General features: G+C 42.1%; 1 protein-coding gene across 1 annotated transcript; it reads left to right on the top strand.

The window, feature by feature from the left end:
- Positions 1 to 26,113: 26,113 nt before the first annotated feature.
- Positions 26,114 to 142,893, top strand: LOC309963804 (histone-arginine methyltransferase CARM1-like; the record flags this gene model as incomplete). The annotated part of the gene is made up of 11 exons (XM_082842341.1): positions 26,114 to 26,158; positions 27,152 to 27,256; positions 46,202 to 46,312; positions 83,171 to 83,348; positions 88,327 to 88,417; positions 102,986 to 103,067; positions 104,300 to 104,385; positions 106,944 to 107,033; positions 108,924 to 109,061; positions 126,541 to 126,630; positions 142,734 to 142,893. Exons 2-11 carry the CDS (start codon positions 27,182 to 27,184, stop codon positions 142,891 to 142,893), a joined length of 1,101 nt encoding a protein of 366 aa, XP_082698467.1. The 5' UTR covers positions 26,114 to 26,158; positions 27,152 to 27,181.
- Positions 142,894 to 144,179: the final 1,286 nt, after the last annotated feature.

Here is a 144,179-nt window from a genome sequence, read left to right as displayed (position 1 = left end):
GGTTCCACGGTACCTATGTTTGTTTGACTGTGGAACTGCTGCACCAGTCTTGCACTCCCTAATTCTGGACTTCCGTTAGATGAGAGAAAAATAAATCACTGTGTCATTTAGGTCACTGTTATTTGAGTTTTTGTTTTACGCAGACAAACCTAATCCTGACATATAGGCTACATAACCCATAACCCTCTGTTAGTTTTGCAGAGTTTACCAAAAATCTGAAAAATTAAGTGATCTGATATAAGGATCATGTAGGGAGTACTAGTGTCAGAGACAAAACTGAAGCCCGGGAATTCTGACCCCAAAGCCTGTGCTTTACTTATTGTACCACTTTGTTTTCCAAAGATGTAATTTCTGTTAATTTCCCCCTCCTGTTACTGCACATTTTCAGGAGAGCTGCTGTGCAGAACAGTGACCTTAGAGTACCAGGTCATAGTTAATGACATAATGTCCTGTATGGGGGATCTAGTAAGATCTGGTGTGCTGCCCACTTTGTCCCAGCCCCTACCTGGGCATGGGTGTCCTTTGCCTTGACCATCTGGCAGGAGGCCCATAAAACATAGGGTCAAGTAGTGACCATGTCCTTCTTTCTCCTGAGCTGCCCACCCCCTCCCCAGAGCTGGTTTCTTGCCTTTAGGGCTCCCTCTGGCTGCTTCCACTGTGTTCTCCTGGCTGTGCAGAGAGAAGGTTCATCCATGCCCTACTCATCCTGCAGGTACAGGATTGTACAGGCATCTGGCTTGCCCTTCTCCCATTCCTGTAGTCGGCTCCCTGGCTATGTCACTGCTCAGTTAGCATCTCTAGCACAAGGTGGCGATACCCCAGTCTGTTTGTTCGGCAACTTGTTGGCATCTCTGCAGAGAGCTCAGCAGGAAAGGAGGTTGCTGACTCAAGGCTAAATGTGATTTTCATATCATCTGCACAGCTCAGTCATCTGCAAGATCTTGTTACTTTGCAATTGGCCAAAGCAATCAGTGGTTTATTGAGCGTCCTCATTGACCTGCAGAGCTACCATCAGCAATACCTCCTCTGCCAGCAAACGGTCCTGAGCCAAGTGCCTTGTGCCTGCCTCCCGGTTTCAGGTGTGGCCAGGTTGTAGCCATGGCCTTCAGATGGTGCTTGCGAGCTGACCTGACACTTATCACTCCATGATTTCTCTGACCTTATGTGCCAATATTCCTGCACAGCTGGGTAGAGAAGTATGTCTGCTGCTTGGCTCTGTATCTAGAGATGAAGTGAGTAAACTTTTTCTGTAAAGGGCCAGCTACTAAATATTTTAGTTTCATGGGCCGTATGGCCTTTGTCACAATTACTCAACTCTGCTCTTGCAGCATGGAAACAGCCATGGACAATATGTAGAAGAATGAAGGTGGCTGTATTCCAATTAAACATCTTTTATGGACACTGAAATTTGAATTTCATGTAATTTTCATTTGTCACAAAATATTATTCTTGCTTTGATTTTTTAAAACTATGTGAAAATGTAAAAAATTCCTTAGCCTGTGGCTGGTACAAAAACAGGCCAGAGGCTGGATTTGGCTCATGGGTGATAGTTTGCCCACCCGTAATCTGGAGGAAGGGTAATGTGATAGTTAAAAGCATGACTTTTGGGGCTTCCCTGGTGGCGCAGTGGTTGAGAGTCCGCCCACCGATGCAGGGGACATGGGTTCGTGCCCTGGTCCGGGAAGATCCCACATGCTGCGGAGCGACTGGGCCCATGAGCCATGACCACTGAGCCTCCGGCTTTCACCAATCAGCCGTATAACTTAACAGCAGTCACTTCATCCTTCTAAGGTTTGGTTTCCTCATTGTGAAATGGGAATAATTCCAGTATGTACTGCAGAGGACTGCTGGTGGATTAAATGAGATAATGGATATAATGTACATAGCCCAGCACACTGTAAACATCCACCACGGGCCCAGTGCTGGGCTAGTCACTACGGGAGATCCAAGATGAACCAGGCACAGCTGCACTCTCCAGGAGCTAGGAATCTAGCAGGGAGGTGGCCGTGTGCCCCAGTAACTGTCACACACATCGCAGAGTGATCATAGCTGTAAGAGGCACAGCAGGGACAGTTTGTCATCTGGATGTTTGCAGTGCTGCTTCTGGGGTGTTTTGGAACGCTCAGGGTGTTCTCTCAAAGAAAGCGTAGACCCATCTGGGACTGCCACGGCGAGGCCGGTCCCTGTACCTGTATCAGTCCCCTGCCGCCCAGTGGCGCTGCGGCACTGAAACCCGGCTTCCCCATCACCCTTGCCAGCACGTCTGCTATTTCCTCTACTCAAGGTCCCTCGGCAGCCACAGGGGTAGAGCTTTCACTTTCCATCCTTTGTAACATAGCCCACTTGAGGTTTTGGCAGTTAGCACTTTGTCATTGGTAAATTTCTATTACATGGAAGTCATTCTAATAAAATGTACACAATTTGCCAGTAAGTCATTTTGCGAGCAAGGTGAGATGTATGGTTATTGACCTTTGAGGTATTTGCATTTATGTTAACTTCCACTTAAAAACCAATCCTACCCTTACTCCTTTGTAAGATTACTTGTTCTGCCCAATCTGGCCACCAACTAGAATCCTTACTGGGCTTATCACCTGGGGACCACCTACCTCTATATTCCTGGCCTTGAGGATAACAGAGTGACTTGTCGTGAATGCCTAGAACTTCCATATGGTTTTAATGGCATACAGCTTTCTAAATCGTTTCCTTTTATATAACAAATGAATCACAGACACACTTCTGAGACTGTAATAATAATTAGTGATATTCACATACTAACAGCTGATCTTACCTCCAGAAAGAACTGGTGAATCCCTTAGCAACAGTCCTGATCCTTTTCAGTTTGTTTCCTGAAGTCTTCCTGAATTGACATCACCCGTGAATCCTTGTGTGTCCCGTGTTGCTCATGTCCTGTGCTGTTCCGTCCCAACCTGACCTGGCACCTTCTTGAATCAGGTACTTTATACTGACAGCAGAGCTTTCTCTGTACCTCCGACTGCAGTTACTCAAGTTCAAGCCTTTAAAGTAGGGATCTTCTTATTCTTCCTTTTTGCAAAACCCTTTAAGAGGGTCCTTTTCTTCCGATACACTTAAAAGATGCCTGCTGCAGGTGGCAGTTACCTTGGGAATGCCTTCTCTCATTTTTGCACTGTTACAGTTTCCTTCTACCCTGTCCACCCTTTGATCTCCCTTCTGCTGTGACGGTTAGGAAGGGGTTTTGAGGTTATTCTAGAATTTTGAAGCATGAAAGGAGCTTCCAAGTTCAGTATGTCATGGAAAGCTGGCCTGTGAGGGCTGTTGTGTAAAACGGTTCCAGACAACACTGTTCTCTTCATGGTCTATGGGAATATTTTGTGCAATGCACAACCTGCGTGGTGATACTCAGCTACCGTGGCCCAATGGACGGGACTCATTGAGGCCCTGGTGCATATACTCTGCCTTACTAATGAAGAAGGGGGAGGAGGAAGGGAGAATAGCAGGACTTTTGTAGAGCTTCTTTTGTGCCAGGTACTCTTCCAAGCACCTTACATGTATTAACTTATTTAATTATCAGATAAGAGATTTTTACTTATTCCCTCCTATACTGTGCAGTCCCCATCCTGGATGATGGTGAACAGGCCGGAAACAGGCTTCCTTCCCTCATGCAGGATGCGATCAAATGATTTTTGATGGAACTGATCAAAAAGTTAACTGTGATATCCATGGCAGGACCAAAGCTCAATGCAAAGAAAATTGCTGAAATTGTCATCAGACCCTCCTCAACAATCCACACAGGTTACCTGTTGCATGAGATGACGAATCTAACCTTGTACTGAACATTACATCACCAAGTGGCCTTTCTGTCCAGCCTTAGTTTTCTCTGTAACTCCATATGTTGGCCCCTCCATCCTGGAAAATTAGGCCACTCCCCCACTTGCAGAGCAGACTGAAAAATTTCCCTGCTGAGAGCTTTGCTTCAGGCCATGACCCTCCTCCTTCCTCTCTGCCTTTCCAGATTCCTCCTGCTACCTGCAGCTCACCTTTCGCCTCCCCTAAACAGCCTTCCCTGATGGGATGAATACACAACACTTGGTCTCCTTGGATTTTTGAATACAAATTATCCCACATGATTTTGTGTGTAATAATGCATTGGTTTTTAATAGTCATTTTGTGTGTCTCTTCTTTGAGGGTGGGAACCTCATTTCTAGTTTTGTTTGTACCCCCTCTATAGCCCCTGCTCTTGTGCCCAGCACACAGCAGGTGATCAATAAGTGTTTTTTAATAAGGAGCTGACTCACTGCCAGCACTCTGGCCCCCCTTGACTCAAGTTCTTCTGAGGCATGCAGCCTTCCAAAAAAAGCTGACTTTCTTGGCTTCCTTCCATAGTACTGGGATGAATTTCAATACTAGACCTTCAAAGAAACAACTCAGAAAGGGCCATTTCTACCCTTGAGGAATTGCGCACGAAACAAATCCCCAGTGGAGGGGAGGCCTAGGGGCCCCTTGGACAAAATTCACACCTGTGTCTATTCGTTTTTCTTTAGCAGAATAAAATAATTTCCAACCTGACCTAACACTGAGTACTTATTATATGACATATATATGTAAATATAGATATAAGGGTATATACATAAGTAAATGTAAATATGTATGTATATATGTGCATATATGCATACAACCACCCTAGGGGATAGGTATTATTATCAATTCTCATTTTTCAAAGGACACCTTTAAGTAACCTGTGCAAGCTCACACGATATCAAATAGTAGAGCCACAGCTGTATGCCAGACAGGCTAGTTTGAGTCTGAGCTCTTGGCATTTGCACTATATACTTTTATACTGTAACTCTTCGGATTAATTAGAGTCCTGTGAGTGTGTATGAGTATACGTGTGTGTGTGTGTGTGTGTGTGTACCTGTGGGTAGACAAGACAGGAAACAATTTTAAAGTGTAATATTTTATAAACTGGATGCTTTTTTCTAGCTTTATTGAGATATAGTTGACATATATCATTGTGTAAGTTTAAGGTGTACAGTGTGTTGATTTGATACACTTATATATTGTGAAATGATGACCTCAGTAGGGTTAGTCAACACCTCCATCACCTCAACTAATTACCATTGATTTTTTGTGGTGAGAACAGTTAAGGTCTACTGTCTTAGCAATTTCAAGTATATAATACAGTATTATGAACTATAATCACCATACTGTACATTAGATCTCCAGCACTTATAACTGGAAGTTTGTACCTTTTAACAGCATCTCTCCATTTCCCTCGCACCAAATCCCTCATAACCACCATTCTACTCTGTTTCTATGAGTTCGGCTTTTATAGAATCCACATATAAATGATATACAGTATTTGTCTTTCTCTGTTTGACTTATTTTACTTGCCATAATGCCCTTAAGGTATGTCCATGTTGTCATAAATGCCAGGATTTCCTTCTTTCTCATGGCTGAATGATATTCCATTGAATATATATGCCACATCTTTTTTATCCATTCATGTGTAGACGGACATTTAGGTTGTTTTCGTATTTTGGCTGTTATGAATAATGCTGCAGTGAACATGGGAATGCAGATAAACTCTTAGAGATAGTAATTTCATGTCCTTGGGATATATCCCCAGAAGTAGGATTGCTGGATCCTATGGTAGTTCTATTTTTAATTTTTTGAGGAACTTCCATACTGTTTTTCGTAATGGCTGTACCAATTTACATTCCCACCAACAGTGCACGAGGGCTTCCTTTTCTCCACTTCCTCTCCAACATTTGCAGTCTCTTGTCTTTTTGATGATAGCCATTCTAGCACATGTAAGGAGATATCTCATTCGGGTTTTGATTTGCATTTCCTGATAATTAGGATGTTGAGCATCTTTTCATGTATCTGTTGGCCATCTGGATGTCATCTTTGGAAAAATATCTTTTCAGGTCCTCTGCTCATTTTTTAATCAGATTGTTTTTCTGCTGTTGATTTGTATGAGTTCCTTATATATTTTGTTTATTAATCCTGTATCAGATAGATGATTTGCAAGTATTTTCTCCGATTACATAGATTATCTTTTCATTTGTTGATTGTTTCTTTTCTGTGCAGAAGCTTTTTTTTTTTTTTTCGGTACGCGGGCTTCTCACCGCTGCGGTCTCTCCCGCTGTGGGGCACAGGCTCCGCGGCCATGGCCCACGCGCCCAGCCGCTCCGCAGCATGCGGGATCCTCCCGGACCGGGGCACGAACCCGCGTCCCCCGCATCGTCAAGCAGACTCTCAACCACTGCGCCACCAGGGAAGCCCCCTGTACAGAAGCTTTTTGATGTAGTCCCACTTGTTTAGTTTTGCTTTTGGTGTCATATCCAACAAATCATGACCAAGACCAATATCAAGGAGTTTCTTTCTTGTTTTTTTCTAGCAGTTTTATGGTTTCAGTTCTTATGTTTAAGTCTATAATCCATTTCGACTTAATTTTAGTAAGTGCTGTCCAATCACATTCTTCTGCGTGTGGTTATCTAGTTTTCCCAACACCATTTTTTGAAGAGATTATCATTTACTCATTGAGTATTCTTGGCTCCCCTGACAAATATTAGTTCACCATATATGTGAGAGTTTATTTTGGGGCTCTCAATTCTATTCCATTTATCTGTGTGTATATTTTTATGCCAGTACCATATTGTTTTGGTTAAAATAGCTTTGCAGTATATTTGATATCAGGAAGTGTGATGCCTCTGGCTTTTTCTTCATTCTCAGGATTGCCTTGGCTATTCAGGGTCTTGTATGGTGCCATACACATTTTAGGATTGTTCTATTTCCGTGAAAAATGCAATTAGAATCTTGATAGAGATTGCACTGAATCTGCAGATCAGTTTGGGTAATATCAACATTTTAACAATATTAATTCTTCTGAATGATGAACGTATATGTTTCCATTTATTTGTGTCATCTTCAGTTTCTTTCATCAATGTATTATAGTTTTCAGTGTATAGATCTTTCACCTCCTTGGTTAAATTTATTCTTAAGTTTTTTGTTTCTAATGCTATTGTAAATAAATGTGATATTTTAAAATTTCTTTTTCAGATATTCCATTGTTAGTAAGTGTATAGAAATGCAACTAATTTCTGTATGTTGATTTTGTATCCTACAAATTTACTGAATTTGTTGCTTAGTTCTAACAGTGTTTTGGTGGAATCTAGGATTTTCTTTATATATGGTCATATCTGAACACAAAGACAGTTTTACTTTTTCCTTTATAATTTGTATGCCTTTTCTTTCTTTCCTTCTTTCTTCTTTCCTTACTTCCTTTCTTTTTCTTATAATTGTTCTGGCTAGGATTTACAGTACTATGTTGAATAGGATTGGTAAGAGTGGGCACCCTTCATCTTGTTTATGATCTTAGAGGAAAAGTGTTCAACCTTTCACCATTGAGTATGATGTTATCTGTGGGCTTGTCATATATAGCCTTTCCTATTTTGAGGTACATTCCCTTTAATTAAAAGGGATAAATCTTTTTAATGTGCTGTTGAATTCCATTTGGTAATAAAGTGTTGAAAATTTTTACATTTATATTCATCAAGGATAATGGCCTATAGTTTTTTTTGTTTTTTTTTTTTTGCGGTACGTGGGCCTCTCACTGTTGTGGCCTCTCCTGTTGCGGAGCACAGGCTCCAGACACGCAGGCTTAGTGGCCATGGCTCACGGGCCTAGCCACTCTGTGGCATGTGGGATCTTCCCGGACCGGGGCACGAACCCGTGTCCCCTGCATCGGCAGGTGGACTCTCAACCACTGCGCCACCAGGGAAGCCCTGGCCTATAGTTATTTTGTTGTTGTTTGTTTTGTTTTTTTTGTAGTATCCTTATCTGACTTGGTATCAGGGTAATACTAGCCTCATAAAATAAGTTTAGGAGTATTTCCTCTTCTTCAATATTTTGGAAGAGTTTGAGAAGGACAGACATTAATTCTTTAAATGTTTGATAGAATTCATCAGGGAAACTGTTGGACCCTGGTCTTTTCTTTGTTGGGAAGTTTTTCTTTTATTACTGGTTCAGTCTCCTTATTCATTGTAGCTCTGCTCACATTTTCTAATTCTTCATGATTCAGTTTGGTAGTTTGTATGTTTCTAGAAATATATCCATTTCTTCCAGGGTATCCAGTTTGTTGACGTGTAATTGTTAATTGTAGTATCTTTAATCCTTTGTATTTCTGTGGTCTTAGTTGTAATGTCCCCTCTTTCATTTCTGAAATAATTGAGTCTTCTTTTTTTTAAAGATAGTGTAAAGTTTTGCCAATTACATTTACCTTTTTAAAAAATACCTCTTTGTTTTGTTGTATTCTAATGTTTTGCTGGTCTCTATTTTTATTTGAATCTGCTCTGATCTTTGTTATTTCCTTCCCTCTGCTAACTTTGGGCTTATTTTCTTCTTCCTTTTCTAGTTTCTTGAGGTATAAAGTTAGGTTGTTTATTTGAGATCCTTCTTTTTTCTTTCTGTAGTTGTTTATTATTATAAACTTCCCTCTTAGAACTACTTCTGCTGCTTCCCATAGGTTTTGGTATGTTGTATTTCCATTTTCATTTGTCTTATATATTTTTAAATTTCTTTTTTGACTCATAAGTTAGTCAGGAGTATATTGTTTAATTTCCATGTATTTGTGAATATTCCAGCCTTCCTCCTGTTATTGATTTCTAGTTTCATACTGCTATTGTCAGAAAAGATACTTGTATGATTTGTTTTGATACTGGTAAATTTGCTAGGACTTGTTTTGTGACCTATCGTATGATCTATCCTGGAGAATGTTCTCTGTGCATTTGGGAAGAGTGTGTATTCTTCTGCTGTTGGATGGAATGTTCTATATAAATCTGTTATGTTCATTTGGTCTAAAGTATAGTTCAGGTCCAGTGTTTCCTTGTTGTTTGTCTGGTTGGTTTATTCACTGTTGATAGTGGGGTACTGAAGTTCTGTACTATTATTGTATTGTTGTCTGTTTCTCCCTTCAGATCTGCTAGTATTTGTTTAATAGATTTAGGTGCTCCAATGTTGAGTGCATGTATATTTATGATTGTTATATCTTCTTGATTGATTGACCCCTCTATCATTATATAATCACCTTGTTTTTCAGTTTTTAGAGTTTTTGGCTTAAAGTCCATTTTTTTCTGATGTAAGTACAGTTGACCCTTAAACAATACTAGGTTTGAACTGTGTGGGTCTCTTTATATACAGATTTTTTTTCGGTAAATACATACTGCATTACCACGTGATCCACAGTTGGTTGACTCCATGGATGTGGAACCACAGATGTGGAGGGCTGACTGTAGTTATATGTGGATTTTCAACAGCACGGAGGGTTGGCAGCCTTAAACCCTGTGTTGCTTAGGGGTCCACTGTATAGGTACCACTGCTCTCTTTTGGTTTCCATTTGCATGGAATATCTTTTTCTGTCCCTTCACTTGGATTGGAGCCTTTGTGATTCCTGAAATCTGAAGTGAGTGTCTTGTAAGGAGCATATAGTTGGGTCTTGTTATTTTTATCCATCCAGCTACTCTATGCCTTTTGACTGCAGAAATTAATCCAATTACATTTAGAATAATTATTGATAGAGTAATCATTGATAGATAGGTAAGGACTTGACTAATGCCGTCTTTATTATTTTCTTGCTGAACAAATTCCCTTGTCCTTTTTTCTCTGCTCTCCATGCCTTCCTTTTTGAATTGGTAATTTTCCACAGTGGTAAATGTTGATTGCCTTTATCTTTTGTGAATATACTATAGGTTATTGCTTTGTGGTTACTATGAGGCTTACACAAAACATCTTATAAATATAACAGTCTATTTTACACTTATAATAATTTCAATAACACAAAAACTATACCCTTTTATACACCCCACCCCTGTTTTAGTTTTGATGTCTCAATTTACCTCTTTTTTATATAGTGTATTTATTAACAAATTATTTTAGATCTAGTTATTTTTAATACTCTTGTCCTTTAACCCTTATACTGGAATTAAGTGGGTAACACACCATGTTACAGTATGACAGTATTCTGAATTTGACTATATACTTACCTTTACCAGTGTGTTGCATATTTTCAATGTTTTTATGTTACTAATAGTGTCCTTTCACTTCATCTGAAAGAAATCCTTTCAGCATTTCTTGTAAGGGAGGTCTAGTGGTGATGAACTCCCTTAGCTTTCGTTTATCCGGTAGTCTTTAACTCTCCTTCATTTCTGAAAGATGCCTTTGCCAGATAAGATATTCTTTGTTGCCAGTTTTCTCTTTCATCACTTTGAATACATCATCCCACTGTCTCCTGGCCTGTAAGGTTTCTGGTGAGAAATTTCCTGATACTCTAATGGGGGTTCCTTTGCAAGTTACAAGCTTCTTTTCTCTTCCTGCTTTTAAAATTCTCTCTTTGTCTTCAGTCTTTGACAGTTTTATTATAATGTGTGTCGGGCAGCATCTCTTTGAGTTTATTTGGTGACCTAACTTCATGAACTTAGATACCCAAATTTCTGTGCAGATTTTTGAAATTCTCAGCCATTATTTCTTTAAGCAAGCTTTATGCACACACCCCCTTTTCCTCTGGAACTCCAGTAATTTTTAAGTTGTTTCTTTTATGATGTCCCATAGGTCACATATGCTTTGTTCACTGTTTTTCATTCTTTTTTCTTTATTCTTCTCTGACTGGATAATTTCAAAGGTCCTGTCTTCTACCTCACAACTTCTTTCTTCTGCTTGATCCATTCTGCTATTGATGTTCTCTGTTGCATTTTAAAATTTAGTTCATTGTATTCGTCAGTTCCAGAGTTTTCTGTTTGATTCTTTTTTACAATTTGTTTCTCATTTTGTTCATGCAGAAAAAACTTCTCCTGATTTTGTTGAATTGTCTTTTTGTGTTTTCTTATAGCTATCCAGTTTCCATAGAACAGCTATTTCAAATTATTTACTGGATAAATCACAGATCTCCATGTCTTTTTGATTGGTTACTAGAAGACTATTATGGTCTTTTGGTGATGTCTTGTTTCCTTGATTTTTCACGTTCTTTGAAATTTGTTTTGCTGTCTTCACATCTGAAGTAGCATCACTTCCTCCAGTCCTTACTAACTGGGACAGCAATACCTTCCATCAGCCCTGCTAAGGGTTCTGAGGCTCTCAGACCTTCTATGGATACATCTGCTCCACGTTTCTTACTCCCTCTTGTGACAGAATTCTTAAGTTTGGATGTCTTCTCTTGATCCTGCAATGCCCCAGGCTGAGTGCTGACAGTCTCCCTTTGTTTCCCCAAAGGTGGTGCTAAAGCTTAAGTTTATGGGTTCTCCCTGGCCTGCAGATTTGGGCTAGCTTTCTGTACATTCTCACTAGTTATTTGTCAAAGCTTGCTGTCACTGACGCTCTTGGGAGCTTGCATAGAGAGCTGGCCACAGGGTAGATATGTGTGTGGGTAAGGCACACAGAGCATTGGGGATGCCCATGGGCCAGTTGGGGAGATCCACAGGTGAGGTGTCCCCAGCAGCTCATTGGTGAGCTTCTTGGTGGAGTTCACAATGCAGTTAATAGGATTCTTGTTCATTTCATGCCCTCTGAGAATCCTGTCTGCTCGTCTCCCAGTCTCCCCTCATCCCCAGTACATGCTGCTTACGATTCAGTACTGTGGATGGGGCAGAAGAGAAAAGAGCGTCTTTGGCAGCGTCCTGCACAGCTGCGGAAGCTGGGCACTTACACACTCTCATTTTTCACCGTGGTAGAAGTCACGAGCAGGATCTCTCTTGGCCCTGAGCTTTACTGCCTTGGGTGAGGGGTAGTTTGAGTAATGTCAAAATGTTCCTCTTACCCTCTCCATTGTGTCCAAATCCCCTTTTTGTTTTGCTTCAGTGGTGTGCTGGCACTTATCTGTTGGAAACCTGGACTTCCACAAAAGATCTCTTGTCCATGGGTGATTATCTAAGACAGTGTTTTCCAGGGCCTCCCAGACCATGGCTAGGAGGGGCTGGAGCCAGTTCATGGGCCACTCAGGGTCCACAGCTGGGACCAAGATCTGCATACCTATTACCCAACACATGGGTGGGTGAGACTTCTCCTGGGTTTCTTGGTGTATGGTGCTGGATCCCACAGCTCCCACAAAGGCACTTTTGTCCATGCATGGATACCAAATTGTTATTGTTAGGAAGGGGGAGTTGGACAGGAACAAAAGACGTCTTATTCAGCTATGATGCTGATATCACTCTAAACTTGACATTCATACCATGTATATTGATAGTTACCTGATTTAAAAGGACAGTGAGATTTTTTTTAATATCTTTATTGGATTATAATTGCTTTACAAAGTTGTGTTAGTTTGTGCTGTATAACAAAGTGAATCTGCTATGTGTAAACATATCCCCTCCCTCTTGCGTCTCCCTCCCTCCCTCCCTATCCCACCCCTCTAGGTGGTCACAAAGCACCGAGCTGATCTCCCTGTGCTATGCAGCTGCTTCCCTAGCTATCTATTTTACATTTGGTAGTGTATATATGTCCATGCCACTCTCTCACTTCATCCCAGCTTACCCTTCCCGCTCTCTGTGTTCTCAAGTCCAAAGACAACAACAAAAAAGAATAATATGTGACAGATGGCGTATATGGCTCTGCAAAGTCTAAATTATTTACTATTTGTCTTTTGCAGAAAAAGTTTGCCAACCCCTGATACATAGTATTGACTTTGTTTTAAGTTATAAAAGGATCTTATATCCTACAGTCATTCTGAAACTTGCTTTAATATTCAGCCCTATTTTTGAAATCTGTGTTTGTTGACATATGTATCTACTTTAGTCCTTTTAATGGCTGCATGGTATTCCATCGTATTAATATAGCACACTTCGCCTACTCATTCCTCCGCTAGATGGACAGTGACATTGTTTACACCCTTCACTATTAAAAAAGTCAAGAAACATTTTTTTATAAGTGAGAGATCAGCTAGAGTATTTTAAATAAATTTTTGGCAAAATTTTGCCAACCTAGAATAATAAATAACTAGATGTTGAAAGTAACATCTCCAACTAAGGAAATTCTGCAGTTACACACAGAGAACCCTTTGCTGTCATGATTTTGTAACACTTGGAGTCAAAAGGATTTCCCTGTTTAGCCAGTCTCTCTGGCTGCAGCTGAAGTCATTTCCCTGTTATTAATGTTACATTGATATGTTACATCTTACTTTTTGTTTTTGTTCCTTATTTTCCCAGCCATCTTCATTCAGTACATAGACAGCTTCTTCCGGTGTAGAACATGGACTTTCTACATTTTAGAGTTTCCCACTTTCTGGAATGCAGATAGTGGTATTGGAAGGAACATTGGCCTTGCTAATTTTTACTCAGAACAAACTGTGTCTTTCCCTCTCCATGTGCACAGTGGCGATCAGAATACCTCTTGGCAGTGGGAATTGAATTAAGTGACACCGTAAATGTGCAAACATTATCAAATGGAGCAGTTCATGAATGTCTGCTTGCTTTTTAACCGTGGCTGAGACTGGTAGCAGGAAGTATCTCTCTTCTCTGCTCCTGATTGCGCTTTTGTGTTTCTCTCCCCTCGTGCTCTTTCCCCCAGCCTCCTCCTCTTTACTTTGGTTCCTGGGCAGCTGCTACTGTGAAGACAGTGCAGATCCCATCTGCTTTTAGCATATGGGACCAACGCTGTTGCTTCCAAAGTCCTTGCATTTGCTGTTCAGAGCAGGGTGGGTTATTGTATGGAAAGTGAGGCAGAAAATTACAGAATGATTTAACAACCAATCTTTGTTAAATCTTCGTATAGTAATGATGAGAATAATAGGTCAATTTTTCTATCCATCATCCATCCATCTCCCACTTTTTTCTACTGAGAAGTTGTTTCCTCACACTTTTATATAATAAAATACAAATAGATAAATTTTAAGATCAGGGAAAATATAGAAAGACTGAAGCCAAGAGGAAATTAAAACACAAACCTACATCTTATAGGACCCATAAATCATGGGTACTGTAATTACTGCCAACCCATGATTTTGGCTGTGAGCATCCTGGCACCCAAGCAAAAGAGAAAGTGCTGTTGACTTACAAGATTCCCAGTGTCCACAAGGGGCAGATCAGTGGTAGGTGGGCAGAATGTCAGGCCAAGTTTCCCTTGGCGTTTCACTCTGAAGAAAAGTTTTCTCAAGCGGGCTCCTAATAAGATTTGGAACATTTTTCAGAGTATCAAGGGTTCTAAACTCAGTGCTCATTCTAGAGCTAGGATGCAGTTAAAGTTTCAGATAAACCCTACATATAAAAAGAACTGCTGGTTGTAGTTATGAAAACATTGAATGATAACCAGTATTCCTGGATTTAATTTTCCTGACTTTGGAAAATTAAAATGGTCGATGTTATCCACCATTCCATATGAGGAAAGTATAGATGGATGTCAACCAGGAAGCATTCATTCAATTGTTAATAAATGCACTAGCCGTTTGTCATGAAAGTAAATGGTTGGATCAGTTTGTTAGGGGATGATGATAACGCAGTGCATGCTGTGGGCATCCTGAGTGGAATTGCTCTTCAGCTGTGGGTGTCACACTCTTGAGTCTCCTTGATCATATCTAATTACAGGGGAAGGTTGGGGGAGGTGGATGGTCTAATGAAAGTTCATCTTCACCGGTGAAATCACACTATAGGTCAGTCAGCAGTACCATATTCATATGAGAATAGTTTGTTTGGGAATGATAGTGATCATTTCACCAGAACTTCCCTAATAGCTCTAGAGTTAGAGTTTGAACCTGCCCTAATGAGTGTCTGTACAAAACAGCCAAATAAAATCATTGTGGAGAAACTCAGCAACGTCTTCTGTAAGCCTAAAATGCAACTAACGATTGATTGAAAAGATAGCATGATAAAGTGTGTTTGGCTATCATTTTCCTTAGCTTCAGTGATTTCATGGTGCTTAGAAATTGAAGGGAAGTAGTTGATATTTTAAGTTGCAGACTTGCTGTCCACTGAGTTTTGCAATGGACCCCTGGGGATATGGGATCACAGACTCAAATGCCTACAGAGCCCAGGCAGGTCATGGAAATGCATGAAGTGAGCTGGTTGCAAATAAGAAAGAATGGTGGCAGCTGTGGTGAACTGGAAATCTCGTATTCATTCAAAAGGTGGCAGCAGCTACTTCCCTCATGTGATTGTTGCCACAGAGCGAGTCAGACCCAGGGATTTCATGCTGTGCAGTTTTAGCCAGAAATTCACATTTCTTGTGAGATTTATTTTTCTGATTTTTAAGACATATGATGACCAGGTTTAAAAATGCCTGTAGGGCCTCTTCAATAAGTGGTGCTGGGAAAACTGGACAGCTACAAGTAAAAGCATGAGATTAGATCACTCCCTAACACCATACACAAAAATAAGCTCAAAATGGATTAAAGACCTAAATGTAAGGCCAGACACTATCAAACTCTTAGAGGAAAACATAGGCAGGACACTCTATGACATAAATCATAGCAAGGTCCTTTTTGACCCACCTCCTAGAGAAATGGAAAGAAAAACAAAAATAAACAAATGGGACCTAATGAAACTTCAAAGCTTTTGCACAGCAAAGGAAACCATAAACAAGACCAAAAGACAACCCTCAGAATGGGAGAAAATATTTGCAAATGAAGCAACTGACAAAGGATTAATCTCCAAAATTTATAAGCAGCTCATGCAGCTTAATAACAAACAAACAGCCCAATCCAAAAATGGGCAGAAGACCTAAATAGACATTTCTCCAAAGAAGATACACAGACTGCCAACAAGCACATGAAAGAATGCTCAACATCACTAATCATTAGAGAAATGCAAATCAAAACTACAATGAGATATCATCTCACACCAGTCAGAATGGCCATCATCAAAAAATCTAGAAACAATAAATGCTGGAGAGGGTGTGAAGAAAAGGGAACACTCTTGCACTGCTGGTGGGAATGTGAATTGGTTCAGCCACTATGGAGAACAGTATGGAGGTTCCTTAAAAAACTACAAATAGAACTACCATATGACCCAGCAATCCCACTACTGGGCATATACCCTGAGAAAACCGAAATTCAAAAAGAGTCATGTACCAAAATGTTCATTGCAGCTCTATTTACAATAGCCCGGAGACGGAAACAACCTAAGTGCCCGTCATCGGATGAATGGATAAAGAAGATGTGGCACATATATACAATGGAATATTACTCAGCCATAAAAAGAAACGAAATTGAGCTATTTGTAATGAGGTGGATAGACCTAGAGTCTGTCATACAGAGTGAAGTAAGTCAGAAAGAAAAAGACAAATACCGTATGCTAACACATATATATGGAATTTAAGAAAAAAAAAATGTCATGAAGAACCTAGGGGTAAGGCAGGAATAAAGACGCAGACCTCCTAGAGAACGGACTTGAGGTTATGGGGAGGGGGAAGGGTGAGCTGTGACAGGGCGAGAGAGAGTCATGGACATATACACACTAACAAACGTAGTAAGGTAGATAGCTAGTGGGAAGCAGCCGCATGGCACAGGGAGATCAGCTCGGTGCTTTGTTTGCCTGGAGGGGTGGGATAGGGAGGGTGGGAGGGAGGGAGACGCAAGCAGGAAGAGATATGGGAACATATGTATATATATAACTGATTCATTTTGTTGTGAAGCAGAAACTAACGCACCATTGTAAAGCAATTATACTCCAATAAAAAAATAAAAATAAAGAAAAAGGAAGACCTTTCTCCTGGTACTTGAGGCACACTACCAACTACCGCCTCCTAAGGTGATGCAGGAGAGCTGATAACTGCAGTGCTCCCTGGCCCTCTTTGTGTGGTCACTCAATGGGACAGTGCTCATTCTGTAGCCAAGTTTAATCCAGTTTCAAAGTAAAATGTCATGAGACCCTGTTTCAATATATTACTACAAGCTATGTAAGTTGCATGTGTTGGATTCCCTTTTTGACTTCTTTAGCAATTCTATTAAAACACACACGCACAGACACACAACTTTGCCTGATATGACTTGTGCTCTAGAAATTCTCTGAGGCTTGTTATTCAGGGAGCGAGACATTGTTTGATTTTCCTTTGTACCTCACTGAAAATGCTAGAAAATTTGGTGATGTGAATAAAATGTTTATGAAGTTACACCCAACATGCCCTCAATTTTCCAGTACTCAGTACACAGTGGGTGTCCCATAATGCTGGTTGAATTGGTGAACCTCAAAGTCAGTCTGCCTAAAAATCCAGCACAACTAGGAGCCATACTAAACTACTTCTTAAATCCTGGACGCAGTCAGGTACTGTCAGGCTCCCAATTTGAATGGAACTCAAGTGATGTCACATGGAAACAACAGACCTACCAAAAAAAAAAAAAAAAAAGCCTGTAGGCTGGATGTAGCCTCTGCTCAAGTCATTTTGCACACAGTGGACCAGCTGTATAAATGTGAAAGAGGAAACAAGAGAAAAGCAAAGAGATTGAGCTAAGACGACACATGCACATCCATGCTTTTAACCAGTTATAGGTTCATGTCATTGGGAAAACTATGGTAGGTGCATTTTGCTTTCTATAAATGAAGACAAGATTAATTTCCTGTAAGTATTGTATGTAGTATTACTGTTAAATCCATATTTGAATGGAAAGAGAGCTAGATCTTAAAAGTTGTATTGCAAAACCAAAAGGTGCTACTTGTCATCTGAAATTTTGTTTGTTTGTTTGTTTGTTTTTAACGTAACTTGAAATTTCAAGTCTGCCAGGTATAAAGTCCTTTCTTTCCTTTGCCTTGCAACAGGTACAGAATTTCTCAGCCGAGTTTATGGGTATTTATGGCTCATTTGTCTACAGATAATATATAAAGAGAAGGCCCAGAGAGATTTTTGTACCTAGTTATTATGCTAAGTTTTCACTTGGCAAAGTGAAGTACCCCAAACATTACGTACTGAAGGTACAGTCTGCTATTTCAGATTTTTAAGTGTCATGTTGGGTTACAGTAATGCTTACCTCAAGTTAACCGTTTTGGGAATGTAGGGAGTATGGCATAGGCAGCTGTAAAAATGTTGGTTTAAGTTGTTAAACATCATTTTAAAAACTGTGTAAATCTAATCAAGTTGGAAATGTGCCTGATGCCACCTGTTTGGTGTTCACCTGTGCTGCTTTGCTTGCTGGGAGGCATGCAGAGGCCTTGGGAAGCCATGAGAACTAATTGAATAATGGCTCGGGCAGCCGCATAAATAAATTAGTCCCTCTGTTGAATGTATGCTAAATGCTCCAGAAGGTGCATTCTGGCCTCACTTAGTGAACTGAGGTACCATTTGTCTTTCTGCAAGTCTGTTGACCTTCAAATGACTAGGTAGTTTTGTGGAATTCAGTCTTGATCCTAAGTAGTGCACATATGGGAGGGTCTTCACTGAAATTGGTTCAAAAATAATGGTAGAAATGAGCCCAATTGCAAAGAGACTGATTCGCCTCTAAGGTAGAGAAAAGTATGGTGTAGATTTAAAAAAAAAAAACACTTGAAATGAGTACAACATAAAAATATATAAAATTGTTAGTAAAAGCGAAAACCAAACCAAACCCAAACCAAAAAAACTCTTAAACCTGAGTCAGCTGGCAATGAGTAAGCAAAAACAAAAAACAAAAAAAAATTCTTGTGAAGTGGGAGATTTCTGTTCTAGTCAAGGCTACCTATATAGAGTAGCTCAGGACAAATGTCATAAGGAAATGTCTCATGACATTTAAGACAGAGAAACAGAGTATCCTGAAACCATGTGGGGAAACAGGTATTATCTGTGTGGTCTTCCCCACCTGCATCTTTCTGTGTCCTCCTCTCTCTCAACTGCCTATTCCTCTTCTACTTGACCCTGCCTGGCTACCTCCCCTAAGACTGCATCATCTTGTAGCCAGGGTGATTTAGTGATTTATCATCCCAGCCAGGACTCTTTGAGTGTGAGAGGGAATGCGATCAGTAATCTGTCCAGGATGGCAGACATAAATTGGAATGTCCCAGGTAAACCAAGATGTAGGATCACTCCTCTTTGGAGCCCCAGAGCCTATCCTGTTTACTAGTACCTGGGTCTTTTGGTCCAGGCTGAGTGACCCGTTAGTCAGCAGCTCATTCTTAACTAATCTGCTGGATAAGATAAAGGATCTAATGGTGCAAACAGAACATCAGGAGTTATGAGCAGGGCCGGAAACTCTTAGGGAGTATGGACAGGAAAATAGAGCTGGTAGCTGTCCCAGAGTCAGGGATTCAGCATGTTATAGGACCAGAAATGTTAGATCGGTTGCTTTGTAGTAGCCTTTCACACAGCAGTGTGCTCTGGGAGCAAAAGCTGGGTTTAAGCTTGAATTTCCACCTCTTGCCAACAAAAGAGTTTTCACTGATATCCTTTCCTTAGAATTTTGTTCCTGCTTTGGCTTAGTGACTTATCCCTCTGTCCAAGACTGACCCCTGATCCTTCTGCTTATTGGAAACCACACAGTCCTCAGATCTTGGTCTTGCCTTGCTGATGGGTGGAATGTCAGGGCAAGTGTGCTAGGATCCCACAGGGATCAGGCAGCTGGCTCAATATTCAGACAAATGAGACAAATGAGCAAACTGTCCTTACTTTCATAAATGGTGAAGCTCACTATTTTACTAATGTCTTGGTCACTGCTGGTCATCTCAGAAAGTGTTTAAATTGGTTAAAGACATGCATGTAGATTGCCTCTGACATTTGGTAAGATTGGTAATCCAGTTATTTTGCATAAGATTCTTAATATTTAGAGATACGACAGATATACAGAATACTCCCAAATAGCCCTTCCCAGTGCTTTGTATTCATGTTTCGTTTGTACAAAAATAATTTTAGTTAAGTATTACATAGGTTATGAATTATAGGTTTGGTTGCTAGTTGTAAGGCTTTGAGAGGAGAGCAAAGCCAAATAAATACATTTGATTTCTTAGAGCTTATAAACATATTTATTTTAAGAGAGGTTGATTGGCAGTTGCTTTTAAGAAATGCTAACAAATTTATTTTAAAGAGGAGACAAAAGCACTAGCTTGAAGTTTGGGGAAGCTGTCCATTTTTCTAGTTTTCTCATGTGTACAATAGAAACCTCCAGTGTCTTATAGTAATGCTATCTATGGTGGGCACTCAGAGAATCTACTTTATGTCTCATCACTTCCCAAAGGCTCTACCCTCTAACTACCATCACATTGGAGACTAGGTGTGATTTTTCGTGGGGGACAGACATTGTCTATGGTAATGCTCACTGGAGGTTCCAAAATAAGGTGCGGTAATAGTAACCCATCTTCTCTTCTTCAGTTCTCCAAACTAGAGGGAGAGACTTTTGGTAAGAGGAGTGAAGGGATCTTTAAATCCAGCAGGTGATTATGCCTTTGGAAAACATTTTAGCAAGGAGTTCATTTTTTTTTTTTTTTGACGGAGGAGACTTTTGATCTGCAGGCACCATTTGTTTGAAAGATGCCATTAATTCTGTAGAGCCAGGATGAGTCCCAGAGGAGAGTAAAGAAAGGCCAGCTGTTGAGAACATAATAAAATTTAAATGGATGGGCTTCCCTGGTGGCGCAGTGGTTGAGAGTCCGCCTGCCGATGCAGGGGACGTGGGTTTGTGCCCCGGTCCGGGAGGATCCCACGTGCCGCGGAGCGGCTGGGCCCGTGAGCCGTGGCCGCTTGGGCCTGCAGGTCCGGAGCCTGTGCTCCATGACGGGAGAGGCCACAGCAGTGAGAGGCCCGCGTACCGCAAAAAAAAAAAAAAAAATTGTATTCACATTTGCATATTGTCTCCTTTAACTGCTTAGAGCAGAAAAGGTGGGAGGATATGGCTCCGAACCACTGCTCTGGAATAAGGAGATCCCTGTGGGGTATTTCCCAGGGGTCTGAGGGCAGAGTAGATAAGGATGGGGAAACACCCTCAATTGCCAGTAAAAGCCAAGTACCTCGGACACAGCATGGATTATGAGTAAAATGGGAACTCCTTTCAAAGGACGTGTTTATCCGCACTGTTTCTGAAGAGAATGGCCTGGTGGAACTGGCATTGTAACTGCTCTGGCTGTAAGCCATCGTGTTTTGTCATTTCTCAGCACAATACATAGATGTAATTTTCTCTATCATATAGATATTAACCAAGGACGTGACAGTTCCATGCCTCAGCCGTGATTCTAACTATTCCACTTTGATTCTCAGACTTGACTTAGATTCTTTCTTGACAAACCATTACTTTCAACTTTAGCATGTAGTTATACTCAAGGATCAGTTAAAGACACAGCCTTTCCTTTCTGTTCTGTTACTCCTAAAAGACCAGATTGAAGGGATCTGTTTTTGTTTGCTTGCTTCTCTTAAATAGCTACTATTTACAAGTGATACTGTCTGTGGTGCTTGCCGTACAGAGTTTATTTACCAAGATGTAGCATCTTTCTGTGCCAGGAAAGGGTAATACCTGTCTGGCTGCCTCAGCTGTTCTGGCCACATGTCCCCAAATTATACTGGAAAATCCACAATTGACAATATGATAATCATGGTATGGATTTTTTTTAAAAAGTCAAACTGTAGACATTATTGCAGAGCTGCTTTTGGACGATCTTGAGTGATTTACAAATAGCCCATCTTAATTCTCTCTAGTCCGTCAGCTCAAATTTGCCAGATTAAGGTCTTTTTACTGGGGAGGAAGTCAAAGGTATCTATTTTCCTATAGTCAGTATACAAAAAAGGGAACAAAACTGACCACGTGCCCCCATTCAATCCTGCTTCTCCTGGTTTCATGGTCCTTAGAATCAAGGGTTTATTTTCTCCTATTCATTCCCTAATCAGAGGTGTGTGAACTTAAGTATTTGGGCCCAGTTGGCAGTGAAAGTTTAATTAATCAAAAAGTTCTAGTTAGGTATCACTGGCAGAATCAATTATCTTTGGTTATGATGCAGTTTAAGTCAAAATCTATTCACCGTCTGAACTCCTAAATGTCAGTATTACTGTTCTTTTCTTCTTTTTTTAATGAGGAGGAACATAATATTCACATAAAAATGTTTCCATACCTTCTTCATTCCTGCTCCCAAAGTTGGATACATGCAAATTGAATTTCAGGAAATTTCCTATAGAGATATATTCTGTGTGTGTTTCCAGAGAAATGCATAGCAGTCTCAGGTATAGGTGGGAACTGATTAGATCATAAGGGTGGAGCCCTCATGAATGAGATTAGCATCCTTACAAAAGAGACCCCAGGGAGCTCCTTTGCTCCTTCCACCACGTGAGGACACAGACACAAGTCCGCAGTCTGCATCTCAGAAGAGAACCCTCACCAGAACCTGACCATGCTGGCACCCTGATCTCAGACTTCCAGCCTCCAGAACAGTTTTTAAGGACAACTTTTACTGCTACCAGAGGCTTTTATCATCAATACATGGTTCTGACTGCAATACCTTCTTCAGGCTGCACAGGGAGCTCAGGACCCAGAAGTCATTAAGAGAAATACAGGTAGGCTGGGGAGGCAGGGGGATTAACTTTTATCAAGAAAATCCTGATAGTTTAACATAAAACTAGGGTACTGAGTTCAGTTATTACATGTTACAGACCCAAATCATAGAGCTGCCCCAACATCTAGACAGTCTCTCCTACTGATTATAAATGAGTGAACTGAACAGTTCATTTATAATCAAAATAAATTTATAATCAAAATAGATTTCTGTTATTTGTAAGTCACTCTGTCTGTGCCACTCTGTTATAGCAACCCAAACGGACTAAGACAGTGTCTTTAGTGGCTACCAGAGTCCTTTCTTCTGGAGACTGAGGAAAGGGGAGAAATAAACAATTAAATTTCTTTTCCTTTTTAAAATGTGATTTTTTTCTATCTTTATACATCAGGTGGAAACACAGACATTTCTTTCATTTACACGCAGTAATTTAAGCATTAAAATAAAGGTGAGGGTGACTTGTGAAGAGAACATTCTCTTGGCAGCCGGCCGTTGTGACAGAATTCACAATCGTCAAGAGTTAATTGATGTTGATTCCTGGACATGCCAATATCTGACTTCTAATTTGCTAAATCCTATAAATACATCCCAAACTGGTCAAACTAGAGACCCTGATTTTTGGTTTATCAAATGTGGTCCCTGTGCCAGGATTACAGAGTGGTGATTATAGTGTGTATAATGTAATACAATTGGATTTTTTAAAAATAGCAAACACAGAGCCAATACATCCAAATTAGTATTGATTTTGGAAGGCTATTTATGTATTGCATGAATGCTGGTGTAACACAAAACTTCTTTGGAGCTTCTCTTTCACCTTTTCCTTTGAAGACAATTGGTGAGGTGCACAAGCAGACTATCCTTATTACTTTATCAAAATTTTGCTTTTCAACCCAAAATGGTACTTTGCAACTCACCACACATCCTATTCACTAAATTAGGCAGCCATTACTTTTGGCTGTATTAAAGGTACAATTTCCCCCAAAAGATAGAGACTTGAAACTGTAGAGAATATTCAAAAGACTATTTATTGGACAAGTGAGTTTACCATAGGCTTTGAAAGCCCGAACAACTGAGATGCCCAGGACACAACTCACAGAGGGGTAACACAAACCACTGCTGGCAATCTCTGAGAACTCAGAGGGAATTGGAGAGGTGCCAGGAGAGTAGAGCTGGGTAAATAGTATCCAGTATCATCTTTGTTTTTCAGTATATCCGAGAATTTATTGTATTTTATTTTACTTTATTATTCTTTTTTTTGGTGAGAACATTTAAGTTCTCTGTTAGCAAAGTTCAATTATATAGGGACTTCCTGGTGGCGCAGTGGTTAAGAATTTGCCTGCCAGTGCAAGGGACACAGGTTCGATCCCTGGTCTGGGAAGATCCCACATGCCATGGAGCAACGAAGCCCATGTGCCACAGCTACTGACTCTGTGCTCTAGAGCCTGTGAGCCACAACTACGGAGCCCGTGTGACACAACTACTGAAGCTCGCGCACTCTAGGGCCCCCGTGCCACAACTACTGAGCTTGCGTGCTGCAACTACTGAAGCCCGTGCGCCTAGAGCTCGTGCTCTGCAACAAGAGAAGCCACTGCAGTGAGAAGCCCGCACATCTCGACGAAGAGTAGCCCGTTTGCTGCAACTAGAGAAAGGCTGCGCACAGCAACAGAGACCCAATGCAGCCAAAAAAAAAATTTCTATTATATTAATACATGTTAACAACTGTAGTCACCACGTTATACATTAGATCCTCAGGCCTTATTCATTTTATAGTTGAAAGTTTGTACCCCTTTACCAACCTCTCCCTATTTTCCCCACCCCTTAGCTCCTGGCAACCACTTTTCTACTGTCTGTTTCTATAAGTTTGACTTTTTTTAAAAAAAGTTTCCAAATACAAGTGATATCATATAGTATTTGTCTTCCTCTTTCTGGCTTATTTCACTTAGCATGATACCATCAAGGTCCATCCATTGTGTTGCAAGTGGCAGGATTTCCATTTTTCTCGTGGCTGAATGATATTCATATATATATATATATATACACATATATATATATATATATATCATATCTTCTTAATCCATTCATCTATTGACAGATGAATTGAAACAATTTCAGCAAGTTCATTTATCATTTCCCCAAATTTATTGAATTCACATTTTCAGCCTGTTACTGGGTGGCTGTTATGTTAGCACTATGTTCTGAAGACTAGAGATAAATAAGGCTTGACACCGTGCCCCCAAACCATGCCCTGAAAGAGTTTGACATATATAGAGAGATGGACACTTTAAAAATTGAGAAATTGGGTAAAATATGAAATAAGATGGTAAGCTGAGAGCATGAGATGAGAGCACAGGTTCTGGTCCCTAGCTACACATGAAAACTAACTGCAGGCTTTTGAAAAAAACAGAGATGCCTTCTCCCCACTACCAGAGCATTGAATTTCTCAGTATAGGTGGAGGGTCCAACATCTACATTAAAAAATTCTTTCTAGAGAAGAATTCTGGTGTGTAGCCAAGTGTTGAGGCCCCCTGTGTTGCAGCAGTTCATTCTGCCTATGGGTGTTGTAGAACACAACAGTGAAGAAATGCTCATTGAACTGAATCTTGGAGAATGAATAGGAGTTTCATGTCAGAAGGTCATCCAAACAGAAGAGATGGACAGGGGTTTCAAAGTTAAGAAGCCAGGCCAGGCCCACGTTGACCTGGGAATGTGTAAGCGCTTCAGCAGCACGGTGGGCGCGTAAGGGTGTAGTGCAGGTCTTATGTGTGCAGGAAATGGGGGCGAGGAGGGCACGCACCCAGGGGCGGACAGACGTGAGGGACTGGAGCTCATGGTGAATCCAGACTGGGTGGGCGTTAGGGATCCCACGTGGGCTGTAGGAGAGAGACCCGGTCACAGCACCAGCAGTGGAGAGGAGAGACCCCAGGCAGCGACGACCACTGGGCAGGACTTTGAGAGACATTTCTAAGGCGGAAGTCACAGAATTTGACCGCTGTGCATGCTGTGTTATGAGTAATATCACTTCTGGAATTCTTTGCGCCTTCACTTCTGTATTTTTTTTCCTCACACAGTAGAAAACGTTCCCTTGTATACACATACCCCCAGTTCTTTTACCTTTCTCTATGCACTTAGGGAATACTAAATATGAAAACAAAGAGAACTTGTCACTATAATGATAGGATGAGATTTTATATATATACTCACTTATATACTTATATATTTTGTGTTCACATATATTTTATTTTTCTTATCATCAACCATCACCTTCCTCAGAGCACATACTGAGAATAAGCCTATGAACTCTGTTAGCACCGTACCAGGAGAATTCAGTGAGCCCAGGCTCTGCCTGTGTTCCATTATGGTCTCAAACTTGACATTTCTGAATGCAAATATGTCTGACAAGTGTAAATAAGGGTGTCACACCTCAGAGCAGTACCCATTCCCACCTTGCCGTTCCTTATCATGCGTGTGTCCAGAGGTGAGCACGCCGTTTTCATCTTCTAGTGGCTTCTCAGGTGGAATTTTGTGAAGAGTGCAGTGGCGAGTGCTGTGGTTTCCCCGTTTCCATCTTCTAGTAGCTTCTCAGGTGGAATTTTGTGAAGAGTGCAGTGGCGAGTGCTGTGGTTTCCAAGCTGTAGAAATGGATCTGCTTTCTTCTCCTTGCAGAATTCAGCGCATTTTCAAATACCTTGAAAAGATGCCGGCGTGAGGAAAAGGAACACTCAGTGTTCAGCCAGCGGACAGAAGAGGCGTCTGCCGTACAGTACTTCCAGGTCAGGGGAGCGGTCCCAGGTGGAGCTGAGTCGTTTCAGAGTGACACACACCTGTGAATATACCTGGGCGAGGCGGTGGGTGGAGAAGAGAGTGCCGCGGTGTTTTCTTTCTCTTCTGCCGCGCTGTGCGGCATGTGGGATCTTAGTTCCCCGACCAGGGATCCGAACGCATGCTCCCTGCCTTGCAAGCGGGGAGTCTTAACCGCTGGACCGCCAGGGAAGTCCCGAGAGTGCGGCGGTTTTTAATGTATGGTCCTCTGACCAACAGCAACAGCATCACCTGGATTGGGATCTTGTCTCTGTCACTTAGCGAGTTGTCAGGACTTGGGCAAGTTGCTGCATCTTCCTGAGGCTCAGTTTGCTCAGCTGAGGAACATACTTCATCTGATTGTTGTGGTGATTTAATTTGATTAGAGGATGTATGTGAAACACTTAGCATGGTGCCTGGCACATAGAAAACTCTACCAAATGGTAGCCATTACAATGATGATATTTATTACTCACTGTCAATGCTCATGGATTTATACGTACCACGTCACCCAACCGGCTTGCCTCAGGATCACCACCGTCACTGCCTTCTACCCCACCCCACCCTCTCCTGGGATTTCTATCCAAGTCCCATCTTTCTCTCTAGGCTGATGGGACTCATCAGGGCCATCCCTTTTGGCCCTGGCCCCTTTCTCTCTCACTTACCTCTGTTATTCTTGATCTGTGCTCTCTCAGCCTCTGCTTTGGGAGGGGGGACCCTGGGCACCAATCTGGTCAAGATCTAGGTCTGAATCCGCTGTATGGATCAAAGTTCTGAGGTCTCCTTAGAGTTGTGGGCCTTACAAGTGGGGCCAGTGTGGACAGGTCCCGGGTGTCTCAGAGCCTCGGCCCCCCACTGTGTTAGACCAAGCCCACCTTGACCCAGGTGGCTGTAAGAGCCAAGTACCCGTGAAGGTCCTGCCTCATGGCATGTTTACCCTCCCTGTCCTTCTCTCTCCCTTACAGTTTTATGGCTGCCTTTCCCAGCAGCAGAACATGATGCAAGATTTTGTGAGGACAGCCACTTACCACAGAGCCATCCTCCAGAACCACTCTGACTTTAGAGATAAGGTAATGGTGGCAGCAGGTTATTAATCTCAAACCATTTTAAGAAGCCTTGTCAGAAACTAGGCTGAGCATTCAGCTTTGATAGAATTACCACACGACCCAGAAATTCCACTTCTGACCGTAGACCTAACTAACTGAAAGAATTAAAAGCAGGTATTGAGGTGACTATTTGTACATGAATGTTCATGACAGCACTATTCACAGTAGCCAACACGTGGGAGCTTTCCACATGCCCATCAACTGACAAAGAGATAAACAAAATGTGGTATATCCATTCGATGGAATATTATGAATATTGTTTGTATTGATATTATTCATATAAAGAATGCAATGCTGATGCACACTGCAGTGTGAATGAACCATGAACACATGTGCAGTGAAAGGAGCAGCTACAAAAGCACATATGATTCCATTTATAGGAAACATCTAGAATAGAAATCCATAGCGAGAAGGCAGATTAGTGGTTCCCAGGGGCTGGGGGAGGGGGACTTGGTGGGTACAGGCTTGCCTTTTGGGGTGATGAAAATGTCTCGACAGAGGTAATAGTTGCATAGCATAGTAAATGTACCAAAACCCGCTGCATTGTACCCTTTAAAATGGTTGATGGTTAATTTTATGTTATGTGAATTTTACCTCAGTAAAGAAATGAAGTTTTGAGAGCCAGGAACTCAAGAGACTAAACGCACTATGTTTTGGTGCACAGGACAGGTTAGGAGCTGTATTGCTACATAATGAATAGCCCTTATTGTGTCACTTCAGTTTTTTTTTTTTCATGGACTCCACAAGTGCCTGCATTTATTTCCTTCACAAAATGGATCTGAATGGTGAACGATTGCTAACACTCTGTGCAAGTGTTGTCCCTTATTTTCCTACCTGTTAAACAGCCAAGGTGTTCAAGATACTATACAGCTCATCTCGAAAACAGGATCACTGGTCAGTGAATCAGCAGTCATGGGGTCTAGTTTCATATTTTCCCATTTAAGTAGCTCTGTGGTCTTAGGCAAACACTAGATTTCTCTGGGCCTCACAGTCTCTTCTACTGCCATAGTAATTGTAGACCCGTGGCCTTTGAGATTTGCAGCATGAATTCCCCAGGAGGAATGTGGTAGAACATTGAAATAAGGATCCCAATCCCTGCATCCACACCCATTTGCAAAGTCGTACAGCTGCTCCTTTCATGAAGAGATAGTTTCGTTTTTTATCCCTTATCTCTGTGCAATCCTTGGGATGTACTTTGATCAACAGAATATGATAGAGGTGACGTTGTGTGAGTTTCAGAGCCTAGGCCTTCATGAGCCTTGTGGCTTCTGGGCTCACCCTGGTGGAACCCTGAGACCACCATACTGTGAAGAAGCCCTGTCTAGCCTGCTGGGGGTTGGGAGGTCACTTGGAGGAGTGAGGCAGTCCAGTCAATAGCCAACACCAACTGCCAGGCCAATCACTGAGGCCAGCCTGGACCTTCCTGTCCAACCAGCCCTCCAGCTGAATGCAGGAACATGAATGAGTCTAGGCAAGACCAAATGAGAAACTGCCCAGCCCTCCCACAGAGCTGCGTTCAAGCCACTAAATTGTGTTGTGGTTTATGATGCTGAAATAGTTACTTAAAGTAGAGAGAAGACACACGAAAAAATAGTGATAAATAGGCCCCCAGCTAGAAGCTGATTTGCTCATGGGTTGCTTTCTGCTGTCCTGTCCCTTCTGCTATAGAGCCGTCAGAGAATTCTTAATGTTGGTTATATTTTTTCAGTTCCAGAATCTCCATTTGGCTCTTTTTTATGTCGTGTATTTCGTGACTGAGACTATTTACTTTTCCCTTGATTTCAGTAGTGCTCATGATTGCTGCTCGGAGCGTTATTATAATAGCTACGTGAAGGTTTTCGCCAGATAATTGTAACATCTGTGTCACTGCTGTGTTTGCTTCAGTTGATTATCTATTCCCGGGGAATTGATATTTTCCTGAGTCTTCCTATGCCAAGGAATTCTGGATTGTTTTCCATACATTTTGAATATTATGAGACTCTGGGTCTTGTTTAAAGCCTATGGAGAGAGTTAATATTTCTGATTTAGGATGCATTCAACCTGGTTAGGTTCGGACTGCGTGTTCCATGCCACTAGTTGATTTTCCAAGGGCTCTGGTTCCCGTGTCGTTTCACTTTTCAGAGCCTTAGCAGTGCAGCTGGGCTCTGTTCCATGTGCATGTCGCTGGATGGTCAGTCCGGCACCTAGGCAGAGTTCTCAGAGTTTTGATGTGCTAATGATCAGGTCCATGCATATATAGTTTGAGGGGTGAGTACAGGAATTTATTTTAAAAAATACTTTATGGGGTTTCTTTGCCCAGTTCCTTCCACTCCATGATCTCCCTGATACTTTCTGGTTCCCTGGGACCCCTTTTGAGTCTCTGGACAAAAAGCTCACTCTACCGTGCACGTCTATGACCTCGCCTAGGTATCGCCAAGCAGAGAGAGGACAAAGAGAGGGGAAAAAGCAGTGGGGCTTGGCCCCAGTTTTTGGGAACTATGGCACCATTGAAAGCAGAGGGAGTTTCCCCTGTCTCATAGTTTGGGCTGATGTGATGCTACGACCCCCACAAGGTCTCTGGGGGCTGGAGCATAGAAGAAGGGAGGAAAGGGATGGAAAAGAAAGGGGGGGGGCAAGGAAGAGGAGGAGAGGAGAGGGGAGAGGAAAAGAAAAAAGAAGAGCAAGGGAAGAAAAATTTCCACACTCTCTTTGAGCATTCGGAGTTCCCCTTCTCGCAGCTGGAGCCGGAACAGAGGACACCTCCCGCAGCTCTCTTGCCCGCACCCTGGTGTCCATTTCTGGTGTGTTGAGTTCAGGCCACGGGTGAGGGTAAGGGGGTATGGATCAGTAGTATTTCAAGTTCTGATCATCTTTCCCAGTCTCCCTGCTACCGTTGACTTTTCAGAGGCTTCAAGTAGCTGCTCCCTGCATTCCGTCCAGGTTTTAGAGCTGTATTCAGTGGGAGAGTCAGGGTAAAGTGGGCTTTCTCCTGCTTATGCAAAACTGGACATTTTCAAAAAGTCAAATGTAGGTACTCTGGTAGATGAGTGTGTTGGTAAGAGAAAAAGATAAGACCAGAAATGGCCATGCTTGACCAAAGGGTCTCATGTGTCTTGAGGTACCAGGACCCGTGCTTTGCCAGTGGGGCATTCCTGGTGAACAGTGAGGAAGTAATAAGCAATCCTAATGAGGAAGACCAGGTTGTGGTAGGTAGGCAAGGTGAGGATGGAGGGGAAAAGCTTGTTTCTTTTGACACCTTACCTGGTGTTCAAGGCTGTGGATAAGCAGTCTTACTGACCTAAGTCTTACAGGTTTCTCATCAATTAAAATAATTCAACTCTCAACTGTTGATTGTAATACTTTTATTTGGGGAAACTTCTCTCCTTCTGAAATTGCTTAGCTTTCTTTTTTTAAGATTCTTTTTTTTGTGATGTGGATGGATTTTTTAAAGTCTTTTTTGAATTTGTTACAATATTGCGTCTTTTTTTTTTTTTTAATGTTTTGGTGTTTTGGCTGCAAGGCATGTGGGATCTTAGCTCCCCGAGGGATCGAACCCACACCCCCTACATTAGAAGGCCAAGTCTCAACAACTGGGCCGCCAAGGAAGTCCCGAAATTGCTTAGTTTTAATCTATAATCTGTTTTCTATTATCTATATTATCTATAATCTGTTTTTAATTCTGGTTATAGCTTCTAAAGACCACTCCCCCAGATTACTTGCATTTGATGAGTTTTTCAGAGTTTCATATAGATCTTGTCATTCATCTGTAGAAACAAAGATATTGGACCAGATCATCTCTAAGGTCACTCCCACCTCTAAACTCATTTGATTCTACAAAATACCTTTTTTCTGCCAGCCTGAAATGGGTTTTTCTGCCAATGAAATAAAATAGGCATCCATCTGTTGGGGTTTATGAAGGTGATAATTAATCACATGACTGATAATTAATTATATCCCTTTCCCCCTCTGAATTCTGAACCAGTTTAGAAATAGACACAGATGTCAGGTAGAAATCATAATACCAGCTTTATTTTTGGTAATGCTATTTGCAGAATGGGGCTTGGGCCTGTATCCACATAAGGCTTCCTACCCCTTTTTTCCCCCTCAAACTGCATTTTTCCTCTCACTGGTATGCTGAACATGTGGTCTCCCCAGACAAGTCCACAGCCTGCCCAGCAAGCTTCCACCTGGGGGACTCAAGAGCACATGCTTGGGTGGAGGATCGGCAGGCTGGCCCCTTCCAAGTACCAGCACTATGCAAGCTCAAACCGTTTTCCAGCATCACCAGTCAGATAAGTCACTCCTATTAGGAGATAAAAAGAGGAAGGGGAGATGACCTCTCTTGCTTCTAGTACTGCCCACTCCTGCGAATAAGTATCTCCTCCCCACTGGAAACTGAAGGAACAAATTGTCCCAGTTTTAATGTCCCAGGAATCCCCTCAGTCCTAGACAGACTAGGATAGTTGGTCACAGTAACTCGAAATCTGTCAAATCTACCACAAATCCAAAATGTTTAAAAATCCTTTTCTGTTTGCTTCATCATACAGAAGACCCTCGTTGAATGACCCCTCAGTCCATGGAGGATGCTACCTTTTTACCAAGCTCTTGTGTTCTTTCTCATTGAAATTGGTTACCTAAAAGGGCATGGGTTTAGAATGGTCAATACCAATCGCTGTTATTTATTGAGCAACTCAAGTATCTGCAAGCACCATGCTGAGAGCTTTCCATACAGTGTCTGTCTCAGTTCAGGCTGCTGTAACAAAAATACCATAGACTGTGTGTCTTAAACAACAAACACTGATTTCTCATAGTCCAAGATCAATGTGCCTGTAGAGCTGGTGTCTGGTGAAGGTTCATTTTCTGGCTTGTAGACAGCAGCCTTCTCGCTGTATCCTCACATGGCTGAGAGAGAGAGGAAGCAAGCTCTCCTCTGTTTCTTCTTATAAGGACACTAATCCCATCATGAGGGCTCCACCCTTGTGACCTAATTACCTCCCAAAGGCCACGTATTCAAATACCATCACATTGGGGATTGGGGTTTCAACATGTGGATTTTGGAGGGCACAAAAATTCAGTCTATAGCAGTTTCCTTTGATCTTCATTACAACTTTATTAGATAAAGACTAATATTTTTGCCATTTTAGAGATGAGAGAACTGAGACCTGGGAATGTTGATAATTTACCTGATTTTATACAACTGATAAATGAGAAAGCCAGAATTTGAACCCAGTTAACCTTACTTTAGAGCCCATGCACATAACCTGTGAAAGGCACTGCCATGGGGAGGTGGGTTGAAATTGCCAAGAGAGACTTTTGTTTCTCTGGGCTTAAGGGTGGAGTGAAAACATTGTGGTTACTTAAACATCCCCATGCAGGTATGAGGCAGCATTGCACTGTGGTTACGTGCATGAGTTCTGGAGCCAGAGAGCTGAGTTCAAACTCCAGCTTGGCCACCTGCTGTACATGTGCCATAGACCTTTATCCTGTGTGCCTTGAGGTCTTGAACAGGTTATCTAAGGTCTCTGTGCTTCAGTTTCCTTATCTGTGAGCATAGCAGCTACCTCCTAGAGTCCTTGCAGGATCAAGATGATACAATGCATAGGAAGTGCTTAGTATATTGCCTAAAATATCAACTCAGTCCATAATAGCAAGTATTATTATTATTTATGGTCTTGGGGATGGTGCTATAGTTTCTACCGCTGCAGTAATTTTAAATCTTTCAAATCTTGATTTCTTCATTCTGCCTGCTCCATGCAGTTTTAATGAAAATCCTCTCTTGGCCAGAGCACTGCTGGCTGAGAACCCCATTTGGAATCTATCCAGGAAACTGACGCTGCTGGAACCCACCCCCTCCCCCTGCTCAGAGTTTCTGTTAATTGCCATATGGCTATTTTTAGTTTCTTTTGCCTGTGCACTTGGAACAAGCAGGAAAAGTCCATCCTGCTGAGGGTACTGGGTTGTGTGAGCCGTAGGGTTTTAATTTGGAAATGTTTTGACACTTCATTTGTCAGGGCACCAGTTGCTGGAAACTTGTGAGAGTAAGCAGGAGCCGGGAGCTTATTATTTTTTTAAAATCAGCATTTTCACTAAAGGAGAGAATTCCCAGTTGCAACAGCTGCTTAGTGCATCCAAAAGTGAGGTTGGCTTAGGCAGAAGGGATTCAGGGATTTGAAAGCTTAGAAGAAAACATAAATAACTACAACAAACATGCAAAGCAACCTGTTCAGATTGTCAGCTGATCCTCAGATCTGCAGAGCCTGAGCGGCTGGCTCTTCCAGTTTGAGTTTTCTTTGCTGTGGACTTATCATCAGTTTGGTCGAATGTCCTTGGGTCCATCTCTGATCCTGCACTGAGATTCTCTGACCTTAAAACACTGCTACTACTTTATTTGGTTAACCTGGCACACTAATGAGGCCCAACCTTAATCACTGATGGAATAAAGGCTGTAACACAGGCCTGCCGGGTAGTCGTGCTGGCATGTGTTAAAACAGGTCTTGCTTCCTGAAAAAAATTTTAACCTCTTTAATGAGGTATGAAGCATGTACATAAAGCTGTACATCTTTAACGTATACAACTTGATGAGCTTAGGGATAAGTATACACCCAAGAAACTATCATCACGATCTAGGCCATAACCATATCCATCACTTCCAAAAGTTTCCTCCTGTCCTCTTTATTTATAATGATAACTATTATTATTATTTTGTGATAAGAAGACTTAACATAAGATCCACTCTCAGCAAATTTTTAAGTAATAAATACAGTATTGTTAACTGTAGGCACTAAGCTGTGAAATAGATGTCTAAGAAGTAAGAATTATTCATCTTTTTTTAAAATAAATTTATTTATTTTTGGCTGCGTTGGGTCTTCGTTGCTGCGTGAGGGCTTTCTCTAGTTGCAGCGAGCGGGAGCTACTCTTCGTTGTAGAGCGCGGGCTTCTCATTTTGGTGGCTTCTCTTGTTGCGGAGCACGAGCTGTAGGCGCATGGGCTTCAGTAGTTGTGGCACGTGGGCTTAGTAGTTGTGGTTCACAGACTGTAGAGCGCAGGCTCAGTAGTTGTGGCACATGGGCTTAGTTGCTCCGTGGCATGCGGGATCTTGCCGGACCGGGGCTTGAACCCATGTTCCCTGCATTGGTAAGCGGATTCTTAACCACTGCGCCACCAGGGAAGATCAAGAATTATTCATCTTGCATGACTGAAACTTTGTACCCTTTGACTAATACTTTCCTGTTTCCCTCTCTCTCCAGCCACTGGTTACCACCGATCTACTCTCTGCTTCTAAGAGTTTAACTCTTTTAGATACTTCATATAAGTGAAATCATGCAGTATTTGTCCCTCTGTGTCTGGCTTATTTCACTTGGAATGATGTCCTCCAGCTTCACCCATGTCGTGTGTCACGTATGGCAGGATCTCCCTTCTTCTAAGGCAGCACGGTATTCCATTGTGTGCGTATGCCACGGTATCTTCATCCATTCTTCAAATCCTCCACATCTCGCTGCTGAGTGCTGTTAACCATTGACAGCAGCATCCTCATTTAGAACTGTGGAGGGAAGTGGGAAGAAAGGAAGTAACTCACGACTCCTGCTAGGTTCTTTGCATATCTTATCTCATTTTAATCCTTGCATGTTAGTCAGGGTTCTAAGCTGCCAGCATCAGAAACCAACTCTGCTAATTTAAGAAAAAAAGAAAAAAGAATTTCCGAAAAGGATATAGGATCATCAGAGAGCTAGGCGTGGAGGCTACAAGGAGAAAAATAATTTCCAAAATCATGCTGCAGAATTGATCTCTGGGAGACATCCATGCAGCCAGACGTGGGCACCGCAACCTGCATAGGCTTCACCTGCTGCTACCCTGGAGTGTTGTCCTTAGAACCTTTCTCTGTTGTGCTGCTGGAACCGGGAGGTGGCCATGACCGCACCTGAGTGGATTCTGTGCTGTCCTGCGTCTGCACACTGTCAGCTTCACAGTGCAAGGTGCATCTTATCAGGAGAGCCCCGGTCATGCCTGTGCTTTAGCTTCAGGGATGCTGGAAAAGAGCAGCAGACACCTGTAACTTCCCAAGTGGGAGGCTGGTACTGCCCCGGAAGTGGGACATTCTCCAAGCACAGGAAGGGGGTTCAGATGCTGAGAGGCACAGAAGAAAGGTAAATGCCCGCCACACCACACGACAAAAAAATTCAAGATATATTATTAGCCTGATAGTACAGAAAAGGGACCAGGGCTACATAAATTTAACTAACTTGCTTTAAGGTACACGACTGCTAAGTGGTAGAGCTATATGCGAACTCACATCTGCCGGGACTGCAAAGTGATTTTGGGAGCAACATAAAGCCATTCTCTATATGTTCTAGGTTGATAATCAAACTGATATTTTATTTTATCTATGTGATCTTTGGAACATGTATGGGGGCGGGATGTGATAGTGAAAAATGATCTCTGATACATCTGTATATCTCTGCCTGTCTTGTGTGTGTGTGTGTGTGTGTGTGTGTGTGTGTGTGTGTGTGTGTGTGTGTGTGTGTGTTTCCCTATGGCTTGGACTTTGGAGGCCGTTGTAGTTTCCTAGGGCTGTCATAACAAATTACCACAAACTAGGTAGCTTAGAACAGCAGAATTTTATTCTCTCACAGTTCCAGAGGTCAGAAGTCCAAAACCAGGGTGTCAGCACGCCCATGCTCCCTCTGAAGGCTGCAGGGGAAGATCCTTCCTCGCCTCCTTCTAGTTTCTTGAGGCTGCTGGCAGTCCTTGGTGTTCCTTGACTTGCAGATGCACCACTCCAATCTCTTCTTTGTCACATGGCATTCTCCCCATGTGTCTGTGTCTCTAATGTAAATTTCTCTCTCCTTGTAATGACTCCAGTCACAATGGATTTAGGGCTCACCCTAATCCAGTATGACGTTATCTTAATTTGCTATATCTGTAAAAACCCTATTTCCCAATAAGGTCACATTCACAGGTTCTGGGTAGACATGAATTTTGGAGGACACTATTCGACCTAGTACCGAGGCCAAGGTTCACGTTAGGTCATATATCACAAAAACTCATCCCTGGGATAAATTCTCTGTAATACAGGTGAGGAGAAAGAGGTAGAAAATGGATGTTGGTCTTAACTGATCTCTTTGGCCCCTTAAGCTCTAAGGGGGTGTCCACATAGATTTCCTGAATGTGAGTAAAGCAGATGGCGTGTCTGTGCCAGGATTCTCCTGAGCTTGAATAAAATCTGCTCCTGTAAGAGTACTGGAGAAAGATGCCAGAATCAGCAGAGGAAAATGCTTTCATTTGGTATGAAAGCAAAGTGCAGCTTTCAAGGAGAGCCAAGAAGACTGAATAAACAGCGATCACAGACTGTCTTTCAGGGCATTTGGGAAAGAGGGAGCTAGGGACTTTAATGCAGTAGATGGATTTTCTAGTCAAGGTATCTGTGCTCCAAGCCTGTCTCTGTACCTTTCAAGATGCTGACATGTGACCTCTCTTTGGGGTTAATTTTAAAATGGGATAAGAACACTTAACACATGGTGGCTATAAGAATTCAGTGAACTGCTATACCAGAATCTCAGCACAGCATCAGAATTCTGCGGACATACTGGGAAATTTGAATCAGAAATCACTGGCACTTGACTGGGCTTATTAGGGTAAACTAGGTTATGCTGCTGTAACAGTCAACCCCCAGACCTCAGTGGTTCAAACCAATAGAGCTTTATATCGCGCTCATTTAATCCATCCTAGGTTAGCGAAGGGCTGCATTTTGTCTCATTCTCACTCAAGGACCCAGGCTGAGGAAGCAGCCTCCATGTGAAACACGACTAGTTCCTGTTGCAGAGGGAAGCGGAGCGTGGCAGAGCACGCTCCTTGTTCTTATATCTTCTACCTGAAAGGGACCCATGTTCACTTCTGACCACATTACATGGTCCAAAGCAAGTCATGTGGTCACTCCTAATTCCCAGAGAGCAAGGGATACAATTCTACCATGTGCCCATAAGGAGAACCAGAAATATCTGGTAAGTGGCACTAATGACTATCATACCAGATGCCACTCTTGCAAAATCATTAAAGAAGGGACAGATTGCTAAGGTGGAATTCGCAGTGCCTCAGCTCTGCATGGGAGGGAGCTAGGAAGAAAAGAGGTTTGAAAAAAAATCAATATTTCACTGGTACGGTTTTACTGGCTAACTTACTGTGAACTTCTGCCTGGTGGATTCTCTTCCCACTACAGTCAAGGCATTTCAGAAACATCTTAGGGTTGAATTTCTAAACCTTTCCCATTCCCTCTAAGACAGTGCCATGAAGGAAGGGCCAGTTTGGAGCAATGACTGACTTTGTTAAAGGCTTATATAGAAGACTCTGTGCAACAGTAACTTCTGAAGTAGGTGTCTTTGTCTTAATATCTGCTTTCCAGGATAAAAATGTAAGTGGATAAATAGGATAAAGTCAGTATAAAGGAGTTAAATTGCTGTACTAGAACCTGGTCTTTTCCAGCACTGAACCAGGAATTGGGCATGGATGAACTTAAGAGCTTGTGCCTGTATCTTCTTTTTGCTTGATTTCCTGAATCTGAGGTACTGACACACTCAACTCCAGAGTGAGGGCTTAGGTTTAGAATTTAGAAGTTCAGAAACCCGGAAAAGACAGAGTCACAGAAAAATGTCAGTAAACATGTTGAATTTTGTTTAAGTAGCACCGTTTTCTTAGCCTCAGTCCCGTAAATCACAGATCACGCAGCAAAGGCTTACGTGGTAGTATTTTCTTAGGGAGGGCAATCTCAGTGGAGCAGGAGAGAGGCAGAGCAGAGCGGGGGAGAGCAGGTGTGAGGGAGGGTGTTACCGAGCTTGCCACGGCTTGATGAGAGACTGATCACCCGGTGTCACCGGACACCATCAGGGAGGTCATAGGAAGCCACTCTGTCTTCAAACAGTTCATCGGGGGAGAAAAGGAGAATGACTTCTCCATTGGCTGCCATCCCCCACTGGTGGAGCACGCCCCCGCACGGTGTTAACTCCCTACTCTTCATGGTGCACGTGCATGCGTGCCAAGTGGGTACTGTCGTGCCTGCCCCATGCCTCAGCTGCGACAAGGGCACTGCGGTAGGAGGCAAGGGACAAAGTGCATGTGGCGTGAGTGAGGTGGGCACTGTTTTATTGTACTCGTGAGCAATGTGAGGGAACAGGAGAAGCCTCCGCAGCAAACTCCTTCAGCTGTAGCAGCAGCAGTGAAACTCAGCTCCATGTTTCAAAGACCAGTACAAGCAATTCCTAGGGCCACTCTGGCCGGCCAGCAAGGCGAGCGTTCCGTTCTGGCGTGCTACAAAAACTGAAGGTGTTAGAAACATCCCCCAAGCCGGGAACCTGGGAGTCAGGCTAGACTCTTTCTTTTCCTTTCCAGTTTCCAAATTCTTTAGCTTCTTTTAATCCAGCATTTTTGCAACTCCTTCTCTTCCCCTTTGTCCCACAGCTGATTCTTTATTCTCGTTGTTACTGTATCTTTCCTGGAGGATTGCAAATGTTTTCCAATTAGTTTCCCTACTTGTCCCAGTTAAGACAGCTTTGGCCTCCAGCAGGAGGAAATCCCTACTTAAATTGGCTAAAATGTTGGAGATAGTATGATTCTGAGGTGTTTTAATCCAGTTTCTCTGAGCATCACATTTCAGTTTAACCACGTCCAAGAAAGAAGAAGCATCTTTCTTACGTCTGTCTTAGAAGGGGGAAAACCTTTCCAGTAGCTCCCAACAAACTTCCCCTCAGGTCTCATTAACAGTATTTTATCACACACGCAAGTGTAGTGATCACTGGCAAGAGAGACGGAACCACTTACGATTGCCCTGGACCAATCAGGATCCCCTCCCTGGGACTGGGGATGGTTATCCACAGAGGAGGATAAATACTCAATAAAGTGAGGTTCCGATAGGAAGTAAGAAGGGACTGATGTTAATTCGGAACCACCAGTGTCTGCCCTGCACCCTCTGATCCTGTGTCCTGCAGTCCACACCACCACTGGGATGCTGCTGAAACACAACTATGAAATAATTCTTCCACTGCAAACTCTTCTATGACCCTTCTCTGCTTACGGATTAAGTCCAAGCTCTTAGTGGCGCATACAAGACCGCCTACAAGCAAGCATCAGCTTTTGCTCCTGCCATGTTCATTTCTCAGCCATGCCCCCTACTTGTGCCTCTAACACGCACGCCATGCTCCTGAGAAGAGGCGCTGCCTCCCAGACATGACTGGCTCTACCATTCTTGGGTGCCTTTGTCCAGACTGCTCTCAGTCTGGAGCTCTTGCCACCCCCTCCATTCAGACGGCACACGTTGGCGTGCCTCTTGACTTTCGCTCCTCGGGTCATCTCAGTGAAGTATTTCCAGAATCCTTGGTAGAGGAGGCTAGTCCTCCTTCATAGTTTCACTGGGTCTATTATATAATACTATCCTTGCCACTGTAACACATCATTATGCTTCTCCCTACTAGACAGTCATGTTATTTTCATCTTTGCATTCCCAGCATCTAGCACTATTTGGCACAGTGGGTAATAGAAGGTACTTTTGATGTCTGATGAATGATTGAGTGCCTGAGGGTTTAGAGCTGAGTGAGCTAGTCTGAGTCTATTGGCAGCATATGAAGGGGGTTAATCATGGAGAGAGAAGGTAGGAGTGATTAGCATCTTTGTATTTTCTGTAATAATAGAGAAAAATAGTTGGAGAACTGGTGAAAGGGTGGTTAAAAGATTGGTGAAGGGTTTATCTATCCTCTGCCAGAAGACCAGGTGGAATGAAACAAGGGTGCTCATAAGTATTATTTAGTCATTATTTAAATACAGGCAACCCTTTTGTTGAAAGCAAGTTTCACTGCACAGAGATGCAGAGTTCTGTCTTATGGGGAGCTATCACAGCAGAATTCTTCTGCCATAGAGAAAGTTCTAATTATCTGAACAAGATTTAAGCCTAAGCTGCAAAGGCCATCAAGGATGTCTTCTGCAACTCTTGAAGGGATTTGGAATTTTCCTTCTTTGACAAACCCTAGAGGAAGAGATGTGATGGACTGCGAAAGGCTGTGTAGTTCTATCATTCTGTTTCTGCTCGGAAGCTGTTCAGTCACCCTGTTGGTCAACAATTTGGATGTTGGAATAGTTGGGTGCAGTCTGTGGGGTAGGGAGCCCATGGCAGGTAACTGTGATGATAAAGTACATGACAGTGGAAGAGCATGGGGTACTTGTAACTTGGGGTGATTCAGTGGAGATATCTACAGATATAATAAAATAATGGCTGGAAGAAGCAGCAATGGCTGTGGAAGTGCCAGGTGGGTAGGACACAGTTTCGGAGTATAAGGCATACAGAAATGACAGTTGGGGTATTGCAATTCAGAGCAGCCGTTGATATGCTCAAGCAAATAAAGAAAGAATGAATAAATAATAAATGGCATAACTGGAAGAATTGAGTGTGGGATAATCAGGACCTCAGTATCGGAAGACAGTTATAAAACTGTAGGGTGAAAAGAAGGCTAAATGGGACAAACATTACTGTAGCCTGAACAACACAGAAAATAGAATTGAAAATGAAGGGAGTATCTAAGAGCATAGGGTTTCAACTAAGTACGTTTGTTTTTATCTCATCTCTGCCATTTATTTATTTTATTTTATTTTATTTTATTTTACTTTATTTTATTTTTTGCAGTACGCAGGCCTCTCACTGTTGTGGCCTCTCCCGCTGCGGAGCACAGGCTCCGGACGCGCAGGCTTAGCGGCCATGGCTCACGGGCCCAGCCGCTCTGCGGCATGTGGGATCTTCCCGGGCCGGGGCACGAACCCGCATCCCCTGAATCGGCAGGTGGACTCTCAACCACTGGGCCACCAGGGAAGCCCCTCTGCCATTTATTAAGTGTATGACTTCAACTCCATCTGATTCTCAGTCTCTTTATGTGCAACATGGAGAAAATAATGGTACCCACATTAGATAGTTGTCATCATGAGTAAATACGGTAAAAGTACTAAACCAGCATAGTACATAATAAGTATAAAAATAATGGTACATATTTACTTTTACTTTATTAGTCAAGGGTAGTTTTGTTTCATGTTTTTTTAAGGACCTGGATGTTCTTTGTTAATTTTAACCTAGTGAATCCAAATAAATAGCTTTGAACCCTCTTGGGGCTTGTTAGACCTGTTCAGACATTTTTGCAGGATTTTTTTGCCTAGGAAGCCATAAGAGCATGTAATTAAAATCATCTGTACAAGCAAAATGACCTTATATTTTTAATACTTAAAGAATTTTATTTACAAATAAATTCACGGAACTTTTGGCCACTGTTACATGGATCAATTGTTGACTTTTCCCCATTAGTCCTGACAAGAATTTCATACCATTTTCTGGTGCTGCCCCATATAAGCCCCAAATTAGCCATTTTTATAGTTACTGCCTGTGTATCCAGGGGAAGCTGAGGATGAATTCTCTCTCTAGAGGAACATTGTATACTAGAGCTAACTGGATTGTAATGTAATGACAATATGACAATGTCCAAAGAAAGTCATCCTTTGAAGGATGCTTAAGATCACAAGCTTGAAGAGGATGCGTTACACTGGTAGAAGGTACGTTCTTAGGGAGGTAACAGATTTGCGCTGTTCTTTTGGATCATGAATCTGTTCCCTATCTGTGGTAGTGAGACACATTTTTATTATTCAGTTTGTTTAACAAAGATTTAGTGAGTGTTTTTGCTGTGTGCCTGACCCCATGCTATATCAGGGATTCAGTAGTGACCAAGAAGCAGATAGAGGTCTCTCCTTTAATGAAGGGGAGGGAGCAGAAATTAATCAAATAATCCCTCTTTGAATGAAAAATTATAACTGTGATGAACGTTATGAAGGAAGGGTTTGAGTAAGTGATGATAAGAAAGCGTAGAGCTGGGGCTTCCCTGGTGGCACAGTGGTTAAGAGTGTGCCTGCCGATGCAGGGGACACGGGTTCGTGCCCTGGTCCGGGAAGATCCCACACGCCGTGGAGCGGCTGGGCCCGTGAGCCATGGCCTCTGAGCCTGCGCGTCCGGAGCCTGTGCTCCGCAACGGGAGAGGCCACAACAGTGAGAGGCCCGCGTACTGACAAAAAAAAAAAAAAAAAAAAAAAAAAAGCGTAGAGCTGGAGGACTTTACTTAGCCTGGGAGGGGAGCAAAGGCTAAGGAAGTCTTCCCTGAGGGAGAGCTGTTTGAGATCTGAAGGATGAGTTGATGTATCAGCCAGGGTTCCTGCAGGAGAGGCAAGGCACACCCGACAAGGTGTTTTAGAAGAGTTAAATAACAGGACCATTTACAATGATGTGGGCAGAGTACAGGGAACCAACACGGTACGGTGAAGTGCCCTGGCACTACCAAGAGTGGGGACCTGTTATCACCCCTTGACCTAAAGCGGGAGGGGGAAGGGGAGGTTATTGGAAACCTGAGAGAATAGTCATAGCTCTAAGAGATGGAAGCCCAGCAAGGGCTGTGGCCTTTGGTAGAGGGGACACAGCCAGTCCATGGAGACCTGGGCGGGAGGAAGCCAGGAGAATAAGTCTTCTGACCGCACTGTCCTCACTCCCTCTGACCTCCTGTTGTCTTTTCTCTTGGGCGATCCCGGCCAGAGGCCAATAGCGTGGAGCCATCGGAAGTGTTTAGAGTGTGGTGTGGTCAGATTTACATCTCTTCACAGTCTACCCTTTCCTCCCATCTTTTGCTGCACAGAAGGATGGCCATGGTGCTACAGACAGCTGAGCGCTGGGTACTCATCCAGCTCTGCCCTTTACCAGTAGCGTTACCTTGGGCTGGAAACAGTCTCTCCAAGCCTGTTTCCTTCTCAGTACAACGGGGACATAACTATGTACTCTCCATCCCAGCGGGGCATGAGGATCAAATAGATAGTGTCTGGGGAACGTCCTTTGGAGACTGGAAACTGCTTTACACGTGGAAGAGGATTTTATTACTCTCTTTTTGCCTCTGTCTGAGGTGAGATACTTTTCCCTAGGATAAGAAAGTATAACTTAATGTCTGCCAAGGTCCTCAAACATACCCAGTTCTGTGATGGCCTACCAATGGTAGAATAAAACATGGGCTCAATATAATCTTCTGTGAGGACAAGAAAACGTGATTAGAGGCAGCTCCAAGGCTTCCTGAGGTGCCAGATAAGACGGTGTAACATAATTATGTCCTGTCTTCTCCTAGTCTGGGAAACCCCAGCTGGAAAGGGCTGAAAGAGTGTATTTCCATTAGAGCCTAAATACTTGCTTGGACTTGTTTGTTTTTCAGCAGAGAATGAATTCTCAGCCTTCCTCAGCTTTGTTTCCAACGTTTCATGGCTTACATAGACAGGGCAAAATGTCCCTCCCTCTCCTCTCCCTCTCCTACAGGCCCCAGACTGAAAATTCACTTGTTAACTTTTTAAATATACACACAAACGGGAAACAGATGGCATTATCTGGGTAATGCTAGCAAAAGATCAGATTCTTTTTCAAGGGCTATGCTCTGTTTTGAAATAGCCAAATGAATAAGGTTGTTTTGGCTTGAAATTCGTTATTGAAATAAGGTATTTGGACAACAGTTTATAATTTTTCGGCTCTTCTCTAGGTAGGGTCTGGGCCTGTCAATGCATCTTCCTACCAAAAGGCCTAATTTGGCAAAAAGCTGAACCGTATCAGCCTCCCTCCCATCTCTGAATTTTTCTCTCTCTCCCTGTTCCCACTGTCTGCTGTCTCTCTCCCAGTGGTAAAATGTTTCTTTGGTTTTTAGTCTGCAGGATCAAGAAAAGTGAAAAACACTGCTCTAAGATGTGCTTCATGACACCCTAATAAAAGAGACAAAGTGTTCCCTTCACACATTTCTAGGACGACTGTCACCAGAGCAAGCAGGTGCAATTTCTATTGTATCTTAATTTTGTATCCATGTTTTGGACTGAGCGTAGTATCTAAGGTATTATATTTTAAAATTTATTTATTTATTTATTTATTTATTTTTGGCTGCATTGGGTCTTCGTTGCTCTGCACGGGCTTTCTTCAGTTGCGGCGAACGGGGACTTCTCATTGCGGGGGCTTCTCTTGTTGTGGAGCACAGGCTCTAGGCGTGTGGGCTTCAGTAGTTGTGACACGCGGGCTCAGCAGTTGTGGCTCGCTAGCTCTAGAGCACAGGCTCAATAGTTGTGGCACACGGGCTCAGCCGCTCTGCGGAATGTGGGATCCTCCCGGACCAGGGCTCGAACTCATGTCCCCTGCATTGGCAGGCGGATTCTTAACCACTGCGCCACTAGGGAAGTCCTATTATATTTTTCATTGAAGAACGCTCTGGAAAGGTTCTTCTGGACGTGGTGCATCTTTTTAGGGGGCCATGGATTGCACTCTCCAACCTACAGCCTCCTCTCTCTAGACAGCTGTCATGGGTGTTCTTGCAATAAACCCAGGACCATGTGAAGATGAAGTATTTCCTAGGGAGGATGAGAAGAAGTGAATGGTGGTATTTCTAAAAGTATAGACAGCCTGACAGCAAATTCCAGAGACTGGGTGACATTTTAAATTAGTAATGCTCCTAATTATCCAAATCCTAGGAGACCACATGGAATACAGCCACAGCTCTAGGATTAATATAAGTGAGCACCGTGAACCCACTACTAACAGCATGTTCTCTTAGAATAATGGCACTGTATCTGTGTCAGCACAGTGTGATACTGCAGTTAAAACACAGATACGCACATGCACAACCTCTGATATTTCCTATTTTTTGGAAAAATTTTCCTACTATCGAAGTAAAAAAAAAAAAACTATTATAAATTTTCCTGAAAAAAGTAATACTTTGTTTCCTTGTCATTCATTGCCTATTGGTATTGCTGGGTTAAAATATCAGATTTATAAAAGTGAAATTAAATAATCAACATGTGATTTTATAGAACATGAGCTTGGAAGGCAGAAGTGCCCAGATTCAACTCCTGGCTCCCTTACTTAGTGCTAGGTGAACTTGGGCTCATTCAGTGTCTCTGATTTTCAGTTTGTCATCTCACAAGTGGCCATCGTAATGCTATCTATTCGTACATTTATTGTGAGGATTTAGAGCCAAGTGAAATGCCTTGCTCAAAGCTAGTGCTAAAAGATGCTAAGAATAAAAGTCACTGATGAGACAGAAATACAGGAGCCTGAGATTTCAGTGATCAGACTGAGCTGCAGACCTCAGCTTCAGCTGTGCATGGGACCAGGGCCCCAATCCATACTGTCCTTCTCTTCCTGGCAGCATGCAGGTCCAGATGTTGGTTGGTCCCTTTGTGCCAGTGAATGGTGGTCTTTCTGATTGAAGTCCTAGGTCTGAACACAGAGAATAGAAGTTTCTGTAAATTCTATGTGTCCACTGTCTTAATACCCTCCTACCCTCCATATAAACCTCCCCAACTTTTTGGAGGGGGCCTAAAAGAAAAAGCACATATCTCACTTTTGGATTTTTAAAGACTGTCTTCAATTTTTCCTGAATATATATACACACACATATACATATACATATAATATGCATATACGTATGTATATATGTATATCATGCTAAACATTATTTGAGACAGTTTTCATTTTGTTCACGCTGACAGGTAGGGTAAGCAAATTCATTCATGACCCACTACTTTTCTTGGCCCTAAACATCCTAAAAGTAAACCATGTTACAAAGAAACTGTAGTAATAATAACAGTCATTTGAAAAACACCAATTATACACTAAGTGCTTTGTATACACTTCATACTGATCCCCACAGTAAACCTTAAAAGGTGGGTATTATTAACCCCATTTAACATAGGAGAAAAAGAAGTCTCACCAAGATTCATAACTTGGCCAAGGTAAGACCACCTGTAAAAATCAAAGCTAGTACTTTGATCACAGTGCTCAAAGTTGGCATGATGCCAACAGCTAAGCTCCGGTTTGTGTTTTCACCCCTTTTTTGTCTTTTCCTTTCCTTCCAGGTCGTTCTAGATGTTGGCTGTGGATCAGGAATACTGTCATTTTTTGCTGTACAGGCCGGAGCTCGGAGAGTCTATGCAGTTGAGGCCAGTTCAGTAGCACAATATGCTGAGGTAAGTGGTTATATTTTTACAGCAGTTACTAACTAGGTCTTCAGTAAACTTCAGGAGACTAAGTGATGGACCTTTCACGTAGGTCATTTTAGAAGAATTTTTGTTTTACCAGTCTGATTTTTTTTTCCTGTTGGGATGTTACTCCTGAAAGAGCCCGCCTTCACTGTAGTGATGGATATGAAAACAATTGTTTTAAAATTTTCTTCACAATACTAAAATTATAACAGAACTTTCTTGGGCCTGGGGGAGATGAATGCTGTCTTATCTTTAATGACCTACTGAGGTGAAGAGTCAGACATCCCTGGAGCTAGGTTTATTTTTTTTCTTAAATGCTGTACTGACAATAACCGCACCACTCACTTTAAATTTCAATTTTGGTTTAAGGGACTGTTGCTACATGATTGTAGTTGGAGCATGGGCAGATGTCTGTGCTTCTTTTTCAGATTTCAGGTTCTGATTAGAGGACAGGGAGATGCTTTGTTTTAAATATGGTACTCCACTATCCTTATAAAATGTGTACAAATATTGGAGAATAAGTCAAGAGTCAAGTAATAATAGCTTTCAGTAATATTTGGATGTAATAACAACCCAGTCAAGCTGCAGAGCTGGATGTGTGTGTGCACGCACATGCACAGGGTCATGTGCTTGTCATCCACACCTGGAGGAGGCCTGCATGTAAATGAGGGACAGAATGGCAGATAGAGAGGGAAGCCTGGCTGCTGCTCTGAGGAGCATCCTGAAACTTTCCTCCGACCTGGGACAAGTGCTAGCTCTGAGTGATGGTTGGGTTTGGATTGAATGACCCAGAAGGGGCCAGAGACCAGTAGACAGTATGGCATGTTCGGAAGGAAAGACTGCCAGGGCCTGATGGCTGGCATGTTCTTACACTCTCTTCTTCCAACAAGTCTTGGATAAAATATTTTTGGTCATTTGCTTACGTACCAATTCTTAAGAGTCATTTTTATTAACTATTAGGTGCACACAAAAGAATATTTGTAAAATGTGTACATTTTAATATTTGAAAAATGTGTACATTTGTAAAATGTGTCAAGAATAACAATACAATGAATGTGTGTCCACTACGTCTTTTTTTTTGGCCACGCCACGTGGCTTGCGGGATCTTAGTTCCCTCACCAGGGATCAAACCCATGTCCCCTGCAGTGGAAATGTTGAGTCTTAACCACTGGACAGCCAGGGAAGTCCCAACTATGTCTTTTAAGAGATAGGCCATTAGCATTTCCATTAAAGGTTCATGTGTCTTGTCTTTATCATGTCTCTTTTCTACCCTAAATAGAGGTAACCACTATCTTGAAATTTTGTTAATCACGTTCTCACTGTTCTTTATAGTTTTACCGCATATGTTTCTGTCCCTAGAAACATATCCTTTATGAACTTTCCATAAATGGAATCGTAATGTATGTATCCTATAATGTGCTTTTTTCACCCAGCATGATGCTCCTGAGGGTCATTTTGTTGGTGCATACAGCCATTGTTTATTCCTCTTCAAGTACTGGATAGTGTTCTATTATATGAAATGCTCAGGGCACTGAGCTGTTGACGGACTTTGGATGGCTTCCATTATAAAAGTATTTTTATGAATATTCTTATACACACTCCCCACTGCATCTGTGCTGGAGTTTCTCAGTATACACCCAAGAGTAGAATTGTTGGGTAATAGGGCATGTATACCTTCACCTCTGTTCTGTGATGCCAAATTGTTTTCCAAAGTGGTTGTTCCAATTTTTACTCCCTGCAGCAGTTAACGAGAGTGCCATTGTTCTCCAACTTTGGCAACACTTGATATTGTCAGGCTTTGGAATTCTTGCCAATCTGGTGTTTATTACATAATTGTGGTTTTAATTTGTATTTTCTACTCACTAATGACTTTGCGTATCTTTGCACAGTGTTTGGCCATTTGTACTTTCTCTTCTGTGAAATACCTGTTCCAATTTTTTTGACAGTTTTTCTTTTGAATTGTTATACTAACTCTAATTCATTTGTAGAAATGATTTCTATATTCTGGATATTAATTCTATTCAGTTATACATGTGAAAAATGTCTTCACCCAGTTTTGTACCTCACTTTTTCTCTTTATGGAGTTCTAAATAAGATTTAAATGTGGAATTCTAAATAAGAAAAGAGGAAGGGCTTCCCTGGTGGCACAGTTGTTGAGAGTCCACCTGCCGATGCAGGGGACACGGGTTCGTGCTCCAGTCCGGGAGGATCCCACATGCCGCGGAGTGGCTGGGCCCGTGAGCCATGGCCGCTGAGCCTGTGCGTCCGGAGCCTGTGCTCCGCAGCGGGAGAGGCCACAACGGTGAGAGGCCCGTGTACCGCAAAAAAAAAAAAAAAAAAAAAAGAATGCATTCAGGGCCAGGGATGGTTAGAATCTTCTCAAAGCATGGCTTTAAGGACAGCCTGGTCCCTCCTGATGGAAACCATGGCTTCCGCCGCGCTCTTGGCTGTTGCCATGGGTGTCATGAGATGTCCCCACGTGGGCCAGGCCTTTCACCCTTGCAGAGGATGATCTGCACCAGCTCTTGGTTTCTGCTTCTTCTGCTGACACTCGTCTGTCCAATTTGTGGGTGGCAAAGGAGAGTGTAAGCAGCACACAAAAGATTTTCACTCCAAGAATAGGCCTCAGTAGCCTCTCGGCACACAGTACATGGTGCTACTTTCCACCTTTTCATTATTTGGTAATTGAACCAGCAGACATTTAATTCTTTTCTCTGGAGTCTTCATTAAATTGCTCAGAAAATATCAAATTGTAACAAGAAAGAAAAATGTATAAATTTAACTACCATTTCCTGTCCGTGGATTCTTCTCATGAAAGGCTTCTGGGCTTTAAGTAAACAACGTTTTCAGCTTGCATAGAATTCAGTTTCAGTCGCATTCGGTGGCTCAAACTGATTTTGTAAGGGCTGACCTCAGATGACGAGATGATGCGAATGACTCCTTGTCTGCAGGGCATGCACATTTAGTCATTTTTTGCAGGATGGTCATGAACCTGCCCAGGTACAGCCATACGCTTTCACCCTGGGCCACATCTGACATTTCTGGGTTAGTAACAAGAGATCATTCTTGTCCAAGGAAGAGGGCAGAACTAAAGATCTCCCGTGGGTTCCCAACCCATGAGCCTGCCCACCTCTAAAGGGCAGCTACCTCTTGCTCTTTTTTTCTTTTCTTATTATGAAGCATAAAGCTGAAGCCCTCAGATCATATAGACCAAATGGGGAAAAAAGGCATTAATCCAATTTATACATATATATATATATATTATATATTATATATATATATAGTCAGGGGGAGGCTGTTTCTTAAAATTGTGCACGCATGCATGTCACGTGTCTCCATATAGATGATGAATTCCTTGAAGGGCCAGGAGATTAAAAGACTATGAGGGTGAGCAATCGTGAATAGATTTATGTGCTGTAGTCAATTTAAACTTACAACAAAGCTCTCTGGCTCTTAGATTTAACAATGTTCATAATAATTATTGGGCCACTTAACAATTAGACTTTACTAGCACACAGTTCCTATATATGCTTCATTAGGAAGACTTTTAAGGAGTCAGACCAAGTATTTCTACGTCATGGGTGGTGGAAGTAAAGGCAGGTGGAATTGGAGCTATTGTGACGCTGCCTTTCTAGACCTGCTGGATTCATAATCTAGGGCTGCTCTGTCCAGTATGGTAGCCGCTAGACGTGTGGCTCTTTACATGTAAATATAAACTAATTTTTAAAATATCTTTATTGTAATATAATTGCTTTACAATGTTGTGTTACTTTCTGCTGTACAACAAAGTGAATCAGCTATATGTATACACATATTCCCATATCTCCTCCCTCTTGTGTCTCCCTCCCACCCTCCCTATTCCACCCCTCTAGGTGGACACAAAGCACCGAGCTGATCTCCCTGTGCTATGCGGCTGCTTCCCACTAGCTATCTATTTTACATTTGGTAGTGTATATATGTCAGTGCTACTCTCGTACTTCGTCCAAATTAAATTTCTTAGTCGCACGAGCTGCCTTTCAAGTGCTCAGTAGACACAAGTAGCTAGTGGCCGTCATATTGAACAGTGAAAATACAGAATATGTCCCTCATCAAAGGAAGTTCTAGTGGGTAGCACTGATGAAGAGGACACAGGTGGCCATACATCACTTTTCTGGCATGTGATGGCCAGGCTGGTGGCTGTGTTCCCTGCCAGGTATTGGCAGCCATGGCCAGGTCAGACTGGTTCGATGTTAGGTGAGGCAGCCCTCCCCAATCCCTCTTGCTCTGGGCATTGTTTATCTTTCCCTTATTTATGTGTGAGATCTGGCATAGAACAGGTTCCCTAGGAAACAGACTCCAATGCACAGATTTGCATGCAGGAAGTTTATTGCAGAAGGCTCTCAGGAACCTGACCTATGAAGGAAATAAGATAGAATTGGGTAGAGGGGTTAAGCTGAAAGGTAGTTGGAATAAAGGGCTCAGGCAACCCACAGGGAATCCTTGAGCTGGGGAAACCCATCAGAGTTGAACCACCTGAGGCAAGGGCCTTTATATTTCACATTTTTAAATACACACTTCCTCAGGAAGGAGTGTAACTTTGGGTAAGGTGGCTCTCTTGGGCCGAGGGAAGTTCGTAGACCAAAATTCAGCTGAGAGGCATCATCTGCCAGCATTTTCAGCAGCTGGGAGAATGATGCCTTGGTCCTGAAGGATCTTTATGGTACGCCACAGCAAGCACTACAAAATCAAGATGCAGGATCCTAGCTTTGATCTGTAGACAGGAAGCTGATGGAGAATAAAGATATAAGAGTAAATCAAGGAAGAGGGTTGAATTGGTGGAGCAAGTGGGATGATACTAAAAGCACAGGCAAGGCCACAGGGTAAATTTGTTATGTGTGCTTTAGGGGTGGGCAACACTTTTCTAGAAACTCAGTCCATCATCTGATCTGATGTGCTTTGTACTATTCTAAGGTCTGTGAGGACACAGAGGACATATAAGATGTGATTTCTCCCCTCAAGTAGTTTGTCATCCAATTGGATTTCACACAAGTGAGATTCTTACCATAGGACAGTGAATGCCAAGTGCCTCTGAATGGCAGAGACGAGAAATATCACCGCAAGGAACAGTTCCCATCAGCTGGGCTGGTTACGGAACCATCAGAGAAGAGTTGCAATTCGACTTGAATCCTTAAGGATGAAGAGAAATGAAATGCTCCTCTTCTCCTTTTTCACCTCTTACAGCCAACAATGAGATTTTTTAGAAACCCTTGGATTTTTGTGGGATTCCTCACCTTAAATATGTTGATAATCTCTTCACAAATGCTTTGAAGGCCATTTGTTGAAAAGGTACTTCTAATTTTTAATCTTGAACACTAGAAAGACTGTATACTTTGAAGTTTTCTAATGTGAGTTTATCCTTTGAGCTCGTATTTTTCTCTAATTTCTTCAGTGTCTCCGATAGCTAACTTCTCCATTGTCACTCTCCCACAGACACCAAAAGCCTGAGTCACCAAATTCCATCCAGCCCATCAACACTTCTTTGTTTTTGAACTGACAATAAAGTTAAAAGGTGGCAATAGCTAACGTGTTAAGGAAATAATAATACACATTTTGCATAGTTGAAGTTTTAGAATTTAGGTTGCATTTCCACATCTATAAACTCATAGTTCTTCAGGAAGAGTTTTTGAGGTGCTTGGAGCAGATAATATCATCTCCACGTTACAGATGAGGAAGAACCTTGGAGAAGTTAGGTCATGAGGATGGGACATGGCTCATGAGACCCAGTCCTTCAGTGCCACCTCCTTCTTCAGCATCCAGGTAAGCAGTGACTAGTGGTGTCTTTGGAGGTGAAGAGACGAATGTGTTTGTCTAGAAGCTGGAGCACTTACCCCTGTAGATAGTTCATACAGGAGCCAGGAGGAAAAACATCTTTTTCTTCTGAAGAAATCTATCGTGGGGACTTCCCTGGTGGCGCAGTGGTTAAGAATCCACCTGCCAGTGCAGCGGACACGGGTTCGATTCTTGGTCCGGGAAGATCCCACATGCCTCAGAGCAACTAAGCCCGTGTGTCACAACTACTGAGCCTGTGCTCTAGAGCCCATGAGGCACAACTACTGAGCCCGCGTGCCACAACTACTGAAGCCTGCGCTCCTAGAGCCCGTGCTCTGCAACAAGAGAAGCCACCGCAATAAGAAGCCCATGCACTGCAACGAAGAGTAGCCCCGGCTCACCGCAACTAGAGAAAGCCTGCACGCAGCAACGAAGACCCATCACAGCCAAAAATAAATTAAAAAAAAAAAAATGAAATCTTTTGTGAAGCACTTAAACAGGCAGATAGGTCTGCCATGTAAGAAGGAAACCTTCCTCCATTGGCAAAATCAACTAGAAACACACTTAACAGAGGAGCAGTTTAAAGTAGTCCACGTGGAATGCCACCCCATTTGCCACAAAACCCCACCTAGGAAATAACCCTTCTTGTAGCTGGATTGGTGATGGATGAGGCAAGAAGGCGACTTGGGAGAGAATATTGATGCCTCTTCATCTCACTCAGTACTCTCTTTCCAGTAGGGGAGGCACTAAACACCTTTGCCAGGATTAGAATTGATGATGCAGGTTCTGGAATCACACAGTGTGGGGTTTTATCCTTGATCCACGGCCAAATGGCCATGTGACCTTGACAAGTGTATTAGTTTCCTAATTGCTGCTGTAACAAATTAACACAAACTCAGTGGCTTAAAACAGTACATATTTATTACCTTACAGTTCTGGAAGTCAGAAATCTGAAATGGGTTTTATGGGGTAAAATCAAGGTGTTACACAACTGTGTCCTTTCTGGGGGTTCTAAGGGAGAACCCATTCTCTGCCTTTTCCAGCCTTTTAGAGGCTGCCCACATTACTTGGCTGGTGGCTGCATCACTCTTACTTCTGAATCATCACTTCTTCTCTGACTCTGACCCTTCTGCTTCTGTCATATAAAGATCCTTGCAATTATATTGGCCCGCTAGGATAATCCACGATAATCTCTCCGTCTCAAGACCCTTAATTTAGTCACATTTACAAAGTCTTTTTGCCATGTAAAGTAACGTGTTCCCAAGTGTTCAGGGAGTAGGATGTAGACACTTCTGAAAGGCCATTCTGCCTACCATCCCAAATTACCTGATCTTTCTCTACTTCATTTTCTTCAACTATAAAATTATAGGTAATAATAGTACCTTGTGAAGATATTATGAGAATTGAATGAGAAGATCAATATAAGCATTAGTACAGTGCCTGACATGCTCTGGCTATTGTTACCACCGTCATGGTTATTAGCAGTATCATTATGGTGTCTCATTTCAGCCATGTCTCTGTACAAATCAACTGAACGGATATCATAGAAGAGGAATGCCAGGCACAGTGGGAAGCATGGGGCCAGGCAGAGCACGTTTTTCAAGAGTGTGTGTTTAAATTGCATTTTGAAATTTCCTTATTAGTCCTTTTTATTTTTTTAATGTTTCAATAAAACTATTGATGAATACTGTAATGTAATTTTATTTAATGTAATTTTATTTAATTTTCATGTGTCAAGTTATATCGTTCTTCTTTTTATTTTTCCTAATCTTTTAAAAATCTAAAAACCATTCTTAGCTTGCAAAAAAGAGGTCATGGGCCAGATCGGCCTGTGGGTAGTAGTGGTGACGCCTGGTCTAACATAACCCTAATTCATTAAAAAAAATTTTGTTTTAGTTGATTACCTAGTGTGTATCAGGTCTTACGCTAGCCACTGTAATGGCTAACAAGATAGACATGGTTCCTGTCCTCATGGAGCTCATGACATAATAACCACACATATATAATTAGAAACTGTCAGTAGTGGTTGAGAACCACTGGAATTTTGTAACATCAGGGATGAAACAGCCCCTAAAATGTGTTTCCCACAGTGCTTTTGAAGGATGCATCAAGGAGACCCTTCAGGGGCTGAATTAGAGAGGGAAAGGAGCTTGAACAGCAGCAGTGAGCCTACCCGCCCCAAGCCTCCTAAAGTGAGAGCAATACCCTCTTTTTACAATGATGGATAAACGTTATTACATCTAATTTAGTAAATAGCCAGAAAGACTAAAAGCTTAATAACAAATGTGTTCTGCACTCCATTGAGACTTGGTTAAAAACAACTTGACTGTTTTTTTTTTCTTTCACTTTTTAAAAAGTTTGCTTTTATTTTTATCCTCAATTTTCTTTTTGTTCCAGTTTTATTGAGAAATAGTTGACATACGTCACTGTATAAGAATAAGGTGTACAACATGATGGTCTGATTTACATATATTGTGAAATGATTACCACAAGAGGTTAGTTAACATTCATCATCTAATATAGATACAATAAAAAGAAAAGGAAGATTTCTCCTTGTGATGAGAACTCTTAACAATTTACTCTCAACAACTTTCCTATATATCATACCACGGTATTAATTGTAGTCATCATGTTGTATATTACATCCTTAGTACTTATTTATCTTATAACTGGAAGTTTGACCTTTTGACCACCTTCTTCCAATTCCTCCACCAGCCCCCCACCTCTAGTAACCACAAATCTGATCTCTTTTTCTATGAGTTTGGTGGGGTTGTTCTTGTTGTTTGGGTTTTTTTTTAGATTCTACATATAAGTGAGATCATACAGTATTTGTCTTTCTCTGTCTAAGGCATAATGCCTTCAAGGTCCATCCTTGTTGTCACAAACCGTAGGATTTCCTCATTTCTTATGGCTGAATAATATTCCATTATTTATAGATAGATAGGTAGATAGATAGATCACAACTTCGTTATATAGTCATCCATTGATGGTCACTTAGCTTGTTTCGTTTTTTGGCTATTGTAGATAATGCTTCAGTGAACGTGGAAATGCAGATATCTTTTTTTTTTTTTTTTTTGTGGTACGCGGGCCTCTCACTGCTGTGGCCTCTCCCGTTGCGGAGCACAGGCTCTGGATGCGCAGGCTCAGCGGCCATGGCTCACGGGCCCAGCCTCTCCGCGGCACGTGGGATCTTCCTGGACCGGGGCATGAACCCGTGTCCCCTGCATCGGCAGGTGGACTCTCAACCACTGCGCCACCAGGGAAGCCCCAGATATCTTTTTGAGACAGTGGTTTTGTTTCCTTTAACACCCCCCCTTTTTTGCTTGATTGAAGCATACTTGATATTTTTAAATTGCACACACACTTGAAGTGTATACATCTTGAAGAATTTGATGTATGCATGATCCATGATACCATCACTAGAACCAAGTTACTAAACATATCCATCACCTGCAAAAATTTCCTTGTGTTCTTCTGTTTTTGTTTTTTTTTTTTTTGATAACATTTTACATGAGATCTATCCTCTTAACATATTTTAAAGTACACAATGCTGCCTTGTTAAGTATAGGTGCTGTGTTGTACAGTAGGTCTCTAGAACTTACTTATCTTGTATAACAGAAACTTTATACCCATTGAAAAACAATTCTCCATTTCTCCCTCCCCTAGCAACGCTGTTCTATTTTCTGCTTCAATGAGTTGGGCTGTTTTACATACTTCATGTAAGGGGAATCATGCAGTATTCTTCCTTCTGTGATTGACTTATTTCACTTAGCATTATGTTCTCTAGGTTCATTTATGTTGTAGCAAATGGCAGGATTTCCTCCTTTTTTTAAGGCTGGATAATATTCCATTGTATGCATATACCACATTTTCTATTGTGAATAACGCAGCAATGAACACAAGTGCGGATATATCTTCAAGGTCCTGATTTCACTTCTTGTGGATATACACTCAGAATTGAAATTCATAGATCCTACGGTAGTTCTATTTTTAATTTCTTGTGGGAACTCCAGTTTTCCATAGTGGCTGCACCATTTTATATTCCCACCAACAATGTATAAGGAGGGTTCCAATTTTTCCACATCCTCACCAACTTATTTTTTGCTATTACTTGTAAAAAGCCATCCTATTTAAGGTGATGTCTCATGCTGATTTTGACCTGCATTTCCCTGATGGTTAGGAGAGCAATACCCCTTTTATCTGTTTTACTTACTGGGTTTCTGGATCAACTTTTATTTAAAGAAGGGTCTGGAGGCTAAAAGAAAACCTTCTGAAGCTGATGTCCAATTCCTTCAAATTCCAGAGGGGGCCTAGATCAGTAAGGGCTTTGCCCACATCTACAGTTGCCTTTCTTCTGCTGTGGGAAACTGTCCTTATTTCCAACATTGACGCGTCTTCATATCTAAACCATAACCCACGCAGCTCCTTAGCTCACTTTGCAGCTTCTGAAATCTACTTTCCTTAAGACAAGAGTCTCAGCTCACAGCCACTCACCTTCTTGTCCCTCTCTTCCTTCCTAGCAGCCCCCATGGTGCAGAGCTGCTGTTGGCCCCCACTTCAGGGCCAGTTTGATTCTGGCCGTGAGAAGAGAGAAGCAGCGTCTTTGCAGGAAGTGTTTGTTGACCTGAAGCATTTTTCTGTGGTGGCAGCTACACATTTTAGGGGAATTGTGATTTAGGCTACACGTTTTCTTGGCAAGCAGAGCGGGGAAGGTGGTACAGACTGTAACTTAAATTTGTCCAAATAAGAAAGGTGTCATTTGGACTCTCCTGGGGAGTGAAACTAACAAGCATTCAGATGGTTGATTACTAGTGGTTGCTAACAATGTCTTGATGTCTTAGAACTAACTCCCTTCAGCTCTAGCTGTGAATTTGCTTCACACTCCCATCCCCACCCCAACTTTACTTTCCCCAGCCAGTTCCAGGTAGCTCAAGAGTTTCACCCTATAGGAAGTCCCACAAGAGAGGGAAAAAGACCATTATCGGTGTTTAGCAGTGTGAGACCCTTGGAAGACCAGAGCAACGCCTGAAGAGGAAAAAATTCAGTCACATCAACAGGTTGGGTTCCGCACACGATGCTAAGTAATCACTTTGAGTCCTCATTTTCCGCAGGATTGATGAATCCTCTTTCGCTCTGGCTGATGGTTTGGCCATCGTGTAGCCTCAGATTGGTGTCCAATCTTGCTCTTTTCATCTACTGTAGCTGAGGAAATGATAACTGGTTTTGCCACCTGGGTTACCTTTTAATGATCTGAAAGACCACAAGGAGCCGCCATTTCTTTTGTGCAGCTCCTCACTCAACAACCTAATAGCCATCTGAAAAGAGCTTTCTTGAAAAGAAAAAAGTCTGCTCCTCTCAGGCAGAGGCAATAATACCGCACGATTCTCTGATTAAACTGTCACACTGCGAGTATTACTGGGCATCTGACCTGCTTGAAATGGACTTACCGCTGAGGCTTCTTGGTATTTGCACTGCTGCTTTTCTGCCAACAAGCCATGAAATGACAGATGAGTGTCCCTAAACTTTCGTGTGGACGGCAAGTAAAGTGCCCAAGAAACTGCTGGGGCCCAGCCACCTCCTGGGGCAGTGCTGGAAGGGGAAACGTGTTTTTCTTTAGGGTCACCCTCTGTGGAAATGAACTTCAATCACGGGTGAAACTAAAGCCAGCACCACAGGGTACGCGAAACTGGAGCAAAAACACGCAGCACAGTCTCCCCTCTGCCCCAGCAAACAGGCAGCCTCTGCTGACAGGTATCGAACTTGGAACTGAAAGCAGGAAATTGTTCTCTCTCCTCCTGAGATTCTTTTAAAAAATAAAACATTTTAAACCTCAAAACCACCATAATGTAGTATTTAGAAAAGCAACTTCCTGTGTGTTGGAGTGGCTAGTACTTCAGGCAGGGACCTGGCCCTTACGGTGGTTATGTATGTGCAAAGCTCTGCTTGTGTATCCTGATTGGTGTACATTTTTAGCTATCCCATCAACATATATTTATATATAGATAAGTTTATTTTGAAAACTATGTATGTACTATTGTACTCACATATTATGTACATTATAAACATACTCCAAAGTTAAAATGATGAGATCCCACTATACACCCGCACATAGCTAAAGTTTAAAAGACTGACGACAAAGCCAGTTGGACCTGCATACATCGTTGGTGATAATGTAAAATGACATAAGAACTTTCGAGAATAATTGGACAGTTTCTCTTAAAGTTAAAAATGCACTCCCCCCGTGACCCAGCAGTTCCACTCCTTGGTGGTTACCTAAATGAAGTAAGGAATTTCTTTGTGGAATATATGTTTCCACAGAGATTTGTATATGAAAAGCTAGAAGCAGCCCAAATGTCCATCAGCAGATGAAAGGACAAGCCGGTTGTAATAGTACATCCAAACAATGGAATGCTATTAAGTAATACAAATTGATAAACTCCTTTTATACATAATAATATGGATGAATCTCAAAAATACTATGCTGAGTAAAAGAAGCCGGATACAAAAGAGCATATTAATTTATTCATATGAAATACTGAAGTAGGCAGAACTAATCTAATAGAGAAAAGCACAGCAGTGGTTGCCTGAGGGTAGGTGGTGGCGAGTGGGGTGAAGGATGGGTCAGGATTGACCGTGAAGGAAATCGGGGGTGCTGGATATTTTCTATATCTTGATTGTGGTGGCAGTTACTTGGGTACACATATTTATTAAAACATATTAAACTATATACACTTAAAATGAGTGTGTTTCATTGTATTTAAATTATTCAACAAGCATTCAGTAAACATGCTTTTTAAAAAACAAAAGTAAAGTTCTGTTCACTTTTGTACTGGAAGTCTTAGTTCGTGCAGTAATATAAGAACTGGGAATAAAATGCACGAAAAGGGAGGAAAAGATGAGACAAGGATGAAAATCAATGATACTTTAAAACATACGTATTTCACTAATAGCACACAAAAACCTATAGAGTTGTGTGATTTTAAATATTGATTTAATATTTGGTGATAATGTGATTTAAAAGTCTGGTTCTGTATTAAATATATTTAGGGCTGTTGCTGCTGGGTGGAAAACATACAAATACATGTAAATTAAAATGGAAGAAGGGCAAAATAATTTGAGCTAAATAAATCACAATACTCAATTTTTAACCCATCTACCATTATGCAACGCAAATGGTGGTTGTGTTGAAGAGAGTTGAAGCAGCCTGTGCAAGACCATAGCTAAGTAGATGGTAGAGCCAGCCTTTCCCCCAGACAGACACTGATATCAGAGCCTACACACTTTTATTTTTTTTTTGCTGCCTGCTTGGAGTTTATTTTCCACTTGGTGCAAGGCACAGGGTTATGGGGTGTCAGTAAGGCTCTCATGTGGCTTGGATAGTAGAGTGGGGTCTTCTCAACTTCCTTTTTGGTGTTTTGCTGTTTTGATAATTAAAAAAACCCAACTGCTTCCATTGGCTGCAGCCTGCTTAGTCTGGGGGAGGGGAAGGAGGGGCGGGGCTCTGAGAAGCCTCGTCTGGTTCTGTATTAAATATATTTAGGGCTGTTGCTGCTGGGTGGAAAACATACAAATACATGTAAATTAAAATAGAAGAAGGGCAAAATAATTTGAACTAAATAAATCACAATACTCAATTTTTAACCCATCTACCATTAGTAGTAAATTTAGTAGTAAAATTAGTTAATACATATCTCTTTTCTCTGATAGTCAATCAAAAAGTCTTACAAACTAATCAGAAGGTGTTACACTTTTAAAAAAATAGGTTTAAAATTATTAAAATTCTTCTTTTGGAAGATTTTTAAGCAAATTAGAAAATCATACTTCCAAGTTTAAAAAATTTTTCCGATCTGAGACCTTTTTATATCATTTTCAGAAATGAAATCATGAAGCCATGAAATATCCCAAAACAACAATTTTCAAAATGTTCTTTCCATAGCATGACTTTCTCTTGAAAACTTGTTCCTCCCTCATTCATTACTAAAAGTCATCTTTGAAAGGGCAAATTAAGTTTATTTTTTCAAAAGTGCCTGCTGGTAGAATAATTCTGACAGCTACATGTCATCATAGAAAATTTCAGCAAATTACAGCTCTTGTCTTTAACAAGAAAATTCCATGATTCATTTGTAAGTGGAGCAGCTCTTATAAATACTTTGCTATGAAATAGCCAGCAAAGGCTCATTGCTGTAAAAATTTCCCAGGACATCCCTATGTTATTACAAAGTACTATAAACAGTGTACAATCTCGTAAAGGCTTTCTTAAAAAACATAAAATTATTCACATCGATGACATCCCATAGCCCATGTGGACTTCTTAAACTTTTTGTCTTTAATAACTTACTGATATATGATGCCGTGAAGGAATTTCACGTGTGGAGCTATCTCTGAAACATTCTCTTTATGTGAATTTTTTAGAAATTGGCACCAAAATAACTGCTCCATCAGTGGTTACATGTACACAGTTTTCCCATACATTGATATTATTAAAGATCATGAATCTTCTTTAGTACATGGTTTCTTTAGTGGGCTCTCAGAAAAACAGTTGTTCTCGTACCTGTTTTTGAAACAGAATCTAGAATTTAACATAACTTATGTTAGGAACATCTGTAGAATCTAGAATTTAACATAACTTACATTAGAAACATCTGTATTTAATACAAACGTAGCAAACCTTCCACATAGCATATTTTTTCTGAATTGTTTCTTAAAATCATCAACAATGTTGTCTCTGAGTTGGCAATAATATTTGCTAATAGATGAATGCGTTTTACTTTTTTGCTCTATTGTTTCCATGTATTATTTCAGTCGTTTTTACCACAGCAGGAAGAACCAGTATTTCTCATTGATGTGTGGCTTTGATCATTTGTTATTATGCAAGGAACCTCAGAAATGGCATATAAAGCTTGGAGAAATTTTCTGCAGAACTGGATTGAGTAATGTATTCCTTTAAACAGTTGTTCAAAAAAAAAAAGAATTGTAAAAGTTTGTCTACGTATCTCAGATGATAAGCTGTTTAAAAATGTCTTACAAATCCAGATGCTTTTTACTAGCACCATATATAACCTTAAGGTGAGCTTTGTTGTGAATGATACTGGGTGTAAATATATATTTCAAAAATTTTTCTTTGTAATTTTGAATCTTTTAAGCTGTCTTCTTATAAGAATTAAATATCCATTATTTTTGCATGGATCTAACAAGAGCTAGTAATGAGAAGGGTCAGGTCTGCCACTGTCTTGTGTGCTTGTTTCTGTATGATGACTATAGGGGTACGTCTGGGATGTCCTGGACCCTGAAAGAGGGTGACAGGGTGCTATGTCGGAAGAAAATGGGTAACTGGAGCTCCTCAGTTTGCTTTCACCCCCTCCCCCACCTCCGCTGCCAGTCCTGTGATTGGCATATAAAATAGAGATCACGAGTGTAGGCTCTGGGCCCCGTGTCTCTGGGTCGTGGAGCGGCCGCCCGCGGTCTCCTGCACAGATGGGCCCCGTGGCCTAGCGCCCCCGTCCCCAACGCCGAGGCCCGCGAGGGGTCGCCCCCGAGGTTTCCACCAACCCACGAGGACGAGCGCGGCAGCCATCCCCTCCCGCAGCTCGCTCGTGGCCACCCACGACTACTGCCGCGTCGCCTGGGCTCCACTTCCAGTTCACAGCTCCTGCGGAAGCCCTTCCCTTCCACCCCGTCTGCCCAGAGCCCACCCTGGACACCGGTGGGCTGGCTGCTTTTTCGGGAAGTGCGTTCTCCCATTCGTGGCCACAGTGTTGGAGTCTCGCCAGCACTCAGAATCTGCCCAGGCCTCCACCGGCAGTGATCACCTGTGACCCGGCTCGGGAAGCCGTGGGCAAGCAGCAGCCTGGCGGCCAGCCTGACAAAACCCCCGGCAGGCCCCCGTCCTGAAGGGCCACCGCCAGCTGCCAGGCTTCCTTCCGAGGCGCTAGGCTTCTCAGAGCCCCGCCCCTCCTTCCCCTGCCCCAGACTAAGCAGACTGCAGCCAATGGAAGCAGTTGGGTTCTTTAATATCAAAACAGTAAAACACCAGAAAGGAAGTTGAGAAGACCCCATTCTTTACTATCCAAGCCACATGAGAGCCTTACTGACTGCCCATAACCCTGTGCCTTGCACCAAGTAGAAAATAAACTCCAAGCAGACAGCAAAAAGAAAAAAGTGTGTAGGCTCTGATATCAGTGTCTGTCTGGGGGAAAGGCTGGCTCTACCATCTCCTTAGCTATGGTTTTGCACGGGCTGCTTCAACTCTTTGCACTTTGGTTTCCTCATTTGTACAATGAGGATATTAATAATAGTACATCTGATTATCTGTTCCTTTCCCTCTTTCTCCGTATGCAACACATCAGATCTAGCAAGCTCTTCCTTCAAAATATATCCTGAATCCACCCACTGTTCCCCACTCCCCTCCAGGCAAAGCCGTCTCTTACCCAGAAGAGCAGATTAGACTCCTAACTAGTCTTCTTGCTGCTCTCCGTTTCCCTTTTGTTCTGTTTTGCACATTGCGGCCTGAGTAATTCTTTAAAAGGATATGTCAGGACCTGGCGCTCCTCTGCTCAAACCTTCCAGAGGCTTCCCAGACTAGCCTGAGTTGAGTCCAGAGTCCTTCCCACTGGCCTCCCCCTGCCCCCGTCCCCGACCACGTTTCCTACCACACTTCCCCTCGCTCACTCTGCCCCAGCCTTTCTGCCTTTATTGCTCTTCTCTGAAGGAACAGGCACACTTCCTATTCCTCCTGGTCTTTGCTCTCACTGTTCCATCTTACAGGAAAATCCTTCCCCCAAGCGGCCACAGGGCTGGCACTCATTCCACAGTTCTCCTCAAACGTTAACGTAGAACCGAGGTCTTCCCTGATCGCTCAGTGAAGAAGCACCTTCCTTTGGACCATTGGGTATTCCTTTTACCCGCTTTATGTTCACTAATGGCACTTTTATACCCTAAGATATTTCAAATCAATAACCCACTTGTCTGTCTCCTACCACTAGCCCAGTGTCTCTTAGTCTGGGCTGATCTTGCCTCGCTGGGGACATTTATCAGTGTCTAGAGACGTTTTGGGTTGTCTTATTGGGAGAAAGGGGTAGAGGGCAGGGACGCTGCTAAGCACCTCAAATGCTCCAGACAGAAGCCCCAACAAAGAATTATCTGGCTCCAGACGTCAGTAAGGCTGACATAAGCAACCGCACTGTAGAATAGAAGGGCTGTGAGAGCAGAGACCTGGTCTGTGTTGTCTCCATTGTTCACAGTGGTTACAACTGTGCTTGGCACATAGGAGGTGCACAGTACATTTTTGTCAAGTAAATGAATACAATGAGAGTGTGTAAACCATTCAGCATAGAGTGTGCAAACGGAACTCTTCCCTTTAACGTCGAACAGATGTTTATTGAGCGTCACAGCGTGCCAGGCACTGTGCTAACTTTTGAGGATACAACTGAGTACCATATCCTAGGTCTCTGCTCTCATTAAGGCTCCCTTTTAGTGGACGTTAATGTTAGCTGTTCTTGCTGTTAGCTTGGTTATTGTTTATATCAGTCATTCTGGCACTACCTACGGTTTTCCATGAGACTATGGTTTGTTTTGTTGTGTTGTGTTATGGTTTTTATTTTTCAGCGATACTTTGGAAAACTTAGCTTAGATTTACCACAAGCAGCCTGGCGTAGTGTAAATAAGGACTGTAGAATTTGGAATCAAACAGCCTAGGTTGATATATGGGCTGTAGCATTTAATGCAGGTGTATCTGTCAGGATAGGCAAGGCTTTTTCTTCAAGGTTCTGTTACAGTAACAAAAAACTCCAACTTCTGGGGCCTAACAACAACAAAAAGTTTATTTTTTTGCTCCCATGTCCATGGCTATGGCTTATTTTATTGACTAAAGCAACTCGCATGACCAAGCCTGACGGGAATGGGTCACAGGAAGGGGAAGAGAATATTTGTGAACAATAGGAAAACGGTTTGGTTTCTTCAACTTCAAAGATAAGTCTAATTTTGTAAAATCTGTTAGTCAGGCTTTAGGTTGCAAGTCACAGAAGTATAACTCACATTGGCTTAAGAGAAAAAAGAATGTATTGCCTCACATAACCAGGGAGTCCAGAGGGGAAGTGGTTAGCCATCCAAATGAGGTTCGTTCTCTCTCTCTCTGTCTCCCTCTCTCTCCCCCCCCTTCCTCTCCCTCTCTCTCTCCTCCCCCACTTTACCTCTGCGTCCTTCTCTCTATGTTGGATTTATGCTCCTACCATAGACAGTCCATCTACATGTGGAGGGGAGGACCAGCAGCAGCCCCTGAATAACATCCTTTCAGATGCATGACTCAGAAGACAAGTAACCTTCTCCCCCAGGTCTACGTTGAAAAAATCTCGGGAAAGGATTTTGATTAGTCTAGCTACCGATCCTTCTGATCATTGTTGTCCGGGGAATGGGAGCGCTGCGATTGCCTGGCCTGGGTCCCAGGCCCACTTCTGTGGCTTGGGCGGTGGGGGGAAGCTGGCTGTAATTGGCAGCCTCACCAGCATTGCAGGATCAGAATAGGGGAGGAAGAATTGCCCAGAAATTCCCAGGAAGAGCAGGTCCTGCTCAGGTGAAATCAACGCAAGGCTCAAACACATACCCGCCTGGCTCTAAATAAGATAAAGCATGTGAAAGCCTTTTGCAAGCCGTGAAGCACTGTCCACATGCTACTGGCTGTTCTTATTCCAAGTTGAACACAAAGCCCCATTATTTACAAGGGTACATTAATGCTTTGGGCAGGCCAGCGTTGTTCCACACGCTTGCTTAGGTGAAAGTAAAGTTGCAGTAAACAGGCAAGAGGTTACTAGCAAATCACAGTCAGTGGCAAACACCGTTTAGTATTAAACCTAGAAATGGCTGCTTGTTACTTTGGAATGAGGTTGCACCTGCCAGACAACAGCTTTATGGTGACACTGTGAATAGTTCTGCAATGTGCATTTGCTTAGTGCTACTATGACCCCGGCTTGGTGCTAGGGGATATTCTGGAAGAATAAGACACAGCCCCTCTCCTGGAGAAATGTTTCACTCTGAGCAGATCCCAGTAGCTCCAAATATGCAGATTATGTCAAGGAAGGATCAGGACAAATTGAATTTTTCACTTTCCTCCTGATGCCTTGACAGCCTATTTCTCATACTTACTGAATGATGTTTAATTTAATTCGTGTGCTTGAGGCAGCACGCTCTGCGTTGCAGCCGTGCACAGTTTGTTTGAAAGGGCTTTCGTGGCAAGGCCAAAGGCAGGAAGCACACTACCATGGTACCTTGATGAATGGATCCCTTGGGAAGGAAGCACCTTTATAATGAAGTCACAAAGGAAATCTTCATAAATCCTTGGAAGCTCAGCAGCGAGTGGGTGTGAGTGCAAACAAAAATGCTTGCACAACGACCCTGTTGAAGGTGGATAAGGCCAATGCTGGGCAGGATGTTTAAAAATCTTACTGCTGTGTCTCCAGGCGCCATCTCTATAGCCGTCTTCCCACACACACACACATGCACACACACGTACGCACACACTGCATTCGTCTCTGTTGTGAACACTCCTCCCGCTTCCAGAACCCAATGCCTCCTGCTTTTCCAGCCAAAACAGGGAAGAAGAAATAACTCACTTTCCCTTGTTGGTTGATCAGCTGGGTTACTCTTGTGTTACTGAATTTCACCCTCTTAATCCCTTTGCATTTTAGGCCTTGAACTCTAACTGGGATAAATGACAGCTTCTGAGAAAACGAATATGTGTGTTGGGGAGATGGGCAAGGTGTTTGGAATCACACTTAACCTTATTGTGACAACAGTCCTAAAGGTGAGTCTGATTCAGTCTTTATAGTAAGAGGAGGGGACGGTGATAAGAGCCATCTCTCTTGAGCCTCCCGCTTCCCAGAGCCTTAGTTGGCTGGGGGCTTTGTTCCACAGCTGGCATGCAGAAAGGCCCAGTCTCTTGATCTTGACTCTCTTCCAGGAACCAGAGCTGCCCCAGAGACAGAGTGGATTCACTGACAAATATGTCCTTTTCCTTTTCCTATATCACCTGTATATTAGTTTCCTTGGGCTGCCATAAAAAAAGTACCACAGACTGAGTGGTTTCAACAACAGAAATTCATTGTCTCACAGTTCTGGAGGCTAGAGGTCCAAGATCAAGGTGTCAGCGGGGTTGGTTTCTTCTGGGACCTCTCTCCTTAGCTTGTAGACAGCTGTCTTGTCCCTGTGTCTTCCCATGGACTTTTCTCTGTGTGTGTCTCTGTCAGGACTAGGCTCTGTGTTTGTGTGTGGATTAGGGCCCACCCTAATGACCTCATTTTAACTTAATTACCTCCTTAAGGCCCCTCTCTCCAAATACAGCACATCTGAGGTGCTGGGGGTTAGGACTCTTAACATATGAACTTGGGGGGCGGGGGAGGTACACAATTAGCCCATAACAACTCACCTCCCTCCCCTTATCCTGACAAGTGGCCTGGCCCCTTCCCCTCCCTTAACTGCCTGACCCAGGCAGACTTGGCTGTCCCAGCTCCCTAGTGGCCAGGTGTGTGGAACCAGAGAAAAGAACTAAATGGTTTCCCCCCAAAAAAGCTGGAGACAAAGCCAAGAAGCCCTTGAAGCAGGGGGTGGAAAGCCTGGCAGGTGTGAGACGGTCATAGAAGCTGAGGTTTAGATCTGAGGAGTAAGGCAGCCAGAGTGGACATGAATGAGGAACAAGAAATCAGCGTGGTGACAAGAGGGTGGCCTGGGCTAGCAGCAGAGGCGGCAGGCTCTAGCCCAGGGCTGCTTTCTAGACGTTAGTGGCACTAATCCCGCCTTACATGGTTTATTCGACATCTGGGCCTTCTCTTCCTTGCCTTGCCATCTCCAGTTTGTGAGTTTGTGACGTTATACTCGTTGTTTTCTCTGCTCAGAATCTCCTCCTACCCCAGTTTTAACCTCATAGCTCCTGCGTGACCTTCTGGATTTTATAAACTTGTGATGTCAGGCCTCCCTAATTCAGTACATTTTCATTTAGCTGTTCAGAGATCCAACTAGATTATTAAGTTCCATGAAAATAGAGACACACCTTACACTTTTTGAGTCTCTACAGTTGTAAGTTCTCAACAGGTGCTTTATGGAATGAACGTTTTGTATTAAGTTACTCAACATCTTTCTTTGAACTGACTTGGCTTATATGTCCCTTATGTGGCTCTCTTTCTGCCTTATATGTAAGGAAGTGTATGGTGTTTAGCTCAATGCTTTAAATAGTGTAATCGGTTTAGTGAAATGGTTATGAATGCAGACTCCGGCCCCAGACTGCTTGGGTTTCTGTTCATGTTTTATTGGCTTGGTGACTCTATTGGCTTGCTAAGGCTGCTGTAACAACGTACCACTGGGTAGCTTAAACATGGATTTATTGTCTCAGTTCTGGAGGCTAGGAGACTGAGATCAAGGTGTCGGCTGGGCTGGTTCCTTACGACAGTTACGAGGGTGAATGCGTTCCATGCCTTTCTCCTAGCACCTGGTGGTGTGCTGGAATCTTTGGCGTTCCTTGGCTTCTGCTGTAGCAACCCGATCTCTGCCTACATCTTCACGTGGTGTTCTCTCTGCGTGCATGCTGGCGTCCAAATTTCCCTGTTTGATAAGGAGACCAGTCATGTTGGATTAGGGGCCCACCCCACTCCAATGACTTCACCCTGACTTAATTACATCTGCAACAACTGTATTTCCACGTAAGGTCACATTCAGAGGTACTGGTGATTAGGACTTCAGCCATATTAATTAAGGGGGGGAGAGACAATCAACCTATCACAGTGACCCTTGGCAAATTACCTACTTTCATTTTCCACATTAGCAAAATAGAATTAAAAATATAGGCTACTTTGTAGAGATATTGTGATGAAACAAATGAATATATTAGGCACTTGAGATAGTGCAAAACATAAGTAAGCCCTGCATCAGCCTTAGCTGTTATTTTCGGCCGTGTATACGTCTGTCTCCTTCACTAACCTGTAGTGGCCGGGCCCTCTGCTTGGTCGTGTTTGTAATGCTCTGCCGTCATGTAGTACAACAGAGCAGAGCACTTCGTGCCTGATACCTAATCTTTGAACTGATTGGTTAAACCAAGCGTAGGGACAATTCAGAGTGATACTGGGGCTGGAATTAAAAGTCCATCTGGCTTTGTGAGATAGTATATTTGATAGATAACACTTTATCATGCCATTCGCATAGTTGGGTCCCAAAAGGCTTGCCCTGGGAAGTATTTGAAACCCCTCCCCTTTCTTGATCTCTTCCTGAGGTTTCTGGCTTTCTTAGAAATGCTTAGGGAATTTGGTATTACATATACAAATGCTGTGTTTTGTATCCAGGTATAGAGAGAGCATTCAGCCTGAGTGGCTTACCTTTATTTATTAGCATAATTGAATGCTGCAGTTCTGTGGTTTTCTACTCTACTCCTTTGTGGTATTATCAGTGCAAGTCAGGAAAAAGAAGGTAAGAGCAATGTGACATTTCTTCCTCAGAGGCCAGGCTGGGCCATCTGGCAATCTTTAAATCTGGGTGCCAGGTTGAATAACATGCTTTGGGTGACTTTTTAAATGTATTATTCAGGGTAGATGTTGTTTTAACCTCTGTGTTTCACACAACTTCCTAGGTAGTAGGAATCTTTTCTCTCCTTTGCTTGAAAATTATATAGAACACAGCCCACTAGAGACTAATAAATCAGCAGGAGAATTCCTCAGCTGGTCTGCATAGCAGCTAGTGATGGAGAAGGTGGTTGAATTATCTGCGCAAAGCCAGGACAAGGAAACGATGTGCAAGTGTCATTCAGCAAATCTGTGAGGCACAGTCTGGATCCTGACTGATCTAGCAACTCAGATCTTCCTCCTCATGGGGGACAGTGAGTTCAGCTTCTAGCCTTGACTGGGTTGCTCCTTGGTTTCTTGAAATTCACAAGTCACATCACTTTTCTGCATCTCAGTTTCCTCTCTTGTACGATGAGGTCATTGAACTATGATTGTGATCTTGGAGGTCCCTTCTATGCTTTCACTTCTTCCATCACATTTTATAAACCTATAAACCCCAAGTCTTCTGTCTTCAGGCTAAATGGTTACAATCACTCGAGTTTCTGACAACCTACCCTTTAATTACTCTCTTGGAGCTCAGTGCCAATATTTGTATATTCTAAATTGCACTATCTCAAACTGAACTCAAGACTCGAATGAGAGCCTGAGTCTGTTTTATAAACAGACCCTGTGAAACAAGGGGGACACATGAGGTCAACTCTATTAATACTGAGAAATTATCTGAGTATCTCCCCACGTGTTAAGATAGAAGACTAGGCATCATCACTGTGCATATGTGTTAAAGGAAAACTTTCTCTACTCACAGCTCTTATGACACCAAATGTGTGGGGTTTCTCCCCCCATACCAACCAATTTTCCAACTCTCTGGATACCAACTGGGTGTCATATAATTTAATTCAATTCTGACACTAATTACTTGGAGTTAGTGTCAGATTCCACAGGTTTAAGGGCTCAGCTTCACAAGACTGCCCTCGCTTCAGACACCAGTTGCAAGTGATGGGTCCCCAGGGTACCCATACTTCTGTCCATCTTGGCTACTAAGTCAGGGTTTCCTACAAACCCACTCAGTTTCAGTAATTTGCTAGAACAGCTCACAAAACTTAAGGAAACATCTACGTACATTTATCAGTTTATCATAAAGGATATTATAAAGGGTACAGATGAACAGCCAGATAAAGAAGTACATAGGGTGAAGTCTAGAAGGGTCCCAAGTACAGTTTCTGTCTCCATGGAGTTGGGGTGTGCTACTGGCACGTGCATGCATTCACCAACCTGGAAGCTCTCTGAACTCCCTAGATGAGGGATTTTTGTGGAGGCTTCATCATGTAGGAACGATCACGATTGATTAATATTAACCCAATCTCCAGCCCCTCTCCCATCCTTGGACGATGGGGGATGGGACTAAACACTCCAAGCTTCTAATCATGGCTTGATGTTTCTGGTGACCATCCTCCATCCTGAAGTTATCCAGGAGCCCAACAAGAGTCAGCTCATTAGAACAAAAGATGCTTCTATCACCCAGGAAATTCCAGGGGATTTAGGAGCTCTGTGTCGGGGCATCAGGGGCAGGGATCAAATATATTTCTTATTTTGTCACAGTGTCTTTGTGAAGTTATAGAGTAAAACAAATCAAGAGAAGGGGGACTTCCCTGGTGGTCCAGTGATAAAGAATCTGCCTTCCAATGCAGGGGATGCGGGTTTGATCCCTGGTCGGGGAACTAAGATGCTGCATGCTGTGGGGCAACTAAGCCTGCTGCGACTACTGAGCTCGCGTGCCTCAACTAGAGAGCCTGCGTGCCACAAAAACGACAGAGCCCACGTGCCCTGGAGCCCACGTGACACAACTAGAGAGAGAAAATCCACATGCCACAATTAGAAGCCCAAGCGCCCCAACGAAGAGCCGGCGCCTCAATGAAAAATCTCACGTCCCTCAAGGAAGATCCAGCGTGCCGCAACTAAGACCCGACGCAGCCACCATGACCCCCCCCCCCCACACACACACAAAAAGAAATCGAGAGAAGGAAATGCAAAGAGGGAAAAGCATCCTTCATCTTTAACTTAGGACTTCTTAGCAGGAGGACTAAGGTCACTGATAACTGGCAGAAAGAGATGAAGGGTCTTCCAGAAATACTTCACCAGGTCCCTTTTTAGTCAGATCTTGCTGAAACATTTCTGGGAGGTAACAAGTCAGTGAAGGCACTAACGGCCTGGGGATGAAGTTTTCTGTGGCAAGCTTAACTGGGACAATGTGTGGTTTGGGATCGTCTTGGAAGGAAGATGCTCTGTGGATGGATATTCCTCTGAAGCCAGAGGGCTTCAGATGTGGAAGAAGTTCTGAAACGTCCAGTGTTACTGAACCATCCCTGTAAGAAGGGAAGTGGCGTGGGGAAGGAGGAAGAACGCGTATCAAGAGGCAGATGCTAAGAGTCTGTGAGTTTTAAGAGTAGAGTAAATGTGTTTGATTCAGGCCTAGTTTCTTATTAGAGCCCTGCTGCGTCCGTGTGTTTATTCTATAAGCTCCTAATTATAGCCACTCCATAATGGAGTTCTGCCCAAGCTGACACTTCTTTAGATCTGTTTGTGGTTGTTACACATACTTCCACCTATTCATAATACTGCTTGGATGAACTTTTAGAAATGTGGTTCTTTCATAGGCAGCTTTTTTAGACTGGGTATTCTTAAAAGGGACCTGGAGAAAAGAAAATTCAGGATGCCTTGGCTACATCTTTGTGACATAGGCATTTTATCCGCCCTCACCCTGGAGGAACAATCCCATCTACTCATCTGCTGTCTTCAGAGCTCTGTAGAGCTGCCTGGAGATCGCACCACTAGATATTCTCAGGTCACTAATTGCTCTCAAAGCCAAGGATGGGGTAATTAGCTGAATTTCACATTTGAGAAGATGAAACATTTGAAATTTGGTTGACACCTGAGACAGTTTTTATACTCACATATTTGGTGGAAAATGGAATCCAAATAATCCCACTTCCTTCATATTTAAATTGTTAAAATGTTGCTGTGTCAGAATTATTTTATAGATGCATAATTTTTTTAAACAAGGCCCCTCACATTGTTTTGACCAATAGCCAGTTTACTGGTATTGTTTTTATAACTTCCAAATCAGCAGAATGAAGAATATAATTTGTCGGTCATTTTTATATACTGAAAGCTCTAACTTCAGACGCTCTTTGTTGTATACTTTTAAATGACGTTTGCCATTAAGAAATCTCAGTTCAGTCAAGCGTTCCTTTAGCGACCAGTTGCTACAGCGGAACAGGAGTAACCTTGATAGAATTAATCATACTGAATTTCAGTTTTCATATCTGTAAAGTAGAAATAATATTAACCCCTCACTCACAGTGTTACGGAATAGATATGAGAAAATAAATGGGACACGCATTGTGATAGGTAAGGGTCTAACGTTATTATTGATTCTACTAAAAGCAAAGCCACCAAATATAATCATATAAATATATAATTATATAACCTAACCATAACCATAGTTATGTAATCATACAACTAAATACTGTTGCTATATCTGCCCAGAGGAGGCAAATCAAAATTTAATTTTTATATTCATATGCTGATATTTAACATCTCTCTAATGACCATAATTGCACCGGAGACTCACAGCCCTGAAGACTGCTTATGGATGGAAAAAAATGCCTCACTGGAGAAATGACTCATTTGTATAAGGGGAAAAGCATAGACAGAAGAGGACTCTTCACCCATCCACACAGGTCCTCTACTACCATGTGTTCCCTTGGAGCCCACAAGTAACTCAGCTGAAAGCAAAAGGGTAGAAATTGATCTGAGTTCTCAAACTACATGGTTCTGTTATGACTCACACGGTTAAGAGGCCCCTTGGGCTGAACAAGACACCCAGCATCTATCAGTTAGTTCATGTCCATGTAACTAACACAAAACCCAAATAAACACTGACTTAAGCACACAGGAGCTTTTCTATCCCATGCAAAGGAAGTCTGGTTGAGGGAACCTAAGGCAGTGTGGCAGCTCCACAAAATTTGTGGAACCCCAGGCTTCTTGCATCTTCCTGCTGCACTAGCCTGGTACATGGCTTATCTCTTGCAAGTCACCTCAGTGTCCAAGATGGCTGCTGGAGCTTCAGCCAACAAATCCATGTTCTAGCCAATAGGATGGATAAAGGGAAGACTCAAAAATGTCTTTCCCTAGCTTTTCCTCCCTCCTTCAAGGAACCTCCCAGGAAGTCCCTCCCAACAAATTCATGCTCTCATCTCAGAGGCCAGAAGGACTTGGGCATTAGCCACACTTCACTGCAAGAGAGGCTGGGAAATACAGTATTTCAGCTGGTCCATTGTGGCCCACAGTAATATAGGCATTTTATTAATAAGGTGAAAGGCAAGAATGGATTTGGATAGGCAACTAGCAATTGCCACACAAAGTATAAATTACTTGGGGCTTTCTGGGGAAAGCATAGAAAGGGAAACTTATGGTCAAGGAGAATTGCTGCCTGGTGACTTGACCAACTGCCTACTTCCGCGCTCCCACTCCTACTAGACACTGATCGCAGACAGCCTGGTTCACCCACCACAGGGCAAAAAAAAAAGAGGGTTAATAGCTAGCATCTATGGTGCACTTGCTATGTGCCAAGCCATGTATAATCACTTTTCATGCATTATCTCATTGTCTCAGAGCAACCCATAAAGTAGGTGCTGAAATCATTCCTGTTCTACATACGTGGAAACCGAGGCTTGAGATTAATTAATTTAACCAAGATTACTAGGAGATAGAGAAGCAGAGATTTGAAGTCAGGTCAGTTATCTCCAAAGCAAGTACTCGTAACTAATGTGCTGTACATTACACCTACAAGGAAAAGGGAAGAGGAAAAAAGTCATGAAGAGGTGACAGAATAAGTCCCAGCACTAAAGTGAAAATGGTATATTAAAATGCTAAAATATAATTTTTTAATGTAAAGTCATGACTCCATACAAATATTAATGTGACAACTATTTTATTTAACTCATTAATAGGTTAAATGGGTACGATATTAAACCTGTTCAAAGGAGAAGTCAAAGAGCCACATCTATAGGCAATGAGGAATGCTGGAAAGAATTTACAAATAGGTGCAAGACTGGTCTATCTGTAGGGCAGTGATCATTTGCATTCTACCAGATATAATTCCTTTCCAATTCTAAGGACAAGAATTACTTGCGTCATCATTAGTTTTGCTTACAGGGTTGAAAAATAGCTCTAAGACTCTGAAAGGCCAAGATACCCTGAAAGGGTATGCACCACAGGACACACAGTAACCTTTTTGTCCATTTTAAAATATCATAATTTAAAAACTTTCCTGAAACACCTAAATTGTCCTCTCTCTGTTGCCAAATATGCCAGCATTTAGAGAGACATAAAGAATATCCCCCAAATTCCTTTGACCTACTTACCCTCCGTTTATGTGCTACTAGAGGAGCAGCAAAGAGCAAGGGAAGGGCACAGAATCATCTTTTCAAACTAAGGTGGAAGCTGGATTTCCAAGGGCTGCCATGTCACCTTTAGTGAGGTAATTAACAAATACTTATTAGATGCCTTCGATGTTCCAGACACTCTGCTGGACAAGCAAAGTAGACATGGCCCCTGCTGTCAGATACTTACAGTCTACAGGGCACAGCTTAACCTTCCAAGGGAGGGCAAACTACCTGGCTAATAGGATGTACAAAGGTTCAAACCCCCCTCTCACCCACACACACACACACGTATATACAACTCTGAGTTGCTTCTGCAGACATTACATATTTCTTAGTGCTTATTTTATAACTTAGTCAAAGCATCCTTTCTAAGTCTACACAGCTTGTCTGCCTCCTTGATGTTCTCATTCCGCAGTCGTTGAGCATTCTGGAACATCATCAGAGGGAAACAACTATGAGTATTAAAGTTGCCAGAATGTTTTTGTTGTTGTTGGCAGCCAAACTATAGGATTGGCAGCATTTCCCTCATGAAAGCTTCACGTTACTTGCTTCTGCCACCTTTGGCGATTCTGCAGCGATAAAGGGGTGTATAATCACTCCGTACAAAGAACTCTGCCCGTAAGTCACCCCAAAGAGAAACAAGAAAACACCCCTCTCTTTGCCTCTCCTTCCCATCCTTCTGCGTCTGTCACTCCGTGTCTTTCTCACCCTGTGTGGTGTCCTCTTTGCCCTGCCAGCTAGCTCTTGTTTGCAAAGGTTTTTCTGTACTCACAGCTGTCACTGGTTCCCCCGGGGGCCCATTTACTCTTTCATGGCTGCAGATTCCAGAAGGCCCTGGTTTCTGCACACTATGAATGACACACCAGTAGCCCAAGAGGGGTCATATGGGATGCTCAGTGTTGATTACAGGCAGGAGGCAGCTGCATGCTGACGGAGGGACAGGAAAAGGGGGAGGGACAGTGACCAGGTACTTCCTCTTCAGAACCTTCTCAGAAAGCAGCCAACCCATAATGCTATCAGCTCTGATAACAGTTACAAACTAAACGTGTTTAAACACATTGATAGATACAATCACTTTCCCCCAAGTCTGCCATTGCCTTGTAGTGTGTCCTGGGCTTAGACCCTGACCTCCCCAGGACTCCGTTTCCTGAGTTATAAAATGATGGGGTCAGAGCAGCAAGTTAGTAAAGAACTTTAGCATACATATTCTGTTGAAGTAAACTAAAGCCAATGAATTTTCTAACAGTAAGGTTAATATGACTTTTTAAAATATTTAAGCAGATATTTGGAATGCCCACTAAGGAACAGGGTTAAAAGGAGAGAACAGTTTAGGTATTCTGTTGTTTGGGGGACTGCTCACTGACTATTTAAAATTAAAGTAATACTTGAACATGAGGAAGGGGAATCAAACTGTATAGGAGAGTCTAAAATAAAAAGTAATCATCTTGCACTCACTCCACTCATGCCTGATCACATTTCCCAGTGTGAACTACTCTGAACTTCCGTTATTTAATTTCTTTATCTGATTACCATGGTAACTTTATGTCTCTAGTACTCATATTTCTGTTTCCTGAACTATCTACTTTGCATGCACTGCTGACCCTCAGTGTAATAGTGGAAGAACTTCCTCTGCTAGTGCAACTCCCAGTTTTGTCCGGTTATATTATTTCTAGATTGTCAAGATTTAAAATACGTACTTCACTAAGTCTTTAATGCTTTGTTTATAGGTTGCTTCAGAAAATTTACCCCCCACCGAAAAGCATACTAAGTATAACGATCATATAAATATCTTTCACTGTGGAACCAAGTATTTTGTTAACCTCATGATAAAAATTCACTCCTTCCTATGAAAGAAATGAAGTCACCAGCACCCTCATACCTCCTCCTTCCTCCTGCACCTTTTGTTAGTTATATATTATTTTTATTGGTATATTGTCAAGGTGTAATGTAATTCTCATTGAAATATAACCAAAGTTCATGTAACTGTTTAGTATTTGTTCTGTAATTAAATGGATTCATTTCAAACCATTAGTCTTTTGTGTGTGTGTGTGTGAATAGCAGAAACATTTATTCCACCCAGCAAAGTCACTGACGAAAAGTGAAGTTCCAGCACATTTCTTTTGTCTTTTCAGTTAATAAATAAAAGAACAGGCATTTTATCAAAGAAGACATACACCTGGCAAATGAGCACAATAAATATGTTCAACATTATGAATCATTAGGGAAATGCAATCAGACTATGGTGAGATACCGCTACACACTTTAAAACAGGCAACATTTTAACTACTGACTGTACTAATCAAGTACTGGTGAGGACTATAGGGGAACTGGAATGCTTCCGTAGTGTTGACGGGAATGCATAAGGGTACAGTCATTCAGCTTAGAATATGAAACCATATATTCAAATGAAGAATTTTATGCACATGTTCATAGTAAGCTTATTTGTGGTGGCCAAACTGCAAACAAACCAGAAAACCCCTTTTGTTATTTTTCAGGAAGAAAATGAACTATTCATACCTGCAACTTAAATGATTCTCAAAATGATTATGCATCATGAAAGAAAAGGACAAATACAAAAGTAAACATTAAGATGCCAATGATATTAACAGTCTAGAAAACACTAATTGAGTGGGGGGAAAAGTAAATCAATTGTAATTGCCTGGGAGTCCTGGGAGACATGTCAGAAGGTAGATATTGGTGTTGGATGTTTGTTATTATGATAATGGATCCGTGGCTTTACAAATACGAAAACTTACCAAACTGTACATTTTAGGTATGTTAATTTCATTGCATATCAACTATACAGCTCAGTTAAGTTTTAATAGAGATTGGCTTCACATAAAAATCTGAATCTCCTTTTCAGTAGAACTCTGCCAACCACGTGTTAACTCCACCACCTCTCCTTGTCCATGGGAGGGATTCTGTTGCAGTAGCAATGAGGACTGGTGAGCCATGAAAGGTGTTTCCACTTGAGTTATCCAGGAACTCTGCCTGGGTCCTAAAAGTCACATGCCTGGACTACACCTTCCACTCTCATACAGCTCCAAACTCACTGGTGGTTCTCACACCTCCGGGTGGTTCTCACACCTCCGGGTGACCTCTGAACCCACCCAAAATTCTGACATCCAGGACTCAACATTAGTCCCACAGAGCCCTGCAGTCTACCCTAGGAGGCCTTGGAAAACAATGCAAATTAGGTTACAGCTGGAGCGAACGCTATTGCTCTGCCATGATCAAACCATTAGTTTTTTCATATAGCTTCTTTATTACCAAATTCTTTATTTAATTCATAATTATACGAATTTATTTTTTACTTTTGGCAAAGCAGTTTTTGAGGAAGGGCTTATGTGTGCTATCCTGATTTCTTTCATGTTGAAAATATGAATAGTACCTCCTCTGGATTTAATCTTCTTTTGGTCACAATTTTCTTTTCTTCTGAATTGTGTAGATGTTGTCCCGTTGTCTTTTTAAAATGAATATGACTGTAGAGCAGTCTAATGCCAGCCTGATTTTCTTTCACTTTTAAGGTGATTTTTTTTTTCTGCAGGGTGCCCAAGGAATTAATTCTTTTTTCTTTAAATCTAAAATCTTGAGCAGAATATAGTTCCATGTTGCTATTACCGTATGACATTTTCTTATGACCACTATGTGTTTTTGCTGTTAACAGGTTCCATTTTTTTTTTTACTTCAGGGGAATTTTATTTTAATATAGCTTTGAGTGATTTTTCCATTCTTCAGAGACATTAATTGCCTTTATGCTGCTTTGTTTTAATCTGTCTTTCGTATCTGTTAGCTTCTATCTGATTGCAGAAATCAGTTTGTCTTTTTAAATCTGCATTTATTATGATTATCTCAAACTTTTCTATTAAAAGTATAATTTTAAATTTCCTATTATAAAATACTTTTTGCATCAAAAATAAAGGTGAATATAAATATAAAAAGCACACATATGCCCACAACCCAGTGTAACAACTAGAATAATATAACCATGTATTAAAATTCCTATACGCTTCTCCCAAATTTCATGCCCTCTCTTCACTCCCAAAAGTACCAACATCTTAGCATAAAAGAGTTTTAGTAGTATATCCTAATCAATGCAGTTTACTTTTGAATACATTTGACCTTTTAAATAAAAGAAATCATACTATGTATTCTTCAGCAACCTATTTCTTTTCTTCCCAAAAATTCTGCTTGTGAAATTAATTTATGTTAACACAAATACCTGTAGTTCTTTTTTCTCACTGTTCAATCGTATTCATAGTACAGATATAACACCATTATTTTTTATAAATTTATTTTATTTATTTATTTTTGACCGTGTTGGGTCTTTGTTGCTGCATGCAGGCTATCTTGAATTGCGGCGAGTGGGCTTCTCATTGTGATGGCTTCTCTTGTTGCGGAGCACGGGCTCTAGGCGCGCGGGCTTCAGTAGTTGTGGCACGCAGGCTCAGTAGTTGTGGCTCACGGGCTCTAGAGCGCAGGCTCAGTAGTTGTGGCCCACGGGCTTAGTTGCTCCATGGCATGTGGGACCTTCCCGGACCAGGGCTCGAACCCGTGTCCGCTGTATTGACAGGCTGATTCTTAACCACTGTGCCACCAGGGAGGCCCCTAGATATAACACCATTTATTCATTCATTTCCCTGTGAATAGTTAATTCCAGTTTATTTTAAATTTTTATTTTATAATTACCAATATTATTATAAAGTTTTAATACAGGTTATCTTATACACATGTTCAAACATTTCTCTAGAATGTATATTTATAAAGGGAGTGATATTTCTAAGTTATAGAAATCTTCAGCTAATTGAATAATGCCAAATGGTTTTCTAAAATGGTTATATATGATTTAAGGGTAATATATTCTCTTCCTGGATGCTGGTTATGTATTACTCTAGAAAGGATAGTTGTGCTGAACTTCAGTTTTGGAAGAATGGGATCTGAAGTGACAGGGTAACATGGAACTATCTGTTGTAAACCAAAGAGCAAGGAAGGCAGCAAGACTGACTCAAAGAATAGAGTGTGTCTCACATCTGGAATTAGCTGCTCTTGTGTCTTAGAGATGTTATTGGTTGAGTTTATGTCCTGTTCTCAAATATCTCTGTCGAGGAATTGTATTCAAACGTAGGATTATCAAATAACTATTTTTATTGTTTCTGAAAGATTGATCTGTGGGAGATAAATAAACATTCAAGAAAAAAACTGCAAAGTATTCAAGTAAGTTTGGATGTCTGATTTAGCCAAGCCAAACAGTTTTCTGCAGAATTTCTCAAATCCCTTAATATGCTAATAGACACTGAATTTGTAAGAAGGATATATATTATAAAGAAGTTCCAGTATTATTTGATCATGAAACTCCTTATGTTCATGGACTCCTGGAACGTACTTTGCAGAAATTTTGCTTTTTTTCTAATCATGACATGTTAGAACTAGAAGGAACCTTAAAACAACTCAGTTTTGAACTCCAGTTTTGCAAGAGGGATAAAATTAAGAGAATTTAAGTGACTTCCCCAAGGACACACAGCTCTTCGATGGTTAAGGCGGGATTGGGATCTGTATCTTCAGATTCTTGATCTAGTGTTCTTTGAATTTGGTTAAAAAATAAATGAAGTTGCAAGATGCAGTGGCCTGTATGTATGTGGTATGTCCTTCTTTACCAGTGAGAATAGTGAGACTCAGCTTCTTTCCTGTGAACCTCAAATTGCCCTTCTGACAGCTTATAGCATCCTCTCTCTGAAACTGTATTAGATCTGTGATCTTCATGAGGGTTCAAGAGTCTAGGATTATTCTAGGTAAAGTCTCCATGTAGAGTAGATATCACACACACTTGATCATCCTGTCTTATTGGTCCCTCCAGCAAGATTTAGCCAGAAAAATGTCCCTTCCAACATCATGGTTCAGGTGGATGAGGCAGTCTTATACGTTGAGGTTGTGTGGACACCCTCACACCCCATAAGCAGAATTTAGGAAGGGCTTGAAATTTAGAAATGGAATCACCTTTCCAATAGGCAGTGGAACAGTGTGAACCAGAGACCCTTAAAAGTTCCAGACCCTTTAACTTTGAAAAAAGTTGTGAGAAGTGTGTCCCCAGATTGAATTGCATTGTTATTTGTCGATACACTGTTGTAATAATGAAACATTTGATGTAATCTGAATGTCCGGTAACTTGGGGTTGGTTAAATGAATCAAGGTATGCTATGAAATACTATACAGCCAATAAAAATTATGTTCTAGAGCAATTCATGGAAAGATGTCTAAAACAGAGCTTCCCGAAAAGTGTGCCAGGTAGTAGGTTTTGATGCCCTTTGCCCTCATGGGAGATGGTCAGGGTCTTGTGTGGCCTGAACCCCCAGCTCAGATGTCTCAAACTGCAGGCAGTCTTTCCTATTCACACTAGTGTGTCATAAAAATGACTGTTATTTTTTTATGTATGCCATGATGCAAAAAATATTCAGAAAACTGGTCTAAAACGTACTACATGAAACAAAAGGTTATGAAATATTACTACAAAAAGTACATTTTAAAAAATAAATTTATTTTATTTTTGTCTACGTTGGGTCTTCATTGCCACGAGCAGTCTTTCTCTAGTTGTGGCGAGCGGGGGCTACTCTTCATTTCAGTGCACGGGCTTCTCATTGCAGTGGCTTTTCTTGTTGTGCAGCATGGGCTCTAGGTGCGCGGGCTTCAGTAGTTGTGGCACGCAGGCTCAGTAGCTGTAGTGCACGGGCTTAGTTGCTCTGCGGCATGTGGGATCTTCCCGGACCAGGGCTCGAACCCATTTCCCCTGCATCGGCAGGTGGATTCCTAACCACTGTGCCACCAGGGAAGCCCCAGAAGTACATATTTTTATAAACAGAGATACACTCAAAAGTCTGCTAGGAAATACACCCTGCCTACACCCGGATGATGGGAATACAGTTACTTTTATTTTCATTCTTTTGCTCATCTACATCTCTCCTTTTCAGTGAACACTTTTCTTTAATAACAATAATAGGACAATACTAATTTAATACTTACATGACCCTTAATATGCTTTATCTTGTTTTAGCCTCAAGCAGGCCTGTGAAGTAGACACTGCCATTATTATTTTCATTATATAAATGCTATTTTTAAATTTCAGATTTGAAGCTATTGAGAACTGGACAAGTTGATGCAGAAAGGAAAAGGTGGAAATGAGACACATCTGCAAAGTAGAAATAAGAAAAGATAGTAACTAATTGTCCATGGGAAGCAACTATGTATGCCTCCAGGATATTGAGGAGTATGGCATTAGTAACCAAAACGGAATCAAGGAAATACAAGATTATGTAGAGATTTTAAAGAAATTTAGAGAAATGGTTAGTTTTCAAGAAGAAGCTGAGGTTGGCTCTTTACTTGTTGAGGTTGAAGAGATAACAAAGCAGGTTGGTAGGAATGTCCGGGTAGTGGCCAGCGCTCAGGTGAGAGGAGAAACCTAAAGCTGTAGTGTGGGCAGCCATCCACGGTGGAGCCATGCTTACAGCTATGCAGGTGAAGGGCTCTCCTGAGAAGAGAATGTACAGAGACAAGCGGGGTACCAAAAGTTTTACCCTTTAGGCTTCGTGTCCACAGACCCCTGAACTTGACATCCGTGTGTAGAATGTTGATAGAATGGAATTCCACAAGTCCTTGTGCATGGGTAGATGTTGACAGTGGATGACATGTACAAATAGTTTCTTCATTGTTTTTCCTTAGATCAGAGATTACTTGATTTCTTTTAAGGAAAGTATAAGTGGAAAAGACATTTAACAAACTTGCAGTGTAATGTTGGTGAGAAGCACCCTAGAGGATGGAATTCAAGGTGAAACATACCCTAGCTTTGGGAAGAAGTGATCAGAAATTGAGAAAATGCAACTGAATCATGACAAATGCTTGGTATACTGCATTTAGGGTGAGGAAAGGGTCAAGTTCCAAAAATTCAAAATGGAGGGCCTCTGACTACATATAAATACAGTGAGCAAAGATCTGAGAGTCTCAGGAAACCACAACTTGAAAAGGGATGTGCTGTATATATTTGTGCTGGTGCATATAAGATGTTTATTAGGAAATATTTTTTCAGGTAGCAGAAAGACATACGTGTAATAATACGGCCACCTTGTCATATTTGGCATTAAGAAGAAATATATTAGAAATATATTTCTCTTCAAGGTCCCTCTTTTAAGAGAGTTCAAAGTTATTAAATAGAATACAGAGGACATCAAAGAAAAAAGAATAGATAACTGTAAAATGTACTTCTAAAAAAAGGCTAATGAACATGGTATTACTTTTTTTAATTATTATTATTTTGGTGGTGCGCAGGCCTCTCACTGTTCTGGCCTCTCCCGTTGCGGAGCACAGGCTCCAGACGCGCAGGCTCAGCGGCCATGGCTCACGGGCCCAGCCGCTCCGCGGCATGTGGGATCTTCCCAGACCGGGGCACGAACCCGTGTCCCCTGCATCGGCAGGCGGCCTCTCAACCATTGCGCCACCAGGGAAGTCCTGAACATGGTATTATTTATTTTTGGAATCAAAAGATCAAGGGATGATTTCATAAGGATCAGGATTGTTAAGTTATGCAAGATTGTTATACAGAGCTTTGGGGCATCTTTATTGCCAGTAGAAAAGTAGGAAATAGGCTGAAACTATTAATAACCCCCCCACCGAAGTACAAGTGCATATATACACACACATATACATGGACCACACATACTCACACACATGCACTATAAGTGTATGTTTGTATAAAGAGCCCGGAAGGGTCTACATCAAGCTATTAATTGTTATTATTTGTGTGTGGTATTGGTTATAGGTATTTTTATTTGTTCCATATCTGTGTCTTCTAATTTATCCATATTTTATTTGTTCCATATCTGTGTCTTCTAATTTATCCATAGTAAACATGAAATGTTTGTGTAGTAAGAAAAATGTTTTTATGGTATTTATAGAAGCAAATAGGTCACTTCCCTCTCATCCCTATCACCCTGCCAACCCCTAACCTATAAAACTTAATTTTTGTAATATTCTGTATAACAGTAGTACTGGTACTCTATCTTTTACAGATGCTAGTGAAAAGTAACCACCTTTCAGACAAGATCATTGTTTTGCCAGGGAAAATTGAAGAAATCTCACTTCCTGAGGCTGTAGATGTGATCATTTCAGAACCCATGGGATACATGCTGTTCAATGAAAGGATGTTGGAAAGTTACCTTCATTCCAAAAAATGGCTGAAAGCAAATGGTGAGTTGGCCAATTCCTGGTTTAGAAAGTAGGCTAACTTCTCTGTAAAATATGCTATCTTACTTCCCCCATAATCAGTCCTTTATAGAAAGGAGGAGAGAGCATTTCTATTAAACCAGTTCTCTGATTTACTCATCCTATTCTCCCATAATAAATGAGCTAGTCTCCAAAAGACATTGATGGCAGTGGCTGCGTGGTATTCAGTATGGTAAAGGAGACCAGTTCCGAGTTATGTATTTTTGTCCTAGTTCAATCACTGTTTTCCTTAGCTAACTTGGCCTAACACTTGACCTTTTGACCTTGGCTTCCCCATCTGCATTACTAGAAGTAATCTCTAAAGTCCTTTCAAGTGTTGACCTTCTGTAATGTGAGAAACTCTCTCGTGTCCATTTCTTCTTTCTAACATATTCTCTTCCTACTGTATGTCTCTTTCCCTATGGTCACTACATATAATCGAGATAATAATGTAAAGTCCAGTATTCTGTTTGTGCTTAACGAGTGTCTGTGTGTGCTAAGCAATTTCCATAAATTATTTTATGAAAACCTTACGAAGTGTGAATAATGAAAGTTTTCAGTTTATTTGGAGGGCTAGTGCAGAGGTTCTTGGTGATTTTATACTCCTTTCCCAGGGGACATATGGTGATGTCTAAAGACGTTTTTGAGTTGTCACAGCTGGCAGAGGTGGTACTACCCGCACCTAGGGGGAAGGGCCAGGGACTTGCTAAACATCTTTCAATGTGCAGGACAGCCCTCACACACATCAAAGGCTTATCCAGCCCAAAATGTCAGTAGGGCCAAGATTGAGACCTGGCTTAGTGGGAGACAGTATTACGATCCGCACTTACGAAGAGAAAACTGAAGCAAGATGAGGGACAGCATCGTGGCAAGGACACACCTCTAATAAGTGACAGAGCAGAGGTTTGACCCCAGATCTGTCTGACCCTGAAACCCACACTCACAACTCCTTGCACACACACTAACTTTCCACTGTTCACCAGAGACAGTGGACATGTTCCAACAGCACATTTTTTTCAATTAAGGGTTAGAAGGTAACTGGCCAGTTTTAACAGTTGCACCTCTGATGAGAATTGCAGCTCCTTACCGGTTTTACTTACTTTAAAGTACTATTATGGCTCCCTAGTCATACCCAGTGAAGACAAAACAGAGAATAAACTACAACTCCTACTCACCAGGTTACCTGGTCTATATGCATAAGTAAAGCTTTAAGTTTGTCATTTCCTGCATGTTTCAAAATTTAAGGATGTAGAAATAGGCATTTTTTTAAAAAAACTCATGCAGAAATAAATAAACTTGGGCAAAGTATACCTAACGTCAAGAACTCCATTAGCATTCCCATTATAAATCAGCCCAGGATGATCTTGGAGGCCTTGTGTTCATGTGATAAAATTGAACTATGGGAGATGAGAGCACAGTAGCTTGGATTTCCTCCTCAAGGCCTCCCAGAAAGAATATTTGTATTTTTTTTTTTTCTGGATTTTTCTCAAAGGGTTAGGTGCTTTTGGATGATGAGACTTTAAACAAAGTTAATTAACATGCATCTGTTGGGCTGCCCTCTAAGCCGAATATTTAGACTTACTATCTGGGCATCCTTTCTCCCCAGATATTTGAAACGGTTATGAAACTTTATATTCGGCTGTGTATCTTTAACTAGACAAGTAGAAATGAATACTGATTTTATCAGCTCTCTACCCTGTGCATTCCTGGGGGGAGGATGATTGAATTTTTTCCTAATTATTTTTATTTTCCATCAAAATAAGACATAGCTTACAACATCACATGACAATAAAAAGGCTTACAGTGAAAATGAGTCACCCTCTGCCACACCTCTTCCTATCCAGAGACTGCTCCCCGAAGGCTTTTCCTTTCAACTCTATTCTCTGTTGCTTCTCTTAGTTACCTACATATTTCTATGTAAACTTATCATATTGCTCTTCTTGTCACTCTCTGGTTGAGAAGTTAGCTTTCCTGCATAGCAGCTCCTTCCCTTCTTGAGGCATCCCCCCATCCTCTAAATGTATTTCTACAGGTCCTCAATCCCTTATCCAAACCCTCGAGGCCAGATATGTTTCTGAATTCAAAACCTGGAGGACTTTGGGAAGGTCATAGAGTCATATACCATGTGTTACTTAACACCTCCAGTGGGATCTGAGGCAGCCTTCCGTAATGAAGCACATAGTATTTTTGCAACAAAACATGAACACGGATACCAAGTAGGATAAATAAGGACTATAAACTCATGTCAGTTCAGGTCAGGTTTTGCCATCAAATGATGTTGCAAACTTACCAAAATCCGTTGCTTTGCAGAGCTTTTTGGATTTCAGAATTTTTTTTTAATAGAAGGAAATATAGACCTAGATTATTACTTGTTTAAATCAATAATTGGTGTTTACATTATTATGACAATGTAAATACTGTTCAGTGCTGAGTCAGGTGGTATGGTAGGTGCATATGATTATATATTTTTTTCATGAAATCTTTTGTTTTTCCTGGAGTAAATTGCCTTGTTTTTTCATTAGTTTAGTTTTCCGTATACTCATGACTAATTTTTTCCATGCTTTAACAGGTCTGACAGATTGCCTATAAATATTTATTTTGTGGGATTCTCCTGTAATGCTCTGTCCTCCTCGACCACACATGAACTGGTAGCTCTCTAGTCCTATTGCGTGGCTACCCCACTTTGACTTCCCACCATATTCTTTTGTCTTCCCCTTTCTTGGTTTATACCATTCATTTCAGCAAAGAATATTTTCTAATAGCTTCTGGAGAAAGGGTGGCTGAGAAGTTTCTGTTTATCGAGTCCTCGTGTTATCATTTTGTTAGGTAGAGAATTTTAACATGAAAACAATTTTTACTCAGTATTTTTAAGGCATCTTTTTTGGGCGTCTGGTACCCAATGTTGCTGTTGAGAAGTCGAATGCCATTCTGACTCCTGAAGTTTTAAAATGACATAGTTTTTCCCTCTGGATGCTTTTAGTATTTTTTTTTCATTTCCAGTTGTCTTAGTGTGAAACTTCTAAAATTCTTGTGCTGGACATTTAGTGGGTATGTTAAATCAGAAGACTCATTTTCTTCTAGTCTGGGAATTTTTCTTATATTTTACCTTTGATGATTTCCTCGCCTCCATTTTATCTAATATCTTTGCAATTCCTGTTAGGCTTGGGCTCAGAACATCCTCCTCTGAAACTTCCCGGGTTTACACAAATAATGATACATATGACTTTTCCAGAGTTGTTTAATATCCTTGTATCTTGAAATTGAAAAACCACCAAGCAATCATTATTGTTTTAACAATAGTGCTTGAGATTTACATGGAGAAGTATGAATGATGTTACAGTCGTGGTTTTTCTCTGACCACCTCTGAAAATACCGTAATTAAAATGATCTGTTCTATTTTAACGGACATCAAGGGGAGCGTAAAGTATGAGACCATTGACTATTGGAAGAGATTTCACCTCTGGGTTTTTTCCTTCCGCTTATTAGCTCTGTGGTTATGGCTGAATCATTTAAATTTCCCTGTTCCTTAGTTTTCTCATTTATAAGATGGATATAATAATAGAACCTACTTTATATTATTATGAGGATTAAATGAATTAATACATGGGAAGCCCATAAAAAGGTTCAAGGCAGAGTTAACATAAACAAGAACTTTTAGGTATTATTATTAGAATGATGATGATGATGATGAAGATCTGTAGTTTTTTAGATGATGAGAGTAATAATGCTGATCGCCACATCTGCCTGCCCAGAAGGGCCCAACTCCAGGTCTGCCAGCCTAGGTGTTTGTTTGCCTGCTAAGTAATCTGCCTTTTCCCCCCGTGACTGCAAATGTCAGGAACAAAACACAAGTGCTGCGGGCTTCCCAGCGTGGAGGATGGTGAGCCTGCACATAAGCATAGATTCTAACAGCACTTAAAAACATAAATAGTCGATATGATTATACATCGACAAAGTCTAAGAATGAAAATAATAATGTGATAGGATGATGGAATGTTGTTTTCAAAGCTAAGTTGTTTTTACAATAAAGAAAAGAAAAAATAAATAAATAAAAGAAGTGCCCAGAATTCCAAGCACCAGACATACAGAAAGGAAAAAAAACTAGTAGCTGAGGTGGGAAGCAGCTGCATAGCACAGGGAGATCAGCTCGGTGCTTTGTGTCCACCTAGAGGGGTGGGATAGGGAGGGTGGGAGGGAGGCGCAAGAGGGAGGGGATATGGGGATATATGTATATGTACAGCTGATTCACTTTGTTATACAGCAGAAACTAACACACCATTGTAAAGCATTTATACTCCAGGGACTTCCCTTGTGGCACAGTGGTTGGGAATCTGCCTGCCAATGCAGGGGACAGAGGTTCAAGCCCTGGTCCGGGAAGATTCCACATGCTGCGGAGCAGCTGGGTCCGTGTGCCTTAACTGCTGAGCTTGCGCTCTAGAGTCCATGAGCCACAACTACTCAGCCCACGTGCCACAACTACTGAAGCCCACGAGCCTAGAGCCCGTGCTCTGCAACAAGAGAAGCCACCGCAATGAGAAGCCTGTGCACCGCAACAAAGAGTAGCCCCTGCTGGCCGCAACTAGAGAAAGCCCGTGCGCAGCAACGAAGACCCAATGCAGCCAAAAATAAAATAAATTTTAAAAAAATATCATACTCCAATAAAGATGTTAAAAAAAAAAAAAACAACCAGTAGCTGAGAAAGCCAATATGCCAGGTTAAATGCCTCACCTAGGACTCTAAACTTTTATTATAATGTAGCTTTGTGACTTGCTTTGACATTCTTTTTTATATTCCCTCTAATCTTCTGCCTGATTTTCTTATCATTGCTTTGAGGCAAGTTTAGGTTTTAGCCTGCTGTGTAATAACTGAGATGGAATGAAAGAATGGAACAGGTCAAGTGGCAGGTCTTCAAGTAAGAAGGCAGTAGGAGTCAACTTTGAGTCTATTGTCTTCTGCTCAATAGGAATGATGTTCCCGACGTTCGGCGACATCCACCTGGCCCCCTTTTCTGACGAACAGCTGTACTTGGAACACCACTCCAGAGCCAACTTTTGGTAACGTTCTCTTCTCTCCTCCCCTCCTTTCAGAGTAAACCAGAGTTCTTAAACTGTTGACATTGTGGGTCATATACTGTGTGGGTCAGGGGCTGTCCTGTGCGCTGTAGGCTGTTTAGCACCTTTCCTGGCATGTACTTCCTGGATGCCAGTAGCACCTTCCCCCTAGTTGTGGCAACCAAAAATGTCTCCAGAGATTACCAAACATCCCCTTGGAAGACAAAATCACCCCCTGTTGAGGACTACTGAAATAGACAAATAAGGGAGCCAGTTAGGCAAAATCAGACATCCAAAAAACTGCCCTAAGGCTAAAATAATAGCATCCTCCCCCTGCCTGCTGTTCCTCCCTTTCCACTTCCTTCATCCATTCTTTTGGCCCAAGGCTATGGCTTCTGCTAGAACATGCCTTTGTCAGAGAGCAGATCAATCAACATACCTTCCTGTAAATGAGTTGATCCGAAAATTTTTGGAGCTTTCCTACTAATTAGCTGTTGACCTTTGGGCAGTTCACTTCATCGTCTGAGGCTTGGTTTCTTACACTGGTAAAATGAGAACTAACACAAAACTCCTGCCAGTTTGAAACCACCACTCCTTCCGCCTTCTTTTCCTGAGATTGGTTTTTATAAGGAGAAGGAGGGGAGGAGAATGACAATATTGGACCTGTGGGAGGGAGAAACAGAACAGATACCATCCAAGTGGGGATGTGAGGCGCGTAGGAGGGAGCACAGCATGCAGCGGCAGGTGGGTGAGGATGTGAACTAAAATGTAAACTTTTCAGTTCTGGCTGAGGATGCAGAACCGTCCAACGGCAATATCCACAGTTGATTTCCAGGGCTTTCTCTTTGTAATGCCGTCCGTTGGTGAAGGGGCAGGAAATAGGAAGTGCTTTGGTTTTCCGCATTACAGAGTTCTATGAGTGAGGTCAAAGGGTTATGATTTTTCTTTCTCCCCAGTTTTTTCTGGCAAAATAGGCTTTCCCACCCCAGTTTCATAACCTTTAACGGCTTCGGTTCAATCTGTAATTTTGAAACTACAAGCCACAGAATTTCCAGTGGGTGTGAATGGCCTCTTAGTGTGTATGTGTGTGGTGACAGAGGGGGGCGATGATGTCATGTAAGGTCATGCTGACCCTAAATGTGTCTATCTTAAATGGAGAGGTTGGAGAGAGAGGAATTTCAGGTGACAGAGTATGCCAGACTTCACAGGGGAGGTTGGTTGTCCAGGCAGTTTTTCTGTGATCTCCCAGCAGTACCATCTGCTGCACGGATGGTTTTGGCAGAATGCCTTGAGAGAAATCAAGGAGGCGGCGGGGGTGGGGGTGGGGGCGGAGTTGGAGACTGTTGAGTATAGACACCCCTTTTGAGGAATTTCACTGCAAAGGGAGTTAGAGAGATGGATGGTAGCTGACCAGGGAAGGGAGGTATAAAAAAGGTAGTTTTTTTAATGGAATAAATAGAACATGTTTGCATGTTTGATGGGGAGCCCAGCCAGTCTGCTGTGATTATTAATACTCTCTAGGTAGTAAGAACTCTCTTGATGAGCTCACCCATTCCCACAGTTCAAATACCATCTTTATGCTAATGATTTCCGAGTGTATCTCTCCAGACTTGTCCTGTGAACGCCATACTTTTCCATAGCCAACTGCCTCCTGGACGTCTGCCCTTGGAGAGACGCACCATGTCCGCAGCTCAACTCCTGATCTCCCCCACTGCCACCCCACACCTGCTCTACACACAGTCTTTCCACCTCAATTGCTGACAACTTTATCCTCCCAATCATTCAGGCTCCGTATCTTGAAGGCCTTCTTTCTTTGTTCCCCATACCTAAACCGTTAAGAAATTATGTTGGTTTTACTTCCAAAGTACATTTGACCCCGAACAACACAGATTTGAACTGTGCGGACTTTTTTCAATAAACATATACTAAAGCTCTCATGTGAATCTGTGCATGTGGAACCATGGATACAGAGGGCTGACTGTAAAGTTACTGACCATTTTTGACTGCGTGGAGGGTGGGTGCACCAACAAACCCCCCCTTTTGTTCAAGGATCAACTGTATATCCAGAATCTGACCAGTTCTCAGTATTTATTGTTTCCACTTGATCACAACACTGTCATCTCTCATCTCAGTTATTGCGGTAGCTTCTTAACCTGTCTATTCCAACATCCCCAAAGCCCTCCAGTAGGTTCTACCCAGTCTGGCTCTCCTCATTTTCTACTGCTGTGTTCACTCCACTCCAGCCTCCCAGACTTCCTTGCCCATCCTCAGGCGTACCTGACACACTCCCACCTTAGGGCCTTGCATTTGCTCATCCTTCTCTGGAATACCTTTCCCTCCAGATTCACATGGCTAATTCCTTCAACTCCATAAAGTCTTTGTTAAAGGGCTTCTCAGTAGGACCTACCCTGACCACCATATTTAAAGTGGCAGCCATACCACTCCTAATCCCACTTTTTCTGCTCTGTATTTTTCCTCCAACACTTATCACCTCCTAAAAGACTTACTTACTATTGTTTATTGTCCGTATCCCTCCTCATAGAATGTAAGCACTGCAAGAGCTGGAATATTGTCACTGTTCACTACCTATCCTGCCACATGGTAGGCCCTCAATAAATATTTCTGATAAAAACTGCTGTGATCTCAAACATTTATGGAAATAATTACTATCAAGATTTTAGTTGATACCTTTCTCATTTTTCTTTTTCTTTATAAAATTAGACTCATACCATAAATACCATTTTATAGCACTTTTTAAAAATGTTATTAATACCTGTGGACATGGTCTCGGGTCTTTTAGATATTATTTTGCTGCAGAGTATTTCTTTTGTGGCTCTCTTGTAATTTATCGATTCAAGATCCAATGTTGGGTATTAAATTATTAATTATAATTTAACCCTATACATTCTATTAAGAAACAATACTAAGGTATTGTTCCTATATTCCACAAGAATGTAGAATTTTATAGACTTCTATAAATTCTATAGGAAACAATGCTAAAGTGAACATCCTGTTACAGAAATCTTGTACATTCTGATTATTACCTTACAAAAAATTGCTAGAAGCAGAATCACTGGACCAAAAGATGTGAAGAAGGAACTTTACAAAAATCATTCTGGGGCTTCCCTGGTGGCGCAGTGGTTGAGAGTCCGCCTGCCGATGCAGGGGACACGGGTTCATGCCCCGGTCCGGGAAGATCCCACATGGGGCGGAGCGGCTAGGCCCGTGAGCCATGGCCGCTGAGTCTGCGCTTCCGTAGCCTGTGCTCCGTAACGGGAGAGGCCACAACAGTGAGAGGCCCGCGTACTGCAAAAAAAAGAAAAGAAAAAATTATTCTTATATGTTGCCAAATTGCCCTGTAGAAAAGCTTTACCAATTAACACTTCCACCAGTGGTATATGAGAATGTCTGCTGAGTCTTGCCCATACAGGATATGTTCTGTTAAATGCCAGTTTGATTTGCAAAAAAAATGGTGGCCGATTTATTTTTAATCTGTATTTCTTTGATAGCTGGTGCATTTGAATGGTTTTATTTTTAGTCAACAGATACACACACAAAATTTTTTAATATATAGTTATCAAAATCCATAGCCTTCACTCTGTTTCTACTTTCTGTCCCTTTATAAGGGGGTTTCTGCATTAGACTACTAGCATGAAGGCCTTCTGTTGTATTGATGCAAGGAACAGGTGGTGAAAGCTTGCACGATTTCTGATTTCTGTTAGAAGAGGCAAAGAAGTGGATGCTGGCTGAAAGGAGGCAGGGGGATGCAAGAAGTGAGTCTGGGTGTATTCTGAGGGAGTGGGCTGAGAGACTGAGGAATAACCAACAGGCTAAATAAATAAGATCCCCAGATACAACCCATCCTCAGTCCTCACCTGACTTAACTATCGACAACGCCGCTTGATGCCTTTGACTCTTCACTTCTGAGCCCAAGCCTGATTTTCTTCCTTTCTTATTGGCCCTAATTCTCCTTTGCTGATTCTTCCTCATGACTCAAATCTTTGATGTTGGATTGACTCCTGGTTAGTTCTTAGATGTCTTCCTATTTCTGTCTGTGCTCACTTTCTTACTGATCTCATTTAAATACCGTCTTTATGTTGACAACTCCCATAGTTAGAACTCCAGGCCAGACTTCTCCCCAGAACCATAGACTTCGGATGTCCAAGTGGCTGGTGACAGCTCACGCTGGATGTCTGTTGGGCATCTTAAATTTAATACATCCAAAGGCAAGCTGCTGATTTTCACCACCACCCCCTGCCCACCCCTGCAAAACAAACATAAAACAAGCAAAACAAAAAACCCTGCTTCTACTACAGTCTTGAAATAGCCTCCTAACTCATTTCCTCTTTTTAAACAACAACCAACATGATCTTGATAACACATGATGAGGTCATGTTATTCTTCCGCCCAGAACCCTCCACTGACTTCCGATCGTCTGCATAAGAACGTCCAGAGTTCTCCCGATAGATGGTAAGACTCCGCCTGATCAAGTTCCACCCTGCTGTCCCTCGGACATCATCTCCTGCCACTTGCTCTCTTGTCCTCTCCACTCTGGCCTCATTGGTTGGGCTCCCTGCTTCCCCTCGAACATACTAGGCCTGCTGGCACCTCACTGCCCTTCCCTCTGCCTGAAACGCAGGTGTCACTGGGGCTCGCTCTCACCTCCTTCAGGTCTTAGCTCACCTGTCGTCATCTCAGGGAGACCATCTGTCAGTTAAAACTTGTAATCTCTTCCCTCCTGGAAGCCCTTATCCCACTTCTCACTTCCTTTTTCTCTATAGCACTTATTATCTTCTGCCATATATATGCTTTTACTTATCTGTTTTATTTCTTGGCCATCTCCCCCCATGAGAGTACAAGTTCTGTAAGAGTGGCTGTTCGATTTACTGCTGTGTCCCCATTGTCTGACCTAGATGATCATCATTGCTCAATACATTTTTGTTAACTAGAAGACAAATGCATTATTTATAAGATTTCTTTATATATTAAGGGTATTAAGACTTTGTTGTAGTTGCTTCAGAATTTTCTCTTCGCCTTGTAATATTCTTTGTGGTGGTTTTTACCACAAAAGGAGTTAAAAACTTTTATGTGTGTAAATCTACCAATATTTTATTTTACAGTTTCTTTCTTTTCCTTTATTTGAAAAAAAGCTTCCCCACCCTGAGTCTGGTATTAGCTTCCTTCTACTTCTTTCATATTTTACTTTTTTTACACTTAACAGTCTTTCAAATATACATTTAACTCTAAAATTCGTTTAAGTGTGCAGTAAGCATATAACTTTAGCCTTTTTAAATAACCAGTCATGGGGTTCACTCTTGGTAGACAAGCTTACTACATTCTGATGTTAGTAGCAGTCACCTACAGAATGAATAATTTCCTTTTCTTACTGGATTAAGATTCCTCGGCCCTTATTAATTAAGATTCTGAAAAGTATCTCCTGCGAGTAAGGCTCAGTCATGAAGAATCATCATTCTCAGCTGTAAAACTTCTTTAGGTGATGGGTACTACTGACAGTACTGAAAATATATAATTGGTTCAGGGGATAAAACCAAGGCTTTTAAATACAATTTTTAATGGATTCTCATATCAAGAAAAATATATACATAGGATCAATTAAGAGGAGTAACCAAATATTCTCAAGAAGTTTGAGATGATACTAGTTTACCTCGTTACAGTTATTACAGTTATAGAACATACAAGCATAGGCAAGTAGGCAGTAGTTAAAAACTAGATAAATCAGACTCTAGAACCAGATTCAACTGTGTTTAATTCTTGGTTCTGTCAGTTACTAACTGTAAAACCTTAGCCAAGTTAATCTAATTTCTTTTAGACCCAAGTTTCTTATTTATAAACTAAAGATAACAGTGTTACCTACCTGGGGATGGGGAGTTTAAGGGATGGGACCTTTCCTTGTACAACTGTCAGAGCCCTTTCTTCAGAGGCCAGTGTGAGGGTTCTAACAGATGCTGAATATGTCTATCCCAGTTGCACATTCAGGGACTGGGAAAATAACTACATGGTGGGTATGAACTCATTGGACACCCTGTGCAATAGACTTGGTCAGACCTTCCTTTGCTACCTCCATAAACCCTTACTAACCAGAGATATCCCAAGATTTCTCATATCAATATCACTTCTTATCTCACATTCCTCAAAAAAATCTAGATATTCTCCTTTCTCCTACATAGTTGCTTTGCCACAGAGAAGAATTGGGGAATGTTTACCATATGTTCCTGCAGTGGCATTGCAGAGTCCTCCCTCAAGGGACTGGGTTTCCACTTCAGTCATGGGCCAGTGGTCACTGGATCCATAAACCAGATCTCTAAGTTAGATCTGGAAATTGGATGAGGGACCTAATCTTCCCATTGTGACAGCTGATATCGTGCTCGTAAGCTACCAAGATTTTTGTTGTTGTTGTTATAGAAATTGAGTACTGTCTAGTCACTGTGCATGTATTTCACCTCTCTGGTAACACTAGGACCTTTTAGCAACCACTTACAGGTCCCTCTGGATCAAGGTACCCTGACTGCCACTCTAGTCTCGCCGTCCAGCACAGTAATTATGTCATTCTAGCCTATGATGGTTAATTACCGCTTTCTTGCTTCTGACATTCTGAAATTCCATCCAGATTATGCTCATTCGGAGCACAATTTAATGGCAGCATCACCCGTCACTGTCTTTGATGTACTGAGGACAGCATGCCTCAGATCTTTCACTAGTTTGTTCCCAATTACCTATATGAATGGAGAGTTTCCTGGACTTTGCCTGAGAATAGTCAGGTGGAACAATCTTACATCTTACACAGTAAATCCGTCTAGCATTTCCACCTCTCTGAGCCTTGGACCCCTTCCTCAATACTATACTGCAGAAATTCTGGAATCTCCATCTCATTAACTGCAGGCCATCATGATGACCGAGCTTCAAAGTGACATACATCCCAGCAGACTACTAGGAGTGGTATCTGCTAGAACATTGAATCCTGGGAGTGCCATTGTTGATGAATTGCACCCTATGCTGACATATTCTACCCCCACTAGTCCAACACCCTTAAAGTCCACTCCGATACCCATTTCCCTGGTTCTTAGCAGAAAATATTAACCAGCTTCTCTAATGTTTTAGTCACGTAAGTTATCTCCTCCTGGAGTAGGAATTGTACTTACTGCTTGGGCTGTGCTGGAGTTACCATCCTGACAGCAATGAGGGACCATTAGCCTGGAGGCAGTGCGCAACAGTGAGGCAGATCTTGAGGGGAATAAGATTATCTTGCAAGGCCCAGGCTTCAAGAGGAGTTGTTGTGCAGTCTTCAGGCAAAGGGAAGCTGTTCTTCTCTGACAGGACAGATGAGAATTAGGCTTCTGCTGGTTTGAAGGATTCAGAGGAGTTGGGAAGGTCTTTTCAGGATTCTCTGCCTTGTCCACTCTACTATCTTAATTCCAGCTCTCAGGGCCCTAGTCTCTTCCTGTCAGGGCCCCAACTGTGATATGTAAGATCTGTCAAGGTTGCACACCCAATATCCTTTGCAACTCTTCCACTGTTGCTGCTTTACTATCTTGTTTGGGGTGGGGAGACGGGGCAGTTCCAGTTTCAAGAATGTGGCTTTTAACTCTCAAATTCTATACCTGATTTTCTGCACAGAAGGCCTTGGAGCACCAAGGAGATACGAATTCCCTGAAATTCTGCTAAGGAAGCCCTCTGGATTTCACAGTGTGTCTTAAGTTGGGAGTTGACTGTTCTGAGATAATAGTCTTCTTTTTGCAAAGCTTCCAATGCTATTAACAGAGCCTTGTCTCTGTTAATAGGGGTCCAAAGGCTCAGAGCCTCAATCCATATAATTATCACCCCAAAACTTCAAGCACGCAGTTACCTTATAGCCCAGTGCCTCACCTTCCACCTTTACTGCATCCTAATTAGCCACTAGTGAGACTGTTAGTAATTGTGATGAAACTACATGCTAAGAGTTTTCCCTCCACACTTACCAGTAATTCTACATTCAAGGGCCACACCCATATTGATTGTCTTAGCTTGGGTTCCCCAGGAATCAGGGTCTTAGGCAAAGCTCATGAGCTACTTTATTAACGAATGCCATCCCAGTAAAACAAGAATGAGGAGAAAACAGAGGGAGGCAGGAAAGGAGGGAGAGATGATGCAAAAGTGCATAACTGAGCTGACCACCACATGGTAGCAAATACCAAGAGATTGCTTGATCCCTCAGGACCATCTTCAGAGGTCAAATGAACTGTATCTCAGGACAGTTTACACAGATGATGGGAGAGAAGTGTATTTATCCATTGGCTCTTAACTCCTCATTGGGCAGCTGTTTACCCCTAACATTAAGTAGTCTGCACTTCGGGGTTGTACATGCACGGACACCAAATGGGGGTCAGGGCACCTCACGCCCCACAGTCTGCAGGGATGCTCAGGGCAGGAGGCGAGAGCACACGGTGCAGGTCTGAGGTGAGGCGCTGCTGGGTTGTGCTCACGTGGAGTCAGATGAGTCCATACCTTGACACAGCGGGGGCAGAATACCTGGCTGAGGACTCCAGAGGCAGATAAGACAGAGGATCTGAGGTGACCCTTAAAAGGTGATATACCACTTAAGGAACCAAAAGACATTTCCCAGTTTCCTTTTCAGAGTATTGTGAGTGGGCTGTACGCACCCATCATGCTTGACAACGGCAGAGCGAGTTGAGCGATAGCAGGGATGCCAGTGGTGGATGGTGTATAGTCAGCTGTTCTTTACAGAAATCAGAAGTCTGTGCTTACAAAGGACAAGGGAAGATGAATGTAAGCAGAATTCTGCCACGGGCAGTGAGAGCTCCCTTCTTGCACCTTTCCACTCTGACTCTACTAAATGCCTCCTTGACCATGGTGTTGCTGAGAAGCATTATTTTGAAGGGAATCCATTCCGCTGAATGCACAAGCTGCTACATTCTACTGCAAAGGCACTGGATGGTTTGTTCTTAGGCTAATTCTGCCCCCAAACTGAAATTTCTACTAAAGGTTCTTTTGGTATAGCTAGAAGTTTAGGCCTTCTGGTCTTTCCCAAAAATATATTTGGCCCTGATAGTCACTGGTTCTTAGGAATACCATATGGACCAAATAAGAACATTTCAAATTACCGTGAGGTACAACCAGATTTTTGTTGGAAGTCAAGTGTATGCACAAAGTATCACAGAGAACTTTTGCAGGAATACTACCAACACAATTGTGTTTGGACTTTCATATGCCACTGTCCTTACTTCATTTACATTCAGTGATTCCTGGGACTATAACCTTCGTTCAGCTACCCAGTATTTCTTCTTAATATTTCCTCTGGTTCTCTTTTATGTCTGCAGCTCTTGAACTCACCAGGCTTTTGCTCATGAAATAAGCCTCAATTTCTGTATTCATCTTTTTTGTAACCTATGTCAAACTCATAGCTCTTTCATAGTATTCTGCCACTGGGCCCATACACATCCAGATCTGTGTAGTCAGGGATACACTATTTCAGTTTCTGGATCCTCTCGCATCAGAGCTCTCCATTTTCAAACAGAGTTCAACTTCAGCAGACATCACTTCATCATCCCTGGGCCTGGTTCTATACACTCTTAAGCTAAAGCACTTTAGTTCTGTACTCACAGAACTAGGACTCCCCTGAATTAGGCAAAACTATTCATCAGAATTATATTCATAGCACACATAATGGCACACTCTTATTAACTGTTTTCTTTTTAGTTAAGGCACTTACGGTTTTAAGTGACAAAAGAAAGAATTTTAAAATGGCTTAAAAAAAAGGATATTTTTGACTAACATATTTGAAAAGCCTGAGTAGATTCAGCTTCTCAGGCACAAATGGCTTCCAGGGCACAGACACTTATTGGGTCCAGGTCTCTCTCTATCCCTTAGCTCAGCTCCATTCTTGGATAGGGCTCTTCCCTCATGGCAGCAATGTGGTTTCCAGGAAATCCAGATTTATAGACTCATAGCTCCATGTCCACTTCTCTGTTGCAACAGTTTGAACAAAAGTCTTAGACTTGACTTTCCTTGGGTCACATGCTTAACCCTGAGTCCATCATTAAGGCCAGAGAGATAAGACACTCTGATTGGCTACAACTCAGCCACATGCCAGAATTTATTGCTGAGGGCAGAGTCAAACCATCCAAACCCCAAGAACTGAGAGTGAGGAAGAAGTGCCTCTCAGAAGAAAATCTGGTGCCGTAATCAGAAGAAGAGCAACTCTTTGCTGGGTAGAATAAACAAAAGATGTCCACCATAGTTGTCTTGAATGATCCACTTTTTCTTCTGATCCATTTCCATAGGTCCAATTCTTATACAGACCAGTAATGTCTAGATTTATGTTGGTACACCGAGGGGTGCTCCATGGATTCCTTTACAGAATCCCAGGCTTTCCCTTTCTTAATGAAAGAGGCAGTCTGAAGCTTGATTTCTTTTAAGGCCTGTGCACCCATTTCCCTTTCTCCTTTATACTAAAAAAACCCTATTTTTGCAAATACAAAAAGCATATAAATATAGCCCATGTAAAATATAAGCCACTTTGCTAGGGTTTAAGCCAGCAAAACCAGAGACATAATGAGCTGAGCATCTTTATAGATACCGCTTTACAGAATGGTATGTCTGCATGCTGTTGATGCAGAAAATTGTCAAAAAGAGCCAAGCTTCAAGTCCTGCTACATAAGAGGAATGTATAAGAAATAAAACAAAGTTGCAATTGGTTTCTAGGCATGCATCCTTCTCCTACCAGGCATTCCCAGCAGGCCATTCCAGCAACCCTCTTACGCTGCATCCTCAGCATCGTGTGTGGCTTAGGTGACGTTTTTGGATCCTTGTTTTTGTTTCCTAATTCTTAGGGTTATATATGTCTCTCCTCAGGTTGGCATATCACTGGTTGTTAATTCTGGTAGAACATATTCCATTAAGATACCCAAAAGTTGCTTAATCGTCAAAAAGCAGAATAGGATTTTCCTTCCTCCCTTAACTTTTCTTCCTTCTCTCTCTCTTTTTCTGGCCTTTTTAAAGGAAGGAAGTATTTAATGGGGATGAGTGAATTTTTTTTGTTAGAATAGAATGAGGAAGCAAAGATTTAAAAAAAAATTTTTCATTGGAGTCTAGTTGATTTACAATGTTGTGTTAGTTTCTGAAAGATTTTTATTACAGTCAAACATCTGAGTTATGCTACGAGAGTGTGGGTTCATATTAGCAAGACAAAGGAGTGTGTGTGTTAACCCCACTGTTAACTTCTGCAAGAGAACCTCGGGCAGTACCACCATCCTTCTAAGACAGATCCAGGACACTGTGGGAGGAGGAAGGACAAAAGTCCAAGGTGAGCTAGAGGAGAAACAAGGACAAAAGACCAAGGTGAGCTAGAGGAGAGACAAAAACAAAAGAGACCCAAGAGGGAGGATTCCCCTGGATGCTTCTCCAAGCTCGGCTCTGCATGGAGACCATGGAGAGGCTGATGGGATGGTAAATGGGTGGCCTCTTTTGCTGTACTCTGGGTGTGTTTAGGTGTAGCTAATGTAAGATTGTTTTCCTTCTGGACTGTATTTGCAGGATTTTTCAGATGTTGCATGTCTTACGGTGGAGAAGGAGGAGAGGAAGAGGGAGGTACACTTGAAATTTGAAGTCAAGAGAAAAACATGCATGTAGACTCCTCCTTATGCGCTCATAAAGAGGCCATAAGCTAACTTGGAAAATAAAACCCACATACGATGAGAACAATGGAACTTATCCCCAGCTTCCAAGTCGACAGATTCGTTTCCTGATCCATCCCCCAGCAGTGTATCTTAGGAAACCCAGAAAGGTGCCACCTCCCATCTGCTTTCATTATTTTATGATGCATTTCAGAAGGAGATTTGAGATTTCTAAGAAATGGAAGTATGGTCCAGCCAGAAAGTTTTTAAAACCCAGGCAGTGGGCTCTTTGCCTGCAGCTCTCCGTCTGCCCCAGGAATGGTGCCCGTTTGCACCACACTGATCTTGGCTGCTGGGTTTTAATTGGCAGTGAACACACAAAGGGAATGGCACATCCTGGGCCCCTCTCAGAGCTGAGGTTGAATGCAAAGACTCTAGTACACAGAGAATAGAGAGCAGTTCCCAGCCTCCGCCACTGCCAGGTGGAGGGCTGTCTTTGCCTTTGGGATTTTCTCTTTCACCTACTTGGCCAGGATTCTAGAACAGCTAACTTAGTCGTCTTCAACCCTGATCGTGCATTAGAATCACCTGTTGAGCTTTGGAAACAAGTGCTAGGGCCGCACCCCCAGATCAAATAAATCACAACTTGGGGGATGCAGTCCAAGCATCAGCACTTTTTAAAAGCTTTCTAGGGGATTCTCAAGGACAGTCAAGGTTGAGTCCTTCTGGGCTTTCTGGGAAGTTCTCTGTCTCTGTCTGACCCTCCACTCCTCTCCCCTTGCCTGTCTTCACCCCTTCTTCCCTCCCACCCCTCTCCTCTCTTCCCCTTCCCTCTCTCTCCCCCCTTCCCTCCAATAAAAAATTTTGTGATAATGACTTACTTCCCCAAGAAAACTTCCATTCTCTTTCTAAGTACTGAAAAGATCGTCTAAACTTACAGTGTTCTGTTTCCAAACATTTTCTAGGATTATAGGAGTCTTGTTTTCAAAATGTGTACTTATAAAGTGATGTACAGCAGTTTGGCTTTACCTGTGGACAGCCTGGCTCTGGCCCTTGATGGAAGGAGATTAGGAAACAAGAGATGAAGCCAAAGAAACTTTGGCGAATGATTTTCTGTTTCCCCATTGTCCTTATTGGCACCAGTGCCCACACACAGGGCCATTTAGGACACCAAGTTCTCCGTTCATTCATTAAATGCATAGATAGATACGTAGATATCTTTAGTCCTAACAGTATTCGAGGCCCTATGCTAAGTGCTAAATATACACTGAAAGAAAAAGAATAGCTTCTGCTTTTAAGTGCCTAAAACTTGAATATTTAATTGTAATACCAGGTTTTACATTTTCAAATGGAAATATTTGAGCTGAGTCACAAAGATTGAGTAGGAATTAATAGGGCAATAGAAGGAAAGGAGCATTCTAGGCAGGAGGGAAAATAGGCAAAGGCTCAGAGGTGAGAAATGGTATAAGCCCTTCAGGATCTGTAAGAGGCTCTGGGGGATGGTGTTTTGCTTGCAGGTTGGCGACTAGCTGTTGACTTAACAATATTAGGCCTCCCTGCCTCTCGTGAGGGCCTCTGAGGCATCGCCTCCTGATTAAGAGCCTTACTTTGACTGAAAATCTAACTGCACGCCCCCAGTTTTTATGATTATTCTGTGTCTTTTTTCTCTCTTTTCCCTGCAGGTGTAGGGGTGTGGGAGGATAGACACTGATGAATTGAATTTCCATTTGATTCACAGGCTATATACAGCATGTGCACACACACCCTTAGTAGGGAAGACTCTTTTCAATCTAGGGATAAAGGCCTTCAGCCTCTAGTGATAAGGGCCCCAAGCCTTTCTGGAGTTGGGCCTGGGAATTGGAATTTTTAACAAGCTCTCCAAGTAGTCCCATGACGCAGTCACACTGGGAAGCACTGCCCTAGTGCACAGTGCTGATCTGAGAAGGTGAAGTTCAGAGAATAATAGCCAACACTTATGTAGTAGTAACGAAATGCCCAGCACTGCTTAAAGTGCTTTACTTATAGTAACTCATTTAACCCTTACTGAAACCCTACAAAGTCAGCTTATAATTATTCCCATTTTAGAGATACAGAAACGGAAGCACAGAGTTCAGGTGACTTGCCCACTGCACACAGTCAGTCAGTGGCAGAGTGTGAACAAAGCCACTCTTAATGCACACCCTAGATCTCTGTAAAGAGCCAAGACCATTAGCCAAGCTGGCAGGGAGTTCTTGCTGTGCTCCAGGCACCAGTCATGTGCCGGTAGACGCTTCACATCTGGCTCAGTGAGGGGAGGAAGCACTTGTAGAATTTGTCCAGTTCTGTGGTCCAGATGTCCCTGACCACAGAATTGGGAAGAAATGTGCCCAGTGTTGAGTCAGCTCCAGTTCACCACCAGACACAGCTGTCACTGACTTGTGACTCTAAGTGGTGTTGGCCACCATGGCAAATGCCAGCAAGGTGCAGGCCAGTGGCTATGGAAGAACAGAAGAGGGAAATCTGTTTCCTAAAACAGTTGGGGGAGTATCAAGAGGCTTTGGAGATCTCAAGTTGTGCTCTGGGTTGAGATAATGAGAGGGCTAAGGAATTGTATTTCGGAACATGGAAGGCATGTCCTGGAGCAGGCAGCCACCTTGTGGTGTGAGGTCAAGGGTGGGGACCCTAAGGCCTTCCTGCCCCCAAATATCCCTGTCAGTATTCTCCCCACAAGTAATTTCCTCCATCTCAGCTACCTCCTCCCTTCTCTCCCCACCCCAGTTCAAGTGCAGATTCTCTAGAGAGGTTTCTTCCTCTAATCTACCCCTTGCCCTTCACACTTTCTCACACTTGCTCCAGGGCTAACTTAGAGGACCAGTGAGGCAGCCTCGCAGCGCATCACAGCTCTGTGGGTCTTGGGGACGCAGGACAGATGCATGCTGATTCTTTGTGCTACCTGTTTTAGGTACCAGCAGTGTTTCTACGGGGTTAACCTGTCCAGTCTCCAGGGTGCTGCGGTGGACGAATACTTCAGACAGCCAATAGTAGTAAGTGTGTCTTTCTTCCCATGTGTTTATCTGTTGATTCATTCACTTACTAACTCAGGCACCTGGGACGCACTGTGCTCTCAGGCTCTGTGCTAAGCCATCACAGAAGCAAAGAAGGAGCTCCTTGGAGCACTGTGTTTCAAGTTTTCCAGCTCTGATCTCCCGAGCAATTAGGAGAATTCTCAGAGAATGATACTGTTGAAAGCAAGGAAATTTTCCGTGTGCCCTTCAGTAAGTAACTTCTGATTCTCCAACTGTCCTGACTCACCCCATGCACATACTCAGCCCTCATACTTGTTCAATAATTCACATCCTCCCATTGATTCCAGTGGCCCAAGGCATAATAAAAGGGGAAGCTTTGGATAATAAATAGCTTGGAACAGGAGTTTTGTTGTCAGACAGATTTGGGTTTCAGTTGTGGTCCCATCTAGCTGTGTAACCTTGGGCAACTTAAGTTTGCATTATCTGAAACTCTTTCAGTTTTAAGTGGAAGGAAACCCAACTCAAACTGGCTTAAACTAAAATGAAATTATTGGTCCTCAAATATTGCAAAGCCTGGAGACAGAGCTTGCTTCAGGGACCTGTTGCAGGAGTTCAGACAATGTCACAATGGTCTGGTTTTTCTATTCTCATCACTTATCTCCATTTCCTCTGGTTTTACTCTGTTCCTAGACAGGATCTCTCCTTATGGTAGCAAGATGGCAGCAGAAGCTACAGCTTCAGATTCTTACAACTCTGAGTCCCACAGGAGAGCCTGCCTTTTCCTAATAACTTTGGCAAAACCCCCAGAATTAGTTTAGATAGAGCCTGCTTGTCCTACCTTGGGTCCTGCGTCCATCTGTGAGCCAATTCCTGTCTTCAGGGGAAAAGCAGTGCTCTTCGTTGGCCAATCTGAGGTCATAGGCCACACCTGGAGCTGATGGTAGACTGAATTCCTATGGAACTTCTTGTAGTGTCGAGAGGAGGTAAATTCTGGATGGTCCAAAAACCACCAAATGCCTGCTCCAGAGTCGTTGGTGAGGTTTAAATGATATAACCTAGTAAAGCACTTACTAAATAAAGCGCTTACGAAATAATTGTGAGCTTTTATTATTAGTATCATACTCATGAAGCTCATGCCCTCTAAATTCTAACTCTTGTTGACTTAAAATTTCAGGAGGAAAGCTAGACTGCAATCTTGCTAGAGTTCAGTTTATTCTGATAGAAAGGTATCTTTGGTTTTTTTCCCCAAGGACACATTTGACATTAGGATTTTGATGGCTCGGACAGTCAAGTACACAGTAAACTTTATGGATGCAGAAGAGGCAGATCTCCACAGGTTGGTACCAACCAATGTTGCTCTTGATTTTTAAAATCTCCTCTACCCCCCCCCCATCCCCCAAACTTCAGGGCAGAGTTCCACAGCTCACACAGGGAAGAGATTTCAGGTGTGAGTCACACACAGGAATGGTCCATCAATTACTAGTTTCATTTATTGCAAAATGAGGGAAATGATGCCTCCTTCATAGGATTGCTTTAGGAATTGAATGAGAAAAATTAAATAGTAGTAGCTAATGCTAACATAGCCAGACACTGTTCTGAGCCCTTTACACATAATGACTCATTTAATCCTCACAGCAACCCTATGCAGGTGGTACTGTTTTTGTCCCCACTTCACCAATGACAGAAATGAAGCAGAGTGGAACAGTAAGTTGCATACACAGAATTACGTAAAATGCACAGAATTAATATGTGTGTTAGAGGTAGTATTGAACATTTCAGAAGGCCAGAGTCTGGGCTTTTTAACCACTCACCCAGGCCAGTACCACAATAATGACCAGAAGAGGAGCTACACCTTGTTGAGTGCTTACTACATAGTAGGTAACATGCTAAGAATTTTACATGCACTGGCTCATTTTCAAAGAGGGCCCTCAGTGTGTGTTAGTTTTTGCCCTCTTTTTTCCACTTGAAGAAACTCTGAAATGAAGACTCATTTCTCAGGTGGTGATATGAATCCCCTTCGGATGACCTTTCATTAGTATTTTACCCTTTTCTGCCTGAGAAGATTGATATTTGTATTTTTTTCTGGGTAAGAAATGTAAGACCCAGCTAGGTTATAATTTGCCTGGACTACCGAGGAAGCAAGAGTCAGACTTCAGAAGGTACAGCTGGCTAACTCAGACCATCGCCTATCTTGAGATCATGATGGACAAAGGATGCTCTGTCAGTCAGGATTGGCTAGAGCGTGCTGCAGTAACAAAACCAAACTTCAGTGACTTGTGATAACACAGGGGCCTTTCTCCCCTACACTGTTTTATTCATGTGCACCAGCTTTAGCTCCATGCAGCATCGCCAACCCCAGCAATCAGGCTGGTGTAGCAGCCTCTGTCTGTAACAAGGCTGATTACTGAGGAAGAAGAAAGAGCATGGCAAAGCATGTACTGACAGTAAAAGCTTCTGCCCAGAAATGACACAGCTCACTTCTCTTCACATTTAATTGGTCAAAGCAAATGACGTGGCAGTACCTAAGCACAAGAGGGTGGATGAGTGCAATACTACTGTGTGCTCAGAGCAAGAGAAGTGGCATTTGGGAACAAGTCTAATTACTGCCACAGGTCAAGACAAAATTGACTTCCATTGGCTTTATTTGCTGCTCTGAGCTGCCTCCTGAGTCAGGGAATTTTTTGAAAATTATGTCTTTGTTGGCGTTTCAGAGCTGTCATTCATTCATTTGTTGCATTGATTCAGCAAATGTTTGTTAAGATTCTACTTTGTGCTGGGTACTGTACTGGTGCTTGCACAGATACGTTAAGTAATTTCTTAAGTCTCTCGTTGAGGAGCTCATGGTCTGTTTAGGGGAATTCCAAAAGTGGGAGGAAATAATTACAGTGCATTAACAAACAAATTCAATGCGACAAGTATAATGGAAAACTCTAGAAATGCTCTTGACTACTGCAGGGTAGAAGAAGTTAGGCCTTTGGAGGCACCATAAATGCAAATAATCTTAAAAATAACATTTTCCTTTGAAAATCTCTAGCACATTCACTAAAATGTGTCTCCCTGGAGCAGTACAGCCCCAGCAGTGGACCAATAATATCATCTTTTAATTGTGGAATACTTTGAAATTTACAAAGCACTCTCATATACATTTTTTCCCACTTGACACACACGAGAACCGTGAAAGGGAAGTAGAAGAGAGATTCTGCCACTCTTCAACAAAAGAGGAAACTGAGGTTCAGAGAATTAAGTGACTTACCAAAGTTCCACAGCTAAAACAGGTCCAGCTTGTAGATTTTGTTGTATCTTTTCCAACATTCTTTCTCTTCCAACTTACTCTGCATTTGGCATCAGCGATGGCCACTTCTGCATGACTCTTGCTGTAGCCTGGTGGGAAGTTAAATTGCCTCCCTGAAAAATAAATGAACTATGACAGTGACCTTCTGAGATTGATGTTCCCCCCTTGTGGTCCATTTCATCTCTTAGGGGCCTGAGTAGCCTTTCCCTTCTGAACAGCTGCATAGGGGAGCTGCCACAGCCCATGTTTTGGCTTCTGGAAGGACGGTTGTCAGCTATGTCCTGAGTCATCCTCCTGTTCAGTGGTCCAACCCAGCTCCGGATGCTGCACTCGCCCTGTGGAGTTCTGGGTCACTGCAGCAGAGTGGGCTGGTCCTTGCAGAGTTTCATCAAGAAGCAGCTTTCTCAAATGTGCAGCATCACCCAAGCATTAATCGCCCACTAAGAGAATCTTGCTGCCAAAGCAAGAACGCTTAAGAGAAAAAGAAAATGTTCTGTGAATGTTCCCACTGATCTCACAGTGTATCCAGTATGTCTGTCAACAACAACAAAAATAATTCCAAGTGTTTCTTTTTTTCTTTCTTTTTTTTTATTTCCTTGCAGAGTGGAAATTCCGTTTGTGTTTCAGATTGCGCAGTCTGGCCTCATCCACGGCCTGGCATTCTGGTTCGACGTGGCCTTTGTTGGCTCTCTGTAGGTATCATACCCCTTCCTTACCTACTCTCTCCCATGCCATCCTCTACTATTTGTCCCCATAACTTTAAAGGTTTTCAAAAAGTAAGCTCAACAGCCGTAGTATTTGTTTCTCCACGTTTCCAGAAAATAAACACTGATGTTAATGTTACTTTTAGATTTTAGAGTGAAATGAAAATAAGACAGTTTTCCGTAGTTGCCATATCAATTCTGGCTAAAATACTCTTAGGCCAGTTGTGTTGGGATTTGGAGGAGTCAGAAGAGGGCCTGTGCTTTATCAACCAGCCTGTTCTTTTCCACAATAGATGGGGGCACGGGGGAGGCCAGCCCCTGGCATTGTTTCCATCACACCTAATTTTGAACCTTGTGTCTGAGTCATATCTCAAATCATACTTTCCCCCATGTTGGTTCACAGGTTTCCATTTCACGATCTAGAATCCTTTTTCAATGATCAGGCAGGCGGCATTAGGTAACTTTCCCCTCTGTGCACTCCTCTCTCCCCTACTGGAAAGGTTTGCAAGTTGTAGGGGAGAGACCACCTACTAGTTGACTGTCAGTGTTGGGTGTGCTTTTAAGGGCTGCGCTGCTCCTATGAACCCCAAGTCTCTGCTCTCCTCCTGACACCCTGCTCTCTTCCCAGGCTTCTCCATGTGTCCCAGCTAGCAGTGAGGGTTGATCTGGGCCACGCGACCAGGCAGAAGGAAAACTGACAGTACACTCTCCTCCACTTCTTATAAAAACATCCAGGCTCTCCGTAGCATCTACTGAGAAAGACGTGTCTTTGGGTCTGTGATACAGCTCAGGGGGCTTGGGGGACTCAGGGGAGGCCGGGATCCCTGGAAGCCTCGTCTGGGCTGACAATCAGAGAGAAAGGAAACAATGTACGAGTCATTCCTATTCCACACAGTATGTGTGTTCAAGGAATCTGTGCATCTATTTCTCAGACTCTCCCCCACTAACATCCCAAGTAAACGGATTTGTTCCTGCAAGGGTAAGGGAGGTAAGCGTGAAGCCACCTGCTTCATGGGGGAAATCTCTTTGAAGTTAAATGCTTTGTCTTAAAAAGCTGTAGAACATTTGCATTCTACTCCGTAACACAGCTGCATATATATTTTGATATAAAGGTGGTTTATATTACTTAGCAGTTAAATTATATAAAATTACCCCCGAAAATCTTCAAGGCAAAATGTCCTCTCTAGCAATTTTCCCCGTGTTCAATGTGCACCTTACTATCTGCAAGCCCATGACCACTGCCTAATCGCAGGACAGGTGACCCCAGCAGGGTGTCCCCACTTCTTCATATGAAATGAAAAACATCAACTTGAACGAACACACACACACACACACACACACACACACACACACACACACACACACACACACACACACACACACACACACACACACACACACACACACACACACAATGTCCGGGCTTGAAGGGCAGTAGAGGCCATCTGCCCCTGTAGTTTTTCTTCCTTCCAGAAACCCCATCAGGACCCCTGAACAGGTGGGCATGAGACAGTAAGAGGCTACACTCCAGACTTCTCACCCTGTCAGACTTTTCCAACAAATCAATTCCCAATTTAACTCTGCTGTTATCAGGCTTCTAATGAACTTTGACGTAGCCATACAGATTGATAGAGTGACCAAGTGCCTGGGTTTGAAGCCTGGCCTGACTCCGTAGGGTTGTTGTAGGATTTAATGGGCTAATTACATAATGCTCTTGGCACTGTACCCAGCACATAGTAACTGCTCAATAAATTGAGCTATTCGCATCTTAAAAGTGTTCCATGAGTTAATACACAATGAAAACCACTTGTCCCCAGTTCAATCCATTAATGTGGGCCTGGAGCCTAACTGGCTTTTAACTCTTGCCTTGCCCCACAGGGTCACAGTTTGGCTGTCAACAGCGCCCACTGAGCCTCTGACTCACTGGTATCAGGTGCGGTGCCTTCTTCAGACTCCTCTCTTTGCCAAGGAAGGAGAGACCCTCTCAGGGAGAGTGCTGTTTGTGGCCAATAAACGGTAAGCAGGAGAGTACCGACGGATCCCGCCTGTTTCCTGGGCGCTGACAGGTGGGAGCGAGAGGAAGCTGGCAGGGCCCTGAGACTCCAGCACCAGAAATGGACAGCAGCCTTTACAGAGGCCTGGCTGAGTTTGCTGAGATGCCCTCAGCCTCAAAGCCTGCAGGGCACACGCCACCTTGCACTGAGCACGGCCAGGAAGAAAGGCTTAAGATAAGTCAAGGGCAGTGTTCCCCACCTGACTGCAGAGGGAGAGGGAGGGAGGGAGGGAGGAAGGAAGGAGGGAGGGAGGGAGGGAGGGAGGGAGGGAGGGAGGAAGGGAGGAAGGAAGGAAGGAAGGAAGGGAGGAAGGAAAGAAATCCATCAGCTTATGGGAGCACTTGCCAAAGACTTGAATTATCAAGCGCTCTAAAACCCACGTCAGCTTCCTGGCCTTACTTCCATCTGTCTAGCCGCACATCCCCAAATTTAGTACTGGGAAATCGATCTGTACTGCAGGGGGGAAAGTACTGCAGGGGTGGTTCATGGTGTGTGAGGCAGGACCGGCTGCTTCTCTCTGGTAACGGACTCACGAGGTCTCGGCAGTGAATACTTTGACTTACCTCATTTTTAGAAGGCTCTATTTTCTTTCATCTTGTTGGAGCTTTTCTGGGTGAATTAGCGGAGAAAGGCATAGAGGAGTAGCTCAAGGACTCTCAGGATATTACGGGTACTCAGAGGTCATCTCATCCAACTTTCTTCCCTCCCTACCGGCACTCCCACCCCCACCACCTTCCTTGGACCTGTGCTTAAACACTCCAGTGAGAGAGAGCTCACTACCTCACCAGTCAACCCTTCCACTTTTAAAGTCTTTATTTTTTTCATGACAAAAACCAAACATGTTCACATGTAAGTTGAAAACTACAAGTGTCTAGAGTCCAGCCATGCTCCCACCCTCACCCCATCCCCCAGATGTGAGCCCTTAGTCTTTATCCTTTCAAGTCATTTTTGGTGCATGTACCAGCAAAAACATCGTTGTAGAGTTGTTATTGTTTTATAGGAAGGTTACACTAGCAGTCTGCAACTTAAGTTTTCGCTTAGTAATAAGTCCTGAATCTGTACAGATAGATCTGCTTTGTTCTTTTCATAAGTGCAGAACAGCCAAGGACATGGATATACCATAATGTCTTTTTAAAAATCCCTGATTCACTGACATTTAGGTTGCTTCCAATTTTTTTTTTTTTTGGCCATTGCAAAAAATTCTATACTAAGTATCCTTGAACGTAGAGCTTGCACAGTGACATGAATATTTCTAAATGAGATGCCTAAAAATAGAAATGCTGGATCAAAGGGTAGGCACATGTTACAGTCTACTAGATCCTACCTTTCTCAGTGACTGCACCAATTTCCACTCATACCAGCAACAGATAAGCAAACTCTTTTCTCCACGTCTCTCCTGAAACTGGATGATAACTGTCTCTATGGCTTTTGCAAATCCAATAGACTCCAAAATAAGTGTTTAAAGTTGCATCTGGTTGTTTTGGTTTATAATTCTTTAATTACTTATAAGGTTATGACTTTCCATATAGTCATTGACTGTTCTTCTACTTTAGACATCTTTAATTTTTTTTTTTTTTTTTTTTTTTTAAAGAAGATGTTGCGGGTAGGAGTTTATTTATTTATTTATTTTTGCTGTGTTGGGTCTTCGTTTCTGTGCGAGGGCTTTCTCTAGTTGTGGCAAGCGGGGGCCACTCTTCATCGCAGTGTGCGGGCCTCTCACTATCGCGGCCTCTCTTGTTGTGGAGCACAGGCTCCAGACGTGCAGGCTCAGTAGTTGTGGCTCACGGGCCTAGTTGCTCCGCAGCATGTGGGATCTTCCCAGACCAGGGCTCGAACCCATGTTCCCTGCATTAGCAGGCAGATTCTCAACCGCTGCGCCACCAGGGAAGCCCCTAGACATCTTTAATTATTAAAAAATTATTCTTGCTGTTGATCACAGATCTATTGATACTTCCTGTAGATTCAACTCATTGATCTTAGTTATGTTTCTGAATTCAAAAGAAATAGGTCTGTTCCAACCTCCAAATGGCGGTTGTTCAAGTATTAGGAGCATCTTACCGAATATACTCCTGGTCTCCCTGTCCTCAGGCTAACATCCTCAAGTCCTCCCTCCTATAAGAGTGATTTTGAAATAGTTTAAAATTCTAAGTCCTTCCCTCTGGAAATACGCAGGGTCTCAATGTCCCCTTTAAAATAGTTCTCCAGAAAAGGGGACCCTCTTGCACTGTTGGTGGGAATGTAAATTGATACAGCCACTATGGAGAACAGTATGGAGGTTCCTTAAGAAACTAAAAATAGAACTTCCATACGACCCAGCAATCCCACTACTGGGCATACACCCTGAGAAAACCATAATTCAAAAAGATACATGTACCACAATGTTCACTGTAGCACTATTTACAATAGCCAGGACATGGAAGCAACCTAAGTGTCCATCGACAGATGAATGGATAAAGAAGATGTGGCACGTATATACAATGGAATATTACTCAGCCATAAAAAGAAACGAAATTGAGTTATTTGTAGTGAGGTGGATGGACCTAGAGACTGTCATACAGAGTGAAGTAAGTCAGAAAGAGAAAAACAAATACCGTATGCTAACACATCTATATGGAATCTTAAAAAAAAAAAAAAGTTTCTGAAGAACCTAGAGGCAGGACAGGAATCAAGACGCAGATGCAGAGAATGGACTTGAGGACACGGGGAAGGGGAAGGGGAAGCTGGGATGAAGTGAGAGAGTGGCATGGACATATATACACTACCAAATGTAAAATAGATAGCTGGTGGGAAGCAGCTGCATAGCACAGGGAGATCAGCTCGGTGCTTTGTGACCACCTAGAGGGGTGGAATAGGGAGGGTGGGAGGGAGGGAGACGCAAGAGGGAGGGGATATGGGGATATATGTATATGTATAGCTGATTCACTTTGTTATAAAGCAGAAACTAACACCATTGTAAAGCAATTATACTGCAATAAAGATGTTTAAAAACAAAATAAAATAAAATAGTTCTCCAAAACTAAATACAGGACAGCATACATGTCCTGGCAAGTGCTGGCTACAAATCGACAGTGAACGCTGCTGTTAATTTAAAGTTTAAATTAAGTTAGGGGCCATTTTACTTGAGTGTTTAGATTATTAAAAGCAAAAGGTATATTTTTACATGAACTTTAAGTCATTTCTCCCTTCTCCTAGTATGCAGCTGATTTTTGTCAGCTTCAATTCAAGTTTTTGTATTTATTCCACTTATGCATTTATCATGCTGTTTTTAGATCCTTATTAGAGCCAATGGATTATCTTACTTACTTAAAAAATTTTTGGGGGGTAGCATGTTAGTGAGTCCTACCATTTTGTATCATTTGCAAATTTAATAGGCAAACTTTTATTTAAAAATTATTAAGCAGAGAGAGGCCCGGGTTGTGAACCTTCCTTCAAAATTTGCATAGCCTAATTATCCTGAGCAAAAGAAGCCGGTCTTAATATGTTACATACTGTATGATCCCATATGTGTGACTTTCTTGAAAAGACAAAACTATAGTGATGGAGACAGATCAGTGGTTGCCAGGAGTTATGGGTGGGGAGACAGTGTGACTGCAAAGGAATAATAACATCCTGATTGTGGTGGCAGTATTTACATAAATCTATACATGTGTTCAAATTCACAGAACTGTACAGCAAAAAGGGGGGCGGCAGTCAACTGTACTGTATAATTTAAAATATAAAATAAATAAGATATTGATTCAGAGGCCTATTCCACAATTAATATAAAGCTATGTTAGAAATAAGACAAATAAGTTCTGGGTATTTAAGGTACAGCATGGTGGTTATAGTTAATAATACTGTATTATATACTTGAAAGTTGCTAAGAGAGTAGATCTTCAATGTTCTCACAAGAAAAAAAGAAATGGTAATTATGTGAAATGATGGAGGTGTTGGCTAATGCTATGGTGGGAATCATTTTGGAGTATGTAAGTGTATCAAATCAATGTGTTGTTTACCTTAAACTTACACAACGTTATATCTCAATTATGTCTCAATAAAGCCCCCCCAAAAAAAATTTTTAAAAGTTGCATAGCCTAATCTACACCCTTTGGATCTGGCCTGGAAGCAGCTCAAAATGCCTCCACCTGTGCTCATATCCAGCCCACATTCCTCCATCCAGGCCAGAGGAAATGTGAACCAACCTTTATTGAATGTGATTCCAGATGAGCTTAACCTCTAGTTTCACCCTCATTGCCCAGTCCAATAACACTGCCACAAAGGGAAATGAAAGTTATTGGACACAGCTATTACTATTCTTTTGTGAAACTATGCTGTATCTCTAGTTTTCATAACTTTCTATCTTCTTAAATGGCTGTTTAATTTTTTAATAGATAATATAGTTACACTGTACACAACAGAAATGTACAAAAAGGCTTACAGTGGGCTTCCCTGGTGGCGCAGTGGTTGAGAGTCCGCCTGCCAATGCAGGGGACACGGGTTCGTGCCCCAGTCCAGGAAGATCCCACATGCCGCGGAGCAGCTGGGCCCGTGAGCCACGGCCGCTGAGCCTGCGCGTCCGGAGCCTGTGCTCCGCAACGGGACAGGCCACAGTGGTGAGACGCCTGCGTACCGCCAAAAAAAAAAGGCTTACAGTGAAAAGTCTTCATCCCGGTGCCAGACCCCATTCATTCCCCTCCTCCTGCTCCAGCGTGAAGCCACCGTTAACTGTTCCTTGTGTATCTGTTAGAGTTTCATTTTGGATATACAGTTAGAAAATACTGTACTTGTAGGAATACTTTTCCCTCTGTTTTTATACCTAAATGGCAACATTCTATACCTGTTTGCTACATCTTAATTTTCTCACTTAACAATACATCTCGAATACATTTCCATATCAGTACATTGAGATCGTTCTCTTCCTCTGCCTTGAGTTACGGTATTTGTGCATCATTGTCTTCCTTCATAAGCATTATCACTTCCTTCATGGAGGTAAGGGCTTCATTGCAGTTTTAAAAATTTGTAACAAAATATTTGCTCACATTTTTCAATTTGTGCCATCATCTATCTATTGTGTGTTTTTTTAGCTGTTAGTAAAATTTCTACTCTTTTTCTGCTTTTTTTCTAACAACATCTTTGTATTAATGTTATGGTTGTTCATCAGCCAATTAGTGAGACTTTTCTGGACAGCAATTTACAAGAAAGAAGTTCCTATGATGGGGAGAAATGTGACCGTCTTCCTGCTGTTGTTCTCAACTCACACTTTCTCTCCTTCTGTGCTGCTACAGAGTCATACTGCTTCCTGCAAATATGGCTCCTCCTGTGATTCTTTATATAATTCTTTATGTTCCAGTTCCATGAGAATTTCTGCCCAGTAGCCTTGCTCACCCCAATTCCTGCACATCATGTTACAAGAAATAAAGCTTTTGTGTTCCAGAAAATGTATCTGCAGGTAGTGTATTTGTGTAAGTACCTTCTGAGATGTGCTGGCCCTGGACTGTCTTGCCCCTCTTTGCACTTCTGTACTTTTTCCCATACAGCTTACAATCAATCTCAAGTGCTTTTGCAGCCCTTACACCTAAGTTGGAGATGGCAGATATATCTTTCTCCCAGTTTTACAGAACATGTGGTCTGTGGTCTGCAGTATCTTTATATTCTCCTTGTTTGGGGAGTGCTTCTAGGAGGAAAAGTGAGAAATACTAACTTATACCCAGTTCTTCCTGGAAGTCACCACTTTATTCCTAAATCCTTATACATCACCTGTTTAATGACTAGTTATTTAAAAAGTGCTAAGGAGCAGTAACCAGCATCTGCCTGGAGTTTTGGACTTTGCCTTTTCTGCTTTGTGCAAACCAGGATAACGTTCATTTGCTTTCAAATATTTATATTTTAAGGTATCTCAGGGTGTAATTAGGTGAGTGAATTTAAGTCATCTTCTTCTCCCGCTCCTTTTTTCTAACGTATCTTGGGTTTCATCCTTATCAGTCATATTTTTCTACCCTCCCTTCCTTCATTCCCCCAATAGGCAAGAAGAAAGCAAAGCAAACCATGTTCACACCCCTGCCTCATGACTCCCAGGGCTCCCTCCTACAGCCCTCTACACTTTCATCATGGCGCCTTTGTTATGTTGCTGTTATTTGTCTATATGTGAGCTCCCACAAAAGAGGGCCTGAGTCGTATTCTATGGTGCCCCTCCTCACTTAATACATTCCAGAGATTCAGCAGTGGTGTGGAATGACTACCGGAATGATGGGGTCGTATGCTGATGATTCCTCTATGATTAAAAATGTAGCCCAGCACAACTGAAAGAAGATGCGGAGATACCATGGGCATGCAGTGCTTTTGCAGGAGGAAGAAAGGGAGGAAGTTCTGTATCTTATTAGACCAGCACCCTTGTGTAGTGAAAGAGACTAGGTTTTGGAGTCTGGATGTAGCCCGGTTCTGTCCAGTCTCTTTTCCATACTGGTTGCTACTTGAGTGATCTTGGGCAAGTTAATGAATCTCTGTAACACCCCAGTTTCCTTACATCATCATCTATAAAGTAGAATGTATAATAATTGTGTCACTAGGATTTTGCAGGTATTAAGGGGAAAACATAGTATAGTAATTAACACGTATGTCCACAGTAAACCTTAGTTCCCTTTCCTCTTCCCTTGCTCTCTTTCTTACTCTCATTGTATCTCATCAGATTTTTTTTTGTTTTAAAATTGTTTTCCTTGGTATTTTCTGCAAACCTCAGCACTTCCTTAATGTCAGGGTTTTCACACTATTTTTTAAGTAAGGGGCTGCCTCTTTGTTCTGCCTTAGATTGGACCTCCCCTTCCCTTATCATCAAATATTCTTTTAAACTCTGACCTCCTGGGAGAACTCCCTGTGCAACCACACCAGTGTGACAATGACTGCCCTTTTCTTCCCTGCCAGGAACATTTATGATTGTATTGGTAGCATTTTACTTCTGACAGCCTCCCATCATTCTTGAGTTGTCATTCATTTTATTGCTCTGGACAGTAAAAGAGAACATCTCTTTTTTATGCAGTTTATGAAATTTATATCCCTAAAGTTCACAGAAATGGTCTCCAAAGTTGTTTGATTATGCGCACCTATGAGTAAAATCACTTTATGCATGTGTTCCCCAAGTACACTAACATTTCTCTTTTAATTATGTGAATGTGGGCTTCCCTCGTGGCACAGTGGCTGAGAATCCGCCTGCCAATGCAGGGGACACGGGTTCGAGCCCTCGTCCAGGAAGATCCCACATGCCACGGAGCAACTAAGCCCGTGTGCCACAACTACTGAGCCTGCGCTCTGGAGCCCACAAGCCACAACTACTGAGCCTGTGTGCTGCGACTGCTGAAGCCCGTGCGCCTAGAGCCTGTGCTCTGCAACAAGAGAAGCCACCGCAAGGAGAAGCCCACGGACCGCAACAAAGAGTAGCCCCGGCTGGCCACAACTGGAGGGGGCCCGCACACAGCAACGAAGACCCAACGCAGCCAAAAATAAAATAAATATATATAGAAAAAGCTTTAATTATGTGAATGTACTACAGTAATAATAGTAGAAAATACAAAACCAAGTGCTATAGATAGACCTATATGGATGTATATATATGTGTGTGTATGTGTGTGTATATATATATATATATACACTATATATATACACACAGGCATAGAGAGGTCTGTGTACATATACACATACAGAAATTCATACAGTGTGCATTTTATAAGACACAAAAATAAAACTAAAAAGAATTTAAAAAATCAATATGGCTTATCGCTGGATCTAGCTCAGCTGCTTATCCTGTGCCAAAATGTTTTGAAACAAAATTTAAAAATTTTGGATCCCTAGCGAAGGTCTGCTATGCTCAGGTGTGCTGCCAGAGAAGTTGGTTTGCAGAGACTTTGATGAGATGCGTGGTTTATAAAACTAGAAGACGTGCTGACCGAAGAATGAACACTTTGGAAGCTTCAAGTGCTGCTGCTATAATGCTCAGCATGAAACTGCTTCACCTTGGACTTCAGCGAAGACAAAACCTCTCACAAGGTATGGATTCAGACAGCTGTAGCGGAAAGAATTCTAGGGGGAAACTATTGTGCACACTTAGGTGCAGTGAAGGAACAAATCTGAACTTTTCACTGACCACACTGAGCCATGGCAGGACATGAAGCTCTTTTTTCCTTCCATTAGGGAGATAGGACTTTGATGAGAGGTAAAGAAGAGGAATGGGTTGTAAAAAGTATAAAGTGGCAATATTATCATATTTAGTATATGAAAAAGAGCCCTGCTGAAGACCCCGCAGCAAGAACGTACTGATTGTTCTTCCGAATCACAGCAGGAACCGTCCAGCTCTTAGTTGCGACCAATCTGACTCTGCGCAGACACAGACACACACATCTGAAAATACTTCCGAGGGCTCAGTTTATGCTCTAAGTTCTACATTAATTACTTCAAGTATTGTTAATAAGGTGTCTTCTGTTTCGTGAAATGTGTTGGTGTGTCCCTCCCTGACTTGTTTGCCAGGCTGATCTGTCAGCCTTTCTACGATGCCAGCAAAGGTTGCCCCCTCCTGAGGAGCTCACTGTTTCAATGTCTAGTTCTCAAGTCTGCCTTCAGGTATCACAAATGCTGTGAACGACTGGATGTGGGTATCATGGAAGAGACATTTTAAAACAAACAAAAAGTTCCAAGTCAGATGAGTTGAAATGAAATAGGATCAAAGGACATTTTTAAAAATATATGGCTATGGAGGGGCGGAGTCAAGACAGCCTACTAGGAGGACGCGGAGTTTGCATCTCCTCACAACTAGGGCACCTACCAGGCACCAGTGGGGGACCACAGACACCTAAGGGGACAGGAGGAACCCCCAGTGACCGGGTAGGATGTGGGGCATGGGGGGAGTGAAGGGGGAGGAGAACTGGAGGCAGGACAGGACTGGCGCCCCTGAGGGGCGGCTGGGGGAGGGGAAGGGATCCCACGCCCCAAGGGGGAAATTGGGGAACCATTGGGAGGGCAGAGGATCAAAATGGAGTGTGGCCAGGTTTCCCCTGCCCACTTGGGTACCCAGGAACCTGCTGACATCCTGGGCCTGATCCTCTGCCCACCCAGGTCCCCTCCAGCCCTGCAGGTCCTGAGGGAGTGGGAGGGAAGGAAGGGGGAGCAGAAGTAAAGGCTGGACTATGGGACTGGCACCCCTGATGGGCAGCTGGGGGAAGGGAGGAGTTCCTACACCCAGCGGGACCCACCCATGGTTAGGGGTCCAGCGGGGACAGGGGAGACCGTGGGGGAGACGGTGGGGGCGGTGCGTGGAGGAATGGAAGGGAACACGACCAGTGCTTTTCCTGTCCACTTAGGCACTGGGGAGCTTGTTGGGGTCCTGGGCCTAACCCTCTGCCCTCGGAGCATCCCTCCTGCTGCGCAGAACACAAGCTCCACCCCTACACTCCACCCAGGGCCCCACCTCTACACCCTGAGATCCCCTCCAACGCGCTGGACCTAAACCCCACCCACACACCCTCACACAGGGCCCTACCTCCAAACTCCAGAACTCCACATTCCAGAGGCCCTCCTCTCCACGTGCTGCTTTTCCCCTTCCACACAGGTCCTAAGCAGAGGGCCCGCCCCATGCTTGAACGTCACCTCGCCTAGGTCCCGCCCCACCCTAAACCCCACCCCTGCCTAAGTTCCACCCCCACCTAAACTCTGCCCCCATAGGCAAGGATTTTTTTTTTTCTCTCTCTTTTAGATTGGGGTTCTGTTTTACCTTGTTGATTCATTGTTGTTGATTGTTTTATATTTTTATTTTTCCTAATCTTCTATTTTTCTCATTTTATTCTTTATACTTTGTTATTCTCTCCTTTTGGCTTGTCCCACACCTCTCCCCTTTTTTATTCTTTTATGTGTTCTGGTTTTATTTTACCTTGTTGCAGTTGTTTCAATTATAGTTTTATTTTTCCTAATATATTTCTTATCTTTTTGAATTTATTTTGTTTTTTATTCTTTGATATTGTACTGCTCCTTTTTTCTTCTTTCTTTCTTTATTCTTTTTTTTTTTTTTTTAACCACGCTACGAAACTTGTGGGATCTTGGTTTCCAGGCCAAAGGTCAGGCCTGAGCTCCTGTGATGGGAGCTCAGAGTCCAAACTGCTGGACTAACAGAGAACCTCAGACCCCATGAAATACCTATCAGAGTGAAGCCACCCAGTGGTCCTCATCTCAGCACCAAGACCCGGCTGTATCCAAAGCCTGCAACTTCCAGTGCTGGATGTCTTAGGCCAAACAAGCAGTAAGACAGGAATATAGCACCACCCATCAAAAAAATAAAATAAAATAAAATAAAATGACAACAAAATGTATTACAGATGAAGAAGCAAGGTAAAAACCTACAAGACCAAATAAATGAAGACGAAATGGGCAACCTACCTGAAAAAGAATTCAGAGTAAAGACGATCCCAAATTCAGAAATAGAATGGAGAAAATGCAAGAAATATTTAACAAGGATCTAGAAGAAGTAAAGAGCAAACAAACAGTAATAAACAACACAATTACTGAAATTAAAAATACTCTAGAAGGAATCAATAACAGAATAACTGAGGCAGAAGAATGGATAAGTGAGCTAGAAGATAAAATGGTGGAAGTAACTGCCAGGGAGAAGAATAAAGAAAAATGAATGAAAAGAATTGAGGACAGTCTCAGAGACCTCTGGGACAACAATAAACGCACCAACATTCGAATTATATGAGTCCCAGAAGAAGAAGAGAAAAAAGAAAGGGTCTGAGAAAATATTTGATGAGATTATAGTCGAAAACTTCCCTGATGTGGGAAAGGAAATAGTCAATCAAGTCCAGGAAGCACAGAGAGTCTTATACAGGATAAACCCAAAGAGAAACATGCAGAGACACAAATTAATCAAACTATCAAAAATTAAATAGAAAAAATATTAAAAGTAGCAAGGGAAAAGCCACAAATAATATATAAGGGAATCTGCATAAGGTTAACAGCTGATTTTTCAGCAGAAACTCTGCAAGCCAGAGGGGAGTGGCAGGACATATTTAAAGTGATGAAAGGGAAAAACCTACAGTGAAGATTACTCTACCCAGCAAGGATCTCATTCAGATTTGATGGAGAAATTAAAACCCTTACAGATAAGCAAAAGTTAAGAGAATTCAGCACCACCAAACCAGCTTTACAACAAATGCTAAAGGAACTTTTCTAGGCAGGAAACACAAGAGAAGGAAAAGGCCTACAAAAACAAACTCAAAACAATCAAGAAAATGGTAATAGGAGCATACATATCGACAATTACCTTAAATGTAAATGGATTAAATGCCCCAACCAAAAGACATAGACTGGCTGAATGGATACAAAAACAAGACCTGTACATATGCTGTCTACAAGAGACCCACTTCAGACCTAGGGACACATACAGACTGAAAGTGAGGGGATGGAAAAAGATATTTGATGCAAATGGAAATCAAAAGAAAGCTGGAGTAACAATTCTTATATCAGACAAAATAGACTTTAAAATAAAGACTATTACAAGAGGCAAAGAAGGACACTACAGAATGAGCAAGGGATCAGTCCAAGAAGAAGATATAACAATTGTAAATATTTATGCACCCAACATAGGAGCACCTCAATACATAAGGCAAGTGCTAACAGGCATAAAAGGAGAAATCAACAGTAACATAATAGTAATAGAGGATTTTAACACCCCACTTTCACCAATGGACAGATCATCCAAAATGAAAATAAATAAGGACACACGAGCTTTAAATGACACATTAAACAAGATGGACTTAATTGATATCTATAGGACATTCTATCCAAAAACAACCGAATAGATTTTCTTCTCAAGTGCTCATGGAATATTCTCCAGGTTAGACCATATCCTGGGTCACAAATGAAGCTTTGGTTAATTTAAGAAAATTGAAATCGTATCAAGTATCTTTTCTGACCACAGTGCTATGAGACTAGATATGAATACAGGAAAAAATCTGTAAAAAATACAAACACATGGAGGCTAAACAATACGCTACTAAATAACTGAGAGATCACTGAAGAAATCAAAGAGGATATCAAAAAATACCTAGAAACAAATGACAATGAAAACACGACAACCCTAAACTATGGGGTGCAGCAAAAGCAGTTCTAAGAGGGAAGTTTATAGCAATATGATCCTACCTTAAGAAACGAGAAACATCTCAAACAAACAACCTAACCTTACACCTAAAGCAATTAGTGAAAGTAGAACCAAAAAACCCCCACAAAGTTAGCAGAAGGAAAGAAATCATAAAGATCGGATCAGATTAAATGAAAAAGAAATGGAGGAAACAATAGCAAAGATCAATAAAACTAAGAGATGTTTCTTTGAGAAGATAAAATAACCTGATAAACCATTAGCCAGATTCATCAAGAAAAAAAGGGAGAAGATTCAACTCAACAGAATTAGAAATGAAAAAAGAGAAGTAACAACTGACACTGCAGAAATACAGAGAATCATGAGAGATTACTACAAGCAACTCTGTGCCAATAAAATGGACAACCTGGAAGAAATGGACAAATTCTTAGAAAAGCACAACCTTATGAGACTGATCCAGGAAGAAAGAGAAAATATAAACAGACCAATCACAAGCATTGAAACTGAAACTGTGATTAAAAATCTTCCAACAAACAAAAGCCCAGGACCAGATGTCTTCGCAGGCAAAATCTGTCAGACATTTAGAGAAGAGGTAACATCTATCCTCTCAGACTCTTCCAAAATATAGCAGAGGAAGGAACACTCTCCAACTCATTCTACAAAGTTACCATCACCCTGATGCCAAAGACAGACAAAGATGTCACAAAAAAAGAAAACTACAGGCCAATATCACTGATGAACATAGATACATAAATCCTCACCAAAATACTAGCAAACAGAATGCAGCCACACGTTAAAAGGATCATACACCGTGATCAAGTGGGGTTTATCCCAGGAATGCAAGGATTCTTCACAATATGCAAATCAATCAGTGTGATACACCATATTAACGACTTCAAGGGTAAATACCATATGATCATCTCAATAGATGCAGAAAAAGCTTTTCACAAAATTCAACACCTGTTTATGACAAAAACTCTCCAGAAAGTAGGCATAGAGGGAACCTACCTCAACATAATAAAAGCCATATATGACAAACCCATAGCCAACATCGTTCTCAATGGTGAAATACTGAAACCATTTCCTCTAAGATCAGGAACAAGACAAGGTTGCCCACTCTCACCACTGTTATTCAACATTGTTATGGAAGTTTTAGCCACAGCGATCAGACAAGAAAAAGAAATAAAAGGAATCAAAATTGGAAAAGAAGAAGTAAAAGTGTCACTGTTTGCAGATGACATGATACTATACATAGGGAATCCTAAAGATGCTACCAGAAAACTACTAGACCTAATTAATGAATATGGTAGAGTAGCGGGATACAAAATAAATGCACAGAAATCTCTTGCATTCCTATACACTAATGATGAAAAAATCTGAAAAAGAAATTAAGGAAACACTCCCATTCACCATTGAAACAAAAAGAATAAAATACCTAGGAATAAACCTACCTAAGGAGACAGAAGACTTGTATGCAGAAAAGTATAAGACACCGATGAAAGAAATTAAAGATGATACAAACAGATGGAGAGAGATACCATGTTCTTGGATTGGAAGAATCAACATTGTGAAAATTACTATACAAAGCAATCTACAGATTCAGTGCAATCCCTATCAAACTACCAATGTCATTTTTCACAGAACTAGAACAAAATATTTCACAACTTATATGGAAACACAAAAGACCCTGAATAGCCAAAGCAATCTTGAGAAAGAAAAACGGAGCTGGAGGAATCAGGCTCCTGGCCTTCAGACTATACAACAAAGCTACAGTATTCAAGACAGTATGGTACTGGCACAAAAACAGAAATATAGATCAATGGAACAGGATAGAAAGCCCAGAGACAAACCTACGCGCATATGGTAACCTTATCTTTGATAAAGGAGGCAAGAATATACAATGGAGAAAAGACAGCCTCTTCAATAAGTGGTGCTGGGAAAACTGGACAGCTACATGTAAAAGAATGAAATTAGAACACTTCCTAACACCATACAGAAAAATAACCTCAAAAAGGATTAAAGACCTAAATGTAAGGCCAGACACTATAAAACTCATAGGAAAACATAGCCAGAACACTGTATGACATATATCACAGAAGATCCTTTTTGACCCACCTCCTAGAGTAATGGAAATAGAAACAAAAGTAAACAAATGAGACCTAATCAAACTTAAAAGCTTTTGCACAGCAAAGGAATCCATAAACAAGACGAAAAGTCAACCCTCAGAATGGGAGAAAATATTTGCAAATGAAGCAACTGACAAAGGATTAATCTCCAAAATATAAAAGCAGCTCATGCAGCTCAATATCAAAAAAACAACCCAGGGCTTCCCTGGTGGCGCAGTGGTTGAGAGTCTGCCTGCTGATGCAGGGGACACGGGTTCATGCCCTGGTCCAGGAAGATCCCACATGCCGCAGAGCGGCTCGGCCTGTGAGCCGTGGCCGCTGAGCCTGTGCGTCCGGAGCCTGTGCTCCACAACGGGAGAGGCCACAACAGTAAGAGGCCCACATACCGCAAAAAAAAAAAAAACCCAATCCAAAAAATGGGCAGAAGACCTAAACAGACATTCCTCCAAAGAAGATATACAGATTGCCAACAAACACATGAAAAGATGCTCAATATCACTAATCATTAGAGAAATGCAAATCAAAACTACAATGAGGTATCACCTCACACCCATCAGAATGGAATCACCCAAAAATCTACAAACAATAAATGCTGGATAGGGTGTGGAGAAAACAGAATCCTCTTGCACTGTTGGTGGGAATGTAAATTCATATAGCCACTCTGAAGAACATTATGAAGGTTACTTTGAAAACTAAAAGTAGAACTACCATATGACCCAGCAATCCCACTGTTGACCATATACCCAGAGAAAACCATAATTCAAAGAGAGTCATGTACCACAATGTTCATTGCAGCACTATTTACAGTAGCCAGGACATGGAAGCAACCTAAGTGTCCATCGACAATGAATGGATAAAGAAGATGTGGCACATGTGTACAATGGAATATTACTCAGTCATAAAAAAACGATATTGAGTTATTTGTAGTGACGTAGATGGACCTAGAGATTGTCATACAGAGTGAAGTAAGTCAGAAAGAGAAAAACCAATACCATATGCTAACACATCTATATGGAATCTAAAAAATAAATCTGATGAATCTAGGGACTGTACAGGAATAAAGAAGCAGACCTAGAGAATGGACTTGAGGACATGGGGATGGGGAAGGGTAAGCTGGGACGAAGTGAGAGAGTGGGATGGACATATATACACTACCAAATGTAAAATAGACAGCTATTGGGAAGGAGCCACATAGCACTGGGAGATCAGCTCAGTGCTTTGTGTCCACCTAAAGGGGTGGGATAGGGAGGGTGGGAGGGAGATGCAAGTGGGAGGGGATATGGGGATATACGTATGCATAGAGCTGATTCACTTTGTAATACAGCAGAAACTAACACAACATTGTAAAGCAATTATACTCCAAGTAAGATGTTTAAAAATATAAAAAAGCCCACAGATATGAGTGCTTAAAAATATATATATGGCTATGTCTTCCTCTTATTTTGTTTGTCCTCAATAAAATCTAGACCTTGAGTTACCGGTTTCACAGAATCTGACCTTATATTTAAACCTACCCAGGCCACTATTGGGAATGATAGGGAGGGATTTATATCACTCACTAATTTCTGGAATTTAAAAAAGAAGCCTAGTTATCAAGGAAATTCAAATTAAAATAATAATATTTTAATCCCAAACATTTAAATATTAAGAATTGGAAAAAGTATAATGAAATTAGTAGTTTTATGCTTTGTAGGTGAGGAGGTAATTTGCTACACTTTCTGGACGATATTTTAGCAGTAGGTCTTGAGAGCCTTAAATATGTTTTATATGCTTTAGCCTGGTGCGTCTACCTCTAAGAATTTATCCCAAGCAAGATAATCCTAGATAGTACGTAAAGATGTATTACAGGAATGTCTTTTGCAGAGAATTTCTGTCATAAAACCAGATTTTTGTTACCATAAGTAACAATATATTATTATAAAAACATAAATATTTAACAATGAGAAATTGCTAAATGAATTGTGCTATACCCACATAATGGTATTGACAAATACATTGTTGAGAATTATAGGATAAATGCTAACGTTAAATAAAATAAGGAGATAAGGACTATTTAAGCAATTTAAGCATGATTTTGCTAAAATTTTATATTTATAAATGTAGGGAAAATTACATAGAAGGGAAATATTCTGCAATGCTAGTTGAAGGGATCCTTGTCTAATGACATTATGGATTATTCTATTTCTATTTTTCCTTATTTTTCTACAGTGAGTATGTCACCCTTTTATAACCAAAAGAAATACATATGTTCTTGAGAATGACTAATAAAAATTCCACAAACATAGCCCTTTCAGATTAGTCATCAAGGATATAGCATATTACCTGTTATTATTATTAGCCGCCGCTTCTTCTCACTGTAATTGCTTGAGGCTTCGTCTGGGGTCTCTTAAAATCAATCACATTTGTTGGCTGTTTTACGTCAGTTTGAGGTTTTTTTTTTTTTTTTTTTTTGCGGTCCGCGGGCCTCTCACTGTTGTGGCCTCCCCTGTTGCGGAGCACAGGCTCCGGACGCGCAGGCTCAGTGGCCATGGCTCACGGGCCCAGCCGCTCCGCGGCATGTGGGATCTTCCCAGACCGGGGCACGAACCCGTGTCTCCTGCATCGGCAGGCGGACTCTCAACCACTGCGCCACCAGGGAAGCCCCAGTTTGAGGTTTTAGCTTAGCCAATTCTCGCATGATTAAGATTGTTTTGGTACATCAGTGGTGACCCATAAAGGGTCTCTGTTACTTAAAGCCATTTCTGCCATTGATATTGATAAAGCTTTTTTTTTTTAAATACTTTAATCAACCAGAAATACCATTACCTTTGTAATATTTAAACCAAGAAATTATAGCTATCAGACTCTTGTAATAAACAGTTTGCAAGCAAACAAGCCTTCAGTTACCTCTACCAATATTAATCATATCCAAATAAACAGATACAGAAACGTATAGGATGCCAAACACATGCTCTTAAAACCCGCGTGAAGTAGGTATGCGTTGGTGTTGCCCAGGGCTTCCCTGGTGGTCCAGTGGTTAAGACTCCACGCTTCCACTGCAGGGGGCATGGGTTTAATCCCTGGTCAGCAAACTAGGATCCCACATGCCACATGGTGCACTCAAAAAAGTAGAAAAAAAAGGAAAAAAGAAGGTGCCCTAAATATATGTGACTGGCTAACACCAGCCTTGTGAGTTGATATGTTGGTTTTCTTTTTCTGCCTTACAGACAGAGCTATGACATTCAGATCGTGGCGCTGGTAAACCAGACAGGCTTGAGGTCTGGGAACACCCTCGATTTAAAGAATCCTTTCTTTAGGTAAGAACTGCCCTCATCCATTTCACACCTATGTATATAGGATCTCAATTGACCATATTACTAGGTAAAGAGGTTTAGAGTAATTCCATCTTTCCTAAGAGGAGAAAAAGCATCTATTCTTCTCTAAGGAGACTTGGATCCCGATATGGAGTTGAGTGTTTTATGTTCCATTAAATAGAAATCTATATAGAACAATCTGATCCTGATACAGTGCAGGAGAGTCCTACAAAGTGAATTCTCCTTACAGCTGTGTGACCTCAGGTTAAGTCACTTTCCTTCTGGCATTCAGTTTTCTCATCTGCAAAATGTAGAGTTTAAAGATGATCTTCTTTGCCCTGCATTCACTATGGGATGATTTTACGTAGCAGTTATTCCAATACACCTAAAACACGAGTCCATTTAAAGTAAATTTTTTTAGATGTTTTTTGAGAGCGTGTAAGTCAGGACATAATTTTCTTTGGCAGCTGTGCAGATTTGGTCTGATACGAAGAACTTGCCATTGTGCGTTGGATACAACAAATGTTTGTGGAAAATCTCTCCATTTGCATAGCTGTTCAATATGAGCCAATTAAATATCCACTCATGAAATCAACCACACAAAACCACGGGACACTGTCACTCTTGACTTTCTTAATAGAAAGTGACTTTTCTCTCATATTTTAATGTCTCCCCAAGGCTTTAATTCAAGGCATCGTGTCTGTATAATATTAAAAAGCTTAAAGAAAAGAGGAAACTCAGGAAACCACACCAAGAATTCTTTGGCCAAGATGGGAAAATGAAATGTTGACCTTGAAGCAGGGGAGGCGAGGCTGTAATTGTATATGTCGTATGTAGGCTATCACACACGGTGTGACTCTTTGAAACCTATTGCCAGTTAGGGATATGGATCTGTCTCGAATTCCGAGGGAAGAGAGAAGTCCTCGCTCCCATCCCTTTGCACAATCCTGCCATGTTAAGGAAAGAGCACAGGTTTTGGGCTCGGAGAGAACAGGCTGACTACTCACCAGTACTGTTGAACCTGCCTAGCCCTCAGTTTTCTCATCTGTAAGATGGGATAAACAGCATACCTCACCAGGCGATTGCAAGGATCTATAACATGTCCAAGTACGTAGTAGTTCACATAACTGGTGCTCAATAAATGCCACTTTCTTTTCTTCCTGTTCTCGGCTCACCAGCTCTCTCTCTGAGTAAATAGATGTGGATTTGTAGTTCATTCCAACCAGAATCATTTGGGTTTTGGAAAAGCAAATGAATTCTTGTAGGGTTTCAGAAAACCCACTTTTGAATGAAAGAACCACATAAGCTAGTAACTCTGAGTCCCCCTTCCACTTCATCACACAAGACCAAGGTTTGAACCAGAAAACCACGGAGAGAGGGCCCGGGCCTTGGCCAGCCCCTGCTTCGCATGAAGACATAAACACAGTAGCCACAGGTCAAAGTGAGAGTGTCAAAGGTCTGCTGATGCCTAAGATGGCTACAGCCCTGTCAAACAGATGGACAGTGGAGCAAGGGGCAGATACCTTTCCTTTTCCCCTTTTCCCTCACTCAGCAGCAAGTCTGATTCATGTATTTAATTAAGCAAATGAGGTGCTTGAAAATGTAACTTCCCTGGGGATCACAGATCTTGAGTATATTTCTTCACCATCCCTTCCTAATGTCTAGGCCTCGGTATCCTCAATGGAGATGTGGGCTAACTGACAGAATTTTTGACGAGTACTTGGTATATAGTAGGTGCTTAGTTAAATGTCCAACAGTGTTAATACCCTTCTCCTCCTCCCCCACATGCAACTGCAGTTTGCTATTGCAGCAACCGAGAAGCAGCAGCCCAAGGGGGAGAGAGAGAGGGAGTGAGAGAGAGAGAGAGAGAGAGAGAGAGAGAGAGAGAGAGAGAGAGAGATGTGTGTGTGTGTGTGTGTGTGTGTTGTATGTGTGTATTTGGGAGAATTAAAATAAATGACATTACCCAGAGGAACAATTGGTAATACAGCCTCAGAATAACTTTCTCTCCATTTGTTTTTTATTCCGCCCATTTTTAGGGCACAGTAGGCCCTACTGACACACAAAAGCAAAAGATTCGTTTTGGGGTTTTGGCAGATCCCCAATACCGTCTGGCCACCAGTGACATGCTAAAAACATGTCAAGATCAACAAATTAATTGCTGAACACATGAGCATCCACCATTACACATAATGTGAAAGTTTCTCTTTCTCCTTGGGCAGTGTCGGGGGGACTTTTATTTTGACTATTAATTATTTTAAAGTAATTTGAAAATAAAAGAAGAGCTAACAGCTGTTCCTAAAAGTGAGCAAAGGCACAAAACTACTCTATCAGGGAGGGAGAGTTCTCCGGTAACCTAGTAGATCTTCCAAGAACTGTGAGATTAGTCCTTCATCATTAGGGTCCCACACAGTCTGTCCCAGGACCTGGCTGGGCCACTCACTGTGCTGGGCTGTGGAAATGCGGCTGTGACCAGGGCAGGTGCAGCCCCTGCCTCCATGAAGCTCTCAATGTAGTGGGAGGGAAGTGGGCATTAAATAGCTATCTGTATAATTAATTATATCATCATTACTGCAATAAGTGACACGCAGGAGAAGTAGAGGTCACCAAGAGAGCGTTAATCCATAAAACCACCACCACGGGTGCCCCAAACCCAGAAACAGCTGAAGCTGCTTCAGAGCACCAGGAGAGAGAGCTCTGAGGTACTGTTGCCAAGTCCCACTAAGGAAAGCTGGGTCCCACTAAGGACCCAAAGTTTCCTGTTGAAACTTGAGACCTTAATCAAGTTTGCTCACTTCTGAGAAACCTCCCAAGCCCGAGGCTGGCTGAGATGCCCCTTGCACATCACTCAAAGAGCCCTGTGCAAATAACCACTTTTAGGGTACCTGGATGACTCTGTCTCAATTATTATTTGTCTGCAACGCCACATACCTTGAACACAAGATTTTGCCTACTGCCGTTTATAATGCAGTGTAATGCAGTATGTAGCACATTAGGTGCTAGATAAACACTTGATGAATGAGTGAATGAATGTGGCCCCGTGGAGCTCCTGATGGCTCCTAATAGAACTGTGACCAAGATGCCATGGCCCAAAGAGCATTTCATCTTCCATGCTCACACCACAAGCCAAGCCTCTGTTCTACTCATGGCATCTCACAAAACAATTTGACCCTTCTTCCCCCAAAATACTAAGTTCCCTTGATTTCCTCAAGTTAAATATTGGTTTCCTTTGTGCTTTTTTCAGCCAGTTTATTAAGTAATTATTGTGTGCCAGGCACTCTTCTCAGTGCTGGGGTATAAGAGAGAATGAGATAGGTACAAACTCCCTAGTCTCATGGTTTGATGTCTCCCAACAGACATCAGGAAAGTAAGCAAATAAATAAGATAATTTCAGATAGTGGTAACCTCTGAAAAAGATAAACAGAGTAATGTCTACCTGATTTCAAGAATTACAAGAAAGCTACAGTAATCACGGCAGTGCAGTACTGATGAATGGATGGCATGTAGATGAATGGAAAGAAATAGAGATCAGAAACGGACCGAAATGTATATGTCAATCGATTTTCAACAAAGTTGCAAAGGCAACTCGATGGAGAAGTGATAGTCTTTCAAAAGTGGTGCTGGAATGATTGGGTATCAGTATGCCATTAAAAAAAAAAAAAAAACTTCCTCCCATATCTCACACCATCTCTAAAAATTAACTCAAAAGGGATCATAGATTAAAATGTAAAGCATAGAAGAAAATTTTTGTGACCTTGGATTAGACAGTAATTTCATAGATATGGCACCAGAAACAATTCATGAAAAGAAAAAAATGATAAACTGTCCTTTATCAAAATTAAAAATGAATGAAAAGATAAGTCACAAACTGGGTGAAAATATTTGGAAATCATTTATCTGGAAAAAAAAACTAGTATCCAGAATATAAAAAGAAGGTGTGATGCAGTATTCTCAAAAATAATAAGAAAAATAATAAGAAAATAATGACTTTTTTAAAGAGCAAAAGATTGGAACAGATACCTTATCAAAGAAGGTATAATAGCAAATAAGCACATGAAAAGATGGTCAACATCATTGGTCATTAGGGAAAGTGTACATTATAACCATAATGACATACCATTACACACCTATTAGAATGACTAAAATAAAAATCCTGACCTTACCAGGTGCTGAGAAATTCGTGGAGCTCCTGGAACTCTCATTCATTGCTGGTCGGAATACAAAATGGTACAGCCACTTTGGAAAACAGTTGAATAGTTTCTTCTGTCATTAAAAATTCACTTACCATGTCACCCAGCCATCCCACTCCTGGGTATTTACACAAGTGAAATGAAAACTATATTTGAATGTTTATTGTATCTTTATTTATACTCACAAAAAATTGGAAATAGATGGAATGTCTTTCAAATGGAGAATGAATAACATCCACACAATGGAATAATTTTCAGCAGTCAGAAGAAATGTAGTACTGATACATGTAAAATACAGCTGGATCTCAACTACATTATGCTAAGTGAAAAAAAAGCCAGACCTAAAAGGCTGCATACTATGTGACTCCATTTCTATCACATTCTGGCAAAGGGAACACTGTAGATACAGGAAACAGATCAGAGCTGGGGTTGGGAGAGGGTTGACTATAAAGGGGGTATGGGAACATGGTGCAGGGCGATGGAATTTTTCTAGGTCTTGATTGTAGTCATGGCAGTATGTCTTTATGTGTTTGTCAAAACTTGCAGACCTGGACACTAAAAAGGGTGAACTTTACTGTATCTATAAAAATACTTTAGTTATATAAAAACTTACAAGAATGAAAAAGGGATAGCAGAAAACAAATGAACAGAGTGATGTGCTGGACAGTGGCAAGGCCAGGGATCGGGGGTGGGTGTTATTTACGTGGAGTGATCTTCTAGGCCTCTCCGAAGAGGTAGCCGCAGAGTGAAGACATAAATGTCAGGAAGGAACCAGCCTGGGCAGACATGCCTGCAGAGCCTTCTGCAGGAGAGCAGGAAGGGCAAAGCCCTGAGGCAAAACGAGCCTATTGAATAGCAAGAAAAGAGAGAAATAAGCCGCTTACTCTTTGCTGTAAACCTATAAAAAAAAAAGCAAAAAGTTTTTCAGTGAACAAAAATCTGGATCCTCGTCTCAGATCTGAATTTAGGCTATGCATAATCAAACTCACTAAATATAGTGGGTAAATACAGATCTAAGGCTGCCCATAAAAACTCCAGGAAACAGCGTGGAGCAGGAAGAAGGAAGTAAGAGGGGGCAGGGAGGGAAGGAGGGGATGTGAACATACAACCGGCTTGCCTGTAGCTTTGGATCTGGTGGAATTTAATTACTCAGTGTCACAGAATCACCTTCTCTGTTTTAGGTTTGCTTAGAAGATAGTGACAAGCCAAGCCATAAGTAAATGAAGGCCCGAGAAGTCCCTTGACATGCAAGTTAATCCTTTATGTTCACATGCATTCTAAATTTTACAAGGATGTTTAGGTTTATCTAAATTCCTTTTTTCCACCTTACCTTTAAAATGTGCATCCTTATTTGACTGACAAATCTATTTCTTGGTGCTTCTTTACCTGGACTGGTCCTCAACAGCTTTCTGCATGTAGCCGAACAATGATTTTCTTTTCTGTTTCTTTTTTTTTTTTTTTTTTTTATAATAAAGCCAACAGCATTGCTTTAATTTTTGAAGTATTTAAAAAAGAAATTGAACAAAATCCTACCTCATGTTTATAACGTATGCGTATGTATGACATGACATTAGAGCATGTGAGGGGTGATCTATTTGCAATTTTAATCTGTTCTTGCAAATATTTTCAGTAAATATCTAGTGCCTAGCTCAGCGATGTGTTAAAGAATTTTTGCTTTATTCAGGTCATGGAATAATATGATGTCAGGAATGTTCCTCATTGGCAATATTTGATGACTCTGTGTGTAGTTAAGAAAATAAAGATGGAACCTTTGTCAGTCCTCTTAGGTTTACAATAAAAATGTGCAGTGTGAGACACCAGTGAGGCCTCTCCTTTACGTTAAGACATTTGTTGTATGTCGCACTTCAAATGGTGGTGAAAGATGATCTTTCTAAAGAGCGGGTTTTCCCCTGGCTTAACAACCCTTATAAAAATGGATGTCACGTCAGCACCACAGTCTAATGAAGCCCAAGAGGCAACCTGCTCACTCTGTGGGGGAACCTGGGATAAAGAGCAGTTACATATTCTCATCAGTCAGCCGGTCACCCACAGCCGTCAGCTTTCCACTCCGGTGCTTTCACTCCTTCTGGCAGCTCAGTTTGAAATAGCCTTCTCCTTCTATCCATTCCAACAGTCCTACTCCCAAGACTGCAAGGCTTCCTTGCAACTCACCCTCACCAGCGTGCCTCTCTAAAAGTACCCTTTCCTACCTTTAATGTGTCTCCCTTCTTGAACGAACCCTTTCATGCAGCATTTTATCACTTTCTACCATAAACACACACATCTTTCTCTTCTATTAACTGGTTCTTTGTGGGTTGGATCAGAGAGCGATTCACTTTTTAATTTTCCACAATGCCTAACAGTACACCCAGTGCATGGAAGGTGCTCAATAAATGTACATTGGTAAAATAAATAAATCTATCCTGAAGTTAAGAGTAATTAGAATAATGGAATCGGGCCTGACAGAGTTCTTTTTTTTTTAATCAATCTTTTTTTATTGAAGTATGGTTGGTTTACAGTGTTGTGTTAATTTCTGCTGTACAGCAAAGTGATTCAGTTATACATATATATATATACATTTAAAAATATTTTTTCCATTATGGTTTATCGTAGGATATTGAATATAGTTCTCTGTGCTATACAGTAGGACCTTTTTGTTTATCCATCCCATATATAATAGCTTACATCTGCTGACCCCAACCTCCCACTCCATCCCTCCCCCAACCCCCTCCCCCTTGGCAACCACAAGTCTGTTCTCTATGTCCATGGTTCTGTTTCTGTTTCATAGATAGGTTCATTTGTGTCATATTTTAGATGTCACATATTACCGATTTCATATGGTATTTGTTTTTCTCTTTCTGACTTCACTTAGTATGATAATCTCTAGTTGTATCCATGTTGCTGTAAATGGCATTATTTCGTTGTTTTTTATGGCTGAGTAGTATTCCATTGTATATATGTAATACCACATCTTCTTTATCCACTCATCTATCGATGGACATTTAGATTTTTCCATGTCTTGGCTATTGTGAATAGTGCTGCTATGAACACAGGGGTGCGTGTATCTTTATGAATTATAGTTTTGTCTGGATATATGCCCAGGAGTGGGATTGCTGGATCATATGGTAGTTCTATTTTTAGTTCTTTAAGGAACCTCCATACTGTTCCCCATAGTGGCTGTACCAACTTACATTCCCACCAACAGTGTAGGAGGGTTCCCTTTTCTTCACGCCCTCTCCAGCATTTGTTATTTGTAGACTTTTTAATGATGGCCATTCTGACCAGTGTGAGGTGGTACCTCCTTTTAGTTTTGATTTACATTTCTCTAATAATTAGCAATGTTGAACATCTTTTCGTGTGCTTATTGGCCATCTGTATGTCTTCTTTGGAGAAATGTCTATTTAGGTCTTCTGTCCACTTCTTGATTGGGTTGTTTTTGTTGTTGTTACTGTCGAGTTATATGAGCTGTTTGTATATTCTGGAAACTAAGCCCTTGTTGGTCGCATCATTTGCAAATATTTTCTCCCATTTGGTAGCTCGTCTCTTCATTTTGTTTATGGTTTCCTTTGCTGTGCAAAAGCTTGTAAGTTTGATTAGGTCCATTTGTTTATTTTTGTTTGTATTTCTATTGCCTTGGGAGACTGACCTAAGAAAACATTGGTACAATTTATGAGGCCTGACAGTGTTCTAATTGCTTTTCAAGAAACTGTAAACCCTGGATTACAGAAACACAATATGGCTGCTGCCGCTGCCACTGCCTCCACTCACACCCGGGGCAGACATTCATAATCAATCCCCACACTCTTTCCCACCGAACCCTGATGTGACCTCACAGTCCTTCTCAGCCTGACGCCCTAGGAAGCCATTATCAATCTATAGATGTGGACACAAGAGATGAAACCCATGACTTTCAATGATTCAAAACATTGATATTATTTCCCAATCTTTGAACAGTCCTGAAGATCTATAATATTATGAATTTATAATTTATAATTTGTGCTGAAGCACAAATTTGATAACAGATACCTGCTACAAGGGTGGATGATAGGGAGGGTCTTTTTGTCAATAACTCAGAGGATGCATCTCCATGTCAATAACTATCCCAAGGTATTCCTTACAAATTGTTTGTCATCATCTTCACCCTATTTTTAGAAATTTAAGTAAGCTCTTAGTGTTACTAAACAAATGATGTAGAGTAGAGCTTACTTTAATGGAGGAATCTAGTAACTTTACTACTTATTCTAGTCCTATATCTTATAGAATTATTAAGAATCAAAGGGAATTACTTACTAAGTGTTAATTTACTGTGTTTTATGGGGAAATTACATTACCATATTACTTACAAATTTGAAAGTGACCTTAAAGCATGTCCCCTGTGAATATCAAGAGTAGATTCTGAATTTAGGGAAACCTTGGAGACCTCAGTCTTTCGTGAAGCCATCACATCGTAATTAAGACAAGGCCAGAGCCCTGGGGAGTCATGGCAAGTTGGTCAGGAGCTGATGTCAGGAGCTGCTCTGAGGTAGCCCGCATCTCAGGAAGTGCAACCAGGACAACTGTGGGACTTAGAGGTCGCACAGGCTGAGGAGCTCCAGGACACACACCAGGCAGTGGCTGTAGAGGTTAAATTGTGCCTTTGACTGCCAGTAAAATGAGGCGCTGACTGGAAATAAACAGTAGCTTTATCATATCACAGAACAGAAAGTCCAGAGGTAGAGTGGACTCCAGGATTGGTGACTCAGTGGCTTGGTGTTTTCATCAAGGACTGAGGTTCTTCCCTCCTTTGGCTCTGCCATCCTCCCTCATGGGTCAGCCCCCTTAAGAGGCACAAGGAGACCATGAAAGTTATGGGAGTCACATCTACACACACCGATGTCCAGAGTCATAAGAAGAGGCTGTCACTTCTGGTGTCGCCTCTTAAAGATATGCTGGTTATATCACTTATATAACACTTATTATGTACCAGGCACTCTTCCAAGCACTTTACAAACGTAAACTAATTGCGATCCTTACACCCTGTAGGTATGTATTATTATTAACCCCATTGAACAGATGAGGAAATGGAAACAGAAAGGTGAAGTAATTTTCCTGATGACACACAGCTGGTAAGTGGTGGTGCCAGGATTGTAAACCAGGCAGCCCACTCCAGAGTCTGTGCTCTTAACCACAAAGCTCTCCGTACCGCAAAAGAGCTTTTCAGAAGCAACCCACAGACTTGCCTTCATACTTCCGTGGCCAGACGTGAGTCACATGCCCACCTCTAAACCAGTCAGTGACAAGAGACATGGGATTACTACAGAGGGGCTAAACTGAACAAGATTTATCTCTGAGCTGGAGATGGACTCAGCCTGAAAAAAAGTAGGGTTCCATTCCCCAAGAAGGGGAATGGACATAAGGTAAGGAACCACTGTCACCTGCTTATGAGGGGCTGCCTACAAACAGTCCAGCCGCACTACTAATGCCATTTCCTCTGCACTTACAAGGTAAGACGGTGTATTATACCGTAGTCATCCACACATGTATGTCTCCCTCTTCCCACTTGCTTGCAAGCACTCCGAAGATAGGAACAAATCTTACAAATCTGCATATTCCCCACAGGGCCTGGCATAGGGCCTGGCTCATAGAAAGTGTTCAAGAAACGTTTGTTCATTATAATTGAATTTTCATTCTCAAGTCTACTTAATTGGAGAGGTCAACAGTTGGCCATGCTCAAGGCAGGCTGGTAATGCATTTTCACATTGATCTAGCAATCAAATAAATTCTGAGAAACTTCCCTTGCCATGCAAAATAGCATGAAATCACACATTAACATAGGTCAATACAAAAGCCTAAACTTATTAAATTGTTAGTGTCTTGCACTCAGCCCCCTTGGAAGTAACATTAATGTCACATTTTATTGTGACTTGACAGTTCCACTATATTTAACGAAACACATCAGAGCGCCATAGACAGAGCAGGCTTCATAATTTGTACCACTCAGTGCAAAAAAAAAGATGCAGAGACCCAGCCTGGGTAGATGAGTCCGTCTCCCCTTTCATGAGCTTATTGTTCCAAACCACGGTGGACAGGTGACCCCGCAAGAGACTGTGACTTCCCAGTACTGAGATTGAGAGTGGGTGCGAGGGCCCCGCGGATTTGCAGACTGAGCTCAGTCCCTGAACAGGAACTAGCATTTCTCTTCCCCGCCTCTGGAAACAGCTGGACACATGCCTGATTCCAGCTCTACCCTCCTGGGGGCAGAGTGTAACAGTAGAACTCAGGCCACCCTGCCTGGTTGCTACTGTAGTCAAAGGGGCCGGGGCAGGGAGGGAGAAGCCCGCCAGAGCCTGGGGCTTAGTGGATGGATCCCAAAGAGGCAGTGGGAAGGCGGGACCCGCTGTGAGCCGAAGCTACCAGCCCCGGGCGTGTGCTCTGTAGTCCCAGCACACTCCACTGACAAAACACAAATTCAAAGATAAAAGTATTAAGGATCTCAGGACAGCAACTACAGAGCGTTAAACCACAGGACCCTGTGCAACTGCACTTATCACACGCCCTGGCCACAGAGGTGAGCTGTAGTGCCTTGCTTAAATGTGAATATCCATCTATGGAGAAGAGAGACGCCCTTTTAAGTCGTGCTATTATACAAAAGCTGGTTGAATGCATGAGCTTATCTCAGGGGATGGGGAAGAAATTAGACAATGAAGAGAGTAACTGCTCTCTGTACAAGTGTTCATCCCGGGTTCCGTTCAGTGGCTCCTCTCCTGATGTATGCCATGGTGACTTTGGACTTTACCCTGTAGACAGGGAACCAGGAGCCATTCCACATTTTTTAAGTGGAGGAGTGACATAATCAGATTTGTCTCAAACATGGGTTTCTTTGGGGGCAGTGTGGAGGAGGAATTCAGCTGACCCTAGGCAGCCAAATCGACCACGTTCTACATCAGTTAGTACTGAAAGTAATATAACAGCACCATGGTTACAGGTGAGGGCTCTTTAGTTAGAGTATAGCTGGATTCAAATCCTGGTTCTGTCACTTACTAGATATATAAACTTGAGCCAGTCACCTGCCTTCTCTGAGATGCAATTTCCTTATCTGCTAAAACGAAGTAATAGCAATAGGGTTCTTGGGAGGGTTGATGCAGTGATATACATAAAGCATTTAACACAGTGCCTGCATCATTAAATATAGCTGTTATCCTATTTTATTGCCGTAGGAAATAGATTCTTATTGGTTTCTCTTCCCAGCTCCATGTTGATACCCTTTCTAAAACTTCTGTGCTTCCATTTATAAGAGGAAAAGGGGCACATGCCTGACCACCCCCATCTGCCACTCTCTCTTCCCTCTGGAACCTATAATTCCTTGGGGCAGAAGGAGTGACTATTACTTCCCCTGCTTTATAACCGTATTCGTCTACCTTAGGATAGCAGTCTCAAGACCTAGCTGTCCAATGTGGAGTAGCATCTTATCTACTTACAGAAGGAACTCTTGTCTGGGTCACTTTTATATGAAAGGAATTTAGAAAATTCCACTTTCTGTTCATAACCTAATTTTAAACATATTGTGGCTAAAGAAGTCACCTCATTCATTTACTCATGCCTTCATTCATTCACCCACTTGCCCTGGATCAAAAAGTCTATGTAAAAGATGAACTAAAGGGTGATGACTTAAGGAAGAAATAAAAATAGATTAGTTTAATATTTGCAGTATATTGTTTCCATTAAAAACAAAATCCATCAGTGTTATATTAATATAAGTGAAGTCATATGGAAATCCCATTTATCTGTAACTCACTAGAAGAGAGATCATTTGGGGGACACAACAAAAGCAGTTCTACCTCAGGAGCACCAGAGGCGACTGGCACTGTTTCCCAGGTATTAGGAAATACCTAGAAATTAGAATGAAAGAATGTGTTTATCAAAACAAAAACTCCAGGGCCATGTTCTTTCAAAAATGGAGACGTTAAACACCACGAGCTTTAGCATCGGGCACACGAGGTTTGCATGTGCGTGGAGACTGGCAATTTTAGGTTTTGCAATTTGGCAAAACCTGTGGGCAGTTGGAATTGCCTCCTGCTGGAGGAGCAGATGTGTTGACCTCCTTGGCCCTGATGGTCAGTGAGAGAAGTCGGTGCTGGGCTAGGGCAGGAAATGGAGATGCGAGTGGTCTCTGGGTGCTACTCCTCAAACTTTAGTGTGCATATGAGTCTCCTGGAGAGCTTGTTAAGATGCAGAATCTGATTCAATAGACCTGGGGGTGTGACTTGAGATTCTTTAATTCTAACGCACTCCGCAGCGATGCCAGTACTGCTGGCCATGGACCACGCTTTGAGTAGTGAGGGAGCGTACTCCAGTGGGTGGCTCTGTGCCAAGGTAGCTTTTGCTGCTGGTCCTGTTCTCACCTGGTGCTTCAGTATTTGTACGTTTCTATGTTGTGCATCAAGCTGGTAACTGGGTCTCTTTCTTTCTTACTCAGTTGTTAACAAATACCTGCAGAGTACTTACTATTGCAGAGATAATGGCAATTTGAAGGTTTGTAGCAGAGGGGTGATAGGACGGGATTTATCCCATGTACTGGTTCACTTTGGCTGCTTTTGATAAACAGTATGTGGGCAAGAATGGAAACAGGGAAATCCATTAGGAAGCTGTTTCCATAGAACAAATGAGCGTTGAGGAGTTAGGGCAAGGTTTTTAGTGGTGAAGATGCTGAGAAGTGACCAGATTTAGGATCTATTTTGGAGACAGTAGAAACAGAACTTGCCAATAGATTGGCTGTCAGTAGGAGACGAAAAGAAGAATCAAGGTCAACTCCCAGGTGTTTGGTCTGAGTGACAAAGGGCTACTTACTAAGATGGAGAAGACTACGGGAGGGGCAGGTTTGGGAGGGGAAATCAAGAGTTTTGTTGTGGGCATGTTGGGGTTGAGATGGCCGCTTGTGTCAGAGGAGAGTTGAGAGCAGGCAGTTAGATGTGTGCATCTGGAACTCAGGGGGAGCCCAGTCTGGAGGTAGGGGCGGGAGAGCCACAGAGCATGCAGGTGGGAATTAAAGCACAGGCTTGGATGAGGTCCCCTGGGAGACAGCGTAGAGAAGAGAAGAGAGCCTAGAGCAGAGAACTCTAACATTGAAAAGTTGGAGAGAGTAGAAAGGATCTGCCAGAGAGTCTGAGCAGTTTGCCCAGTAGAGTAGGAGGAACGAGCGACAGAACAAAAGAAGAAATTGCTTCAAGGACGAGGGGTGAACAATTTGCGTCAAATGTGGCTATGAGGTCACATATGATATGGGAACAGACTTAGCCCTTGGGACAAATAACATGGAAGTTATCAATGGCCATGATAAGAGCCATTTCAGGGGTGAAGAGTGAAGGGGAGGATGACAAAGTGGGCAAAGTGTATCTAGACAGCTCTTCCCAGGAGTCATGATGTGAAGAATAGCAGAGACATGGGGTGAGAGCTGGGTGCCTCTATCTGAATCTCTGCCTTGACAGCATGTACATAGCACCTCATTTTCTCCACCTCCGGTTGGACTTGGGCCGCAGCTTGGTCTTTATAGACTACACGTAGGCTGGAGTCTTTTCCTGAATCTTAGCCCCACGTCTGGCAATGTACAACCATCTGCCCGACGACCCTGAAGACAAGTTTCTGCCCACTAGAGTCTCCGTTTAAAGTAAGAATAAACCATGTACCCAGGAAAGATGTGGACAAAAAGAGAAGGAAAGAGGTAAGTCTTTTCTTTCTTTTTTTAATTGAAGTATAGTTATTTACAATGTTGTGTTAGTTTCCGGTATACAGCAAAGTCATTCAGTTATACATACATACATATTCTTCTTCATATTCTTTCCCATTATGGTTTATTACAGGATATTGAATATAGTTCCTTGTGCTATACAGTAGGACCTTGTTGTTTGTCTAGTTTATAGTTTATATATAGTATTTTGTATCTGCTAATCCCAAACTCCTAATTTATCCCTCCCCCATCCCCTTTCCCCTTTGGTAACCATAAGTTTGTTTTCTATGTCGGTGAGTCTGTTTCTGTTTCATAGATAGGTTTATTTGTCTTATATTTTAGATTCCACACGTAAGTAATATCATATGGTATTTGTCTTTCTCTATTAAGTATTTTCCTTGCAAAACCAGACAAGTTCTATGTAGTTGATGGCAGTCAGTGACGATGCTGGGTCTTCAGAAAGCATGACCATCAAAACGATGACGGTTGAAGGTAAGAGGTCAGAGACCTCCCATCGTCAGCAATTATAAGCAAGGTGACAGACGCTCACAGTGCCAGGAATTATTTACATTTAATTTTTGAATTGTCAGTACATTCACATGGTTCAAAGTTCATGAAGTAAAAAGAATGTACAGTGGAGTCTCCATCTGAGCCCTGTCCCCAGCCTTCCAGTTCCCATCCCCTAAGTCAACTAAGGTTGTAAGTTTCTTGTCCATCCTTCAGTACACACATGCAAATACGCATGCATCGTTCCCTCTCTCCACCTTTTGGCAAAAGTGGTATTATAGCCAACGTACGATTCTGCATCTACAAAGACAGGAATTTGGCAACTTGGAGAGAAGTGGATTTTTGCAGCTTCACCTAACAGCTGTGAAATTCATGAGCAATGTCTTTTAGGAAAGCAGTTTTTTATTAGGTAGTAGGTATGAAAAATGGAGTCTAAGTTGAGATCTCATGTGTCTGGGAGCATCTGTTGAATGGGGTGGACCTGTGAGGAGGTAGAAGGTACCTGGGAGAACAAGGTAGGAAATGTGACATTTGTGCCTAAGAATTCTCATACAAGTTCCCAGGTCTGTCACGGAACCTTGCCATCACTGACGTGTTTGCTCGCCATCACCCCATCCCTTCCAGCGCTCTGGGAAGGCTCTGCCCTCCTGCCAGCACACCCACAGGGGTCCTTGGCTGGATCCCTCTGAAGTCAGTCACCTACGAAGATCACCTCCTGTTCTCTGTCAAAATTGGCCTTGTATCGCAAATGCCTCCGTCTCGGCTGGCCACCCTTGCAGTGCCCCCATGAGGATTTATCGTGTGACCAGGTCCCCGTGCTCCTGCTTTAATGCCCCACCACCAGCTGCATATCTGAGCCCCTCTCCTAGCAGGGTGTGTGTGCCTCCTGAATGTGAATCAACTCTAATATTTGAAAAAACAGGACCCAGTTTTTTAAATTACCATCTGACATGCCAAGTGAAGTGAAGCTCATTTTCAGATGATTCCCAGCTGTCATAATAGCATTGTGCCTGGATGGCTCAGTCATCACAGAAGAAAGGAGGGCGATTTTGTTTCAAATTTAACCTGATAACAGGAATTATGATTGGAAATCACCTTGAGATATTTAGAGCAGCTACTTAGAATCACATCAATTAACATTTGTCCATTGCTTTACTGTTGATAAAGCACTCTGATGTACGCTGTCGTCATATATGTTAGGGACTGATGGTGGCTCCAAGGAGAGAACAAAACTGAAGTATTTTACTGCCTAGACTTAGAAATGGTGAGGAAACGGACAGGTTCTTTCAAAAGGAGACCACAGAGCTAAGCACAAAAGAATAAGCGTTACCAGCGCCAAACCCAGAGAGACCGAGATGAAAACATTGTCAATTCAAGATAGATATATGTGGGAGGAGAGTCAAGCCAAACTGAGCTCCTATAACAAAGTGTCAGGACGGAGGGCTGTTAGACGACTGTTTGGCCAAAGTAGGTTGCTTGTTCTTTTATTTATCGCATAGGTAATACATAGCTTTGTATTAAAATATCACAACTTTAGATAAACCTGAAAGAAAGTGGCAGTATATCTTAGGCTTCTCTGTCTAGCCTCTCTTGTGGCCACATTCTTGGAAACATTTGCCTGAATTTCATCTCCACTGAGACCCCGAACTTGCTGCTGCTTTCCTTGTTTCCCTGTAAAGTCTTTACCAACCTGCTGTCTCTTCCAGTGGTTTGGGAATCAACATTATCCTAGCTGTTGATGACTCAGGAATGGACCTAACTGATGATAACCGCATGTCCTGGAGGGTTGGCACTCATAGTTATCGTTTGTCTCAGAAGCTGAAATGCGCACTCTATCCATATAAATTGTGGGAGAATTCATCTTGATGAATGCCGAGTGGCGATTTTGACTGACCAATTGTGAATACGTATTTTCTTTATGGTGCTTTCCCCAGAGTTTTGCGGAACTGGCTGGAACACATTTTTGTGTTTCTACTTCCCACCCTCACTCCATTTGCCTATCAGGTTCCCTTGCATACAGTAGGTACTCAATACATGTTTACTGAATGAAAGTTCTCTTTCTTAGAGCATGATGAGGCTCCACCGCTGAGTGGGTTCAGAGGGCTTCGTTTCCCATGAACTCCTCCTGGGCGAAGCGATTGTCCTGATGAGAAAGTGAGAGCTGAACTGTTGAAAAGACTGATTCTCCCCCTTGAATCAGGTGAATGTATGGGAAGGTGTGAGACTTATGGGCATCACTACCGTGTGATGAGTCTGAGCATGTGCGTGTATGTAGGTATCATTACTTTATTCCTGGACTGTGGAAGTTCCCAGCATGGGACCCTTCTCACCAGGAGCCAGCATTCAGAATTCTTTCTTCTCTGACAGTTCTCTTCTCAAGACTCCCCTCCCTCTACAACTCATCCATCTGATTACAGCTGTCCCCAAATGAGTGAAAAATGGGCAGGACACAGGTAGAGGTGAGCTCTCCAGAATGAAGACCAGTGATGGCCAAGAGCATGGAACAAGAGTGGGAAAGGTGCCAAGAAGATTAACACTGACCTAGCGTTTCTGGAACACACTTGAGGGGGCTGTTTTTCCTGGAAAGTTCTAATAGTGCTAAGCCTGCACTTACCCCAAACCCTCTCCTGGGTCACAGATGAGGAGGGTGGCAGGGATGGGACACAGAAGGCAGGAGAGGGGAGCATAAGGGCAAAGAGAAGTTGAATTAGAGGGAGAAAAGAAGAGAGGGAAATTGGAAGTAGAATCAATGGAAACAGTAAGGATTTATCAATAGCCCTTTTCCCAGGTGGGTGTTAAAGAGTATCTGTCCATCTGCCTGTATATCTGTCTATCCCTCCATCCACTCATCTATCCATCCATCCTGCCTTTTTCTAAAAGGATTTAAGTGCGTTTCCAAGGATAAAGTATATATGATGACATAGTATAAACTATAACTGGGTAGAATAACAAAGAAATGCAAGGATGGGGACAAAACGGAGCCGAGAGCAGGGCTCCCCCCCATGTGCTGGGCTGGATGGCTGAGGGGCTGCCTGTGACAGTGAGAGTCAGTGACACACACGACCAGAGGGAGAATCTTGCTAAACCTGGAGCTCTGGGCTGTGAAGTGTGTCTTCCTTGGTCATGTCTTGCTTGGACTTAGCACACCTGGT

This window comes from Leucopleurus acutus, assembly GCF_964270905.1.
Source record: "Leucopleurus acutus genome assembly, chromosome: 7".
In the NCBI taxonomy this organism is placed as follows: Eukaryota; Metazoa; Chordata; class Mammalia; order Artiodactyla; family Delphinidae; genus Leucopleurus; species Leucopleurus acutus.
Note: the sequence above shows the minus strand (reverse complement) of the source record. Positions and strands in the feature narration are given on the sequence as shown.